We start from the raw sequence: 144,179 nt of genomic DNA, 5'->3' as shown, positions 1-144,179 counted from the left end.
TATCAAAAGCCAAAACTTTTAATAGTAGGTTTAATTGACCTGCAAAACAAAGTTGTTTAAACTTTATGCTGCATATTTATTACAGTGTAACAATAGTTCAATCAAAATGATAAATTATTATATTAAATGATTATTCTGCATTTATAAAAATAATTTTACACCTCCATGTCATCCAAGATGTTCATGTCTTTCTTTGTTGAGTCGAAAATAATACTTTTTTTTACATTCCAGGATTTTTCTCCATATAGACGTTTCATCGGACGCACATGCGGTGACATGATGCGTGTCTGGTCTATCGAACTTTACTTCTGGTTTCAGTTTTTTTAATGGTCTGACTAGTTGCTAAACTGATCTCTTGAACAAATACCTCGTCGAAAACAGCAAATGTTTTGGTTTCCTCTATGTGTTGTTTATATTACTTGTTATATAAATAAACCACATTTAAAGTACTTTGTTGTTATTTATTCTTAGCGGAGTTTACCGAAAGATACGTGTTTATGCACTGCAATAAATGATTTTCAAGAAAAAAATTCTTATTTTTTTGTCTTGTTTTCAGCAAAAACATCCAAAAACTCTCAAAATAAGATGCTTTTTCTTGATGAGCAAAACTACCCAAGAAAAATATATATTTTTTTTACAAATATTTAGTTATATAAACTGCAATGTAAGCTTTTATGAAAGTGATGGCCCTTATGCCGAGTTCAGACTGCACGATTTTAGCCCTGATTTTGACTCGCCGACAGGTTTTGCGAAATCGCCGACAAATGGCCGAAATCACAGGCAAATCGATGCTCGTGCACGCGAGTGACAATCACACAGTGTGAATTATAAAAGACGCGTTCTGAGAGGATCGCCGACGAGTCGCCAACACCCGTGAGATATTTGGCATGCTAAATATCTGGACTGGTCGGCGATTCAAAATCATTCTGTGTGAAATGTGTTTTGACTGACAATAACATCGGCGATGACCTACATCCAATGAGAGAGCAACATACAGGACAGCTGGAAGTTCGGGGAGCCTCTCCAAACATTTCCTCATTCATAATTTTTATTTCTTCTTCTTTCTGCTGCAAATGAGCGCACATGCAATTTGTATGGTAAACTTCTTGCGGGTGACTATTTTTAATAATAATCCCAGTCTCACGTGAGAACTCCGGTCTTGCACGCGTGACCTCGCACTGTTTCCTTCGCGTCACTTCTCGCGTGCGTTTGGTTGTGAGACGTGGTTCTTCTTACGGTAAAGTCATGCAGTATGAAGACCCCTGTCGCCAATCCATCATGCAGTGTGAAACAGCAGCGACTGAACGCTTCCTCTGATAATCACGCAGTGTGAAACCACAGGTGACCCGACTAATTTGAAAATCATACAGTCTGAACTCGGCATTAGTGGTGTCATGTGGGATAAGGTATAGCTAAGAGTGCTCGAGACCAACCTTCCAAAAGTATGACTTACAGAAGGGATACGTAACTAAGAACGTTTCGGGAAACACGTATTAACGATACGGTACAGCTTAAGGTACAACTTAAGAACGACGTAGAGCTAAGAAGGTTTCGGGGAACGCAGCCCTGGTGTTTACAAGTGTGGAGAAAGAGGAGGGTTCAGACGTTGTTGTATGTGACATGATATTAATTTATGTATTTGTTCATTGTCTATTGTTTAAAAGTGTGCGCTTCACATTTGTGACGTGACATTTTTACATGATAATGTAATATGTAAGGTCGTGCTGGCACGTCACACAGCTAGGGCCAGACGAGAAATTGTGGTTTAAAAGTGCTTATTTTAGTAAAAATGATGATCGTTGTATTAGATAAAATCCTTATGCCTTGCTTGGGATCATTTAGATCCCTTCGAAGTTGCATTGAAACTGTAAACTAAAGTCTGCTATATGGAGAAAAACCTGGAATGTTTTCCTTAAAAAACTTAATATTTCTTTTCGACTGAACAAAGAAAGACATAAACATCTTGGATGACATGGGATAAATTAAAGGATTTCTTTTAATGAAAGTGGAGTAATCATTTAATTGTCTAATGCAGGGGTCTTCAACGTTTTTTGGGTCGCGGACCCCTTAGATGAAAGAGGCATGGAGCAGGGACCCCTTAATAATAAATGTGTAAAACAGAGATATTTAAGTAAGCAGTAAGGTACGAGAGGCTGCCTTTTCGTATTAGGCACAACGCAAAGTGGAGTGAAGTACAACTGATGACCAATCAGAATCAAGGACTGGAACTGTTTTATATATAGAAACAAACCATATTGTCACACAGCCATGATACTTTATTAACATGCATCATTTTTTTGTTAAAGTAGAGTTTGTTTTTATATTAATATAATAATAAAAATAAAATAATATTATTTTAAGGTATTTGCAGTGTAATATATTTTCATTTTACTGTGAATTAGACAAGGGCTTTCAGTTTATAAAGATGACTGATCATGGTGAATGGCACAAAGACTCTATTCTGCTGGGGATAGACGTTGTGCTACTTTATAATTTTGAGGTCTGCTGCCTTGCTCGTGTATCGTCATTGTCACGAGTTTGAGTAACGCAGGTTTATTTTCTGCATAGCTTAATATCAGACTCAGGAGAACAACATGCAACGAGTCCGCGCGCATCTCTTTGGGGCAACTTTTTGAGAGGCGAATTTCAACCTGACTATAAATCTTGCACAAAGCACCATCACGGCGCGCGTTTCATAGTTAGTTTTGTCACAGTTTAAAATGCAGACGCGGTGTGGTGTAATTTGCCTGTTGAATTAGCGCTTTAAATCTGAACCGCGTGAAACAGCCGTCCAAGTTCAGAAATATAGATGAGACAACATGTCGCAATGATTCTAAAATGACATTCTGAAAGAAAGACACACATAAGATTTACCTGTTTTATGATGACATTTCTGTCGCTACTGCTGCTTCCTTAGTGGACATTTATAATCTTTAGATATTTTATTTTGGTCCGCTGGCTAAACTGAACGCGTGCCTTCAAACCTATGCGGCCACGCACGTGCACAACTTAAAGGGGACATGTAACGTTTTGTACATGTATTTAAAATTTTTAACCAAAAAATAGCTTGTAGTTAAACATCATTTGGCGGACCCCCTGCAGTTCCGTCACGGACCCCCTGGGGGCCGCGGACCCCCGGTTGAAGACCCATGGTCTAATGTAAATGAGATTGGATAAAGTATTTTCCTGTAAATTAACACAGGGCCTCACAGGACCAAAATTTGCACTTCACTGGAAATGTCCTTTGTGGGAATGGTCACCTCCGGTTGGATAGCACTCGAAATTTATCCTCCTGATCTTTCTGGGACCTCTACACATCTAAAGCGTGTCTTTAGGCAAGAGCAATCCCACTGGAGTCATTGATTTCTGGACAGTTTGATAGTGTCTGTTTACCTGCTGTATTTTAGGTAGGCGGGTGAAAATGCTGTAAAACTGTTGTTCAATTGCATCAGCTGACCGCCAGGCACTTTTCTTTTCATCTCATCCTTTTAGACCCCTTAAAAATCCCAACCCTCTGTTTTTTTTCTTTTCTACCTTGTCTCCTTCACTACCGTTAAAGTTCAGGTCTGTCTTGTCATCTCATTGTTTCTATGTCCACAACTTCTCTCATTATCTCAGAGCATTTCATCTTCGCTCTTCAAAATAAAGGGTTCATCGTAGCGATGTCATTTGGAGGAACCATTTTTTTTATTCTACAAAGAACCTTTTAAGTTTGTTCAAAGAACTATATATCGACATCGACCATAAGAATCTTACATAAACCTGAACAAAATATCTTTGAAAGTGATGTATTTTTTTTCCGCTTTAAATGTTCCTCTGTGCCATTTTAATGAGAAGTTTCATTAAAAAATATAATGGCATAGGCTGAGCAGGAACATTTATAATTTTGTATAAACAACAGCGGGAGTGTAATTTACTAACCTACGGTAAATGTTGTGCCAAATATTGTATTAGTATTAGTCATATTGCCAAGTGACATACTGTATTTGTGCCAAAATGATGTCAACAAATAAAGCTACAGTATAGGAGGCATTTGTCCTTTCTTACCTTCAATATATTCTTCTTCTGTCCACAAACCAAAAAATCTGCAATGTATTTCTAGGTTGAAATTTTGAGAACTGCTGTCATAGGGTATGTGAGGTGACTGACTCATATGTACCCGCCTGCACATCTTTGCAATACACATCCACGCTTTAACACACGTACACACCTCATAGTCAAAGTTCAAAACAGGACATCTTCACATGAAGAACAGTCATAGAGATCTCAGAGATGCCTGACAAAATATGACAAAAGCCAGCGAATAACTCAATCATTATCTCTGATCAGAGATCAGTTTGTGCTGCAGTGTCAAGGCGCTTGGGGACTAAAAGATTTCACAGTGTGCCACCTCCGGAAGAGTCTGTGCAACTTGTGTGTGCCAAAAAAAAAAGAAGTGAAAGGAAAACAATATTGTGGTTTTAAGATGTCCAAATGGCCTTATCAACATCATGATGCTCACTGTAGCATGCTGTCTAATACATAATGACCCATATATACTCACAAAGAAGATCGCTTTGTTATCTCAATTTCTTTTATCTAGAAAGCCGAGGGATCCTGTTTTCTGAAAAAAGACTTTCTCTGGAGTTTCAAAATAGATCTCAGTAGTGTCACGAACCGTGCTCAGATTTGACAAGCAGCCAAAGTCTGCAATAGAAAGTCATAATTGCAAATACAGACATTTTTTTATCAGTTCGCCTCAGCTATGCTATTGACATAAATATAAAGCTCTATATTATTACTGTGTCAACCGTTGACTTGATTGATTTGTGCATTTACTGGCAAAGAATAAAGAAATAAAGTTGATGGCTAAATTAAACATAAATGAAAATTGGGATCTGAAGTTTCTTCAGAGCAATAAAATAATCCTTTATTGTGGTTCGGTTTGGACAGGTATATGCCAATATAATACTAATATAAATGTTACAGTATTGATTGCTTGTTGATGGTGTATAATATATATCTATTTTTTATTTTTCTTTATTCCACAAGTGTTCATCAAATGGAACTGAAACGTAAATTTACTGCATTCATAAACCCACATGAAAACAAGCAGATGTCTTTAGACTTTATTAATAAGATTTTGTGTCTGTATGAAACTAATAAGTACTGATACTGAAATTAGAATTGGAGCTCAAAGTGGTCCAAAACTTTTAAATCTTTTTGTCCTCAGTCCTCAGGCCATTTTGTTTGGGTTATCATCCCTTCAGGTAGCATTCGCTTACAATAAGGTTGGAGATCTCGACTCTCTGAAGCTTGTGTTATATTAAACACAAGGTCCATCGATCTATGCACCATCTTTGGATTGTAAAGATTTTAAGACTGAGACACAGCTGTTGCATTTAAAAGTGCAAGTATAAAATATCAAGTTACGACCAACAGCAGAAATTTACAGTGTGTTTTACAAGCAGTGTAAAGTAAAATCCATCAGGTGTCCACTACTGACATGTCATTTTAGATGCTTTTTTAAAATATTTATACATGTTTGATTCATATTTGACAAATCTGTGAATGCACATCATAAAAAGCAAACTAACTGAATGCTTTTAGCCAAAGAGCTCTGGTGTCAATGCAAAAATAAACCTTGGAGACGTTTCAGTATCAGCATCTCTTTTAGTATATGAGCTATTTTAAGAGAAAGCAACATCCTAACACTAACACAAGGAACAGGTAACCAGCAGTCCTGAAACTAAGTGAGTATGAGAGCGTTAATAGAGAGAGATGATATGTGGTGGATTAATGCAGTGCATCTGTCATGAAGTGTTTGAGAAATGATGAGATTTGGTTGACTCTATTCACACGCAGTTAGAATGCTCAGCGATTTACGCGTGTGACAGATGAGGACTAACGGCAACATATGACGGGTTTACACCCACCCGAGAGTCACTGCTGGATCATTTCAAGTACTTAGACACATGACATATGACATGTCAAGAGCAATATATAACACACGTGCATGTGTGCGAGAAACACACTGATATTTTAAGGTAAAAACGCAACACAGTCTCGCGGCAAGTCGTGTAGTAACCAAAATTTTGATTAATTTATTTGTGTTTGAAGACACGAATTTCCGCAATTTTTCGTGTCTCTGAAGACGAATGTCTTTTTCGTCCTTCCCATCATGAATTTCTATCAATGGTTGTTCGTGTCTGTGGTGATTTCTTTATCGTGTCATTTTATTTTTTGTTTTCTCATCGTTCTTTCCTATTTTTAAATCATTGTTGCTTGGGGTTAGATTCAGGGTTTGCGTTAGAATATTATTTTATGCATTGGTTTCTACATGTTTTTCGTCCGCTTTTAAAACTATTCTCGCCTGGAGTTGGGGTTAGAGTTGGGGTTTGGGTTAGGAAGTCGCAGAAAGTGATTCTAACCGAAACCCTAAGCGACAATGGTCAAAAAATAGAAAACAACGATGAAAAAACAAAATATAAAATAACACAATAAAGAACAGCCATTGATAGAAATTCGTGCCGGGAAGGACGAAAAAGACATTTGTCTCCAGACACACGAAAAACAGCGGAAATTTGTTTCATCAAACACAAATAAATGAATCACATTTTTTGTTACTATAACACGATTTACCGTGAGACTGGGTTGAAAAATAATGATCAAACCAGCGCTGTGAAAGCTGTACAATGTTTCTGTATCATTATTTTCTGAGCAAATTTGCTGACAGCAAGCAATTTTGCGTTTAAAAGCCTAATTGCAGGCCCAGGCATTTAGGCAAAATCAAGCCAAAATTGGGGCAGTCAGTGAAAGTGTTATAGACATCTAACTATAACACACCAGCCCAGTCTCACAAAATTTAGTTATATAGTCACATATTTTTTTTATTCTTTTTTCGTGATATTATCACGGATTTCCGTGTTTTTTCGTTATCGTATAACGAATTCCTGTTTTCATGTGATTATCACGTATTGGTTACTCAACTGTTTTGTCCTATTTTCTTACCACTGTCGCTTCGGTTTAGGGTTAGATTTACATAAAATGACATCCCTAACCAAACCCAACTCTAACTCTAACGCCAGGCGACATATGAAATAAATCAGAAAAAAATGTATAAACCAATATATAAAGTGACATTCTAATGCAAGCACCAAATCTAACCCTAAACCGAAGTGACAATGGTTTAAAAATAGGAAAAAGCAGTTGATTAACCAATACGTGATAATCACAGAAAACAGGAATTCGTTATACGATCACAAAAAAACACATAAATTCGTGATAATATCACGAAGAAAAAATAAAAAAAATACATGACTATATCACGAAACTTTGTGAGACTGGGTAGAACACACCCTGTAATCACTGTTTTTGCATACATCTGTTCTTTTTATTTAACCAGGTTAAAAACTTATTGAGATTAAAATCTCTTTTACAAGAGTGACCTGGCCAAGAAAGGCAGCAACAAATAACTGGAGTATATAAATATACAACAAAACATAAAAACACACTCAAAAATCATTATTTACCAAAGAATAAAACATGTAGTTTGTTAGCTTAAACTCATTTAATGATGGAAATGTGATAATCTCTGTTCGAATGCTGGGAACTTTAAGATGCAACAAATCATTTGAACAAAGTTTTAGCGTTCGTTTGAATTTGAAAAGCCTGGCTTTCTAATATAAAATGCAATGATGCATGTAACCAAATTCAAGTTTATTTGATAACTCATAGCAGGACTACTGTATATCAGGTATGCGGTGAAATGACAGCTTTGCTTGCTTTGGACTGTCCATGCAAACATGGCTGTTTAAATAACGTGAGTTCCTTTTCTTTATGCAATTACGGTGGGAGTATTTTTTAGTATTTTTAGTATTTGTTAAAAAAATCCTGACATTTTCCATGTTGAAGTGCTATAATTGGGTCCCAAGTGCTTCTGTCAACCTAGAAAATGTAAAAAAAAAAAAAAAAAACAGTAACTTAGTTTTGGTAAACCATTCTCTGCAAACATGTGAAAAATAGGTTGTTAAAATTTGTCTATAATAAAAAATCCAACCATGGCACTGACATTTAGTGCAAAGACGAAGAGAGAGAGAAAGAGAGAGAGAAATGGAGAAATAATTGAGAGCACAATTGAGTTCAGGGCACTCACACCCAAAAACAACACATTTGTGCAAAGTTGCAATTTGAACATGCTATAATAATTTATCTGTGAAATGTCTCCTTTAAGGGTGTTTTCACATCTGTAGTTCGGTTCATTTGGTCCAGACCAAAAGCAAAAAATGAAATGTATTTTTTTTTTAGCAATTTTGGTTCCTTTTCACACCACACTGATGGCTCTGGTCCGCACCAGTTGAAACAAACCAAAATTCAGCCATATGATAAGATCCACATCACTCATAGGCCACATGTATTTGAACGCATTTCCTAAACTGCTTCTGATTGGTCAGAATCAACGCGCGTGAAATTTCAACGGAACCCTGGAAGTAAACAAAAAGGAGGAAAATACAGCACTCAGAAAACAATGTTTTAATGCAATACAGACGGCGAAGACACCAAATTTCTGAGGCTCTGCCCGCACCTCCTCGCAACTCCAGGTATGTCCGCGAGCTATCATTGTGGCAATATTGCTAATAGAAACTGTCAACAAACACTTCCTCATCCAATAATGCACTGCGCAGCTGACTACGGCAGCTGGTTTAGTCCAAAATGCGCAATACTTTTGCAGTTAGGTTGGTTCGATCTCGGATCGTGTTCCCACCACAAACAAACCGCTCTAGAGTTCGTTTGAAAGTGTACAGAGACCACCTCTTCAAGGAGGTCTTGGTCCACTTGTTTGGTCCGCTTTTGGTGCACAACCGCACTAAATAAGGCAGGTGAGAAAGCACCCTAAGGTACTGTTTGATCAAATTTTAATAAACGGATATTATAATGTACAGATCTGTGCACATGTGACCTTGCATCCATTGCATCAGATTGTGCTAAAACGTCCATGCAAGGTGCATGCATGTGAATAAACATGAAGAATTTTCTGTTCACTTCAAGTTTTTTTTTTTCACAATTTCTCGACTTAATTCTCATCTAAAGCCCGAAAAACTTGCCTTTTTATGTCGAACAAAAAGTAGCGGAGCATTGACAGGGCTAATGAGGTCTCGAGTGGATCTGTCCAGGATCAACCTTCAAATCGACACAAATGACACTTTAGTTAATCCAATTACTCTTAAATCAGGATGAAAAGCATAAGCCTGTGAAATGATCTCATCTCAGAAAAACTTTGATGGTGCCTTTATGGTCCACTTCATGTCGCTGAGAATTCAGCATATAAAAGTTTAAAGTCAAAAACTCATTTTATACCAACTTGATGCAATAAGATACTGTACGAGCACACAAGGGCCCTCATGTATTTATGAAATAGCACATATAATTCATGCTGTATTATAATATATACAGTATATTATATGTAGAACATACATTTTAGTAAACATTAAATGCATAAAGATATTGTCTATCATGTAGTCTGTAGAAGATTACTACAGTATGCAACATACAGTAAATAACCGTTAGTGTATTTAATCTGTAAATTTGTGACCCTGTCTGTGAAATCCAGGATGAAGTCTCAGAATTTAATTATAAGATTAGTCAAAGCCACGGCTTCTTAAACATTGATTTCAATCTTTGACGTGACCTTACTCAGTCAGCATTAAAGATAGCAAGGTTATGTTCTTTACATTATGTAATTATGTTTGCTCCATGAGAACTAAACCCATGGTGTTGCAAGCTTTACCACCTCGGCTACGGGTTCAAATTAAGTTTAATATAGTTTCTAAAACTCCTCAAATTATTTCTTTGAAGTGTCTTGAGTTAATCCAAGTTTGCTAAATATTTAACTTCAAGACACTGACACACTGAGATGGCAATTTTTTTGTAACAGTAAGCTCATTTAAATAAACCTAATTTCAATTTCAACTCACTGGTTGAGGCTTATTAATAATTTAAAACCATGGCCTGTGCTGTAGTGCCAATCATTGATGTGCTGCCAGTTTTCTGTCAAAACAAAGTTAGCTTAAATGTCACAATTGCAAGGTCATAACACAACTAACAACGTGCGTACAGTTAGTCAGTATTGAGGTCACATCACAATGCTCGCACACTAAACTATATAAACTCAGACTGGGTCTCCCAGACTTCTTTAAAAGAGTTTAAAACAATTCACAGAGCAATCCATCAGACTATAAGCAGAATGACAGCTAACTTCTGCTTTTACTCGGTGTGGCCTGAAGGGCTCGATGGGTCATATGTCATTTATTCAATATCACAGTCAAAATATATTTTTCACATATCAGATACGCATCTTTGATAAAACACTTTTGTATGGTTGCAGTTTTGCAAAACAAAATGTGAATCCGTTTTTCAATGTACAGTATTTTTTACAAATTGTTTTTACAGTTCATATCCTTAATACTATATATGTGCTATTTATGAGTTTAGATGCAAAATCTGAAAAAAGTGCAACTGACATGTTTTCTTGTAAATGAGCTTTTTTATCAGACTCTTAACTTTAGTTTCAGTAATTTCACTTTAATGGCAATGTAAAAGTTTTTAGTCAGTAATGTCACAAATGTCACGCTTGTCATTTCATTGTAATTGAACAAATTTGACTGTCTTTCACTGCAAAACCCTCTAAGTGCGCCGAGGTGTTTGTAAACCTCTACTTTGTAAAAATTTTGGACATATAAACACTTGCAAAATCACTAAAGATGTCAGTAGAAACATTGCAAATGATAAAAAGTCGAAGTGTAAAAAGGAAGAAGCTCAAACACACGTTTTTAGGGGTCGCTGTGATCCATGTGACTGCCCCATATGGATTCTGACAACAACACAGTATTTTGGAATGGTGCGAGGCAGAGACTAAGCCTTTTTTTAACTAAAGCAATAAGCCCAAAGAAGCAGTGGGTTACAGTGCATTTTATAACAACTAGGGACATTGTTAGACATGACACAAACCGGAGTGCCTAAAAGCCCCTTAGCTGTTATAAAATGCACTGTAATACCACTGCTTCGCGGGGCTTATTGCTTTTATAAAACGGTTACTTCATATGCATAGCAGGGTTTCATAGCAAATAAGATGTATAAAATAAAATAAAATAATTATTTTAGTACAAATATTACTCTTCCGTCTAACAAAGAAGTTCCAGAATCAAGTGTGTCTGCAACAGAGTGCAGTTCACAAGCAACACAGACGCAGCAAAAACACAATGAAAATATGATTAAAGACTGTGGTGTTAACATTTATCTAATTTATACATTAACATTTATATTGTGCAAATGTTGAAGTGTGGATCAAATAACTCATTCCCACCAGAGTTTTGAAAAAAATTTGCAGCATTTTTTATGAATTTTACAAAGTTTAACTCTTTCCCCACCAGCCATTTTTTGAAAAGTTGCCCGCCAGCAAGTTTTACAAAATGCCTTCCAGGAAAATTTTCTTCTAAAAATATATAAACATACAATATATCAAATGAAATAACCATTCAAACAAACAAACAAAATTGGAAAAATTGGAAAAAAGTTTCATCATATCTATATTTTTTCTTGCTTATAAACTCCTTAATATGGGTATTTTTCTTCAGAAAATACAAATTTTTAGCTAAAAGCTGAAATAATTGCATTTATGTGAAGAAAGTTTGTTAGAAATCAGATTCAAAACAAATATCAAAACATACACAAAGTTTAAAATTAGTAAATAACGTTTTGGCTTCAGTTTTTCTAGTGAATAATCACAGTATTGAGTTAACATAAAAATTAATCAGGAACACATTATTATGCAAATGTTTTCTCTTAACGAACGAGATATCTCGTCAATGGTTGGAAAAGAGTTAATGCTGTCTAGAAAATGTTATTTAAATATTTTAACATACAAAATATCAAATGAAAGAAAAGACCCTCATTCTAACTTCATTTGTTCTGTTTTTATCACCTCTTAAATATGGGTAGGTTTCTTCAAAAATACAAAATTTTGAGCAAAAAAACCAGAGATAAATGCGTTTTGTAAAGGACTTTTGATATAGATCAGATTCAGAGCGATGATCAAAACATACACAATGTTTTTACTGTTGATTGGATGCTTCAGTGTTTTATAAGTTGTGTAAAAGTGCCACCTGGTGGATAATAGCGGAAATATGGATTGCCCTAAAAACTTGTCATTGACTGGGAAGCGTTTTCTCTTAATTGGCGAGTTAACTCATCAATGGCGGGGAAAGAGTTAATAATCTGGATGTTTATTATCTGGATATCGCCATTAATTGCACGTATGATTAAAGACTGTGGTGTTTATTTTCATAAATCAGTACGTAGCTACTTAATATATACTTAGGCTATGTAATGCGTTCTGAAGTATGGGGTTACCGGGGTATTTTATCACAGCTTATTACACGGCTCTCTGGAATCCTTGATTTTTATTGGTCAGTTGAGACATTTGCAGGTTCGTTCTTTTCAAATAATAACCGCTCCAAAGTAATAACGCATAGCCGGTACTACTTGTACGATTAAAATCGCTCCGCGCCAATAAAGATTACTGATTGGCGCCATCTTGTGACAAACACTGGACAACCACAATTAAGAATGGAAAATTTTGACATTCATTTTCACATGTACGGAAAAAACAAAACATTTAAACAGTCGATAGAAGAACGAACAACGACAAGACACAGAGAGCTTACTGAGACTGAACTCGACAAAATAGAGCATGACAGCTACGAAACCAACACACAAAAAAAATACAGAATGGGCATTAAAACTTCTCAAAGACTGGCTAAAAGAGAAAAAATGGAGACAGACAAGTATGAAGCAGAGGATCTTAATAAGGTATTACGATCATTTTATGCATCTGTGCAAAGTTTCGCGGAAGGATAAAAATGTTAATTTAAAACAAATATGCCAATAAAATGTTTCAAATTCATATTCATGTCCAGTTTTTTTTCTTATGTGGCAAGTAGCCGTGTAATAAGCGGGATAATGTAGAGGCAGCCGGTAGTTATCGGGAAATAAGCCCCTTCAGTGTGATACAAGACCCTCCGCTTCGCGTTGGGTCCTGATCGCACTGTCGGGGCTTATTTCCCGATAACTACCGGCTGCCTCTACATTATCCCTTACTTAGAACGCGCTTTAACCAATCAGAATGAAGGACCAGAACTGCCCATTTTATAGACCCCTTCAATGTTTTAAACATTGAACGACTAGGATGGGTGCGCACTTTTCTGACCCCGACATGCACAGTGCGACCATGAATTCTCCTGTGATGTGAACCATGAAGGGGTCTATAGGAAGGTATTTAATTAAAATATAATACATGCTGAGAACATCCGATCAATATTGCTATCTCATTTACGACAGAGGTGGCTTTTAGCGGCTTTTGCATCCGAGTTATATATCTTATGCCAAATGGGGTGCATGGGGTGGGCATGGGCTTTGATAAAGCTATAAATATTATGATATTTTTGTGCAGTTGGTTAATTGCTGAATGGTATTGTATTTTGTAACAATACCTTATTTCCTACATTTGTTGGATGCAATTTAATTGTATTTAAACTGATATTTGACTACTCTGTATTTACTTTGTAAAGCTGAGTTGCTACGGTACAATGCCGAACTGTAGCAACTCAGCATGTGTTAATTATGTTTAACAAAATAAAACTACATTCAATGTAACTTACATAATAACTTAAAATATATACAAAACTATCAAATATATTTCTATCACTGACTTTAAATTAATTAAAACAATAAATCAATGATGTTACGTTACATGGTGAAAGCTTCACAAAAGGTCATGAGTTTAATCCCAGGGAACATAATGATAAAATCTGTACCTTATAAGTCACTTTGGATCAAAATGTCTTCCGAAAGCATACATTGTCATCCTTTCCATTCAACTAGAGCTGAAGTGCTTCTCAACGGTTGGAGGACACCAGAAGCAGATGATGTTCAGTTAGTCAGTCAGTACTGAGTGACTGAAAGACAGAAATGTGTTCATCAGCAGAGCGTGAGATCTCTGCTTCATGATGGAAATCTGATGTATAGATTCTGTGGAGGAGGACGGTACTGTGACAGAAACAAGATCTTCTACATACGGTCCTGCCAAACTGTCAGAGAGATGTCTACTCATCTACAGCTCTTCACAGCTGCATGTTACAAAAACACAAACCCACCAGTTAAACTTACAAAAGCTTGTAAGAGAGACTAAAACTGAGTAAATTATAATGTTTATGCGGTTTAACACCTGCGCTTTATCAGACCATCAAATCCTTTGTTACAGTCAGTACAGATATTTGGCTTTGCTACTGTGGTTTTAAAGGATACACAATGTTTTGAGGATTTTGATGACAACAATAACGTTTATAACAGTGCACCTGCTAGCAAATCCACTGGCAGCATCCAAATTCTGTTATTTTGCGAGTAAATCGGAATTTAGCCTAAGAGCCCAATTTTTTTTCCATTTACCAGCTGTATTATCAGTTTTTAAAGTATAAAAACCGAGAGATTAAAAGAAAACTTTGTTGCTATCTGTCTTTTACTGATAAGTGTGCAACATCATCTATCAAGGGTTACACACAACAACGACTTCTACACTTTATACATCTGTAATGTCTTCTTTTGTTATCTTAACTGCACCATCTTTACTTGTGATAACAGTTTCTGTAATCTTTTAGCTTAACCCAAATAAATAAATCTCTGCAGTTGCACCCAACCACACAAAAACTGCTACAGTACACCAGCTTGCATTTTCTCATGCATTCTTCCAGAACGGCGTCCCAGTTCTTCACATCAAAAGGAATCTGTAAGCAAGCATTCAGTCCACGTACTCGGTGGGATCGACCTCTTTAGCCTCCTACTTTGTGTTTGTGAGAAAGCTCTCACTGAACTATTGCATATCCCCGACTCGTGGTTTATAGAGTACACTGAGGGTACAAAGTGCCTCTTGGACAACATAGCACTCCAATAGGCTGGAATTGTCTACTCCAGAGAACTGATGGGAGTCATTCTGTACTTTACATCTTGTTCAAATAATTTTCGTTTTGGCCTTTTCTTGTAAATGGATCCGTGATGAAATTGCTCTCGAGGGAGCAAATGAAAGTAAAGTGAAATATTGAAACATCCTGTACTTTTATTGTGCTATTCATGCATCACATAAAGATTGAATACTGATGCTTACAGTCACATGAAACTGGTGAGCTTTTCTCAAATAAAATTACAGAACAGATGCACAAACTACAGATTTTAACACTTTCTGAAGGAAACCAGCATGATTTTCTGCTTACTTATATTTTTTTGTTTCCAAAAAGGCCAGCCTGATCTCACGAGGATTCATACATAGAGTATTTTACAAGATGGTTAATTTGTACACTGCAAAAATGACTTTCTTACTTAGTATTTTTATCTTGTATTTTTGTCTCGTACAAATATCTATATATTTTTAAATCAATATGCATTTTCTTGATGAGCAAAATGACCTAAAAAAGTCTAGCTTTTAGACCAAAAATATTAAATTTTATGCAGATTTGTGCATTAAAAAAATCTGCCAATGGGGGAAGCAAAATAATCATAATCATTTTCTTAAACACTTAATTCAAGAAAATTTAAGAAAAAAATGCTTACCCCAATGGCAGTTTTTTCACCTAAATTTGATATTTTGTGTCTAAACACTAGACTTTTCTAAGGTCAAAATGCATCTTGATTTAAGACTAAAAACAAGTACAAAGTTACACTGCAAAAAAAAATATTTTCAAGAAAAAAAATAGTATTTTTGTGTAAATATCTAAAAATATCTAAAAATTCTTAAATTAAGATGCTTTTTCTTGATGAGCAAAACGACCCAAGAAAAAAAGTCTAGTTATTAAACCAAATATAAGCAAAAATTATAGATTTTTTCTTGAATTTAGTGTTTAAGAAAAATGTTCAAGAGTTTTTTTGCTTGTTTTATGCACAAAATCACTTAAATTTGAAATTTTTGCTTTAAAAACTAGAATTATTTTCTTGGGTAGAATTTTTAGATATTTTTACAGAAAACAAGACAAAAATACTAAGAATTTTTTTTCTTGAACATTTTTTTTTGCAGTGTAATTAAAACAAATATTATTATTATTTTGCTTGTTTTAAACACTATTTTACTCAAAGTGTATATTTTTTGTCCAAATACTAGACTCATTTTCCTAGGTCATTTTGCTCATCAAGAATTTACCTTTCAAGAAAAAATCTTAATTAGATTTTTTATCTTTTTACTAAAAACAAGAAAAAAATACTAAGTAAGAAAGACTTTTCCTGACTGATCCTGCAGTGTAATTGTGCAAAAACATGATTATCATAGAAAAAAACAATGACAAAACCCTACCTCTAACCCCGCCCCATTCCCAACATCACCGGGGTCAAGGCAAATTGTACAAAAATGTATGAATATGAATTGCAATGAGATCAGGTCCTTATATAATGCAAGTCTATAGATGTTTTTGCCTTTTTAAAACTTGCAAATGGAAATCAAATGCATGAATATTTAGAAAAGTAACAACACATCTCTTCTCAACAAGCTACATACAGTAATCTGAGGTATAATAAGTCCACAGGATGATTTATTTAATGAAATTACTGAGGGTTAATGGTTTGTTCAAATCCCTAAATCTACATAAAGCATTGGCAATACTGATGACTGTCATTTATCTCATAAATGATACAAGAAAAGATAATCATTGCATATAAATTACATATAATAGAGTGCATAATATAACTGTCCCGAAACCACAAGAGTCACATATTCTCAGCCACCTGTTCTAGTGGATTTAATTGCTTTTCGTACGAAGTGGCCAATTCGCCGCATCATTTTTGCCTATTTGCATGCTGGTGACATAAAGCCTTTTATCCCGTGTGTTATCAATGCTATCTGTTATACGGATGCCAGGTTGGTCGCCAGTTTTGGAGTCAACGATTATCAAAGGCGAAGCAAATAATCAGACCCCCCTTTGCTGAAGTATTAGAGAGATCGTATCAGAGAGACTGACTGATTGTCCCCAGTTTATCTGATAATAGGGGAAATAGATTATTCTGACGCTTCTACAATTGTCTGTGGAAAAAAAGCCATTCGACTGATCCTGTAAGATACTGGCCCGATGTGGCCGGACAGCATGCTTTATAGATACAGATGGGAATTTAAAGAGGAAATCTCCTGCCTCCCGGGATGAAATAAATGCGTGGCAGATAGATTTGTTTTTTGCTCTACATTCAGTTTGTTTGTCAAGAGATGAAGAAAATGTAGACACGGTGTCCTTAGAGACAGAACGTGTTTGTAGTCTGTTTTCCATCAGCTGTTAGATTCATGTTTGCAGTTTGATGCACTTTCAACCAGTCTGACTCACTACAAAAAAACTTTCACCTTCTGAATGACCGCCAGCTAGATGTGACATTGGGTGATGTAAATGATGTGCCATAATGAAAAACAAAAGTGCAAAAGAAACAATAAGAATGTCCATATTTATACTGAGACCACAGACATGTCTTTAAAAATATCTCAAAAGACATCTTAACGTATAGGGAGAGTACAATTTTCAAAAAAAAAAAAAAAAAAAACGCAATTTTAAAAGATATTTAAAAGACAGAGATATATTTTTGCTGTGGTTAATAACTCACAAGTATTGTCTATCAATACCAGGTAAAATTTTGATCAAATGTAAAATGACTTCAGTATAATTTCACTTTAGTAGCGCATTGTTACTTTTGACCATGTCGGCTGGGATGAAAGTAACACACAGGTGGGTCAAAAGTAACACAACAGAACGAAGATAGATTTTTGTGTTACATTTGTTTTGTGTAAATATACATGACTATGACCCATATTTTGTTGTTAATCTGTACAAAAAATAATACAGGTATATTACATCAATGTTTCAAAAGCAACGCGACAGTACAAACTTGATAGCCTGACATTGTCATAGCCTACTCAAATCTAGTCAGAATTTGAGTCTCATACCGCTCCATTTGGCTGTAATTATGGGGTGTGTTTCAACCGAACCAGGACAAAAAATGCCCCTGCATTCAATTGGATAGACCTACAACCAATCAAAGCAACCGAGTGTGCGACGTCCTTCAGCCTGACCTGAACTGCTAAGTATTTCACTACAATGAGACTAACATTATGATTGCACTAAGTCTGAGTTAACGAGTGTACATAGACACCTACTATGTTTACAACATTTCATTATCACAACATTGAGTTATTTACTAAGTCATACAGTCAGATTATCTCTTACCATTTGTAAGTTAGATTAACTTTATCCACAGGAGCTGGCAACAACAGCTAGTTATATCCACATTGTCGGGCACGCCGAGTTGCACGTGCAATAAATTAAACTTTTGCCAAATCCCGTAGGAGGGACGGCAAAAACATCTTTCCGATCAACAAATGCCTTTATTGCGTTTCTCTGTTCCTCTTTTAAAATCAATGCGCTCTCGATATCTTCTAGAACAGACTCGATGGCAAAATCTACACATCTAAATTCTCCAGCGGCAGCCATCTTTGTTGTAAACGGATTCAACACAAGCGCCCTTTGGTGATGTGGTTGATTACATTACTGTCCATCATTGTATAAAGCCCTCCCTGACAATTTGATTGGTTTACCCAGCTTTGGGTCAAGCATAGTAGCGCCACAATGGAGCGACCCCAAACCAAATTTCCCGTTCTGAAATGTTGTGGGCGGGGCTAAGTTCAGCTGGCATCCAGGCGACAAACTTGGATTGTTGAGATTATATTTTTTTTTCAACAGTATGAACACTACTATTAAACAGAACAAAAAAATGAACAGAAAATTAAATACGATCAAATTAGCATAATATAAATTATCTCCCTCAAAAAAAAATGCAACTGTATTAGCAGCGGGAAAGTCCCGACAGAACTCCTGACATTTTACTTTTTTTTTTTTTTACTTTGAGAAGGTAAACTTCAGAATGTGTTACAGCACTAAATAACCTGTAGATTAATCAGTAACACATTAAAAAAATGTGTTATGCGAAAAAAATATGAATTTGGATTTTTTTATCATGGTCAAAAACAGCTTTCCGGACCTACACACGGGAAATGGTGACTAAATAACGCAATATTTTACAGCTCTGTCAAGGGTTAAATGCTAAAGATGCTGTCATAGTTTGGAATGCAAATGTAGTCGGGGCTTGGAGAAAATAGTTTTGTTACTTTCAATTCAATTCAATTCAATTCAATTTTATTTACATAGCGCTTTTCACAATTTGGTAATTGTATCAAAGCAGCTTTACATAATAGATGCAGTGAAAAGCACAGAAAATCAACAGATAGCACAACATAATACACGATAGCACAAGCAGCTAAATTTGCTGTGGCTTTAAATCAACATTATAAGCGAACGTATTACTAATGTGACGTATAGAAGTTAAGCCCAAGAAGGCTGCCTCCCCGGGTTGAAAACCCCCCTGAGAAAAAACCCCCGGATTTTTAGCTGGGAAGTAAAAAAAGTCCTAGGAGGAAAAAACCCTTGGGAGATATATATATATATATATATATATATCTTAACGTTTATATATATATACATTGAAACGGATAAGGAGATCAAGCGGATATTAAGCTTTCGTCTCGCTTTACTTTCACCCAGGTTCTCCTCATATCATAAAGGATCAAATTTACTTTTTGCTTGCTTTTTTAACAGATCTTCACAAGCTTAGACCTACAGCAAAACATTTTAGATAAACAAGATTTCACAAGACTTTAAAACATAAATGTCCCCCTTACTCTGAAAGACAAAAAAAGTAAAATAGCTTGATGTAAAATTAATTTTTGAAAACTTTAGCACAAAAGCTCTTACATTTACATACCAATCAAGCCTATTAAGAGTTCAGAAACTTGACAAACCAGCAGCCCGCCATTAAACTTTTACTTGCCTTCAGGTTCTCCTTGAAAGTTGTAATTATGTTATGCAGCAAAATAATCATTTTTATATATTTTATCATTTCCGTGCCGTCTCGTGTGTCACAGGATGTTGCTATTCTTTGCCAACAATACACAATGTATACAAAATTTACTAAATAATGCAAGTACTAAACTGAGATGAATGCAAATATCAACCAAAAGTTTTCTACAGGCTTTATAAACATTCTTAGTTCATTTCTAAGGGTCAAAGGGAAGGTAAAATTAAATTATGGTTTTGGCACAAAACAACTTTACTAAAATCATAATTGCACATCAGGAAAAAATAAATAATAAAACAATGTACCTTCAAGCGTAGAAATTTCCATTATTCCACAATTGTAAATCAAATTGAGCTCTTTCAAAAGGCCATTTCATCAAATAAAAATCGACCGATTAGCACACTTCAATCTCGGACAGAAATATTTCACATTTACATCCTACATGACATTCGTTCCTACAGAAATGTGCATATGATACAGAAAGAGAAAATCCACTGCTTCAACATAAAAAATGTCCCCTTCAACTTCATCTTGTTGCCTGTGTGCAGTTGTTTGTACAGACAAAGATTTGTGTATGAGTGTGTGTAACAGACGGGTGGGGTCAACCGCTGGCCCACCAGCCACTTTAATTAATAAAAGCATATCTCTGGAAGTCAGCCCAGAATCCAGCTATCATACAGTCACTCTCTGTCAATACACTTGGCCAAACTCTGGGGTCAGTCAGTGTGAGGTGAAATGCAGAAGGACGTCGAATTACGACGTAAGAGCTCAGAGGAGAAACTAGATGTAAAAGCATGAGTCATTTGTAGTGTAACATCTGTAAATCAATTCTCACATTTAAACTGTCTATCGACTCTGCAGCTTAAGCCAAGAAAACCGCAATGTGGACGCAACATTTTCTCAATGAAACCTTTGTGCCAGAATGCAGGGGTGTTGTAAATGGTTGCTATATGCACCAAACATGATTCAATCATGGACAGCGGTTCCACGTGATTGGCTCAACATGAAATTAGCAAATAAAGAGAAGTCTGGCAAATAAATACAACTGGCAAATAAATACAGTGAGTTTTATTGCAACGTTTTGATCATTCGATTTTCAGGATGCCTGAAGAAGCTTGAATGATCGAAACGTTGCCATAAATCTCATTGTATTTATTTTTCAAGTTGTTAGTGTGTGGGACTTCACTTTATTTGCACGTTATTGTGACTAGGGTGACCATACGTGCCATTCTTCCCGGACGTGTTGTGGCCAGGATTTTGGTGCGTCTTTGTTGACCGCATACGCCATTCAGTTAACTCATTCACCGCCATTGACGAGTTATCTCGTCATTTATGAGTTCATATTTAACTAATAAATATGCCTTTTTGGACGAATTTCAAAGTGAAAGTGTAATAACGCTTTTATCCACCAGATGGCGCCAAATCGAATTTATCAAAAACGGAAGTTAAAAAGAGTTAACGATTTTTTTTAACTGCCTTTATGTTTGATAGTCATTCTGAGTCTGATCTCTAACATAAATTCCTTTACAAAAACGCAATTTTTTTAACTTTTTGCTCAAAATGTTGTATTTTTGAAGAGAAATATCCATATTTCAGTGGTTAAATTAAGTAGAAAAAGTAAATATATAATGAAACGTTTTTTCTCCATTTTGTTTGTTTGTTTATTGTTTGTTTGAAAGCAGAGGGTGTGTTCTTTAATTTGATATAATTTGTATGTTTATATATTTATAGAAAATGATTTTTCCTGCAAGAAATTTTGTGAAAATTTTGTTAAAATCACAAAAATGCAGGTGGGCAACTTTTCTCAAAAAGGCTGGCGGTGAATGAGTTAAAAACTTAAGACATGCCATCATAGTTTCATTCTTACCTTAAAATGTAACGGTTGCTTTTCTGTAATAATAATAATAATACTCTATGATTGTATGCAGTCGACAAATACAACTTCCAGAAGACGAACCCGAAATCCTGGCCAGGACGCGTCCGGGAAGAATTGTGTCTCAACATGAAATTAACATTTAAGCTCTACTTAATTACTTCAAGTCGATAGAACATGATTGAACATCTCGGTTACGAATGTAACCTCGGTTCCCTGAGATAGGGAACGAGACGCTGTGTCATGAAATGTAATTCATGTAAAACACATCTGAATTATTTATAAATCTAGTATATGTCTTATAGGCGGCGAGTGATGATGTCACGGGTGTGACGGAACTGGAAGGTATAAAAGCGAGCGATACAGGCACAAGGAGTTATGGCAAGGAGACGTAGCGGCTCATTACCTAAATCAAGGAACCAAAGTTACCTAACCGAAACGTTCCCTTTCGAGGTAACGACACGCTGCGTCATGAAATGACACTTTAGGATTTGTGTCTGTCCTGTTGTGAAAAGTGTTATGCACAGATCAGGACATCATAATTTGATTAACAGGTAAAGATGAGAGGCCCCAACTAACATGTGGCATTCCTCCAAAGTGTTATTTCATGACTCAGCGTCGAGTTACCTTGAAAGGGAATCACGTTTACTTTACATGAAAACATGTTAACTTTCAAAATGAAAACATAAAGTTAAAATGAATTGTTTAAATAAAGTGAACAGCATAAAAAATATTTTTTGAGGGTAGTTCATTTTCCCTCGACTGCAAGCAGCAAACCTCGCCGATCAGTCTGCACAGCGCCGCATGAACTTAAACACACAAGATTTGTCTTTACTTTCAGGTATGGCAGGTGGTTGGGGTCTGGGAAAAGATTGCAGCGATTAGCAACTAGCAACAGGACCCAACTTCAAACGATCCAATAAATTCTCGATGGACAAATTCAAGTCCAGCCCTGCCTTTTTTCATTCCGTTTCGTTCGGATACACGTCATCACGGGAAGATAAGGCAAATGCTACTTCCATTTCAAGCAGGGCTCTGAAACGGTTCAAGGAACGAAAACGAAAACCGGAAACGAACGAAATTTTAACAGGAACAAAAACGAAAACGAAAACAAAATCAATTTTAATTGTTCTGAACAGAAACGTTTATTTAAAATTACCATTAACCGGTTAATAACGTTATTTTATCGTTTTCTTTAATATTGTACTTTATCAGTGACCAATCATGAATTGAACAGTACAACATGTGACTTTGACGCATCAAGCGTGAGTGACTTTGACACATAGCGTGAGTGAAATACCTGCGCCGCAGTCATCGACTCTCCGGCCTGATAGCATTTGTCTTAAATAACCACAAAGCTACCCATCAAATGTTCAGAGGTATGTTTAAGTTAAAACTGAAGTAATATGAAGATGCAAACTGTAACTCAAAAAAGCCAGGGGACTTATACCACTGTCAATTACGTTTTAGACCGCGGGTCGCCACTAGGAAATTCCTTGTCGTTATTATTTTTCTTATGACAAGCTGTCTTAACAAGTCTGTCTGCAATATTGAAGGATGGGGGGGAGAAGTACAGTAGCCGGGAATCACTGAGGTCCAGAGTATGCTGTGGTTTCAACCAGTAAAAGACCGGCATAAAACGGGTCGTTTTTTTCAGCAGTTTATACTTAAAATTAATGCCGGTATTTGTTTTGTGGTTTTAACAATTAATGAAATGTTGAAGTTTAGTTATATCATGTGTTATGTTATTATTTTTGTGTGAAAATTAGTCTGTATGCATGCATTTGTTAAAGTAGAGCTGAAGATCTTTGCCCGAACCGGACGGGACCCGACGGGCTCAGACGGGTTCGGGCTTCATTTCTAACATTTTACACGGGCTCGGGCTGGCGCTCCGGCTTTGTGAGGTAAATGAGCGGTCAAGTTCAATGCTGCTGGATGCAGTAGCGCAGGACCGCGCTGAATTCATTTACAGTGGATTTAATGATTTTCCTCATCAAAAACATGTAGCCTAATCTTGGTGAGTAGGTTTTTCAATGTATAACTAAATATGAATCGAGTCTTAAATACATAATTTAGACAGAGGATATAGACTAATGTTGGCAGTAATGGAGAGAAGTGCCGACCCAAATCCCGCGGAGCCTTTCTCTTAATTTCGTTATTGCCAAATACCCATCTTAATTTAGAATGTATTATCTTAATTTAATTTGTTAAGAAATAATAATTTTATTGGCATATTTATAGTGTATTGCATAAGCCTATTTAGAATGAGATGTTACAATGTTACAGATGACTTATTTTATTTCTTTGTTTCAACTTCCAAGTGGCGTGTAGATTATTAGTCATGAATAAATAATGTTAAAACCTGTGTAAATTTCTCATTCTTGACAAAAGCTGTGTGTGTGCGCACATTTAAATAATGTCGGGCTGTAAACGGGTTCGGGCTTTTAAAAAGCTGTCAATCTAAATGTACGTTCGGGTTCGGGCTGCATTCTGTCGGGCTCCGGACATTTCGGGCCTAACTTTTAAGGCCCGATTACAGCTTTAGCCTGAATTAAAATAACGTTATTAACCGGTATTTTTTCTAAGTAAACCGTTTTCGGAACGTAAATGTTCAATGAGGAACGCAAAAACGGAAACGTTAAAATATCGATTCTGCTCGGAGTGAAACGATTGATAATTTTTTTCGTTTTTAAGCCCTGGTTTCATGGCAACTTTAAGTTTTTTTGACATCATTTTTTCATCATCTCAGGGTCCTCTTGGGATTTGTTTACCTTTTTTGTCAGATTGCTTAGATTAACAGTAACACATCTGATCTTTTTTATTCATGTGCACATGCAACACAGTTTAGTAAAAAGTCCCAATAAGGGTGCACTTTTTAGGTGCAAAGATGTATAACACTATGCCATGCACTTAGACCTCAACACCGAACAGTCAAACTTCAATCATGGTGACAATGAACCAACATCAATCATTACTGTAAATACAATGGATAACAGAAACAACAGCATAAATAAAGCCAGCAAACACTTAAATGCAAGGCAATAATTTTTAATATTATAAACCACATATTGTTTTTAGCTGGTGATGCAATGCATTCAAACCCTTGCTTTATGTAAAAGTTACTTCATTACCTTTGTCTGGGGGACATTTTGAAGTTAGATTTTTAGATTTAAACAAGACTAACACCCAAATAATGCCAGGGATGCAATAGCAAGGATGATGCTGATCTTACGTCAGTATGAAACTGAGTTAATGCATTGGGTGTGAGAGAGAAATGACACAGTCACACCTGCTGATAGCATCCTGATAGAGTGTTTCCCTTGCGACCACACACACAGATTAATGAACGAAACCGGACCATCGCTCTGTGCCAAACAATCTCTACCATGTAGACAGATTAAACGCCGGCGTGTCTTGGCACCGTACAGACACGCATACCGGCTGCCTTCAGCACTGATTAAAGGAATAACCAATTTGAGTTAAATGAGCTCGGTCCTCTGATGCAGTAAAATGACTTGAGTCACAGGTCTTTACTAAAGCACCGTTTATTAGCCCTGCATGTCATTAGCATTCTCTGATAATCTCTTCTGATTATACTCATCTATCCAAAGCATCTCACTTATTTCATCGACAGAGTCAGATAACTGTATACACTACACACAAATGGCACCAATCTAAAAGTGAGATTAAATATCGGAGGGGTAAATTACACTGATTATATCAAAAAGGTGAAGACTGGAAGTTAGAGATAGCGCAGAGGTGGAGAGGAGAAATGTGAAGCTTTGAAAGTTGTTTAAGATCATTTACAGAAAATATCATCTTTTGCCTTTCAAAAATAAATCACCTTCACTTAAAGGATTACTCCACTTTCATAAAAAAATGATTTACCCCCCCAAGAGTTTTTTTGTCTTTCTTCAGTCGAAAAGAAATTATGTTTTTTTTTTTTTAGGATAACACTACAGGATTTTCTCCATACATTGGACTTTATTGGACCCTTAAACAGTTTACAATTTTAATGCAGCTTTAAAGGGCTCTAAACGATCCCAACCGAGACATAAGGGTCCTAACTAGCAAAACAATTGGCATTTTTTGGCAAAAAAGTATTATAAAACGGCCCGTTCTCGTTCTTCATTTTGATTGGTTGAAACACGTTCTAAGCTGTGATAAAATACCCCGGTAACCACACGGTTCAGAACGCATTACATAAGTATTACTGCGCCACTGTTGCTACATGGTGATTTATGAAAATAAACACCACAGTCTTTAATCATATTTTTCATTTTTCTACAATTCCACAATTAATGGTGATTTCAATCAAGAGAAAACGGTCCCTGAATAGTTTCTACCTCAAATCCATATTTCCACTATTATCCACTAGGTGGCGATCTTAACCAACTTAAACACTGACGCATTCAATCAACAGTAAAAACACAGTGTATAAGTTTAGATCATGGCTCTGAATCTGATCTCGTACAAAAGTTCTTCACAAAACTGGAATTATTTCTGCTTTTAGCTGAAATTTGAGAGGTGATAAGATAACAAATGAAGGTAGGATGAAACTTTTTTTTAAAGCGGAGGGTCTGTTCTTTCATTTGATATATGAACAGTTTCGTTGCAAAACGAGATAACCACCGTTTTTTTAATTGTTCAGAAATCTCGTTTTTTGGTTGTGCATTCCAATTAATTTCAATGCAACTGCAGTTGGTTTGTTTTGATTTAAACCTTCATAACTTAAAAAATACAGCTAAGTAGCACCATAAAACAAAATAATACCATGATAACATAATAATAAACATGTTTTGACAAAAATGTTAAAAAATTGATTTATCTCGTTTTGCAACGAAACTCTTCATATGTTATGTTCATTTAAAGAAGATCATTTTTCTGAAAGGCATTAAACTAAAACTGGGTGGCAACTTAAAAAAAAAAACGCTGAATGGGAATGAGTTAAGCATGCTTTCAAGCATATTTGATCATCACTTTAACAGTTGCACAATATAAATGTTAATGTATAAATTAGATGAATGTTGATTTATAAAATAAACAGCACAGTCTTTAATCATATTTTCATTGTGTCTTTGCTGCGTCTGTGTTGGTTGGGAACTGCGCTCTGTTGCAGACACACTTGATTCTGAGGAACTACTTTGTTTGGTGGAAGAGTAATATTTGTAATAATATAACTACAACTTATTTGTGTTTGATTTTATGAAACCCTGCAATGCATATGAAGTAATCGTTTTATAACAGCAATAAGCCCTGCGAAGCAGTGGGGTTACAGTGCATTTTATAACAGCTAAGGGGGTTTTAGGCACAACACCTCTTAGTTGTTAAGCACCGGTAACCCACTGCTTCGCGGAGCTTATTGCTTTAGTTAAAACCACAACTTCTCGTCTTGCACTACCCGTGTGACTTACCATACGTTATGTATGTGAAGAGCACACTTGTGGTCCTTTTAAACAATAAACTGACGCAAGCACATACAACAACATCTGCGATCCTCTTTCTCCAGACTTGTTAACACTGGAGCGGTAGTTTCGGATATGTCATGCATGACCTTTCAACGTGAATATGTAATATGTAAGGTCAAGCTGGCGCATCACACAGCTAGGGCAAGACGAGAAGTTGTGGTTAAAAAGTACTTTTTTTAAAAAATGACGATGTTTTTTTGCTAGATAAAACCCTTATGTCTTGGTTGGGATCATATAGACATCTTCGAAGCTGCATTAAAACTGTAAACGCTTGAGGTCCACTAAAGCCCACTATATGGATCTCAAAATACATAATTTCTTCATAATAGCCGCTTCCTCTAACTTTTGATTTAAATTTTTAAAATCTTCAATTCCTTATAAAACTTCAATCCCTTGGAAGTCGGCTGACATTGGATTAACTTATCTTTCTTCTATGCGTTACATTATTACACCCTCACTAGTACGGTTTAACCTTAGCCGATGTGCTTTGCTACTTTTTTGTCCTCTGTTTTTTTGTGTTTTTTCTTGTTTTTATTAATGTAAAGCTGCTTTGGAACAATTAAACAATTGTGAAAAGTGCTAAATAAACAAAATGGAATTGAATTGTAAGCATAGCTTTGTAGTAAACACTTATGGTTGGCTGTTTAGACAAAGTTCTCTCTCTCTCTCTCTCTCTCTCTCTCTGCATCTCCTAGATCAATAAATGTAATTGTAAATGTAATAACAGCGAAAAGAAGAAAATCTCATGACAATTTTAGCATAGGTATTTGGCTTTAAAAATGTAAGGAGCAAAGATAATTGTGTACTTACAGGGCCGTGTGAGCCAACACAGCAACTGCAATTGGAAAGAATAGGGACATAACAGATCTCTCTCTGTCTTTCTCCAGATAACACAGACTGCCTTGTAAGGAAAGTGTGATTCGCTGACAGATAATAATAGCGCTCTGTAAATGGAGAGGTCCGTGTGCAGAACATCTTCATTCGGAGGGAGAGGAACGGGCGTTCCAGCTGATGAGGCCTTCATTACATTTCCCGTCTCTACCTGAGAAGAGTCATTACTGTGCCGTGTCTCCTCGTCTGCAAGAAACAGATTGAAAGTGAACTGAGAGAAAGAGATTGAAATGCTGTGAGATTTATTGAGTATATTAGAAGAACAGTTCCCTGACAAAGGGGAAAAAAGAAGTTATTTACGCATGTCCTTCTCAGACCTGCATGATGTCATTTATAGTTTTTTAAAGAATGGTTATGCAACTCGTTCGGTAGTGACAGAATTTAAAAATGTGATGCAGAAACAGCATTTGCTTTCATATGTGGAGTAACCAAAAATGCAGTTTTTCAATGTTGAGTCATCACAGGACTTCAAAAGACTTGAAATATAAAGCACAGATTGCATTGACCTCGGTTATGCCGAGTTTTAATGCTGTTTTAGAGTTTGACAGGCATTGTTGTTGTATACAAAACTGCAAAAGATTCAAAAACACTTTACGATAAAAGATAAAATAACATTGCATTTGGAACGGCATGAGGATGAGAAAATAATAACAGTCGTTTTCAATAAAGCTCTTTTCTTACTAGTATGCGCTATTGCGTTACCTTGTATAAACCACGGACCATTATGACTAATAAGTATGTTTACAGATAATTGTTTTCCATTTCAGTCATATTGCATCATGTGGTCCTTTGTTTATGTGGTTTTATTCATAAACCAATATGCTCCGATTAATATTAGCGCTGAAAATTAATTTGCCTGATTTGACCCTGTTGATTTGAGCAGGATGAAAATCAGAAAACCGCTGGAGGAGATCCATTTTGGACGTTAAGGAGACCATCTGTTGGTACAGAGAGATAAATGCAGAGAACAGAAAGAGAGAGAGAGAGAGAGAGAGAAAGAGAGAGACAGTGGTTATAGTAGGGTTCTGATTAGAGGTCTTCACTAGTCCACTTAGATCCAAAAACCCGAGGTCCAACCCGCGCGGGTTTTAAAAGTTTCACATGTGCCTTGCAAACAGGTCGGGTATAATATTAGCGGCATCAGTTCTCGGGTAATTTGAAATGAATGCATGGGTAGAGTGGGACCAAAAAAATCTACCGGGAAATTTCGTAGACTACAAGCCCTCGGTGGTCAAAAAATAAATAAATAAATAGGGTCGGACGTGCTCATAAACAGGAAGTAATAAATGGAATAATGTGTGCATCTTTGAATAACTGAAAGAATAATTCCTTTAAATATATATTTTTTCATATAAAGTTTCGAGGGGTTAATTTTTTTTTCCACTGTTATTGCTTATTTAGACTTGTTAGTGTGGTTAAAAGCGTGTTTGGCGCATTTACCTCAGAGTTTTTTTCAGTAATATTGCTGTTTTTCCATTAATAATAATACAATTTACATGTCAGTCCTGCTTCCTTCTCCTGTTTATTCATTTTATTATGCTGTTATGTTAAGTTCAAGGGTTTTTTCCTCCTAGGACTTTTTTATTTCCCCAGCTAAAAAGCCCGGGGGGGGAGGGGTTCTCCTAGGGGGATTTTTAACCCGGGGAGGCAAATAATAATTTTTTGAGGATATTTATTGCCAAGTGAGACGTTTATTGCCGTTGAATACTTTTGTATATAATATGGAAAACATATACATAGTAGGAAATATTTAATGTGGTATACTGCAAAGTTACCATGCTAATTATTATTTATATGTGGAGATAAATAAAACTTTGCAAATCTGCTGATTTGATCCATTCATGTCCTGGCCACCAGGCTAGAGATCTTTAACATCCTTAATCCACACTTACTAGTCTATCAAATAATATCTAAAGTGTATTGTTTTGTGAAAAAAGGATGCTTTGTTATATTGTTTATGCGATCATAATGAATCACACGATCATTTTATACGCAGAAGCAGCGGTCAGCAGCGGTCAGCAGCTGCAGCACACTCGGATCCGACCGCATACATACTGCAATAAACAAGTGTTTAGCTGCTTTTTATATCAAAGGTCGACAAGCTGTGCCATTTGGGGAGGTGCCGCTCACTGATCCCCTTATTTTTGTAAATCCTGGACATGGTTGGACCTGCCGAACAGGTTGAGCACTTTTTTACTTTGTTGAGCAGAGAGGCTGCACAGTTTGACCAGCGGGAAGCGACCGCACATCAGGCCGCCAGACAGTGTTGCTAATATAACTCGCAATGTATAACCATTATCAGACCGGCCCACCGGGAAAGGCGTGACTCTCCCGATTGCCACTCCGCTACTGAATGAATGTGCTTTTGCCGAACGCAAGCGAGAAGACCCAAACTCTCACGTGTGTTGTGCATCGAGTCCTTTTCCAACTACTCCCCTGTTTGCCAAGAGTGCATCTTTAAATATCAGATAACAAAGGGAAAATAAATGGAGCAGCGGGCCAAATTTGTTGCCTGGCCACCAGGGTTTCTTTCTGTCTGACTGGTGCTTGTGGGGCTGCACACACATTGGTGCCATTTAGATTCTGGTCCAGTCGGGTTTAATAAAATTGGCACTGGGTCGGAATTTTCTCGGGTTTGTCTTGGCTCGGGTCCTTAAAAAAAAAAAATGATGCATGTTGGGTTCGGGTATAAAGCGATTTCTTTGGACCCGAGAAGTACATACTGCTTAATTTTGAATCTGTATCAACCTTTTAAAAAAGACCTACTTATAGTTTTGATGTTAAGATTTAGAAAATGCTTCAGTAGATTTGACTTTTAGCCAAATCCAGTTGAAGGACAACACTAAAGTGTAATTTATAGTCGTGCGTAGGTTCCAGCCCATAGCTATATAACATTTTATTGACAATTTTGTCAGTGACATCCATAAGAGTTCTGTGTTTCTCACATGAGACAGTTTGTGATTGTCTTCAATAAAATGACTGCAGTCTGATCTCACCTGAGCACGTCATTACCTGTAGTGACATGACCTCTAATGTAATGATTTCTCCTGTGGTTCTCATTCCTCTGAGAAAAGAGGAACACAATCTCATCCTGTGCTTCATTCCTGGAGGATGCTAGATTTGTTTCTTCATGACAAACCAGACATTTGGTGTGTGCGTCATTTGTCAGGTCCTGAATGTCCTCTTGTTCAAGAAATCATATTGCAGGCATGGGAATGCATTACTGAACAAGAGAATGGAGTAACTGATCAATAAATTCAATACAAAAATGACTTCTGAAGCGAGTGTTGCATTGTTGTAAAGCATCTTTACAGTAGATGCATGGCAATATAGACAGTAGAGAAATAAGAAAAAACATAAAATTATAAAATATAAAGAATACATGGTATGATTGCAAATCTTTTTATAAGATGCAGATTAGTGATAATGTGACAGATTTGTAATTAGACTGTTAGATTCATAGCTTTATGAAAGGACAATGTAACAAGTCTACTCAAACATTATACACTTTATTCAGACTATGATACATTTAGGGGCAGTTTCCCCGACAGGGCTTAATCTAGTCCCAGACTAAAATGCATGTTTCCGTGAGCTGCCTTAATTCAAAAACAACTTGCACTGATTTCTTTCAGTAATATACTGTATATATAAGTAACATTGTTTTCTCTCAAGAAGCACATCAGTACTGTTTTTTTTTTTTGTACGGTTTGTTTGTAAAAACTACTTTTAGTCCTAATAAAACTAAGGACTAGTCCTGGATTAACATTTGGAGAAACCAAACTCGATCGAAAGGACACATTTACATAACACTGCTCCAAACAGACATAGGATGAATACCAGAGCTGCAAGAAGGTAGACAACCTGACAGAAAAGGTAGGCAGATAAATCATGACAAGACATTAATAAATAATCAATAACATTAAAAAAGATGCAAAGTCACAATCATGCAAAACCGCACCAAGTTACATCTTTAGTGATGTCTATCTATGACCTCATCGCTATGCATTCTGGGATTGCTTTTTTGTGGACACAAGTGATGCAGACTTTTTATATAAAAGGTAATGCTAAAATAATACAGAGAACAGTAAAGCTAGCAGCCTTTTGAAACAGCTTTCACATTGAGAACATACAAAGCCTACAGTAATATACATGACAGTAAACAGTGCCTCATTGATATGCTCATCCCTTTGCATTCTGGGATTGCTTTTTTTGTGGAGAAGGACAAACGGATGCAAACTTATTTTATAAAAGGTAATGCTATAAGAGTACATAGGACAGTTAAGTAACCATGTGAAACATCTTTTACATTAAGAACATACGAAGCCTACAGTAATATACATGACAGTAAACATTGTTATGCTCATCGCTTTGCATTCTGGGATTGTTTTTTTTTTTTGTGGAGAAGGACACACAGATGCAAGCAGCCTTTTGAAACAGCTTTTACATTGAGAACATACGAAGCCTACAGTAATATACATGACAGTAAAAATGTGCCTCATTGCTATGAGCATCGCTTTGCATTCTGGGATTGCTTTTTTGTGGAGAAGGACACATGAATGCAAACTTATTATATAAAAGGTAATGTCATGGTTCTGCCATTTTGTCCTTTGTTTAATCTAGTCTTGTGGCAGAACCATGACAGACCCATGTTTTGTGTGAGAGCACTGGCTTTGTTTATTCCTAGCCATGTGCTCTCAGTCTCGTCTCTTGATCCCGCCCCCTTGTTTCCTCTTTAATCATCCCATTATTGTTTGATTTATATCACCTGTTCCCCTCTTGATTTGTTACCCTATTTAATCCTCTTGTATTCTTTGTCCTGTGCTTGTGCATTGTTCCTAATACCTGTGAGTACCCTGTCAAGAAGTCTAGTCTAGTCAAGTGTTTTGTTATATTTAGTGTTTTGTCAAGTTTAGTGTTTAGTGTTATCTTGTCTAGTGTTTTAGTGTAGTTTAAGTCTAGTCCTGTTAGTGTTCTCACCCTCTGTTTTTGGATCCTGTTTATATTGTTTGCCCCCTCGTGGGTTTTATTTTCCTGTTTTGTTTATTAATAAATATCCTGAGTTAACCCCTTGTTGTCTGCGTTTGGGCTTCTGTTATGGTTTGAAGGGATGAACCCAAACGCAGACAACAAGGGGTTAACTCAGGATATTTATTAATTAACAAAACAGGAAAATAAAACCCACGAGGGGGCAAACAATATAAACAGGATCCAAAAACAGAGGGTGAGAACACTAACAGGACTAGACTTAAACTACACTAAAACACTAGACAAGATAACACTAAACACTAAACTTGACAAAACACTAAATATAACAAAACACTTGACTAGACTAGACTTCTTGACAGGGTACTCACAGGTATTAGGAACAATGCACAAGCACAGGACAAAGAATACAAGAGGATTAAATAGGGTAACAAATCAAGAGGGGAACAGGTGATATAAATCAAACAATAATGGGATAATTAAAGAGGAAACAAGGGGGCGGGATCAAGAGACGAGACTGAGAGCACATGGCTAGGAATAAACAAAGCCAGTGCTCTCACACAAAACATGGGTCTGTCATGGTTCTGCCACAAGACTAGATTAAACAAAGGACAAAATGGCAGAACCATGACAGGTAAAGCTATAAGAGTACATAGGACAGTTAAAGGCGGAGTCCATGATGTTTGAAAGCAAATGTTGATATTTGAAATCACCTAAACAAACACGCCCCTACCCCAATAGAATCTGGACCTTCTGTTGATAGACCCGCCCCACACATACGCAACCCGGCATTTGATTTGATTTGATTGGCTATAAGTGTGTTTTGGTAGTCGGCCCGTCTTCTTTTCCAAAGCGTTTTTCAAACATCGTGGACTCCGCCTTTAAGCAACCATTTGAAACATCTTTTACATTAAGAACATACAAAGCCTACAGTAATATATATGACAGTAAAAATGTGCCTCATTGCTATACTCATCACTTTGCATTCTGGGATTACTTTTTTGTGGAGAAGGACACACAGATGCAAACTTGTTTTATAAAAGGTAATGCCATAAGAGTACATAGGACAGTTATACTAGCAACCATTTGAAACAGCTTTTACATTGAGAACATACGAAGCCTACAGTAATATACATGACAGTAAAAATGTGCCTCATTGCTGTGATCATCGCTTTGCATTCTGGGATTGCTTTTTTGTGGAGAAGGACACATGAATGCAAACTTATTATATAAAAGGTAATGCTATAAGAGTACATAGGACAAGCATTTGCTATCAACCATTTGAAACAGCTTTCACATTGAGAACATACAAAGCCTACAGTAATATACATGACAGTAAAAATGTGCCTCATTGCTATACTCATCACTTTGCATTCTGGGACACACAGATGCAAACTTGTTTTATAAAAGGTAATGCCATAAGAGTACATAGGACAGTTAAGCTAGCTTTTACATTAAGAACATACAAAGCCTACAGTAATATACATGACAGTAAAAATGTGCCTTATTTACCGTTTTTCCTCAGAGGAGTCTCACCAATATAGAAGATCAATATTTCCAGAATCAATAACACATATGAAATGCATACAGTATATGCCCCCGAGATTGTGTTTAAACAGAATTACAATTACAGTATTGCCAGAAACCTCAGGAGTCAGGTTATAATATGAAGCACAATATCCTCTCCTGCAGGCAGCTGACATCAGCGGCAGACGTTACACCTACTGGATCAAATCATAAAACCTAATCAAATATGAACCTGTAGGGCGACTCGCATTAGTGATGGAGTGTGCCACCGTGATTTAAGTTGGCACCGATCGCACGCATCTGACCCTGAAACGCATTTAAAATGATAGCGAGGGACATGCCAATAAGGTATGCCTGAGAGGGGATTACAGTTTTACACCTGATCTTCATCGTGCTCTTTTTTTGATTCGAGAAATCGTGTGGGCGTCTTGGCTGTGAACACATTTTTGGGTATCAGCCGAGCTGATGTCACGATGCGCAGCCAATTACTGTGCCATAACGGTTGGCCTACGCAGCGCAGAGGTGCCAACCTGCCAAAAACAAAACATGTGAGAAGCATGATTCTTTTCTAAGCATCCTGCATTATTAATATGCCTGCCGTTTTCAACACAGCGCTCGCTGAAGCACCACACATTGTAAATGACTGTGCAGATTTAGAAAGAAAACGGGTATCCTCCCCAGCAGGTTGCCTTGGCGTGATCAGTATTGCTTTAAAACAGAGCTCATGCATTGTGAGCATGAATTTTAGGACTGTACAAATGTGCCCAACTGTGCAGGGAGCGTCACCCTTCGGTCTGACATCATGCATGACCTTTTGACTCCACCCCACTTTTTCTCAGTGGTATCACTGTTTATTACTTGGGTTGGGTAAAAAATTGCTCTGTCATCTTATTTAAATCCCGTCCATCCAGCAGCCTGTGATCGTTTCACCTGCCGACATCCATCTCTGACAGACGAAACGCCTCCAGGAAAATGAACCCGAGGGAAGGAGCTCTTGATTGTTCTGGCAGGGGTGAACCGGATGGCAGCGTAACACTTGGTGAGTCTCAGAAATACACTTCTGATTTCCTCACCACATGTTGAACTTAGCAAGTCAATTGACAAATCAAGTCAAGGGCTGTTTGGAGCTTGTTGCCATGGTTTTGTTAAACGTTGGATTAATCGAACACCTCAGACATTAAAATACATCTTACAATCAAAGATACTGCAGTTCAATTTAGTCTAAGGTGTTTCTTCCTAAAACTGAAATACAAATAGAATCAAATGAGACATTTGGTAAAATACATAAAAAACAAGATGTAAAATTAATCTGAGAAATGTTTAAAATCAGTCTTATAAATAAAAGGTAAAGAAGGTACAAACGTTTTCACTTGGGCGATATCTTTTCAAAAAGTCCACTACTGTACCTAAAATACTAAACCTTGGAGGTACATATCCCAGCCCCTTTACTAATGCAGCTCTTTTTAATTTGAGGGGGGGGTGAAAAGATGATCTACAACTTCAAATTAATATAACTTTTATTCATGTTTTGGTCTAGAAGCCTAATCTTGGTCTTGTTTTAAAGAAGACATTTTAAAGTTTTTCACGGAAATAAAATAAAAAATTGTTATAGCGGTTTACATTTATTATCATAAATAAAAAAATAATGCAATAAAGTATATATGTTATACATAAAATTATCACAAAAAATAATCATAAAAAATAGGTTTGTATTACACTTTTAGTGGTTTTACCAACAATGGCCATTAGGTGTCAACGGTTTGCTGCATACTCTTGTCACAAATTAATAAATTACTGTCACTGCATTATTATTACTGCTTAAAGGTTTGAAATATGAAAACTACATTCTTTGACCTTTACAATGATATATAACTTTTTGTGATAGAATAAAATGTACATGCAAAATATTGACGTAAACTCAGGTGTCCTGTGCGGCAGTTAAAGTGTTTTTATAGGTACAGTCCCAGTGACAACTTTTGTAATCGGGACGTCTACTTTTACTCCAATATTTTGCATCCTATTATAAATCTTCAAAAATGTTGACAAACTATATATTGTTGAATGTAGAATGTAGTTTTTTATATTTCAAATCCATTTTGTATTAATAAAAATGTAGTAACAGTAATATATTAATTTGTGACAAAAGTAAGCAGCAAACCATTGACACCTAGTGGCCGTTGTTGGACAAATCACTAAAAGTGTGACACAATTTAATTTTATATGATTTTAACTTGAAATTTGGATTACAACTCCTTGAGACGTATGGCTTTGTGTTTACTTTATTAATTTTGTGAAAAATTAAATTTTTATAATTTATTTTATTTTATGCATTTATTTTACCAATCATTATCTCTGAGGTACTTATATGCACTTTTTAGGTATAAATGTGTATTTATTAAAAAAAAAGGTGCCGTCCAGTGACAGCTTTTGTACTTTTATTTTTTGAGAGTGTACTGCAAACTCACATTCAGCTCTAAAATGAAAAACACAAAGACTGCAATCGATCAATTCACAACTGTTAAAATCAAATCCCGCCCTACATGCTGGAACTATTTCACATTACAGTTTACAAGGCTGCCATTCATCCAATTTCACCCCTAATTCTCTATTGGTGAGTAAAGTAAGGCCATGCATCCTGCTGGCAATGAAAGACAGAAAGGTCTAAAATAACATCTGTGATTGTACAGAAAGTAATCGTCATAAGCGAAACGGTGAAAGGTCGGCGAGTGCTATAGGAAATGGTTTGTGAAATTTAACTCGGTTGGTGCACGGACTGTTGTCCTGAACATCAAGGTTCAATGACCAAAACAGCGAGGAACTAAAAGTCAGCAGGTGTATGTGTAAATATATTAATGGACCTTTTTCTGGTGGATGAAAAGGTAATAGTCAACATGTTACACTTCAATGGCTAACGGTATAAAAACATATTACAGTTTGACTCTATTTGCCCAGACGTTACGTCGTCATCCTCCCGCATCCTCCCATCATCATCGGCTCATCTTGACTCATCTGTTCTTCTCTCCCATCACTCCAGTGACATTATTCCCGCTTTCACGCTGTCAGTCAAATCCACGAGCCCAATACATAATAGAGACTGCAGCGGATCGTGGTTAATTGTTTCTGTGCACATCAGAGCATTGCTATCACACGTTAAAGAGACTGCGGCTCTGTACTGAAAACAATGCAAGGATCTGCAGCTCACTTTGTGTAATAGGAATTATGCTAATTGCCAAAATGATGAGTTACAGGGAAAGAGGGAGACACAAAAGTACAAATCACGAGAAGAAGGCCTGTTTGACAAGTTAATTACTTATTAATCTAAAACTGCTTAAAGTCAGTTAGATGTAGGACAATAAGAAAAGAAACTCAGCGGAGATTGAGCTAATGTTGTCTACACATAGGCTACAGGGAAAAGCATTTTATTTTTAAATGAAATGCTGTCAAGGGTTTTAACATTGTTTTTTGTCCTTGTTGAACCCAAATGCATAAAAAGGATTAGTATACATGATGTTATATATCCCCTAGCTAAATTTTGGTCATCAATATTTGGAGATTTAAATTGGTGCAAGGCTTGGAGAATAGTTGATCATTTTTTGACAAAGTAAAGGAAGTTTCATTTAAAATAATGCATAGAATTTATCCAGTAAAACATAAATTTTGACTATTCATGTGAAATCTGTAGTAACAAGAAAACACATATTTTTATTGCATATATACACAGATATTTTGGGATGATGTCACACTTTTTATTATGAGAAAATGTAGTTGTTAAACTGGATTGGTTGGATATGATGATATATGTAAATGATTGTAGCGTAGAAAAAAATATTTAATCACTGGTTTTAATGGGGTAAAAAGTTTCATATACATAAAACAAAAGTGGTCTAGTGGTAAGCCTTTTTTTCTTCATTTTATTAGCAATACTGTAATGTGTTGTATAAATGTGAAAATAAAAAAAATTCTCTATTTTTGTTATACTGTTTATGTTCATATGCAATAAAAAAGTGTTTATGGACACAATTGGTCTATTTCAGAGTTTAATACAGCATTTATGTCATGTTTGCGCATCTGTGTTTTGACAACGTTGTCGTGTAGATGCATATTTTTAAAAACCGCAAAGTTTTTCTCATCAAAGCAGAATCAACTCAAATTACTCTGCTAATTTTGGACATTCAGATTTGATTTGTACATTATATTGTTTCCACTCCCAATAAAAGCAAAATGTGGTGCTTTTCGCAGGAAAATAAACATGATGTGTGTCATCAAACTTTAAAAAAAATCAAATAAAGCATAGTCCTAAATACAAAAGTAAAAAGTGTAAAAAAGTGAAAAATTGGATCTCAACTTAAACAATTAATTAGTAACACCTCAAAAAAGTAATTTTTTTCAACTTAAAAATTTGTGAAACTAGAGCGAAACGAAATTGTAATTTTTTTAATTTTGGTTTTGGTGTTACCCATTGAAGTATTTTTTTTAAGTTGATCCAACTTTTTACAGTGTATTAGTTGATAAAAAAAGTTTATGAAAATTAAAAAAGTTGCCTTAGCAATAAACCGAAATTTAATAAAGTAGTTATATTTATTAAAAAATTATAAATAAAATTATTAAGTTGAAATAAATAGATATTTAAACCAAAAGTGAAATAAAAGCATGTCGGTGTAAACAGTTATGTGATAATGGGTTTATCTAAGTGACACAAAATTGCAAAATCCAGGAAATTGTAGCACTTAAAGAAAGTTTCTTCCAGGAAAGAAAAACCTTTTTTTTAAGTATTTTGTATTCACAGGACATCCTTCTTTCATCTCAGAAGATCAAGGTAAACGTGATTCCTTCTGTTTGACCCCGTTAATAATGCACGCAAGATCTGGGTATTATTTACTTTTAATTTCTCATTTTCTGCTGCCCTTATTGTTTTTACTGATCATGTGTAAAGTCAGAGCTGATTTGTCAAAACCAAACTTGTGTGTTCAGGGTTGGGCATGATGATGGAGATCCTGAGGGATTTCTCAAGGCCGTGTGGGAAGGTGCCGATCGGTTCCACCACACTGCAACCCACAGCTACTGACTGTGCCTCCTCTATCACAGTTTGTCACCAGTCGTGCGCCAAAACAGATGGAGCTCACACAGCGGCACGCCGTGCCATGAGTTACCTGGCAGAAGATGAGCGAGAAGAGAGCGAGGGTGAGAGAGAGAGCTGGCGAGGGCTCCATAACAGCTTGCTGAAGCCAGTCTAACTCTATTAGTTTCTCAAGTCAAATGTCTTCGAATCTGTTGTTGTTCTTTCCCCACGAAATAATGTCTACAAAAGTAACCTGCAAAACCTAAACTAAAAGGGTTCAAAAGGTAGTTTTAAATCGCACAACTGGAACAAACAGTACACTGTAAAGGTAAAAGTTGGGTCATGTTACATCCATTTTTAATACCTAACAAAATGTAATAATAAAACCTGAGCATTTCATTTGCACGCCATAAGTATATTACAATAATTATGATTAACTAAGAATAACAATCAACTTTATAATTGTTAATATTCTGAAATGAGACTTTTTAATACATGCAGCCTACAAATAAGGCCTCAGGTGGATGCACTATTTAGTTTGAGAAACGGCCAACATTTCCTAGACTGGTTCATCACTTTTTGCAACCCCCTGAAATACTTCAGTTGCAGTTTGTTTTGCTTGCACTGTGTTTCTGTATTTGTATGTGTTGTGAGGATTTGGAGCGTGTTTCTGTATTTATGTGTGTTGTGAGGATTTGCAGCGCGTTTCTGTATTTGTTCGTGTTTTGAGTATTTATATATGTATTTGTATGTGCTGTGAGGATTTGCAACACGTTTCTGTATTTGTTTGTGTTGTGAGGATTTGCAACGTGTTTCTGTATTTGTATGTGTTGTGAGGATTTGCAACGTGTTTCTTTATTTGTTCGTGTTGTGAGGATTTGCAAGCGTTTCTGTATTTGTTTGTATTGTGAGGATTTGCAATGTGTTTCTCTATTTGTATGTGTTGTGAGGATTTGCAACGTGTTTCTGTATTTGTATTTGTTGTGATGATTTGCAAGCATTTGTGTATTTGTTCGTGTTGTGAGAATTTGCAACGTGTTTCTGAATTTGTATATGTTGTGAGTATTTGCAACATATTAATGTATTTGTATGTGTTGTGAGTATTTGCAATGCGTTTCTGTATTTGTAGGTGTTGTAAGGATTTGCAGCGCATTTCTGTATTTGTATGTGTTGTAAGGATTTGCAACGTGTTTCTGTATTTGTAGGTGTTGTGAGTATTTGCGACACGTTCCTGTATTTGTTTGTGTTGTGAGGATTTGCAACATGTTTCTGTATTTGTATGTGCTGTGAGAATTTGCAACACGTTTCTGTATTTGTATTTGTTGTAAGGATTTGCAATGCGTTTCTGTATTTGAATGTGTTGTGAGGATTTGCAACGTGTTTCTCTATTTGTATGTGTTGTGAGGATTTGCAACGTGTTTCTGTATTTGTATGTGTTGTGAGTATTTGCAAGCATTTCTGTATTTGTTCGCGTTGTAATGATTTGCAACGTGTTTCTGTATTTGTATTTGTTGTGATGATTTGCAAGCGTTTCTGTATTTGCTTGTGTCGTGAAGATTTGCGACACTTTGGTATATTTGTATGTGTTGTGAGGATTTGCAATGCGTTTCTGTATTTGTAGGTGTTGTGAGTATTTGCAACATGTTTCTGTATTTGTATGTGTTGTGAGGATTTGCAAGAGTTTCTGTATTTGTATGTGTTGTGAGGATTTGCAAGCGTTCCTGTATTTGTAGGAGTTGTGAATATTTGCAACACGTTTATTTATTTGTGTTGTGAGTATCTGCAGCACATCAAACTGATGAAGATGTTTTCTTAAATTGCTGGTGTTTTTTCTATTTGCATGTGTTGCAGTGCAGTGACCCATGTCAGCCACCATAGTTTCAACTTATATGTTTAAGTGAAAACACTTTAAGTAAAATTTTTAAGTTGAAAATAGTAAATTTTTAAGGTGTTCAAACTTTTCACTTTTGTAAACTTGCTATTTTACTTTTAGTATAAACCAGCGCAGGTGGACACCTCAAAAAAAATGCATTAACTTAAGAGCACCGTCTACACCATTATAAAGAGAATGAAACACATGAGACATCAACAACCTGCCTTAAAAACACTGAATTTCTTACATAGCCTGGATTTGAAGTCTTGGGTCCATATATGCAACCGAAAATTCACAAAATGAGACCCGGTGAGACTCTGTATGCAAAATTCTGTTAGAAACTTCCACAACTATGTAACTTTATAAACATCAGAACTGAAATAGGACTCACCTGAATTAGGAATTCAGCCACAGTGTGCCAAGCCTTATGAAATTAACCATACATTACCAAAGTAAAAGTGTAATAGCCATGCATTTCAATGCATTAATTATCCTTGGTTGCAGTAACTACTATGGTTATTGTAGCAAAGCCATGGTTAATTTGTGGTAAAGTAATTATGGTTTAACTATCGGTTTATTCATACGCACGTGTGTTGCCGCGGTTACGCATCTAGCTCGAAGTTAACTTCCCGTCTGTGCTTGTTTATTGGTCTGACTAGTGACTATACTGACCTCTGGAACAAATAGCTTGTGGAAAATAAAAATATTTCGCTTTCCAAAAGATGCGTGGAGATGGTTTTGGCAGACAGGAAAGAATTTAAGGATCTAAAGTTAACATTGTATACACTAATTTTACACATTAGCTCAGGGGTTGATAAGCTGAGAAGCTATGATTTTGAACTATTAATTTTGTTATTAAAAATAATCTACTCTGAAAGGACTATGTTGTTATTTATTCTTTGGGGAAGTTAGATTCGAGCTACAAAAGCTGCTTGTTTATGCTGTTGTTGCTGAAACCGGCTATTAGTCACCATGTTTTTTATGTTTTTTTTTTTCATAACTTGTAGTAAACCAATGTTTTTTTTTTAAGGGCAGCATGCATGCACAGCATGGTCGCAATTGTAAAATTACTTGTATAGAAGAGTATAAACAAAAGTATGTTTGCAGAAACCAAAATGTCCAAAATCTCTTGTGTGTGGACCTGCTGATGCTGGGTTTAAAAATACATTAAATGACATATTGGGCTGTTACTGGAGTACAAAAGAGTCAGGATGTTTGTGACAGTGGGAAAGAGAGGAGGAGAAAATGTGTTTGCCATGACAGATCTGCTGAGGAAATTGATGACTTGTTATAGGATTGTTTCAAAGGTTACAGTGTCTCAATGTTCTCCTGGTCATGAACACCTCTTGGAAAGCATCTTGTTTTTTAAGTTATATTTTTAAAGCCTTTTATGCCTTTATTTGGATAGTGTTGTAGTAGAGAGTTGACAGGAAAGTGTTGGGTGGAGATAAGGGGAGCTGGATCGGCAAAGAGTCACAGAGACGGGAATTGAACCCGGGTCGCTGTGAACGCACTACCGCTATATGACGGAAAGCATCTTAACCTAATGATTAAACATTAACACTGGAAAAATTGCAATAACACAGAACAAACAATAACAAGAAATGGTTCTTCCAAAATTAAAAATTTTCTTCATCCCATGGACCACAAAAAAAAAAACATCTTTAGATTTTGTGGATGGTAATTTATGAAGTCATACATGACTAAAAAGCACAGGCTGTGTTATTTAAACCTGGCTATTCTGACAAAACATGGCAAGAAAATGATGACAGAGTTTTTATATTTGGATGAACTATTCCTTCAAACTGGAAAATACGCTACAGTAACCGTATGGCTGACATTACGACAACCCTAAAGAAATAAGTCCTGACAACGTAAAGACTCAGCAAGCCTGTCATATAGGCAAGCTTTTTACAGACAAAACCTGCGACCATAAGAACATACTGTTCTCAAACAATAAAGATACAGAACTACTGTAACACTTTCTGACCCCAAAACCCAACTCTTCACAAAAGATAAAGGCGTTGTTCAGATTGGACTTTCAGTGTTTGTGTAAATCCAAATGCACAAGAGGAATTTGCTATTAACAGAGTAAATTCTGCTCGTCTGTTCATTTTAAAGTAAACAATAATCATGAATGCATCCTAATCCCCATCTGTGAATAATAATAAAGCACAACACGTCTGTTTTTTCATCAAAATGAGAACTTTACATAACTCTGCAGTTACCTCGTGCCTCGAATCAAAATGTCCCATTGTGGTCTAGAGACAACAACGTTTGTAGATTAATAGAAAAAAAACGCCTTTCAGTCAAAGAAAGGAGCTGGTTGATGTGTTTTCAATATTTGAATGCTCTGGGATGCAAATGAACTTTCAAAATAAATTCAAATACCACATGGGGCAGAGACAGGAGAGATGAAATTATAATCAGTAATGCCGAACGATACCCTCACACCAAACCAATGAGTCAACATTCATTTATTTCAGGATTTTGTTCTTCTGTTGTCACACACACACACACACACACACACACACACACACACACACACACACACACGCGCGCGCACACACACACACACAATATTATGATGGAAATTAACTCTCTGCTTACAGAAGAGATACAAATAGGGCCCCATCATTCACCCAAAACACACAAATTACTCATTACGGGAATAGGAACAACCCTTTTAGACTGTGCACTAGATGCACAAACCATTTTTCACGTCGTTAAATTAGTAAAAGTGGATTTGGACACACCCTTTTAGACTAGGTGCCATGCGCTTTAGACCATGCACTTAGATCGTTAACTCTTTCCCCACCATTTAAAGGCGCTCTAAGCGAATCTGTGTGACGTCACTTTTTGTTGACATTTGAACTGTTTTCAAACAAACAGAGCATAGCTAACTCCTCCCGCTTCCCCTCCCTTCCGTGCTTTCATGAACGCGCCCAACCCCCACCCTCAAATCCTTCTTGTTGTTTATTGGCTGGAACACTTTGTTATGGTTTCTGTTTTGTAGGTTTGGCCACTTTGTTTGTATTGCAGTTTGTGGAGCCTGGGCTGTCTACAGAGATCGCTTTTTTTACAGTTTGATCAGCGGACAGGCAGCAGGCAGATAGTGAGGAGATTTTTGCTGTATGTAACAAAAAATGTTTTATGGTCTAAAGCACGTGAATTCGCTTAGAGCGCCTTTAACACTTTTTTCCGGCAATCCATATTTCTGCTGTTATCCAACAGGTGGCGCTCTTACCCAACTTATAAAACCCGGAAGTATTCCCTTAGAGCAAACAGTTCAAACTGTGTGAATGTTTTAAGGATTGCTCTGAATCTGATCTCTTTCAAAAGTCCTTCACAAAAAAAGCAATTATCTCAATTTGGTATTTTTGAAGAAACCTACCCATATTTGAGAGGTGATAAAATTTAGTTTGAAAGCAGAGGGTCTGTTTTTTTTCATTTGATGTATTGAATGTTTATATATTTAAAGAAGAACATTTTCTGGAAGGCATTAAACTTTTGCAAAAATCATAAAAAATGCTGGCGCTGGCTGGCAACTTAAAAACAAAAAAAAAAAAACGCTGACGGATGGACCGTCAACATATATCAGTGTTATTGTTTTGTCTAAACCAGTATTGTTTTTGTAAGGTTTGTTTGTAAACACTACTTAAATATCCTGGAATAATCTAAACCCTGTTCTGGAAACCGCCCATTACAGTAGAGATGCACCGATATATCGGCAAATCGGCACACTGTAAAAAAAAAACTGCAGCATGAAGTGAAAACAACTTGGTTTTGCAAGTCAATTCAACCTACTATTTAAAGTTTTGGTTTGTTAAAAGTTGACATAACTTAAAAAAAAAACAAGCTTAAATTGTTTAACTTCATTATTTTAAGTTAAAGTGACCTAAAAATATATACTGTATGTTGATTTGACAAAAAAATGCTACGTATTTTTTTACAGTGTATCAGCTGATAAAAGGAATTGTAAATTCCTGGCAGCCTAATATATTTGAAATAGCATAATTTTCAACCTTAAACAACGTGTTGTTAATATACTTTAATATTAGAGATGCACTGATAATACATTTTTAACCAATATTTAAAGACAACCAATATTCATGGCCGATATATCATGTCAATCAAAAGAGAACAGGAAAATACAATGAATTTAACCTCTGTGAAAACGTAAAGAAACATCACTATTTTAATGTTTAATAGTAACGGTCATTATATGAATGAATAACATTCAGAAAATCCACCAAAATATTGCTAGCAGCATTGGCCGATGTCAGTGTGAATAATCGGCTATCGGTATCGGTGGAAAAATGTATTATCGGTGCATCTCTAGTATTACAGTATACTAAAAATACTTGCTATTATGCTAATGAATCCTTTCAATGACTTGTTTAAGGTTGAAGATCTTGCTTTATTAACAACATGATCTCATGGAAATTTGTGTTATAGTCACAAAAAATGTGATTAATTTATTCAGTTTTTAGTGTCTGTGGCCCGGCTTTCTTTTTTGTGTCATTTTATGTATTGTCTTTTCCTCGTTTTTAAATTATTGTCGCTTGGGGTTGCGGTTAGATTTAGGGTTTGGGTTAGGATGTACTTTTATGTATTGGTTTCTACATGTTTTTCTTTCACTTTTAAAACTATTCTCGCCTGGAGTTGGTGGTGATTCTATTGGAAGTGATTCTAATCCCAAACCCAAGCGACAAAGGTAAGAAAATAGAAAAAACAATGAAAACAATACATAAAATGACACGAAAAAGAAGGTCGTGCCACAGCCAGGTAAAATTATTTATAGAAATGTGTGCAAGAGACACAAAAAAGACATTCGCGCTCAAGGAACAAAAAGCTGAATTTTGTGCCATGAACACAAACAAATTAATAATTTTTTTCGTGACTACAACAGGACTTTCCGTGAGATCAGTCTGTATTTAAAATATATCGGGCTGCCAGAATTTGTGCTGTCTCATCTAATGGATACCACCTGAAGTAAACAACTGTTTCTATTTTTGGGCATCCCGAATCCTTTAAGATTAACACAGCAGTCTGCATGACAAGAAAAATGTACACTGGTATAGAGTTTGTGTGTGTATGCAAATGTGACGGAGATAAAAAAAATGCAACAATCTGTTAGCATATCCAACGCATGCACCAAACTGTCAATTAAACAATGATGGCCAGATGTTCGGCTCTCTTCATTAAGTTTAATTGATATCTCCGTATCATTCTCCCACGGTCCATTTGAAGCGTGCGCCATCAACAACGCTTCTAGATGGCACTGTGCACTTATCAACAACACTTTTCCAAAGATGTCAGTGATCTGGAAAGCTGTCTTTACAGTGACATACGCAGTTGGGTTCCATGCTATGTTGCTTTACAATGACATTTCCTTAATTTACTCATCCGTAGCCGATAGGAACCCCGCTGCTGAAGTCTCATTTTTCCTTTTTACCTGAGGGCAGGCATTTGAAAGATTTGGTTGTCGTGCAATAACAAACTCTAACCTTGTATCTCACCTTGGAAAAGAAAACAAATAGGCCTAAGTCTGGATTAAATGCTTTCCTGTATAACTTTACTCAGGATGATACTGGTGATGTTTTTTTTGCTTGTTTAGATCTCGGATGACACGCCCATAGACCGCCCCCATTCGGTTTAATTGACAGCTTGATGGATATCGAGCGTTGGCTGATATCATCAATTTTAATCAGATGCACCTGGATTGTTTTATAATCTATTTCAGATAAACGAAAAGAACATAAAAACAAAATGCTGTTGGTTGCTTTACATATCAATCAGACAGTTTTGGCAACAAGATGCAATGAAGATGAGACTTTACGGCACAACTCAAACGTGTTGCTAGATGACCATCTTAGGAATTCACGTGTATAGGAAATATCATATTTATTCCCACTGTTTTGCTGGAAATGATAAAAGGCGGTTCAAGACCTCTTCCCGACAAACACAAACACATTTATAGCTCACAAAGATTAGTAACAGAACCCCGGGGAGGTAACACTCATCTGTGAGTGCCACTGTGCACGCTGACATTGAACAAGGGCTTTATCAAACCCAGGGGCATTCGGGGACACAAAAGGACCATACAGATCATCGCACAGGGGACCACGGCTCTAGGTCTGCCTTTAATACCTGACTGCAGTGAACAAACCCATACGGCATTTCGCTTTTCCCTGCGGATGGATGAATGATTGCTCTCTTCTTAAACCACACATAGTGGTTTATGCACAGAAAGAGACGCTCAACCCTCGTGGGTTTGGCAAAAGCACGGAGCCGGCGTCTGAGAACATGCGGACTCATGGGAGGCAGAGATTTTTTAAATATCTGAACGAGAAATAAATGTCTGAAATTGACCTCTGATTCTACCCCAAGATGGTGCTGTGCCATTAGCAATCTTGCAGTTTCGTATTTTTCCGTCTTTTGTCATTTTGTGCACGTTTGGTGTTAGGCTGAATCTGTGAAGGAAATAAACGGCGAGATCGGTTTTGTGTATCTCGACTGCGGATGTTCTGCATGTCCCAATACACAAGCGCATACACGACTGCAAGCGCGTGGACGTGCACCCAATAAAAATGAATGTCAAATGACTGCAACAGATAATTATGAAAGTGTAATTTGCTGAAACAATGATGACTCGAGTGAAATTTACATATGAAAAACAGAGTTCAGTCTGGGGTCCTTTTCATTCATTAGAATATTTTCTATTAGATTGACTGCGTGATTTGATATCTGGTTAGTTGTGTAAGTCAGGCTGACAGGGTTTAGTTGGTTAGTCCCTGCTGGTAGATACTGTAACATAGCATTATGTCAGAAAAGGATCTTTATGCAGTAAAGGTCATTTAAAAGTTGTTCAAAAGCAGACTGATCTCACAGAAATGTGATTAATTTATTTGTGTCCATGGCACGAAATTCAGCTTCTTTGTGCCTTGAGCGAGAATGTCTTTTTCATGTCACTTGCATGAATTTCTTAGTTTTTTTTTGTGTCCGTTACACAACCTTGGTTTCATTTTATGTATTGTTTTCATTGTTTTTTCCAACTTGGAGTTGGGGTTAGATTCACATTCTGTTATATTTTTAGACATCGTAACCCAAACCCCAACTCTAACCCCAACTTCATGCGAGAATAGTTTTAAAAGCGGAAAAAAAACATGTAGAAACCAATACATAAAAGTACATCCTTACCGAAACCCAATATCCAACCCCAAGCGACAATGATTTAAAAATAGGAATAAAAAATGAGCAAACAATACATAAAAAGAAATGAAAAAGAAAGTTGTGCCACGGACACGAAAAACTATTTATAAAAATTTGTGCAAGTGACATGAAAAAGACATTTGTGCTCAAGGCACAAAAAAAAAATGAATTTCGTGCCATGGACACGAATAAATGAATCTTTTGTGACTATAACACGATTTGCCGTGAGATCATGGTGTTCAAAAGTATACTATGATGTAATAACATTGTTTGCAACATTTAAAGCTGCAATCTGTAACTTTTTCTGATTAAAAGGGCAATAACATAAACAGTATGGAGCAGTTTCCTGGACAGGGCTTAAGTTTAGTCCCCGACTAAAATGCATGTTTGAGCTGTTTTAGCTGAAAACAGCTTGCACTAACATATCTTAAAATATGTCATTGTTTTGTGTCAGTATGGACATTAGTTATGCTTTTGTAAGTGTTACTAACGTCCTGTATTAATCTAAATCCTTTCTTGAAAACTACCCCTCAGTATCCAAAACTGCCTCCTTACTGTACCAAAATTCACAACTGGTGTTAAGTTTTCAGGTTTGGGTTTTGCAGGAAATGTCAGTTGTTTTTCAATGCATGAAAATATATAAGTTCATACAGTAATCTGCAATTTCATGTTTCAAACACATATGGCGATAGAGAGGCAAACTTACAGATTGCAACTTTACACCAAACGTTATGCAGTAATGCAAAATTTAATGCAAGAAGTTAATAATGAATAAAGGCTGAGTTGTCAAGTTTAGATTTCGCAGATGATGTCAGTTGTTTTTCAATGCATGTAAATAGAAGTACATAAAGTAATCTGCAATTTCATGTTTCAAACACAGATGGCGATAAAGAGGCAAACTTACCGTATGTATTGCAACTTTACATCAAAAATTATGCAATAATGCAAAATCTAATGCAAAGACCCCAGATGAAACCTGCCGACATTATGGAATAAAAAGCTATGAATGACGAATCAGTCAAAAACAATCTTTAAATATTTTTATATGTAAACTTTAAATTTCACTGAATTGTTTATAAAACACAGTATACTTAAAGATACACATGCATCATCTTAATAAATTGTAATATAATTCGTATAGTATGTAACCTTACACTTTTTTCAACTCTAGGTCCACTGGATTATACATTATGGATTAAAGGTGGGAAATAAACCGATAGGGATTTTTTACTTTAGTCTTTATCGAGGTTAAACGCCCCCGGCACATGTATTCATGCACCGCAGTTTTAAAACAAGTGATTGTAAGCTATTGAAACACAAACAACAGAGCTAAATGCGCATGCTGTTTCTGTGTGAGAGGAGCGTGCACATCCGCTGCTCATTGAGCTCTTGAGCATTTTTGCCGCTTTATTGGCCTTTAATACACACATGTGTCAAAATTCCCATCTTTCCCATCCTCATAAACACAAGCATTTAGGTTTTAAGAGAAACTAAACAGCTGTAAAAGAAAACGCTGTATATTCCATCCGGACTTTGGTCTTAAAGGGGAAGTTACCTAATGTTGCTCCTGTCTGTCACTCATGTTAATCAAACAGCATTGAGTAAAAATCTCTCACTGCTCTTCACTAAATTTTCTACCTTAAGTAAGATGGATGACTTGGATGAGTTAAAAAACAACTAGGTAAAACGAGTAAAAAGAAGAATTTCTGTTGGAAGAGTTGCGTCATGTGGACGTGGCATGTGTCACTGTAAAGATATCACCGCATGACATTTGTAAATGCCATCAACACTTTTGCACTCTTCATCAAATACAAGCGCTACAGTATGGAAACGTGTGTGTTTGTGAATGTGAGGGGAACTGCAGGCAGTAAGTTAGAGACTTAGAAATGTCATGACGGGTTGATAGTGGCCGCGCACAGCATAAAGGGGCTCTGAAGCGAAAAGACACATTACCGTGACATTAAAGAGGTCTGGGATGTGCTCATAAATCAGCGTAAGGCGCACCGAGTCACCAACGGATGTGAGTGCTTTGTGTGAGGGGGCTGAAAGTGTTTATCACACGAAAACTCAAAGCTTTTGTGCTTTTGGGTCAAGGTCAATGTCTCAGACCCGAGACCTGAGACGATCTTGAATGATAAAACTCACGAGTAACATATGTTCAGACACTACACAACTGCAGTCCACGTGCACCCTGTCTAACATGTTAACATGACAGGCCGTGCATGAGAGATTCAGTCATTTGAACATGAAAATGGTCAATTGCCCCTCTGTGATGGGATCATCTTATGTTCAGTGACATTAAACGAACTCTCCCATTAAACTGAATTAAAATGAGCCATCACGTGGACTGAGGAAGTGACCACAGCACATAAAATACATGTAATATATGCATGCCATTGTCCAGAGGCAATAAATAGTTAGTCCATCTCACTTTTTTTCAGAAAAAAATCATTATGTAATATCTTTGTTCTGATGATCCCGAAGGAAGATATTTTGAGGAATGTTTGTACCAAACCGTCCGTGAGCCCCATTCACTTCCATGCAACATGATCTCACAAAGTTCCATGGTATAGTCACGAAATATTTTGCTTGTCTATTTGTATCATTGTCACGGATCTCCGCATTTTTCTGTGTCCGTACCACATACTTTCTTTTCCGTGTCAGTTTCACGTATTGATTACTCAATTGTTTTTCCTAGTTTTAAACCATTTTCGTGTGGGTTTGGGGTTAGATTTGGGGTTTGGGTTAGGATGTCACTTCAACTATTGGTTTATACTATTCTTTTCCAGATTTTTAAACAATTGTCGCCTGATGTTAGGGTTAGAGTTGCGTTAGGGTTAGAGTTGGGTTTGGGTTAGGATGTCATTATATGTTACAGAAAGTCGTTTTAACCCATGTGAAAACTATTGAGTAACCAATACTTGAGAAAGTCCGTGGTACGGAAAAATGTGGAGATCCTGACAATGAAAAGGATAAATTAGCAAAATATTCCATGACTATAACACGGAAATTTGTGAGATCAGGTTGCTCCATAGTAGGAAAAAAGGGTACTATGGAAGTCAATGGGGCTCACGAACGATTTGTGAAACCAGAGGTGTACCTTGCAAAATTTTATGAATTTCAGCTGGTGTAGATATTTCTGCCACAACGCTCTGTAAAATATTTTAGTTTAATAGCATACTGTGAAGATGAGACTTGTAAATAACAATAGATGTTAAAGTTAGTATGCAAGGATAAGCTAAAGCTGGCTTAATGACACTTAAGTGAAGTGTTGTGGAGATATGCAGACATTGTACAAAATATAGCAGCAGACTGAAAATGCCAGAAGAATCACAATGTGTGAAAATGTGAATAATGTTCTCGAGTTATGGCAAGATACGGTGACAATTTCTTGTTTATTTTTTGGATGGAACTGCACATGAATGCATTAGCTGTTGTTCCTGTGTACGGAAACATTGTTTATTGTTAAAGGGCTCATTAAGGAAATCGTTTGGTCTGCCTTACAGACTAATTGGGGAATTTGCAGTTTGAGTATACATTTCCAGGCTGATTAGAATAAGCAAAGAGACGTGTTAGTAATTTCCGGAGATCAGAGATGTTTTTAGTCAAGACGCTGGTCTTGAAAATCATGAAATTTGAACGTTATTATTTACATAAAAAGTTTCAGAAAATATTGTCATGCTTCATTTGAAGAGCAGAAATCTGTTTGCAGGAATCTTTTGAAATCTTTAAAGGATTGCTTCACTTTCTTAAAAAAATCCTGATAATTTACTCACCCCCATGCCTTTCAAAATCTTGATTTCTTTCTTTGTTCAGTTGGAAAGAATTTTTTTTGAGGGAAAACATTGGACAAGTCTAATATTATGAAGGCTATCTCATTCAAAGTCTGTCATAGTTAATGTTTTGGCATTTTTTACAAAATACAGTATGGGACAGTAGTTTAAAGGAAACAAACTACTGTTTCGATGACAGACTCAATGTCAAGCTCTGTTTGACAGAAAATGGTCCACTTCGGGACCAGAAATAAGACGTAAAAAAACAACTCTATTGTAGAGATCAGTAAGTTAACTTTAATCCATGTTCTGAAAGGACACCAGATTTCATTAAAGGCATCTTTTAAAGGTAGTGTGCAAGATTTTCACAAAAATGCTAACTTTAGTCAACTAGCACTGAAATCACGATCCCACCCTCCATTCAAAGCGCTATCCAAAGTCACGCCTCCTCCAAAACACATGAACATGTACAGAGCAGAAGCCCATTCATGTCTCATTCACCAGTAAGAAAACTTTGCATACAAAATGAATAACATTACTAAAATAACCAACATAAACAACTGGTTTTAAATCGGAATTATAGCACGTTTTTGGTTGTGTAGACGTAGTAGTTTGCTTATAATTCTGAAAACAATAAATATTGTTACGCTAATTTGTAAGGTTACACAAACTACATAAGCAACACAATGTTTAAATATAGCTGCAAGCAGCGATACCGGGGTCAAGCCAAACATGGCAAAAAATGATTCATACGTGATGACTGTCATAATTTAAGATCTAAGTTTGCATTAGTTTTATGAAAAAATAGCAATTTTTTGTATCTTGAGACCACTAGGTGGCGCTTTGCCGAAACAATAGATGGTGCCTCAGGTCATGACTGTGATGACACATACCAAATTTGGTGTAAATACAATAAAGCGATACGGAGATATAGCCTTAAATGACTTGACCACTAGGGGGCACTGACCAAACAATAAATTGTGACTCAGGTCTTGATTGTGATGACACATACCAAATTTAGTGTAACTACAATAAAGCGATACGGAGATATAGCCTTAAATGACTTGACCACTAGGGGGCACTGACCAAATAATAAATTATGACTCAGGTCTTGATTGTGATGACACCCACCAAATTTGGTGTAAATACAATAAAGAGATGCAGAGATATAGCCTTAAATGACTTGACCACTAGGGGGCACTGACCAAAAAATAAATTGTGACTCAGGTCTTGATTGTGATGACACCCACCAAATTTGGTGTAAATACAATAAAGAGATGCAGAGATATAGCCTTAAATAACTTGACCACTAGGGGGCACTGACCAAAAAATAAATTGTGACTCAGGTCTTGATTGTGATGACACCCACCAAATTTGGTGTAAATACGATAAAGAGATGCAGAGATATAGCTTCAAATCTCTTGACCACTAGGGGGCACCGGAAAGTTTACAAGTCCTCCCAGAACATGTTGCTGATGAACCATACCAAGTTTCATAACAATACGTAATTGCGTTTCTGAAATACTTGAACTTAAAGAAAAATTCTAAATGGCCGACACACAAAATGGCCGACCAAAAACCATTTGGTATCGTTTGACTCGGCATGCCTCAAGAAATCTAACAAGACCACTCTCATAATTTTACATTCAAGTTTGCAGTAGTTATAAGCAAAAATAGACATTTTTTATATCTCGTGACCAGTAGGGGGCAGTGTGACGAAATGGTGCATGCACCCTCAGGTCATCACTGTTATGACATATACCAAGTCTCATATTAATACACAAAAGTTTTGCGAAGATACAGGCTCAAACACATTTTGGCGTGCTCGCCCTCGCATTCTTTGATGCGTTATACGACAACGGATAGGTCTACCGAAAAGCTTTTGATAACTTTTTGTCTAGAGTGTCTCTAGATGATGCATACCAAAAATCTAGCCAATCACACGAGCGCTCTAGGAGGAGTTCGAAAAAGTAGGTGTTCAATATAATTCAAAATGGCCGACAGGAAGTAGGTTTGACTCAGACATATTTGGTACAGTCGGACTCAGCATGAGCCAAGGAATCAATAGAGTGAAGTCTTATGTCATAGTGGCAATTTAATCAAATGATATAAAGATTTTAAACAATTTATTTACATATCCTGACCACTAGGTGGCGCCGTCCTAAAGATTTATAGGTGCGCTCAGAACATGTCACTGATGAACCATGCCAAATTTCGTAGCGATACGCCATTCTGTTTGTGAAATACTGAACTTAATGAGAAAATTCAAAATGGCCGACACTCAAAATGGCCGACCGAAAACCGTTTGGTATCGTTTGACTCGGCATGCCTCAAGGAATCTAACAAGACCAACTTCATGATTTTAGACTCAACTTTGAAGTAGTTATCAGCGAAAATAGGCATTTTTCGAATCTCGTGACCACTAGGTGGCGCTGTGACGAAACGTTGCAGGCACCCTCAGGTCATGACTATAATGACATATACCAAGTTTCGTGTCGATACAATAAAGTTTTGCGAAGATACGGCCTCACGTCCGTTTTGGCGTGCTCGCCGCCATATATGTTGGCAATTTGTACGAGAACACATTGGTCTATCAAAAAGCTTTTAATAACTTTTTGTCTGGGGTGCCTCTAGATGCTACATACCAAAGGACATGAAAATCGGACAAACGGTCTAGGAGGAGTTCGAAAAAGTAGGTTTTACGGAAAATTCAAAATGGCGGAAAGATGTGCATGACACAAATGACATCAATGTGTGCAATTGAATCATCATGAGCAAAGGATTCAGAGGAAACAAGAATTTAGTTTCTAGGACTCACGGGTCAGAAGTTATGAGCATGAACATAAGTGGATTTTTGGACTGTTGGTGGCGCTAGAGGGTTTGAGTCAGACACACCAATGTTGCTATAGTAACTTCTGAGACTGTCCTTTACATGTGTGCCAAATTTCATAACTTTCCTATGTACGGTTCTATGGGCTGCCATTGACTTTTGGGTGGAAGAACGAGGAATAATAATAATAATAATAATAAATATAGCTGCAAGCAGCGATACCGGGGTCAAGCCAAACATGGCAAAAAATGATTCATACGTGATGACTGTCATGATTTAAGATCTAAGTTTGCATTAGTTTTATGAAAAAATAACAATTTTTGTGTATCTTGAGACCACTAGGTGGTGCTGTGCCGAAACAATAGATGGTGCCTCAGGTCATGACTGTGATGACACATACCAAATTTAGTGTAAATACGATAAAGCGATACGGAGATATAGCCTTAAATGACTTGACCACTAGGGGGCACTGACCAAACAATAAATTGTGACTCAGGTCTTGATTGTGATGACACCCACCAAATTTGGTGTAAATACGATAAAGAGATGCAGAGATATAGCTTCAAATCTCTTGACCACTAGGGGGCGCCGAAAAGTTTACAAGTCCTCTCAGAACATGTTGCTGATGAACCATACCAAGTTTCATAACAATATGCAATTGCGTTTCTGAAATACTTGAACTTAAAAAAAAATTCAAAATGGCCGACACACAAAATGGCCGACCAAAAACCATTTGGTATCGTTTGACTCGGCATGCCTCACGAAATCTAAAAAAGACCAGTCTCATAATTTTACATTCAAGTTTGCAGTAGTTATAAGCAAAAATAGACATTTTTTATATTCCATGACCAGTAGGGGGCAGTGTGACGAAACGGTGCATGCACCCTCAGGACATCACTGTTATGACATATACCAAGTCTCATATTAAAACGCAAAAGTTTTGCGAAGGTACAGGCTCAAACACATTTTGGCCGGCTCGCCCTCGCATTCTTTGATGCGTTATACGACAACGGATAGGTCTACCGAAAAGCTTTTGATAACTTTTTGTCTGGAGTGTCTCTAGATGATGCCTACCAAAAATCAAGCCAATCAAACGAGCGCTCTAGGAGGAGTTCGAAAAAGTAGGTGTTCAATATAATTCAAAATGGCCGACAGGAAGTAGGTTTGACTCAGACATATTTGGTACAGTCGGACTCAGCACGAGCCAAGGAATCAATAGAGTGAAGTCTCATGTCAGTGTGGCAATTTAATCAAATGAAATAAAGATTTTAAACAATTTATTTACATATCCTGACCACTAGGTGGCGCTGTCCTAAAGATTTATAGGTGCGCTCAGAACATGTCACTGATGAACCATGCCAAATTTCGTAGCGATACGCCATTCTGTTTGTGAAATACTGAACTTAATGAGAAAATTCAAAATGGCCGACACCCAAAATGGCCGACCGAAAACGGTTTGGTATCGTTTGACTCGGCATGCCTCAAGGAACCTAACAAGACCTCCTTCATGATTTTAGACTCAAGTTTGAAGTAGTTATAAGCGAAAATAGGCATTTTTCGAATCTCGTGACCACTAGGTGGCGCTGTGACGAAACGTTGCAGGCACCCTCAGGTCATGACTGTTATGACATATACCAAGTTTCGTGTCGATACACAAAAGTTTTGCGAAGATACGGCCTCACGTCCGTTTTGGCGTGCTCGCCGCCATATATGTTGTCAATTTATATGAGAACGCATTGGTCTATCAAAAAGCTTTTGATAACTTTTTGTCTGTGGTGTCTCTAGATGCTACATACCAAAGGACATGCAAATCGGACGAACGCTCTAGGAGGAGTTCGAAAAAGTAGGTTTTACGGAAAATTCAAAATGGCGGAAAGATTTGCATGACACAAATGACATCAATGTGTGCAATTGAATCATCATGAGCCAAAGATTCAGTGGAAACAAGAATTTAGTTTCTAGGACTCACGGGTCAGAAGTTATGAGCATGAACATTAGTGGATTTTTGGACTGTTGGTGGCGCTAGAGGGTTTGAGTCAGACACACCTTTGTTGCTATAGTAACTTCTGAGACTGTCCTCTACATGTGTGCCAAATTTCATAACTTTCCTACGTACGGTTCTATGGGCTGCCATTGACTTTTGGGTGGAAGAACGAGGAAGATAAATAATAATAAGAAAACTAACAGAAACAATAGGTGTCTACGCCACTTCGTGGCTTGACCCCTAAATATAGCTGCAAGCAGCGATACCGGGGTCAAGCCAAACATGGCAAAAAATGAATCATACGTGATGACTGTCATGATCTAAGATCTAAGTTTGCATTAGTTTTATGAAAAAAATAGTAATTTTCTTGTATCTTGAGACCACTAGGTGGCGCTTTGCCGAAACAATAGATGGTGCCTCAGGTCATGACTGTGATGACACATACCAAATTTAGTGTAAATACAATAAAGCAATACGGAGATATAGCCTTAAATGACTTGACCACTAGGGGGCACTGACCAAACAATAAATTGTGACTCAGGTTTTGATTGTGATGACACCCACCAAATTTGGTGTAAATACGATGAAGAGATGCAGAGATATAGCCTCAAATCTTTTTGACCACTAGGGGGCACCAAAAAGTTTACAAGCCCTCTCAGAACATGTTGTTGATGAACCATACCAAGTTTCATAACAATACGCAATTGCGTTTCTGAAATACTTGAACTTAAAGAAAAAATTCAAAATGGCCGACACACAAAATGGCCGACCAAAAATTATTTGGTATCGTTTGACTCGGCATGCCTCAAGAAATCTAACAAGACCAGTCTCATAATTTTACATTCAAGTTTGCAGTAGTTATAAGCAAAAATAGACATTTTTTATATCTCCTGACCAGTAGGGGGCAGTGTGACGAAATGTTGCATGCACCCTCAGGTCATCACTGTTATGACATATACCAAGTCTCATATTAATACGCAAAAGTTTTGCGAAGATACAGGCTCAAACACATTTTGGTGTGCTCGCCCTCGCATTCTTTGATGCGTTATACGACAACGGATAGGTCTACCGAAAAGCTTTTGATAACTTTTTGTCTGGAGTGTCTCTAGATGATGCATACCAAAAATCAAGCCAATCACACGAGCGCTCTAGGAGGAGTTCGAAAAAGTAGGTGTTCAATATAATTCAAAATGGCCGACAGGAAGTAGGTTTGACTCAGACATATTTGGTACAGTCGGACTCAGCATGAGCCAAGGAATCAATAGAGTGAAGTCTTATGTCATAGTGGCAAATTAATCAAATGATATAAAGATTTTAAACAATTTATTTACATATCCTGACCACTAGGTGGCGCTGTCCTAAAGATTTATAGGTGCGCTCAGAACATGTCACTGATGAACCATGCCAAATTTCGTAGCGATACGCCATTCTGTTTGTGAAATACTGAACTTAATGAGAAAATTCAAAATGGCCGACACCCAAAATGGCCGACCGAAAACCGTTTGGTATTGTTTGACTCGGCATGCCTCAAGGAATCTAACAAGACCAACTTCATGATTTTAGACTCAAGTTTAAAGTAGTTATAAGCGAAAATAAGCATTTTTCGAATCTCGTGACCACTAGGTGGCGCTGTGACAAAACGTTGCAGGCACCCTCAGGTCATGACTGTTATGACATATACCAAGTTTTGTGTCGATACACCAAAGTGTTGCGAAGATACAGCCACACGTCCGTTTTGGCGTGCTCGCCGCCATATATGTTGTCAATTTATATGAGAATGCATTGGTCTATCAAAAAGCTTTTGATAACTTTTTGTCTGGGGTGTCTCTAGATGCTACATACCAAAGGACATGCAAATCAGACAAACGCTCTAGGAGGAGTTCGAAAAAGTAGGTTTTACGGAAAATTCAAAATGGCGGAAAGATGTGCATGACACACATGACATCAATGTGTGCAATTGAATCAACATGAGCAAAGGATTCAGAGGAAACAAGAATTTAGTTTCTAGGACTCACGGGTCAGAAGTTATGAGCATGAACATAAGTGGATTTTTGGACTGTTGGTGGCGCTAGAGGGTTTGAGTCAGACACACCAATGTTGCTATAGTAACTTCTAAGACCGTCCTCTACATGTGTGCCAAATTTCGTAACTTTCCTATGTACGGTTCTATGGGCTGCCATTGACTTCAATGGCGGAAGAACAAGAAGAAGAATAATATATAATAATAATAATAAATATAGCTGCAAGCAGCGATACCGGGGTCAAGCCAAACATGGCATAAAATGATTCATACGTGATGACTGTCATGATTTAACATCTAAGTTTGCATTAGTTTTATGAAAAAAAGAGCAATTTTTTGTATCTTGAGACCACTAGGTGGCGCGGTGCAGAAACAATAGATGGTGCCTCAGGTCATGACTGTGATGACACATACCAAATTTAGTGTAAATACGATAAAGCAATACAGAGATATAGCCTTAAATGACTTGATCACTAGGGGGCACTAACCAAACAATAAATTGTGACTCAGGTCTTGATTGTGATGACACCCACCAAATTTGGTGTAAATACAATAAAGAGATGCAGAGATATAGCCTTAAATGACTTGACCACTAGGGGGCACTAACCAAACAATAAATTATGACTCAGGTCTTGATTGTGATGACACCCACCAAATTTGGTGTAAATACAATAAAGAGATGCAGAGATATAGCCTTAAATGACTTGACCACTAGGGGGCACTAACCAAACAATAAATTGTGACTCAGGTCTTGATTGTGATGACACCCACCAAATTTGGTGTAAATACGATAAAGAGATGCAGAGATATAGCTTCAAATCTCTTGACCACTAGGGGGCACCGAAAAGTTTACAAGTCCTCCCAGAACATGTAGGTAATGAACCATACCAAGTTTCATAACAATACACAGTTGCGTTTCTGAAATACTTGAACTTAAAGAAAAATTCAAAATGGCCGACACACAAAATGGCCGACCAAAAACCATTTGGTATCGTTTGACTCGCCATGCCTCACGAAATCTAACAAGACCAGTCTCATAATTTTACATTCAAATTTGCAGTAGTTATAAGCAAAAATAGACATTTTTTATATCTCGTGACCAGTAGGGGGCAGTGTGACGAAATGGTGCATGCACCCTCAGGTCATCACTGTTATGACATATACCAAGTCTCATAATAATACGCAAAAGTTTTGCGAAGATACAGGCTCAAACACATTTTGGCGTGCTCGCCCTCGCATTCTTTGATGCGTTATACGACAACGGATAGGTCTACCGAAAATCTTTTGATAACTTTTTGTCTAGAGTGTCTCTAGATGATGCATACCAAAAATCAAGCCAATCACACGAGCGCTCTAGGAGGAGTTCGAAAAAGTAGGTGTTCAATATAATTCAAAATGGCCGACAGGAAGTAGGTTTGACTCAGACATATTTGATACCGTCGGACTCAGCATGAGCCAAGGAATCAATAGAGTGAAGTCTTATGTCATAGTGGCAATTTAATCAAATGATATAAAGATTTTAAACAATTTATTTACATATCCTGACCACTAGGTGGCGCCGTCCTAAAGATTTATAGGTGCGCTCAGAACATGTCAGCGATGAACCATGCCAAATTTCGTAGCGATACGCCATTTGGTTTGTGAAATACTGAACTTAATGAGAAAATTCAAAATGGCCGACACCCAAAATGGCCGACCGAAAACGGTTTGGTAACGTTTGACTCGGCATGCCTCAAGGAATCTAACAAGACCTCCTTCATGATTTTAGACTCAAGTTTGAAGTAGTTATAAGCGAAAATAGGCATTTTTCGAATCTCGTGACCACTAGGTGGCGCTGTGACGAAACGTTGCAGGCACCCTCAGGTCATGACTGTTATGACATATACCAAGTTTCGTGTCGATACACAAATGTTTTGCGAAAATACGGCCTCACGTCCGTTTTGGCGTGCTCGCCGCCATATATGTTGTCAATTTATATGAGAACGCAATGGTCTATCAAAAAGCTTTTGATAACTTTTTGTCATGGGTGTCTCTAGATGCTACATACCAAAGGACATGCAAATCGGACAAACGGTCTAGGAGGAGTTCGAAAAAGTAGGTTTTATGGAAAATTCAAAATGGCGGAAAGATGTGCATGACACAAATGACAACAATGTGTGCAATTGAATCATCATGAGCCAAGGATTCAGAGGAAACAAGAATTTATTTTCTAGGACTCACGGGTCAGAAGTTGTGAGCATGAACATAAGTGGATATTTGGACTGTTGGTGGCGCTAGAGGGTTTGAGTCAGACACACCAATGTTGCTATAGTAACTTCTGAGACTGTCCTCTACATGTGTGCCAAATTTCATAACTTTCCTATGTACGGTTCTATGGGCTGCCATTGACTTTTGGGTGGAAGAACGAGGAAGATAAATAATAATTAAAGCTGCAAGCAGCATTTACCGGGTTTCGAGCATTAAAGCACGTCAAAGACGTCAGACATCGTCGACCAGGCTGATCCAGCATCCACAAAAACAAAAGAGGTGGTCAGAAACGGTTCATACAGACTATGTATGCTTAAGTTCATTCAGTGAAATGTCTCCCTCTCTTCTCACGGAACATTGACACACAGAACACTGAAGGAAATGTTTGTGATGCTTGCAGTGGCAAAACTTGGGTCACAAAATGTTAAAATAGTGTTAATGAGTCAAAAGAGCCGAACCCCATGTCTCTACGATGTTCTGATACAGAGATACAGCTCTTGTTAAATGGTTGCTAGGGTATTCTCATTGGTTGCTAGTGACTGAATTGCAATCCACCAATGATTATACTCAAAGCCATGAAAGACATTATCCATGATGACTCATGATTTTAGATGTAAGGTTGCAGTATTTTTAAGTGAAAAAAACAAATAACCACTAGGTGGCGCTAAGACAGACTCGTGCATGCAACCTCAGGTCATGACTGTGTTACTTGTAGCTAGAATCACGGCTATTCACTTTAGTTTAGTAAAGAAACAGTTGTATGACCATTGGGCTTACTCAATGTCAAAGGTTTTGTTCAATTATGAGGCCAACTAGTGGTGCAGGCATACCATTTTTTTTGTATTGCCTCAGACTCTGCTCAGACATCAGCGTATCAAATTTGGTGAAAAAAATGTCATTTCGTTGCAGAGTTATCTAAAAAACACAAAAAATGAATGTAATTTTTCAGTTTTTTGCAATTTTCGGCCATTTCTGATGGAAATTTTAACATAACACCAATAGAACTTTTTGTTCAGAAGTTCAAGTTAATTTCTTCCTATGGTTATTTCGAGTCGATCGGAATAACCCTCGCGGAGTTATTCACGCATGTTTTTTAAGCGCTATTTTGCTGTGCAGGGCTAACCGTAAGGCGAAACCTGGCATGTTTGGTATCGTTGGACTTGGCAACAATTCAAAACTCTTAGTAAAAAAGTCCCATGAAAATACATCAAACTCAGCCTAAGTTATAAGCATTTACATGATTTGTCTGGCCACTAGGTGGCGCTGTGACGAAACGAGGCACGCAACCTCAAGCCATGACTGTCATCACAAATACCAAGTGTCGTGTTGATACTTAATTTCTGTCCCCAGTAATAGCCAAAAAAGTCCAATTGGCTGCGCACACTTCAGACGTTTGGGCTTGGCATATCGACCGTGAGTCGAAAGTTCAACTTTTTTTTAATAATTATTGATATTCGAACTCCAAGGAACATTTTAGCACTGGAACGATTCTGATCGAGCGAAAAACCTAGGACTAGTTCGTTTTTATTTTTTTCGACAAAATCGAAAATACAGAAAATTTTTTATGACGGAAATAAAATCGGAGATATACATTTTTTAAGTTTGGAACCAGGGATTACAATGATACCAAACACTTGACTGTCTGATGTCCGGTTTAGGAGTTATGAGCACCAACGCGTCGGGCATTGCTATAGCGCCACCTATGGGCCCATTTGGCTGATTCACTGTATCTGAGTAGCCTGCTAATATACAACCAGTTGACCAAGTGGCAAGTTTCTACGACTTACGGTTTGGGCTGGGCAACGCGTTTTACCGTGGAAAAATAATAATAATAAAACAGACAAATACAATAGGTTTTCAGCACTTCGTGCTCGAAACCCTAATAAGAAAACTAACAGAAACAATAGGTGTCTACGCCACTTCGTGGCTTGACCCCTAAATATAGCTGCAAGCAGCGATACCGGGGTCAAGCCAAACATGGCAAAAAATGATTCATACGTGATGACTGTCATGATTTAAGATCTAAGTTTGCATTAGTTTTATGAAAAAATATAATTTTTTATCTTGAGATCACTAGGTGGCGCTGTGCCGAAACAATGGATGGTGCCTCAGGTCATGACTGTGATGTCACATACCAAATTTAGTGTAAATACGATAAAGCGATACGGAGATATAGCCTTAAATGATTTGACCACTAGGAGGCACTGACCAAAACAATAGATTGTGACTCAGGTCTTGATTGTGATGACACCCACCAAATTTGGTGTAAATACGATAAAGAGATTCAGAGATATAGCTTCAATTCTCTTGACCACTAGGGGGCACCGAAAAGTTTACAAGTCCTTTCAGAACATGTTGCTGATGAACCATACCAAGTTTCATAACAATACGCAATTGCGTTTCTGAAATACTTGAACTTAAAGAAAAAATTCAAAATGGCCGACACACTAAATGGCTGACCAAAAACCATTTGGTATCGTTTGACTCGGCATGCCTCACGAAATCTAACAAGACCACTCTCATAATTTTACATTCAAGTTTGCAGTAGTTATAAGCAAAAATAGACATTTTTTATATCTCGTGACCAGTAGGGGGCAGTTTGACGAAATGGTGCATGCACCCTCAGGTCATCACTGTTATGACATATACCAAGTCTCATATTAATACGCAAAAGTTTTGCGAAGATACAGGCTCAAACACATTTTGGCGTGCTCGCCCTTGCATTCTTTGATGCGTTATAGGACAACGGTTAGGTCTACCAAAAAGCTTTTGATAACTTTTTGTCTAGAGTGTCTCTAGATGATGCGTACCAAAAATCAAGCCAATCAAACAAGCGCTCTAGGAGGAGTTCGAAAAAGTAGGTGTTCAATATAATTCAAAATGGCCGACAGGAAGTAGGTTTGACTTTGACATATTTGGTACAGTCGGACTCAGCACGAGCCAAGGAATCAATAGAGTGAAGTCTCATTTCAGTGTGGCAAATGAATCAAAGGCTATAAAGATTTTAAACAATGTCTTTACATATCCTGACCACTAGGTGGTGCTGTCCTAAAGATTTATAGGTGTGCTCAGAACATGTCACTGATGAACCATGACAAATTTCGTAGCGATACGTCATTCTGTTTGTGAAATACTGAACTTAATGAGAAAATTCAAAATGGCCGACACCCAAAATGGCCGACCGAAAACGGTTTGTTATCGTTTGACTCGGCATGCCTCAAGGAATCTAACAAGACCACCTTCATGATTTTAGACTCAAGTTTGAAGTAGTTATAAGCAAAAAGAAGCATTTTTCGAATCTCGTGACCACTAGGTGGCGCTGTGACGAAATGTTGCAGGCACCCTCAGGTCATGACTGTAATGACATATACCAAGTTTTGTGTCGATACACAAAAGTTTAGCGAAGATACGGCCTCACGTCCGTTTTGGCGTGCTCGCCGCCTTATATGGTGTCACTGTATACGAGAACGCATTGGTCTATCAAAAAGCTTTTGATAACTTTTTGTCTGGGGTGTCTCTAGATGCTCCATACCAAGGGACATGCAAATCGGACAAACGCTCTAGGAGGAGTTCGAAAAAGTAGGTTTTACGGAAAATTCAAAATGGCGGAAAGATGTGCATGACACAAATGACATCAATGTGTGCCATTGAATCATCATGAGCCAAGGATTCAGAGGAAACAAGAATTTAGTGTCTAGGACTCACGGGTCAGAAGTTATGAGCATGAACATAAGTGGATTTTTGGACTGTTGGTGGCGCTAGAGGGTTTGAGTTAGACACACCAATGTTGCTATAGTAATTTCTTAGACCGTCCTCTACATGTGTGCCAAATTACATAACTTTCCTACGTACGGTTCTATGGGCTGCCATTGACTTCAATGGCGGAAGAACTAGGATGAATAATAATAAGAAAACTAACAGATACAATAGGTGTCTACGCCACTTCGTGGCTTGACCCCTAAATATAGCTGCAAGCAGCGATACCGGGGTCAAGCCAAACATGGCAAAAATTATTCATACGTGATGACTGTCATGATTTAAGATCTAAGTTTGCATTAGTTTTATGAAAAAATAGCATTTTTTGTATCTTGAGACCACTAGGTGGCGCTTTGCCGAAACAATAGATGGTGCCTCAGGTCATGACTGTGATGACACATACCAAATTTAGTGTAAATACAATAAAGCGATACGGAGATATAGCCTTGAATGACTTGACCACTAGGGGGCACTGACCAAATAATAAATTGTGACTCAGGTCTTGATTGTGATGACACCCACCAAATTTGGTGTAAATACGATAAAGAGATGCAGAGATATAGCTTCAAATCTCTTGACCACTAGGGGGCGCCAAAAGGTTTACAAGTCCTCGCAGAACATGTTGCTGATGAACCATACCAAGTTTCATAACAATACACAGTTGCGTTTATGAAATACTTGAACTTAAAGAAAAAATTCAAAATGGCAGACACACAAAATGGCCGACCAAAAACCATTTGGTATCGTTTGACTCGGCATGCCTTACGAAATCTAACAAGACCAGTCTCATAATTTTACATTCAAGTTTGCAGTAGTTATAAGCAAAAATAGACATTTTTTATATCTCGTGACCAGTAGGGGGCAGTGTGACGAAATGGTGCATGCACCCTCAGGTCATCACTGTTATGACATATTCCAAGTTTCATATTAATACACAAAAGTTTTGCGAAGATACAGGCTCAAACACATTTTGCCGTGCTCGCCCTCGCATTCTTTGATGCGTTATACGACAAGGGATAGGTCTACCGAAAAGCTTTTGATAACTTTTTGTCTAGAGTGTCTCTAGATGATGCATACCAAAAATCAAGCCAATCACACGAGCGCTCTAGGAGGAGTTCGAAAAAGTAGGTGTTCAATATAATTCAAAATGGCCGACAGGAAGTAGGTTTGACTCAGACATATTTGATACCGTCGGACTCAGCATGAGCCAAGGAATCAATAGAGTGAAGTCTTATGTCATAGTGGCAATTTAATCAAATGATATAAAGATTTTAAACAATTTATTTACATATCCTGACCACTAGGTGGCGCCGTCCTAAAGATTTATAGGTGCGCTCAGAACATGTCACTGATGAACCATGCCAAATTTCGTAGCGATACGCCATTCTGTTTGTGAAATACTGAACTTAATGAGAAAATTCAAAATGGCCGACACCCAAAATGGCCGACCGAAAACCGTTTGGTATCGTTTGACTCGGCATGCCTCAAGGAATCTAACAAGACCACCTTCATGATTTTAGACTCAAGTTTGAAGTAGTTATAAGCGAAAATAGGCATTTTTCGAATCTCGTGACCACTAGGTGGCGCTGTGACGAAACGTTGCAGGCACCCTTAGGTCATGCCTGTTATGACATATACCAAGTTTCGTGTCGATACAATAAAGTTTTGCGAAGATATGGCATCACGTCCGTTTTGGCGTGCTCGCCGCCATATATGTTATCAATTTATACAAGAACGCATTGGTCTATCAAAAAGCTTTTGATAACTTTTTGTCTGTGGTGTCTCTAGATGCTAAATACCAAAGGACATGCAAATCGGACGGACGCTCTAGGAGGAGTTCGAAAAAGTAGGTTTTACGGAAAATTCAAAATGGCGGAAAGATTTGCTTGACACAAATGACATCAAAGTGTGCAATTGAATCATCATGAGCAAAGGATTCAGAGGAAACAATAATTTGATTTCTAGGACTCACGGGTCAGAAGTTATGAGCATGAACATAAGTGGATTTTTGGACTGTTGGTGGCGCTAGAGGGTTTGAGTCAGACACACCAATGTTGCTATAGTAACTTCTGAGACTGTCCTCTACATGTGTGCCAAATTTCATAACTTTCCTACATACGGTTCTATGGGCTGCCATTGACTTCAATGGCGGAAGAACAAGAAACTGAAATATAGCTGCAAGCAGCAATGCCGGGGTCAAGCCGAAAAGGGCAGAAAAGGATGTAAAATTGAGATCGGATAAGCAGATTGAAGACCCTAGGTAAACCTAATAATTTTAGATGAAAAAACAAAAAAGTTACCAACAAAAATAATCTATGTTCTTGTCTATTGCAATTGTCCTTCTGTTATTGACAATTATGAAACATTAGGGCACTGAAGGACATGTGAGTGGTGTTTGCAGTGGCAAAACATGGGTCACATCATGTTACAACAAGTTTAGTCAAAAGAGAAAATCCCCGTGTCTCAACGATTTTCTGATGCAGAGATATAGCTTTTGCAAAAACGGTTAATAAGGTATTCTCAATGGTTGCTAGGGAGTGAATTGGCAACCACCAGTGATCATAGTCAAAGCCATGAAAGGAATAATCCATGATGACTCATGGTTTTAGATGTGTTGTTGCAGTAGTTTTAGGCAAAAATACCATATTCTATCTCAGAACCAGTAGGTGGCGCAAAGACAAAATTGTGCATGCAACATCAGGTCATGATTGTGTTACATCTAGCTAGTTTTATGACTATACACTTTAGTTTAGTGAAGAAACAGTTGTATGACCATAAGGCTGGCTTGATATCAAAGGTTTTGTTCAATTATAGGGCCACCTAGTGGTGCAGGCATACCATTTTTTTTGTGTAGGCTCAGAATGTGCTCATACATCAGCGTATCAAATCTGGTGAAAAAAAATATTTTCGTTACAAAGTTACAACCATTTATGTGTAAAAAACACAGAATTTGAAGGTAATTTTTCGTTTTTTGCAATTTTCGGCCATTTCTGATGAAAATTTTAATATAACGCCAATAGAACTTTTTGTTAAGAAGGTAAGGTTAGTTTCTTCCTATGGTGTTTTCGAGTCGATCGGAAAAACGTTCGCAGAGATATTCACGCGTGTTTTTTAAGCGCTATTTTGCTGCGCAGGGTTAATCGTAAGGCGAATTCTGGCATGTTTGGTATCGTTGGACTCGGCAACTATTCAGAACTCCAAAGAAGCAAGTCCCATGAAAATACGTCAATCGGAGCCAAAGTTATAGGTGTATAAATCATTTTTCTGGCCACTAGGTGGCGCTGCAACGAAACTATGCATGCACCCTCGGTTCCTGACTGGCATCTCAAGTACCAAGTGTCGTGTCAATAGGCCTAAGTTTGACGAAGATACAGCCTAAAATCTGTTTTTTTGCGCTCTACGTAAAATTCGTTAAGGCGGTATACGACAACGGATTGGTGTATCGAAATTCTTTTGATAACTTTTTGCCTTAAGTGTCTCAAGATGATACATACCAAATTTCGTGGCAATTGGACAAAAGCTCTAGGACGAGTTCAAAAAAGTAGGTTTTACAAATAATTCAAAATGGCGGAAAATTTTCATGTCGAAAAAAGACGCCATAGGGTCCAATCGAATCGTCTTGAGCCAATGAATAAGATAAAGCAATAATTTTGTTTCTAGGGCTTACGGATCAGAAGTTATAAGCAAAAACATAAGTGCAACTTTGGACTGTTGGTGGCGCTAGCGGGTTAGAGATAGAGACTCCAAAATTGCTGTGGGGACACATTGGACTGTCCTCTATCAGTGTGCCAAATTTCATAACTTTCCTACGTACGGTTCTATGGGCTGCCATAGACCGCAATGGCGGAAGAAGAATAACTAATAATAAATATAGCTGCAAGCAGCAATGCCGGGGTCAAGCCGAAAAGGGCAAAAAAGGATGTAAAATTGAGATTGGATAAGCAGATTGAAGATTCTAGGTAAACCTAATAATTTTAGATGAAAAAACAAAAAAGTTATCAACAAAAATAATCTAAGTTCTTGTCTACTGCAATCGTCCTTCTGTTATTGACAATCATGGAACATTAGAGCACTGAAAGACATGTGAGTGGTGTTTGCAGTGGCAAAACATGGGTCACATCATGTTACAACAAGTTTAACTAGTCAAAAGAGACTATCCCCGTGTCTCTACGATGTTCTGATGCAGAGATATAGTTTTTGCAAAAACGGTTGATAAGGTATTCTCAATGGTTGAAGGGGAGTGAATTGGCAACCACCAGTGATTATAGTCAAAGCTATGAAAGGAATAATCCATGATGACTCATGGTTTTAGATGTGTTGTTGCAGTAGTTTTAGGCAAAAATAGCCATTTTCTATCTAAAAACCAGTAGGTGGCGCAATGACAAAATTGTGCATGCAACATTAGGTCATGATTGTGTTACATCTAGCTAGTTTAATGACTATACACTTTAGTTTAGTTAAGAAACAGTTGTATGACCATAAGGCTGGCTTGTTATCAAAGGTTTTGTTCAATTATAAGGCCATCTAGTGGTGCAAGCACACAATTTTTTTTTGTGTAGCCTCAGAATGTGCTCATGCATCAGCGTATCAAATCTGGTGAAGAAATATATTTTCGTTACGAAGTTACAACCATTTATGTGTAAAAAAACACAAAATTTGAATGTAATTTTTCGTTTTATGCAATTTTCGGCCATTTCTGATGAAAATTTTAATATAACGCCAATAGAACTTTTTGTTCAGAAGGTAAGGTTAGTTTCTTCCTATGGTGTTTTCGAGTCGATCGGAAAAACGCTCGCGGAGATATTCACGCGTGTTTTTTAAGCGCTATTTTACTGCGCAGGGTTAACCGTAAGGCGAATTCTGGCATGTTTGGTATCGTTGGACTCGGCATCTATTCAGAACTCCAAAGAAACAAGTCCCATGAAAATACGTCAATCACAGCCAAAGTTATAGGCGTGTAAAGCATAAGTCTGGCCACTAGGTGGCGCTGCGACGAAACTGTGCATACACCCTCAGTTCCTGACTGGCATCTCACGTACCAAGTGTCGTGTCAATAGGCTTAAGTTTGGCGAAGATACAGCCTAAAATGTGTTTTTTTGCACTCTACGTAAAATTCGTTGACGTGCTATACGACAACGGATTGGTTTATCGAAATTCTTTTAATAACTTTTTGCCTTGTGTATCTCTAGATGCTGCATACCATTTTTGGGGGCAATCGGACAAAAGCTCTAGGACGAGTTCGCAAAAGTAGGTTTTACGAATAATTCAAAATGGCGGAAAAATTTTCATGACGGAAAATGACGTCATAGGGTCCAATCGAATCGCCTCGAGCCAAGGAATCAGAGGAAACAAGAATTTTGTTTCTTGGCCTTACGGATCAGAAGTTATAAGCAAAAACATAAGTGCAACTTTGGACTGTTGGTGGCGCTAGCGGGTTAGACATAGAGACTCCAAATTTGCTGTGGGGACACATTGGACTGTCCTCTATCAGTGTGCCAAATTTCATAACTTTCCTACGTACGGTTCTATGGGCTGCCATAGACCGCAATGGCGGAAGAAGAATAACTAATAATAAATATAGCTGCAAGCAGCAATGCCGGGGTCAAGCCGAAAAGGGCACAAAAGGATGCAAAATTGAGATTGGATAAGCAGATTGAAGAACCTAGGTAAACCTAATAATTTTAGATGAAAAAACAAAAAGTTATCAACAAAAACAATCTAAGTTCTTGTCTACTGCAATCGTCTTTCTATTATTGACAAGCATGGAACATTAGAGCACTGAAGGACATGTGAGTGGTGTTTGCAGTGGCAAATTATGGGTCACATCATGTCACAACAAGTTTAATTAGTCAAAAGAGACCATCCCTGTGTCTCTACGATGTTCTGATGCAGAGATATAGCTTTTGCAAAAACGGTTGATAAGGTATTCTCAATGGTTGCTAGGGAGTGAATTGGCAACCACCAGTGATTATAGTCAAAGCCATGAAAGGAATAATCCATAATGACTCATGGTTTTAGATGTGTTGTTGCAGTAGTTTTAGGTAAAAATACCATATTCTATCTCAAAACCAGTAGGTGGCGCAATGACAAAATTGTGCATGCAACAACAGGTCATGATTGTGTTATATCTAGCTAGTTTTATGTCTATACACTTTAGTTTAGTGAAGAAACAGTTGTATGACCATAGGGCTGGCTTGTTATCAAAGGTTTTGTTCAATTATAAGGCCATCTAGTGGTGCAAGCATACAATTTTTTTTGTGTAGGCTCAGAATGTGCTCATGCATCAGCGTATCAAATCTGGTGGAAAAATATATTTTCGTTACAAAGTTACAACCATTTATGTGTAAAAAACACAGAATTTGAAGGTATTTTTTCGTTTTTTGCAATTTTCGGCCATTTCTGATAAAAATTTTAATATAACGTCAATAGAACTTTTTGTTCAGAAGGTAAGGTTAGTTTCTTCCTATGGTGTTTTCGAGTCAATCGGAAAAACGCTCGTGGAGATATTCACGCGTGTTTTTTAAGCGCTATTTTGCTGCACAGGGTTAACCGTAAGGCGAATTCTGGCATGTTTGGTATCGTTGGACTCGGCAACTATTCAGAACTCCAAACAAACAAGTCCTGTGAAAATACATCAATTGGAGCCAAAGTTATAGGTGTATAAATCATTTTTCTGGCCACTAGGTGGCGCTGCGACGAAACTGTGCATGCACCCTCAGTTCCTGACTGGCATCACAAGTACCAAGTGTCGTGTCAATAGGCCTAAGTTTGACGAAGATACAGCCTAAAATCTGTTTTTTTGCGCTCTACGTAAAATTTGTTAAGGCGGTATTCAACAACGGATTGCTGTATCAAAATTCTTTTGATAACTTTTTGCCATGAGTGTCTCAAGATGATACATACCAATTTTGGTGGCAATCGGACAAAAGCTCTAGGACGAGTTCGAAAAAGTAGGTTTTACGAATAATTCAAAATGGCGGACACATTTTCATGACGGAAAATAACGACATAGGGTCCAATGGAATCGTCTTGAGCCAAGGAATCAGAGGAACCAAGAATTTTGTTTCTAGGGCTTACGGATAAGAAGTTATAGGCAAAAACATAAGTGCAACTTTGGACTGTTGGTGGCGCTAGTGGGTTAGACATAGAGACTCCAAATTTGCTGTGGGGACACATTGGACTGTCCTTTATCAGTGTGCCAAATTTCATAACTTTCCTACGTACGGTTCTATGGGCTGCCATAGACCGCAATGGCGGAAGAAGAATAACTAATAATAAATATAGCTGCAAGCAGCGATACCGGGGTCAAGCCGAACATGGCAAAAAATGATTCATACGTGATGACTGCCATGATTTAACATCTAAGTTTGCATTAGTTTTATGAAAAAAAAGCATTTTCTTCCTATCTTGAGACCACTAGGTGGCACTGTGCCAAAAGAACAGATGGTGCCTCAGGTCATAACTGTGATGACACATACCAAATTTAGTGTAAATACAATAAGGCGATACGGAGATATAGCCTTAAATGACTTGACCACTAGGGGGCACTGACCAAAAAATAAATTGTGACTCAGGTCTTGATTGTGATGACACCCACCAAATTTGGTGTAAATACAATAAAGAGATGCAGAGATATAGCCTTAAATGACTTAACCACTAGGGGGCACTGACCAAACAATAAATTGTGACTCAGGTCTTGATTGTGATGACACCCACCAAATTTGGTGTAAATACGATAAAGAGATGAAGAGATATAGCTTCAAATCTCTTGACCACTAGGGGGCGCCGAAAAGTTTACAAGTCCTCCCAGAACATGTTGCTGATGAACCATACCAAGTTTCATAACAATACGCAATTGCGTTTCTGAAATACTTGAATTTAAAGAAAAAATTCAAAATGTCCGACACACAAAATGGCCGACCAAAAACCATTTGGTATCGTTTGACTCGGCATGCCTCACGAAATCTAACAAAACTAGTCTCATAATTTTACATTCAGGTTTGCAGTAGTTATAAGCAAAAAGAGACATTTTTTATATCTCGTGACCAGTAGGGGGCAGTGTGACGAAATGGTGCATGCACCCTCAGGTCATCACTGTTATGACATATACCAAGTCTCATATTAATACGCAAAAGTTTTGCGAAGATACAGGCTCAAACACATTTTGGCGTGCTCGCCCTCACATTCTTTGATGCGTTATACGACAACGGATAGGTCTACCGAAAAGCTTTTGATAACTTTTTGTCTAGAGTGTCTCTAGATGATGCATACCAAAAATCAAGCCAATCACACAAGCGCTCTAGGAGGAGTTCGAAAAAGTAGGTGTTCAATATAATTCAAAATGGCCGACAGGAAGTAGGTTTGACTCAGACATATTTGATACAGTCGGACTCAGCATGAGCCAAGGAATCAATAGAGTGAAGTCTTATGTCATAGTGGCAATTTAATCAAATGATATAAAGATTTTAAACAATTTATTTACATATCCTGACCACTAGGTGGCGCCGTCCTAAAGATTTATAGGTGCGCTCAGAACATGTCACTGATGAACCATGCCAAATTTCGTAGCGATACGCCATTCTGTTTGTGAAATACTGAACTTAATGAGAAAATTCAAAATGGCCGACACCCAAAATGGCCGACCGAAAACCGTTTGGTATCGTTTGACTCGGCATGCCTCAAGGAATCTAACAAGACCACCTTCATGATTTTAGACTCAAGTTTGAAGTAGTTATAAGCGAAAATAGGCATTTTTCGAATCTCGTGACCACTAGGTGGCGCTGTGACGAAACGTTGCAGGCACCCTCAGGTCATGACTGTAATGACATATACCAAGTTTCGTGTCGATACAATAAAGTTTTGCGAAGATAAGGCCTCACGTCCGTTTTGGCGTGCTCGCCGCCATATATGTTGTCAATTTATACGAGAACGCATTGGTCTATCAAAAAGCTTTTGATAACTTTTTGTCTGGGGTGTCTCTAGATGCTACATACCAAAGGACATGCAAATCGGACGGACGGTCTAGGAGGAGTTCGAAAAAGTAGGTTTTACGGAAAATTCAAAATGGCGGAAAGATGTGCATGACACAAATGACATCAATGTGTGCATTTGAATCATCATGAGCCAAGGATTCAGAGGAAACAAGAATTTAGTTTCTAGGACTCACGGGTCAGAAGTTATGAGCATGAACATAAGTGGATTTTTGGACTGTTGGTGGCGCTAGAGGGTTTGAGTCAGACACACCAATGTTGCTATAGTAACTTCTGAGACTGTCCTCTACATGTGTGCCAAATTTCATAACTTTCCTATGTACGGTTCTATGGGCTGCCATTGACTTTTGGGTGGAAGAACGAGGAAGATAAATAATAATAATAATAATAAGAAAACTAACAATAACAATAGGGTTCTACGCCACTTCGTGGCTTGACCCCTAAATATAGCTGCAAGCAGCAATGCCGGGGTCAAGCCGAAAAGGGCACAAAAGGATGTAAAATTGAGATTGGATAAGCAGATTGAAGAACCTAAGTAAACCTAATAATTTTAGATGAAAAAACAAAAAAGTTATCCACAAAAATAATCTAAGTTCATGTCTACTGCAATCGTCCTTCTGTTATTGACAATCAGGGAACATTAGAGCACTGAAGGACATGTGAGTGGTGTTTGCAGTGGCAAAACATGGGTCACATCATGTTATAACAAGTTTAATTAGTCAAAAGAGACCATCCCCGTGTCTCTACGATGTTCTGATGCAGAGATATAGCTTTTGCAAAAACGGTTGATAAGGTATTCTCAATGGTTGCTAGGGAGTGAATTGGCAAACACCAGTGATTATAGTCAAAGCCATGAAAGGAATAATCCATGATGACTCATGGTTTTAGATGTGTTATTGCAGTAGTTTTAGGCAAAAATACCATATTCTATCTCAAAACCAGTAGGTGGCGCAATGACAAAATTGTGCATGCAACATCAGGTCATGATTGTGTTACATCTAGCTAGTTTTATGACTATACACTTTAGTTTAGTTAAGAAACAGTTGTATGACCATAGGGCTGGCTTGTTATCAAAGGTTTTGTTCAATTATAAGGCCATCTAGTGGTGCAAGCATACAATTTTTTTTGTGTAGCCTCAGAATGTGCTCATGCATGAGCGTATCAAATCTGGTGAAAAAATCTCTTTTCGTTACGAAGTTACAACCATTTATGTGTAAAAAACACAAAATTTGAAGGTAATTTTTCGTTTTTTGCAATTTTCGGCCATTTCTGATGAAAATTTTAATATAACGCCAATAGAACTTTTTATTCAGAAGGTAAGGTTAGTTTCTTCCTATGGTGTTTTCGAGTCGATCGGAAAAACGTTCGCGGAGATATTCACGCGTGTTTTTTAAGCGCTATTTTGCTGCGCAGGGTTAACCGTAAGGCGAATTCTGGCATGTTTGGTACCGTTGGACTCGGCAACTATTCAGAACTCCAAGGAAACAAGTCCCATGAAAATACGTCAATCGGAGCCAAAGTTATAGGCGTGTAAAACATATGTCTGACCACTAGGTGGCGCTGTGACGAAACTCTGCATGCACCCTTAGTTCCTGACTGGCATCACAAATACAAAGTATCGTGTCAATAGGCGTAAGTTTGGCAAAGATACAGCCTAAAATCCGTTTTTTTGCGCTCTACGTAAAATTCGTTGATGCGCTATATGACAACGGATTGGTTTATCCAAATTCTTTTAATAACTTTTTGCCTTGAGTGTCTCTAGATGGTGCATACCGATTTTCAAGGCAATCCGGCAAAAGCTCTAGGACGAGTTCGCAAAAGTAGGTTTTATGAATATTTAAAAATGGCGGGAAAATTTTCATGACGGAAAATGACGTCATAGGGTCCATTCAAATCGTCTTGAGCCAAGGAATCAGAGGAAACAAGAATTTAATTTCTAGGACTTCCGGGTCAGAAGTTATAAGCAAAAATGTAAGTGCAACTTTGGACTGTTGGTGGCGCTAGCGGGTTTGAGATAGAGACTCCAAATTTGCTGTGGATATTATTTGGACTGTCCTCTATCAGTGTGCCAAATTTCATAACTTTCCTACGTACGGTTCTATGGGCTGCCATAGACCGCAAGGTGACAGGAAGAATAATAAATAAGAATAAATAATAATAAGAAAACTAACAGATACAATAGGGGTCTTCGCCCATTCTGGGCTTGACCCCTAAATATAGCTGCAAGCAGCGATACCGGGGTCAAGCCAAACATGGCCAAAATCGATTCATACTTGATGACTGTCATAATTTAAGATCTAAGTTTGCATTAGTTTTATGAAAAAATAGCAATTTTTTGTATCTTGAGACCACTAGGTGGCGCTTTGCCGAAACAATAGATGGTGCCTCAGGTCATGACTGTGATGACACATACCAAATTTAGTGTAAATACAATAAAGCGATACGGAGATATAGCCTTAAATGACTTGACCACTAGGGGGCACTGACCAAACAATAAATTGTGACTCGGGTCTTGATTGTGATGACACCCACCAAATATGGTGTAAATACAATAAAGCGATACGGAGATATAGCCTTAAATGACTTGACCACTAGGGGGCACTGACCAAATAATAAATTGTGACTCAGGTCTTGATTGTGATGACACCCACCAAATTTGGTGTAAATACAATAAAGAGATACAGAGATATAGCCTTAAATGACTTGACCACTAGGGGGCACTAACCAAACAATAAATTGTGACTCAGGTCTTGATTGTGATGACACCCACCAAATTTGGTGTAAATACAATAAAGAGATGCAGAGATATAGCCTTAAATAACTTGACCACTAGGGGGCACTGACCAAAAAATAAATTGTGACTCAGGTCTTGATTGTGATGACACCCACCAAATTTGGTGTAAATATGATAAAGAGATGCAGAGATATAGCTTCAAATCTCTTGACCACTAGGGGGCACCGAAAAGTTTACAAGTCCTCCCAGAACATGTTGCTGATGAACCATACCAAGTTTCATAACAATACGCAATTGCGTTTCTGAAATACTTGAACTTAAAGAAAAAATTCAAAATGGCCGACACACAAAATGGCCGACCAAAAACCATTTGGTATCGTTTGACTCGGCATGCCTCAAGAAATCTAACAAGACCAGTCTCATAATTTTACATTCAAGTTTGCAATAGTTATAAGCAAAAGTAGACATTTTTTATATCTCGTGACCAGTAGGGGGCAGTGTGACGAAATGGTGCATGCACCCTCAGGTCATCACTGGTATGACATATACCAAGTCTCATATTAATACGCAAAAGTTTTGCGAAGATACAGGCTCAAACACATTTTGGCGTGCTCGCCCTTGCATTCTTTGATGCGTTATACGACAACGGATAGGTCTACTGAAAAGCTTTTGATAACTTTTTGTCTAGAGTGTCTCTAGACGATGCATACCAAAAATCAAGCCAATCACACGAGCGCTCTAGGAGGAGTTCGAAAAAGTAGGTGTTCAATATAATTCAAAATGGCCGACAGGAAGTAGGTTTGACTCAGACATATTTTATACCGTCGGACTCAGCATGAGCCAAGGAATCAATTGAGTGAAGTCTTATGTCAGTGTGGCAATTTAATCAAATGATATAAAGATTTTAAACAATTTATTTACATATCCTGACCACTAGGTGGCGCTGTCTTAAAGATTTATAGGTGCGCTCAGAACATGTCACTGATGAACCATGCCAAATTTCGTAGCGATACGCCATTCTGTTTGTGAAATACTGAACTTAATGAGAAAATTCAAAATGGCCGACACCCAAAATGGCCGACCGAAAACCGTTTGGTATCGTTTGACTCGGCATGCCTCAAGGAATCTAACAAGACCTCCTTCATGATTTTAGACTCAAGTTTGAAGTAGTTATAAGCGAAAATAGGCATTTTTCGAATCTCGTGACCACTAGGTGGCGCTGTGACGAAACATTGCAGGCACCCTCAGGTCATGACTGTTATGACATATACCAAGTTTCGTGTCGATACAATAAAGTTTTGCGAAGATACGGCCTCACGTCCGTTTTGGCGTGCTCGCCGCCATATATGTTGTCAATTTATATGAGAACGCATTGGTCTATCAAAAAGCTTTTGATAACTTTTTGTCTTGGGTGTCTCTAGATGCTACATACCAAAGGACATGCAAATCGGACAAACGGTCTAGGAGGAGTTCGAAAAAGTAGGTTTTACGAAAAATTCAAAATGGCGGAAAGATGTGCATGACACAAATGACATCAATGTGTGCAATTGAATCATCATGAGCCAAGGATTCAGAGGAAACAAGAATTTAGTTTCTAGGACTCACGGGTCAGAAGTTATGAGCATGAACATAAGTGGATTTTTGGACTGTTGGTGGCGCTAGAGGGTTTGAGTCAGACACACCAATGTTGCTATAGTAACTTCTTAGACTGTCCTCTACATGTGTGCCAAATTTCATAACTTTCCTATGTACGGTTCTATGGGCTGCCATTGACTTCAATGGAGGAAGAAGGAAGAAGAATAATAATAAGAAAACTAACAGATACAATAGGTGTCTACGCCACTTCGTGGCTTGACCCCTAATAATAAAATTAAGAAAACTAACGGATACAATAGGGGTCTTCGCCCCTTCGGGGCTTGACCCCTAATTAGGGGTCAAGCCCCGAAGGGGCGTAGAACCCTATTGTTATTGTTAGTTTTCTTATTATTATTATTATTATATATTATTCTTCTTCTTGTTCTTCCGCCATTAAAGTCAATGGCAGCCCATAGAACCGTACATAGGAAAGTTATGAAATTTGGCACACATGTAGAGGACGGTCTTAGAAGTTACTTTAGCAACATTGGTGTGTCTGACTCAAACCCTCTAGCGCCACCAACAGTCCAAAAATCCACTTATGTTCATGCTCATAACTTCTGACCCGTGAGTCCTAGAAACTAAATTCCTGTTTCTTCTGAATCCTTGGCTCATGCTGATTCAATTGCATACGTTGATGTCATTTGTGTCATGCAAATCTTTCCGCCATTTTGATTTTTCCGTAAAACCTACTTTTTCGAACTCCTCCTAGAGCGTCCGTCCGATTTGCATGTCCTTTGGTATATAGCATCTAGAGACACCCCAGACAAAAAGTTATCAAAAGCTTTTTGATAGACCAATGCGTTCTCGTATAAATTGACAACATATATGGCGGCGAGCACGCCAAAACGGACGTGAGGCCATATCTTCGCAAAACTTTATTGTATCGACACGAAACTTGGTATATGTCATTATAGTCATGACCTGAGGGTGCCTGCAACGTTTTGTCACAGCGCCACCTAGTGGTCACGAGATTCGAAAAATGCATATTTTCGCTTATAACTACTTCAAACTTGAGTCTAAAATCATGAAGGTGGTCTTGTTAGATTCCTTGAGGCATGCCGAGTCAAACGATACCAAACGGTTTTCGGTCGGCCATTTTGGGTGTCGGCCATTTTGAATTTTCTCATTAAGTTCAGTATTTTACAAACAGAATGGCGTATCGCTACGAAATTTGGCATGGTTAATCAGTGACATGCTCTGAGCGCACCTATAAATCTTTAGGACGGCGCCACCTAGTGGTAAGGATATGTAAATAAATTGTTTAAAATCTTTATAGCATTTGATTCAATTGCCAGTATAACAATAGACTTCACTCTATTGATTCCTTGGCTCATGCTGAGTCCGACTGTACAAAATATGTCTGAGTCAAACCTACTTCCTGTCGGCCATTTTGAATTATATTGAACACCTACTTTTTCGAACTCCTCCTAGAGCGCTCGTGTAATTGGCTTGATTTTTGGTATGCATCATCTAGAGACACTCTAGACAAAAAGTTATCAAAAGCTTTTCGGTAGACCTATCGGTTGTCGTATAACGCATCAAAGAATGCGAGGGCGAGCACGCCAAAATGTGTTTGAGCCTGTATCTTCACAAAACTTTTGTGTATTAATATGAGACTTGGTATATGTCATAACAGTGATGACCTGAGGGTGCATGCACAATTTCGTCACACTGCCCCCTACTGGTCACGAGATATAAAAAATGTCTATTTTTGCTTATAACTACTGCAAACTTGAATGTAAAATTATGAGACCGGTCTTGTTAGATTTCGTTAGGCATGCCGAGTCAAACGATACCAAAAGGTTTTTGGTCGGCCATTTTGTGTGTCGACCATTTTGAATTTTTTCTTTAAGTTCAAGTATTTGAGAAACGCAATTGCGTATTGTTATGAAACTTGGTATGGTTCATCACCAACATGTTCTGGGAGGACTTGTAAACTTTTCGGCGCCCCCTAGTGGTCAAGAGATTTGAAGCTATATCTCTGCATCTCTTTATCGTATTTACACCAAATTTGGTGGGTGTCATCACAATCAAGACCTGAGTCACAATTTATTGTTTGGTCAGTGCCCCCTAGTGGTCAAGTCATTTAAGGCTATATCTCCGTATCGCTTTATTGTATTTACACTAAATTTGGTATGTGTCATCACAGTCATAACCTGAGGCACCATCTATTGTTTCGGCAAAGCGCCACCTAGTGGTCTCAAGATACAAGAAAATTACTATTTTTTTATAAAACAAATGCAAACTTAGATCTTAAATCATGACAGTCATCACGTATGAATCATTTTTTGCCATGTTTGGCTTGACCCCGGTATCGCTGCTTGCAGCTATATTTAGGGGTCAAGCCCCGAAGGGGCGTAGAACCCTATTGTTATTGTTAGTTTTCTTATTATTATTATTATTTATCTTCCTCGTTCTTCCGCCGAAAGTCAATGGCAGCCCATAGAACCGTACATAGGAAAGTTATGAAATTTGGCACACATGTAGAGGACAGTCTCAGAAGTTACTATAGCAACATTGGTGTGTCTGACTCAAACCCTCTAGCGCCACCAACAGTCCAAAAATCCACTTATGTTCATGCTCATAACTTCTGACCCATGAGTCCTAGAAACTAAATTCTTGTTTCCTCTGAATCCTTTGCTCATGATGATTCAATTGCACACTTTGATGTCATTTGTGTCATGCACATCTTTCCGCCATTTTGAATTTTCCGTAAAACCTACTTTTTCGAACTCCTCCTAGACCGTCCGTCCGATTTGCATGTCCTTTGGTATGTAGCATCTAGAGACACCCCAGACAAAAAGTTATCAAAAGCTTTTTGATAGACCAATGCGTTCTCGTATAAATTGACAACATATATGGCGGCGAGCACGCCAAAACGGACGTGAGGCCGTATCTTCGCAAAACTTTATTGTATCGACACGAAACTTGGTATATGTCATTACAGTCATGACCTGAGGGTGCCTGCAACGTTTCGTCACAGCGCCACCTAGTGGTCACGAGATTCGAAAAATGCATATTCTCGCTTATAACTACTTCAAACTTGAGCCTAAAATCACGAAGGTGGTCTTGTTAGATTCCTTGAGGCATGCCGAGTCAAACGATACCAAACAGTTTTCGGTCGGCCATTTTGGGTGTCGGCCATTTTGAATTTTCTCATTAAGTTCAGTATTTCACAAACAGAATGGCGTATCGCTACGAAATTTGGCATGGTTCATCAGTGACATGTTCTGAGCGCACTTATAAATCTTTAGGACAGCGCCACCTAGTGGTCAGGATATGTAAATAAATTGTTTAAAATGTTTATATCATTTGATTAAATTGCCACTATGACATAAGACTTCACTCTATTGATTCCTTGGCTCATGCTGAGTCCGACTGTACCAAATATGTCTGAGTCAAACCTACTTCCTGTCGGCCATTTTGAATTATATTGAACACCTACTTTTTCGAACTCCTCCTAGAGCGCTCGTGTGATTGGCTTGATTTTTGGTATGCATCATCTAGAGACACTCTAGACAAAAAGTTATCAAAAGCTTTTCGGTAGACCTATTTGTTGTCGTATAACGCATCAAAGAATGCGAGGGCGAGCACGCCAAAATGTGTTTGAGCCTGAATCTTCGCAAAACTTTTGTGTATTAATATGAGACTTGCTATATGTCATAACAGTGATGACCTGAGGGTGCATGCACCATTTCGTCACACTGCCCCCTACTGGTCACGAGATATAAAAAATGTCTATTTTTGCTTATAACTACTGCAAACTTGAATGTAAAATTATGAGAGTGGTCTTGTTAGATTTCGTGAGGCATGCCGAGTCAAACGATACCAAATGGTTTTTGGTCGGCCATTTTGTGTGTCGGCCATTTTGAATTTTTCTTTAAGTTCAAGTATTTCAGAAACGCAATTGCGTATTGTTATGAAACTTGGTATGGTTCATCAGCAACATGTTCTGGGAGGACTTGTAAACTTTCCGGTGCCCCCTAGTGGTCAAGAGATTTGAAGCTATATCTCTGCATCTCTTTATCGTATTTACACCAAATTTGGTGGGTGTCATCACAATCAAGACCTGAGTCACAATTTATTTTTTGGTCAGTGCCCCCTAGTGGTCAAGTTATTTAAGGCTATATCTCTGCATCTCTTTATTGTATTTACACCAAATTTGGTGGGTGTCATCACAATCAAGACCTGAGTCACAATTTATTTTTTTGGTCAGTGCCCCCTAGTGGTCAAGTCATTTAAGGCTATATCTCTGCATCTCTTTATTGTATTTACACCAAATTTGGTGGGTGTCATCACAATCAAGACCTGAGTCACAATTAATTTTTTGGTCAGTGCCCCCTAGTGGTCAAGTTATTTAAGGCTATATCTCTGCATCTCTTTATTGTATTTACACCAAATTTGGTATGTGTCATCACAGTCATGACCTGAGGTACCATCTATTCTTTCGGCACAGTGCCACCTAGTGGTCTCAAGATAGGAAAAAAATGCTTTTTTTTCATAAAACTAATGCAAACTTAGATGTTAAATCATGGCAGTCATCACGTATGAATCATTTTTTGCCATGTTCGGCTTGACCCCGGTATCGCTGCTTGCAGCTATATTTATTATTATTCTTGTTCCGCGTTCTTCCACCCAAAAGTCAATGGCAGCCCATAGAACCGTACGTAGGAAAGTTATGAAATTTGGCACACATGTAGAGGACAGTCTCAGAAGTTACTATAGCAACATTGGTGTGTCTGACTCAAACCCTCTAGCGCCACCAACAGTCCAAAAATCCACTTATGTTCATGCTCATAACTTCTGACCCGTGAGACCTAGAAACTAAATTCTTCTTTCCTCTGAATCCTTTGCTCATGATGATTCAATTGCACACATTGATGTCATTTGTGTCATGCACATCTTTCCGCCATTTTGAATTTTCCGTAAAACCTACTTTTTCGAACTCCTCCTAGACCGTTCGTCCGATTTGCATGTCCTTTGGTATGTAGCATCTAGAGACACCCCAGACAAAAAGTTATCAAAAGCTTTTTGATAGACCAATGCGTTCTCGTATACAGTGACAACATATATGGCGGCGAGCACGCCAAAACGGACGTGAGGCCGTATCTTCGCAAAACTTTATTGTATCGACACGAAACTTGGTATATGTCATTACAGTCATGACCTGAGGGTGCCTGCAACGTTTCGTCACAGCGCCACCTAGTGGTCACGAGATTCGAAAAATGCCTATTTTCGCTTATAACTACTTCAAACTTGAGTCTAAAATCATGAAGGTGGTCTTGTAAGATTCCTTGAGGCATGCCGAGTCAAACGATAACAAACGGTTTTCGGTCGGCCATTTTGGGTGTCGGCCATTTTGAATTTTCTCATTAAGTTCAATATTTCACAAACAGAATGACGTATCGCTACGAAATTTGGCATGGTTCATCAGTGACATGTTCTGAGCGCACCTATAAATCTTTAGGACAGCGCCACCTAGTGGTCAGGATATATAAATAAATTGTTTAAAATCTTTATAGCATTTGATTCATTTGCCACACTGAAATGAGACTTCACTCTATTGATTCCTTGGCTCGTGCTGAGTCCGACTGTACCAAATATGATAGAGTCAAACCTACTTCCTGTCGGCCATTTTGAATTATATTGAACACCTACTTTTTCGAACTCCTCCTAGAGCGCTCGTGTGATTGGCTTGATTTTTGGTATGCATCATCTAGAGACACTCTAGACAAAAAGTTATCAAAAGATTTTCGGTAGACCTATCCGTTGTCGTATAACGCATCAAAGAATGCGAGGGCGAGCACGCCAAAATGTGTTTGAGCCTGTATCTTCGCAAAACTTTTGCGTATTAATATGAGACTTGGTAAATGTCATAACAGTGATGACCTGAGGGTGCATGCACCATTTTGTCACACTGCCCCCTACTGGTCACGAGATATAAAAAATGTCTATTTTTGCTTATAACTACTGCAAATTTGAATGTAAAATTATGAGACTGGTCTTGTTAGATTTCGTGAGGCATGCCGAGTCAAACGATAACAAATGGTTTTTGGTCGGCCATTTTGTGTGTCGGCCATTTTGAATTTTTTCTTTAAATTCAAGTATTTCAGAAACGCAATTGCGTATAGTTATGAAACTTGGTACGGTTCATCAGCAACATGTTCTGGCAGAACTTGTAAACCTTTTGGCACCCCCTAGTGGTCAAGAGATTTGAAGCTATATCTCTGCATGTCTTTATCGTATTTACACCAAATTTGGTGGGTGTCATCACAATCAAGACCTGAGTCATAATTTATGGTTTGGTCAGTGTCCCCTAGTGGTCAAGTCATTTAAGGCTATATCTCCATATCGCTTTATCGTATTTACACTAAATTTGGTATGTGTCATCACAGTCATGACCTGAGGCACCATCTATTCTTTCGGCACAGTGCCACCTAGTGGTCTCAAGATACAAAAAATTGCTTTTTTTTTACATAAAACTAATGCAAACTTAGATCTTAAATCATGACAGTCCTCACGTATGAATCATTATTTGCCATGTTTGGCTTGACCCCGGTATCGCTGCTTGCAGCTATATTTATTTATCTTCCTCGTTCTTCCGCCGAAAGTCAATGGCAGCCCATAGAACCGTACGTAGGAAAGTTATGAAATTTGGCACACATGTAGAGGACAGTCTCAGAAGTTACTATAGCAACATTGGTGTGTCTGACTCAAACCCTCTAGCGCCACCAACAGTCCAAAAGTCCACTTATGTTCATGCTCATAACTTCTGACCCATGAGTCCTAGAAACTAAATTCTTGTTTCCTCTGAATCCTTGGCTCATGATGATTCAAATGCACACATTGATGTCATTTGTGTCATGCACATCTTTCCGCCATTTTGAATTTTCCGTAAAACCTACTTTTTCGAACTCCTCCTAGAGCGTTTGTCCGATTTGCATGTCCTTTGGTATCTAGCATCTAGAGACACCCCTGACAAAAAGTTATCAAAAGCTTTTTGATAGACCAATGTGTTCTCGTATACCGTGACAACATATACGACGGCGAGCACGCCAAAACGGACGTGAGGCTGTATCTTCGCAACACTTTGGTGTATCGACACAAAACTTGGTATATGTCATTACAGTCATGACCTGAGGGTGCCTGCAACATTTCGTCACAGCGCCACCTAGTGGTCACGAGATTCAAAAAATGCCTATTTTTGCTTATAACTACTTCAAACTTGAGTCTAAAATCATGAAGGTGGTCTTGTTAGATTCCTTGAGGCATGCCGAGTCAAACGTTATCAAACGGTTTTCGGTCGGCCATTTTGGGTGTCGGCCATTTTGAATTTTCTCATTAAGTTCAGTATTTCACAAACAGAATGGCGTATCGCTAAGAAATTTGGCATGGTTCATCAGAGACATGTTCTGAGCGCACATATAAATCTTTAGGACTGCGCCACCTAGTGGTCAGGATATGTAAAGAAATTGTTTAAAATCTTTATTTTATTCGATTAAATTGCCACACTGACATGAGACTTCACTCCTTTGATTCCTTGGCTCGTGCTGAGTCCGACTGTACCAAATATGTCTGAGTCAAACCTACTTCCTGTCGGCCATTTTGAATTATATTGAACACCTATTTTTTCGAACTCCTCCTAGAGCGCTCGTGTGATTGGCTTGATTTTTGGTATGCATCATCTAGAGACACTCCAGACAAAAAGTTATCAAAAGCTTTTCAGTAGACCTATCCGTTGTCGTATAACGCATCAAAGAATGCGAGGGCGAGCACGCCAAAATGTGTTTGAGCCTGTATCTTCGCAAAACTTTTGCGTATTAATATGAGACTTGGTATATGTCATAACAGTGATGACCTGAGGGTTCATGCAACATTTCATCACACTGCCCCCTACTGGTCACGAGATATAAAAAATGTCTATTTTTGCTTATAACTACTGCAAACTTGAATGTAAAATTATGAGAGTGGTCTTGTTAGATTTCTTGAGGCATACCGAGTCAAACGATACCAAATGGTTTTTGGTCGGCCATTTTGTGTGTCGGCCATTTTGAATTTTTTCTTTAAGTTCAAGTATTTCAGAAACGCAATTGCGTATTGTTATGAAACTTGGTATGGTTCATCAGCAACATGTTCTGGGAGATTTGAAGGTATATCTCTGCATCTCTTTATCGTATTTACACCAAATTTGGTGGGTGTCATCACAATCAAGGCCTGAGTTACAATTTATTGTTTGGTCAGTGCCCCCTAGTGGTCAAGTCATTTAAGGCTATATCTCCGTATCGGTTTATTGTATTTACACTAAATTTGGTATGTGTCATCACAGTCATGACCTGAGGCACCATCTATTCTTTCGGCACAGCGCCACCTAGTGGTCTCAAGATACGAAAAAATTGCTATTTTTTTATAAAACTAATGCAAACTTAGATCTTAAATCATGACAGTCATCATGTATGAATCATTTTTTGCCATGTTTGGCTTGACCCCGGTATCGCTGCTTGCAGCTATATTTATTATTATTATTATAAAAAGAAAACTAACAAATACAATAGGGGTCTTCGCCCCTTCGGGGCTTGACCCCTAATAATAAGAAAACTAACAAATATAGCTGCAAGCAGCGATACCGGGGTCAAGCCAAACATGGCAAAAAATGATTCATACGTGATGACTGTCATGATTTAAGATCTAAGTTTGCATTAGTTTTATGAAAAAATAGCAATTTTTTTGTATCTTGAGACCACTAGGTGGCGCTGTGCCGAAACAATAGATGATGCCTCAGGTCATGACTGTGATGACACATACCAAATTTAGTGTAAATACGACAAACCGATACAGAGATATAGCCTTAAATGACTTGACCACTAGGGGGCACTGACCAAACAATAAATTGTAACTCAGGCCTTGATTGTGATGACACCCACCAAATTTGGTGTGAATACGATAAAGAGATGCAGAGATATAGCTTCAAATCTCTTGACCACTAGGGGGCGCCAAAAAGTTTACAAGTCCTCCCAGAACATGTTGCTGATGAACCATACCAAGTTTCATAACAATACGCAATTGCGTTTCTGAAATACTTGAACTTAAAGAAAAATTCAAAATGGCCGACACACAAAATGGCCGACCAAAAACCATTTGGTATCGTTTGACACACGAAATCTAACAAGACCAGTCTCATAATTTTACAGTCAAGTTTGCAGTAGTTATAAGCAAAAATAGACATTTTTTATATCTCGTGACCAGTAGGGGGCAGTGTGACGAAATGGTGCATGCACCCTCAGGTCATCACTGTTATGACATATACCAAGTCTCATATTAATAAGCAAAAGTTTTGCGAAGATACAGGCTCAAACACATTTTGGCGTGCTCGCCCTCGCATTCTTTGATGCGTTATACGACAACGGATAGGTCTACCGAAAAGCTTTTGATAACTTTTTGTCTAGAGGGTCTCTAGATGATGCCTGCCAAAAATTAAGCCAATCACACAAGCGCTCTAGGAGGAGTTCGAAAAAGTAGGTGTTCAATATATTTCAAAATGGCCGACAGGAAGTATGTTTGACTCAGACATATTTGGTACAGTCGGACTCAACATGAGCCAAGGAATCAATAGAGTGAAGTCTTATGTCATAGTGGCAATTTAATCAAATGATATAAAGATGTTAAACAATTTCTTTACATATCCTGACCACTAGGTGGCGCTGTCCTAAAGATTTATACGTGCGCTCAGAACATGTCACTGATGAACCATGCCAAATTTCGTAGCGATACACCATTCTGTTTGTGAAATACTGAACTTAATGAGAAAATTCAAAATGGCCGACACCCAAAATGGCCGACCGAAAACCGTTTGGTATCGTTTGACTCGGCATGCCTCAAGGAATCTAACAAGACCACCTTCATGATTTTAGACTCAAGTTTGAAGTAGTTATAAGCGAAAATAGGCATTTTTCGAATCTCGTGACCACTAGGTGGCGCTGTGACGAAACGTTGCAGGCACCCTCAGGTCATGACTGTAATGACATATGCCAAGTTTCGTGTCGATACAATAAAGTTTTGCGAAGATACGGCCTCATGTCCGTTTTGGCGTGCTCGCCGCCATTTATGTTGTCCATTTATACGAGAACGCATTGGTCTATCAAAAAGCTTTTGATAACTTTTTGTCTGGGGTGTCTTTAGATGCTACATACCAAAGGACATGCAAATCGGACGAACGCTCTAGGAGGAGTTCGAAAAAGTAGGTTTTACGGAAAATTCAAAATGGCGGAAAGATGTGCATGACAAAAATGACATCAATGTGTGCCATTGAATCATCATGAGCAAAGGATTCAGAGAAAACAAGAATTTAGTTGCTAGGACTCACAAGTCAGAAGTTATGAGCATGAACATAAGTGGATTTTTGGACTGTTGGTGGCGCTAGAGGGTTTGAGTCAGACACACCAATGTTGCTATAGTAACTTCTGAGACTGTCCTCTACATGTGTGCCAAATTTCATAACTTTCCTACGTACGGTTCTATGGGCTGCCATTGACTTTTGGGTGGAAGAACGAGGAAGATGAATAATAATAATAATAAATATAGCTGCAAGCAGCGATACCGGGGTCAAGCCAAACATGGCAAAAAATGATTCATACGTGATGACTGTCATGATTTAAGATCTAAGTTTGCATTAGTTTTATGAAAAAATAGCATTTTTTTGTATCTTGAGACCACTAGGTGGCGCCGTGCCGAAACAATAGATGGTGCCTCAGGTCTTGATTGTGATGACACCCACCAAATTTGGTGTAAATACAATAAAGAGATGCAGAGATATAGCCTTAAATGTCTTGACCACTAGGGGGCACTGACCAAAAAATAAATTGTGACTCAGGTCTTGATTGTGATGACACCCACCAAATTTGGTGTAAATACGATAAAGAGATACAGAGATATAGCTTCAAATCTCTTGACCACTAGGGGGCACCGAAAAGTTTACAAGTCCTCCCAGAACATGTTGCTGATGAACCATACCAAGTTTCATAACAATACGCAATTGCGTTTCTGAAATACTTGAACTTAAAGAAAAATTCAAAATGGCCGACACACAAAATGGCCGACCAAAAACCATTTGGTATTGTTTGACTCGGCATGCCTCACGAAATCTAAAAAAGACCAGTCTCATAATTTTACATTCAAGTTTGCAGTAGTTATAAGCCAAAATAGATATATTTTATATCTCGTGACCAGTAGGGGGCAGTGTGACGAAATGGTGCATGCACCCTCAGGTCATCACTGTTATGACATATACCAAGTCTCATATTAATACGCAAAAGTTTTGCGAAGATACAGGCTCAAACACATTTTGGCGTGCTCGCCCTCGCATTCTTTGATGCGTTATACGACAACGGATAGGTCTAACGAAAATCTTTTGATAACTTTTTGTCTAGAGTGTCTCTAGATGATGCCTACCAAAATTCAAGCCAATCAAACAAGCGCTCTAGGAGGAGTTCGAAAAAGTAGGTCTTCAATATAATTCAAAATGGCCGACAGGAAGTAGGTTTGACTCAGACATACTTGGTACAGTCGGACTCAGCATGAGCCAAGGAATCAATAGAGTGAAGTCTTATGTCATAGTGGCAATTTAATCAAATGAAATAAAGATTTTAAACAATTTATTTACATATCCTGACCACTAGGTGGCGCCGTCCTAAAGATTTATACGTGCGCTCAGAACATGTCACTGATGAACCATGCCAAATTTCGTAGCGATACGCCATTCTGTTTGTGAAATACTGAACTTAATGAGAAAATTCAAAATGGCCGACACCCAAAATGGCCGACCGAAAACCGTTTGGTATCGTTTGACTCGGCATGCCTCAAGGAATCTAACAAGACCACCTTCATGATTTTAGACTCAAGTTTGAAGTAGTTATAAGCGAAAATAGGCATTTTTCGAATCTCGTGACCACTAGGTGGCGCTGTGACGAAACGTTGCAGGCACCCTCAGGTCATGACTGTAATGACATATACCAAGTTTCGTGTCAATACACCAAAGTGTTGCGAAGATACGGCCTCACGTCCGTTTTGGCGTGCTCGCCGCCGTATATGTTGTCACGGTATACGAGAACGCATTGGTCTATCAAAAAGCTTTTGATAACTTTTTGTCAGGGGTGTCTATAGATGCTAGATACCAAAGGACATGCAAATCGGACAAACGCTCTAGGAGGAGTTCGAAAAAGTAGGTTTTACGGAAAATTCAAAATGGCGGAAAGATGTGCATGACACAAATGACATCAATGTGTGCATTTGAATCATCATGAGCAAAGGATTCAGAGGGAACAAGAATTTAGTTTCTAGGACTCACGGGTCAGAAGTTATGAGCATGAACATAAGTGGATTTTTGGACTGTTGGTGGCGCTAGAGGGTTTGAGTCAGACACACCAAAGTTGCTATAGTAACTTCTGAGACTGTCCTCTACATGTGTGCCAAATTTCATAACTTTCCTACGTACGGTTCTATGGGCTGCCATTGACTTTTGGGTGGAAGAACGAGGAACAAGAATAACAATAAATATAGCTGCAAGCAGCGATACCGGGGTCAAGCCAAACATGGCAAAAAATGATTCATACGTGATGACTGTCATGATTTAAGATCTAAGTTTGCATTAGTTTTATGAAAAAAATAGCAATTTTTTCGTATCTTGAGACCACTAGGTGGCGTTGTGCCGAAACAATAGATGGTGCCTCAGGTCATGACTGTGATGACACATACCAAATTTAGTGTAAATACGATAAAGCGATACGAAGATATAGCCTTAAATGACTGGACCACTAGGGGGCACTGACCAAAGAATAAATTGTGACTCAGGCCTTGATTGTGATGACACCCACCAAATTTGGTGTAAATACGACAAAGAGATGCAGAGATATAGCTTCAAATTTCTTGACCACTAGGGGGCGCCGAAAAGTTTACAAGTCCTCTCAGAACATGTTGCTGATGAACCATACCAAGTTTCATAACAATACGCAATTGCGTTTCTGAAATACTTGAACTTAAAAAAAAAATTCAAAATGGCCGACACACAAAATGGCCGACCAAAAACCATTTGGTATCGTTTGACTCGGCATGCCTCACGAAAACTAACAAGACCAGTTTCATAATTTTACATTCAAATTTGCAGTAGTTATTAGCAAAAATAAAAAAAAATTATATCTCGTGACCAGTAGGGGGCAGTGTGACGAAATGGTGCATGCACTCTCAGGTCATCACCGTTATGACATATCCCAAGTCTCATATTAATACGCAAAAGTTTTGCGAAGATACAGGCTCAAACACATTTTGGCGTGCTCGCCCTCGCACTCTTTGATACGTTATACGACAACGGATAGGTCTACCGAAAATCTTTTGATAACTTTTTGTCTAGAGTGTCTCTAGATGGTGCATACCAAAAATCAAGCCAATCACACAAGCACTCTAGGAGGAGTTCGAAAAAGTAGGTGTTCAATATAATTCAAAATGGCCGACAGGAAGTAGGTTTGACTCAGACATATTTGGTACAGTCGGACTCAGCATGAGCCAAGGAATCAATAGAGTGAAGTCTTATGTCATAGTGGCAATTTAATCAAATGATATAAAGATTTAAAAAATTGTTTCTACATATCCTAACCACTAGGTGGCGCCGTCCTAAAGATTTATAAGTGTGCTCAGAACATGTCACTGATGAACCATGCCAAATTTCGTAGCGATACGCCATTCTGTTTTTGAAATATTGAACTTAATGAGAAAAGTCAAAATGGCCGACACCCAAAATGGCCGACCGAAAACCGTTTGGTATCGTTTGACTCGGCATGCCTCAAGGAATCTAACAAGACCACCTTCATGATTTTAGACTCAAGTTTGAAGTAGTTATAAGCGAAAATAAGCATTTTTCGAATCTCGTGACCACTAGGTGGCGCTGTGACGAAACGTTGCAGGCACCCTCAGGTCATGACTGTTATGACATATACCAAGTTTCGTGTCGATACAATAAAGTTTTGCGAAGATAAGGCCTCACGTCCGTTTTGGCGTGCTCGCCGCCATATATGTTGTCAATTTATATGAGAACGCATTGGTCTATCAAAAAGCTTTTGATAACTTTTTGTCATGGGTGTCTCTAGATGCTACATACCAAAGGACATGCAAATCAGACAAACGGTCTAGGAGGAGTTAGAAAAAGTAGGTTTTACGAAAAATTCAAAATGGCGGAAAGATGTGCATGACACAAATGACATCAATGTGTGCATTTGAATCATCATGAGCCAAGGATTCAGGGGAAACAAGAATTTAGTTTCTAGGACTCACGGGTCAGAAGTTGTGAGCATGAACATAAGTGGATTTTTGGACTGTTGGTGGCGCTAGAGGGTTTGAGTCAGACACACCAATGTTGCTATAGTAACTTCTGAGACTGTCCTCTACATGTGTACCAAATTTCATAACTTTCCTATGTACGGTTCTATGGGCTGCCATTGACTTCAATGGCGGAAGAACAAGAAGAAGAATAATATATAAATATAGCTGCAAGCAGCGATACCGGGGTCAAGCCAAACATGGCAAAAAATGATTCATACGTGATGACTGTCATGATTTAAGATCTAAGTTTGCATTAGTTTTATGAAAAAATAGCAATTTTTTCATATCTTGAGACCACTAGGTGGCGCGGTGCAGAAACAACAGATGGTGCCTCAGGTCATGACTGTGATGACACATACCAAATTTAGTGTAAATACGATAAAGCAATACAGAGATATAGCCTTAAATGACTTGACCACTAGGGGGCACTAACCAAACAATAAATTGTGACTCAGGTCATGACTGTGATGACACATACCAAATTTAGTGTAAATATGATAAAGCAATACAGAGATATAGCCTTAAATGACTTGACCACTAGGGGGCACTAACCAAACAATAAATTGTGACTCAGGTCTTGATTGTGATGACACCCACCAAATTTGGTGTAAATACAATAAAGAGATGCAGAGATATAGCCTTGAATGACTTGACCACTAGGGGGCACTAACCAAACAATAAATTGTGACTCAGGTCTTGACTGTGATGACACCCACCAAATTTGGTGTAAATACGATAAAGAGATGCAGAGATATAGCTTCAAATCTCTTAACCACTAGGGGGCACCGAAAAGTTTACAAGTCCTCTCAGAACATGTAGGTAATGAACCATACCAAGTTTCATAACAATACACAGTTGCGTTTCTGAAATACTTGAACTTAAAGAAAAATTCAAAATGGCCGACACACAAAATGGCCGACCAAAACCCATTTGGTATCGTTTGACTCGCCATGCCTCACGAAATCTAACAAGACCAGTCTCATAATTTTACATTCAAATTTGCAGGAGTTATAAGCAAAAATAGACATTTTTTATATCTCGTGACCAGTAGGGGGCAGTGTGACGAAATGGTGCATGCACCCTCAGGTCATCACTGTTATGACATATACCAAGTCTCATATTAATACGCAAAAGTTTTGCGAAGATACAGGCTCAAACACATTTTGGCGTGCTCGCCCTCGCATTCTTTGATGCGTTATACGACAACGGATAGGTCTACCGAAAATCTTTTGATAACTTTTTGTCTAGAGTGTCTCTAGATGATGCATACCAAAAATCAAGCCAATCACACGAGCGCTCTAGGAGGAGTTCGAAAAAGTAGGTGTTCAATATAATTCAAAATGGCCGACAGGAAGTAGGTTTGACTCAGACATATTTGATACCGTCGGACTCAGCATGAGCCAAGGAATCAATAGAGTGAAGTCTTATGTCATAGTGGCAATTTAATCAAATGATATAAAGATTTTAAACAATTTATTTACATATCCTGACCACTAGGTGGCGCCGTCCTAAAGATTTATAGGTGCGCTCAGAACATGTCACCGATGAACCATGTCAAATTTCGTAGCGATACGCCATTCGGTTTGTGAAATACTGAACTTAATGAGAAAATTCAAAATGGCCGACAACCAAAATGGCCGACCAAAAACTGTTTGGTATCGTTTGACTCGGCATGCCTCAAGGAATCTAACAAGACCTCCTTCTTGATTTTAGACTCAAGTTTGAAGTAGTTATAAGCGAAAATAGGCATTTTTCGAATCTCGTGACCACTAGGTGGCGCTGTGACAAAACGTTGCAGGCACCCTCAGGTCATGACTGTTATGACATATACCAAGTTTCGTGTCGATACACAAAAGTTTTGCGAAGATACGGCCTCACGTCCGTTTTGGCGTGCTCGCCGCCATATATGTTGTCAATTTATATGAGAACGCAATGGTCTATCAAAAAGCTTTTGATAACTTTTTGTCTTGGGTGTCTCTAGATGCTACATACCAAAGGACATGCAAATCGGACAAACGGTCTAGGAGGAGTTCGAAAAAGTAGGTTTTATGAAAAATTCAAAATGGCGGAAAGATGTGCATGACCCAAATGACATCAATGTGTGCAATTGAATCATCATGAGCCAAGGATTCAGAGGAAACAAGAATTTAGTTTCTAGGTCTCACGGGTCAGAAGTTGTGAGCATGAACATTAGTGGATTTTTGGACTGTTGGTGGCGCTAGAGGGTTTGAGTCAGACACACAAATGTTGCTATAGTAACTTCTGAGACTGTCCTCTACATGTGTGCCAAATTTCATAACTTTCCTATGTACGGTTCTATGGGCTGTCATTGACTTCAATGGCGGAAGAGGAAGAATAATAATAATAATAATAATAATAAGAAAACTAACAATAACAATAGGGTTCTACGCCCCTTCGGGGCTTGACCCCTAATAATAATAATAAATATAGCTGCAAGCAGCGATACCGGGGTCAAGCCAAACATGGCATAAAATGATTCATACGTGATGACTGTCATGATTTAAGATCTAAGTTTGCATTAGTTTTATGAAAAAAAGAGCAATTTTTTGTATCTTGAGACCACTAGGTGGCGCGGTGCAGAAACAATAGATGGTGCCTCAGGTCATGACTGTGATGACACATACCAAATTTAGTGTAAATACGATAAAGCAATACAGAGATATAGCCTTAAATGACTTGACCACTAGGGGGCACTAACCAAACAATAAATTGTGACTCAGGTCTTGATTGTGATGACACCCACCAAATTTGGTGTAAATACAATAAAGAGATGCAGAGATATAGCCTTAAATGACTTGACCACTAGGGGGCACTAACCAAACAATAAATTATGACTCAGGTCTTGATTGTGATGACACCCACCAAATTTGGTGTAAATACAATAAAGAGATGCAGAGATATAGCCTTAAATGACTTGACCACTAGGGGGCACTAACCAAACAATAAATTGTGACTCAGGTCTTGATTGTGATGACACCCACCAAATTTGGTGTAAATACGATAAAGAGATGCAGAGATATAGCTTCAAATCTCTTGACCACTAGGGGGCACCGAAAAGTTTACAAGTCCTCCCAGAACATGTAGGTAATGAACCATACCAAGTTTCATAACAATACACAGTTGCGTTTCTGAAATACTTGAACTTAAAGAAAAATTCAAAATGGCCGACACACAAAATGGCCGACCAAAAACCATTTGGTATCGTTTGACTCGCCATGCCTCACGAAATCTAACAAGACCAGTCTCATAATTTTACATTCAAATTTGCAGTAGTTATAAGCAAAAATAGACATTTTTTATATCTCGTGACCAGTAGGGGGCAGTGTGACGAAATGGTGCATGCACCCTCAGGTCATCACTGTTATGACATATACCAAGTCTCATATTAATACGCAAAAGTTTTGCGAAGATACAGGCTCAAACACATTTTGGCGTGCTCGCCCTCGCATTCTTTGATGCGTTATACGACAACGGATAGGTCTACCGAAAATCTTTTGATAACTTTTTGTCTAGAGTGTCTCTAGATGATGCATACCAAATATCAAGCCAATCACACGAGCGCTCTAGGAGGAGTTCGAAAAAGTAGGTGTTCAATATAATTCAAAATGGCCGACAGGAAGTAGGTTTGACTCAGACATTTTTGATACCGTCGGACTCAGCATGAGCCAAGGAATCAATAGAGTGAAGTCTTATGTCATAGTGGCAATTTAATCAAATGATATAAAGATTTTAAACAATTTATTTACATATCCTGACCACTAGGTGGCGCCGTCCTAAAGATTTATAGGTGCGCTCAGAACATGTCAGCGATGAACCATGCCAAATTTCGTAGCGATACGCCATTCGGTTTGTGAAATACTGAACTTAATGAGAAAATTCAAAATGGCCGACACCCAAAATGGCCGACCAAAAACGGTTTGGTAACGTTTGACTCGGCATGCCTCAAGGAATCTAACAAGACCTCCTTCATGATTTTAGACTCAAGTTTGAAGTAGTTATAAGAGAAAATAGGCATTTTTCGAATCTCTTGACCACGAGGTGGCGCTGTGACGAAACGTTGCAGGCACCCTCAGGTCATGACTGTTATGACATATACCAAGTTTCGTGTCGATACACAAAAGTTTTGCGAAAATACGGCCTCACGTCCATTTTGGCGTGCTCGCCGCCAAATATGTTGTCAATTTATATGAGAACGCATTGGTCTATCAAAAAGCTTTTGATAACTTTTTGTCATGGGTGTCTCTAGATGCTACATACCAAAGGACATGCAAATCGGACAAACGGTCTAGGAGGAGTTCGAAAAAGTAGGTTTTATGGAAAATTCAAAATGGCGGAAAGATGTGCATGACACAAATGACAACAATGTGTGCAATTGAATCATCATGAGCCAAGGATTCAGATGAAACAAGAATTTAGTTGCTAGGACTCACATGTCAGAAGTTATGAGCATGAACATAAGTGGATATTTGGACTGTTGGTGGCGCTAGAGGGTTTGAGTCAGACACACCAATGTTGCTATAGTAACTTCTGAGACTGTCCTCTACATGTGTGCCAAATTTCATAACTTTCCTACGTACGGTTCTATGGGCTGCCATTGACTTCAATGGCGGAAGAACAAGAAACTGAATAATAATAATAAGAAAACTAACAGAAACAATAGGTGTCTACGCCACTTCGTGGCTTGACCCCTAATAATAAGAAAACTAACAATAACAATAGGGTTCTACGCCCCTTCGGGGCTTGACCCCTAATAATAAGAAAACTAACAATAACAATAGGGTTCTACGCCCCTTCGGGGCTTGACCCCTAAATATAGCTGCAAGCAGCAATGCCGGGGTCAAGCCAAACATGGCAAAAAATGATTCATACGTGATGACTGTCATGATTTAAGATCATGCAATTAAGTTTGCATTAGTTTTATGAAAAAATAGCAATTTTTTCGTATCTTGAGACCACTAGGTGGCGCTGTGCCGAAACAATAGATGGTACCTCAGGTCATGACTGTGATGACGCATACCAAATTTAGTGTAAATACAATAAAGCGATATGGAGATATAGCCTTAAATGACTTGACCACTAGGGGGCACTGACCAAACAATAAATTGTGACTCAGGTCTTGATTGTGATGACACCCACCAAATTTGGTGTTAATACGATAAAGAGATGAAGAGATATAGCTTCAAATCTTTTGACCACTAGGGGGCGCCGAAAAGTTAACAAGTCCTCCCAGAACATGTTGCTGATGAACCATACCAAGTTTCATAACAATACGCAATTGTGTTTCTGAAATACTTCAATTTAAAGAAAAAATTCAAAATGGCCGACAGAAAAAATGGCCGACTAAAAACCATTTGGTATCGTTTGACTCGGCATGCCTCACGAAATCTAAAAAGACTAGTCTCATAATTTTACATTCAAGTTTGCAGTAGTTATAAGCAAAAATAGACATATTTTATATCTCATGACCAGTAGGGGGCAGTGTGACGAAATGGTGCATGCACCCTCAGGTCATCACTGTTATGACATATACCAAGTCTCATATTAATACACAAAAGTTTTGCGAAGATACAGGCTCAAACACATTTTGGCGTGCTCGCACTCACATTCTTTGATGCGTTATACGACAACGGATAGGTCTACAGAAAATCTTTTGATAACTTTTTGTCTAGAGTGTCTCTAGATGATGCATACCAAAAATCAAGCCAATCACACAAGCGCTCTAGGAGGAGTTCGAAAAAGTAGGTGTTCAATATAATTCAAAATGGCCGACAGGAAGTAGGTTTGACTCAGACATATTTGGTACAGTCGGACTCAGCATGAGCCAAGGAATCAATAGAGTGAAGTCTTTTGTCATAGTGGCAATTTAATCAAATGATATAAAGATTTAAAAAATTTTTTTTACATATCCTGACCACTAGGTGGCGCCGTCCTAAAGATTTATAGGTGCGCTCAGAACATGTCACTGATGAACCATGCCAAATTTCGTAGCGATACGCCATTCTGTTTGTGAAATACTGAACTTAATGAGAAAATTCAAAATGGCCGACACACAAAATGGCCGACCGAAAACCGTTTGGTATCGTTTGACTCGACATGCCTCAAGGAATCAAACAAGACCACCTTCATGATTTTAGACTCAAGTTTGAAGTAGTTATAAGCGAAAATAAGCATTTTTTGAATCTCGTGACCACTAGGTGGCGCTGTGACGAAACGTTGCAGGCACCCTCAGGTCAAGACTGTAATGACATATACCAAGTTTCGTGTCGATACACCAAAGTGTTGCGAAGATACGGCCTCACGTCCGTTTTGGCGTGCTCGCCGCCGTATATGTTGTCACGGTATACGAGAACGCATTGGTCTATCAAAAAGCTTTTGATAACTTTTTGTCAGGGGTGTCTCTAGATGCTAGATACCAAAGGACATGCAAATCGGACAAACGCTCTAAGAGGAGTTCGAAAAAGTAGGTTTTACGGAAAATTCAAAATGGCGGAAAGATGTGCATGACACAAATGACATCAATGTGTGCAATTGAATCATCATGAGCAAAGGATTCAGAGGAAACAAGAATTTAGTTTCTAGAACTCACGGGTCAGAAGTAATGAGCATGAACATAAGTGGATTTTTGGACTGTTGGTGGCGCTAGAGGGTTTGAGTCAGACACACCAAAGTTGCTATAGTAACTTCTGAGACTGTCCTCTACATGTGTGCCAAATTTCATAACTTTCCTACGTACGGTTCTATGGGCTGCCATTGACTTTCAGCGGAAGAACGAGGAAGAAAAATAATAATAATAATAAATATAGCTGCAAGCAGCGATACCGGGGTCAAGCCAAACATGGCAAAAAATTATTCATACGTGATGACTGTCATGATTTCAGATCTAAGTTTGCATTAGTTTAATGAAAAATTGCAATTTTTTCATATCTTGAGACCACTAGGTGGTGCTTTGCCGAAACAATAGATGGTGCCTCAGGTCATGACTGTGATGACACACACCAAATTTAGTGTAAATACGATAAAGCGATACGAAGATATAGCCTTAAATGACTTGACCACTAGGGGGCACTGACCAAACAATAAATGGTGACTCAGGTCTTGATTGTGATGACACCCACCAAATTTGGTGTAAATACGATAAAGAGATGCAGAGATACAGCTTCAAATCTCTTGACCACTAGGGGGCGCCGAAAAGTTTACAAGTCCTCCCAGAACATGTTGCTGATGAACCATACCAAGTTTCATAACAATACGCAATTGCGTTTCTGAAATACTTGAACTTAAAGAAAAAATTAAAAATGGCCGACACACAAAATGGCCGACCAAAAACCATTTGGTATTGTTTGACTCGGCATGCCTCACGAAATCTAACAAGACCGGTCTCATAATTTTACATTCAAGTTTGCAGTAGTTATAAGCAAAAATAGACATTTTTTATATCTCGTGACCAGTAGGGGGCAGTGTGACAAAATGGTGCATGCACCCTCAGGTCATCACTGTTTTGACATATACCAAGTCTCATATTAATACACAAAAGTTTTGCGAAGATACAGGCTCAAACACATTTTGGCGTGCTCGCCCTCGCATTCTTTGATGCGTTATACGACAACGGATAGGTCTACCGAAAAGCTTTTGATAACTTTTTGTCTAGAGTGTCTCTAGATGATGCATATTAAAAATCAAGCCAATCACACGAGCGCTCTAGGAGGAGTTCGAAAAAGTAGGTGTTCAATATAATTCAAAATGGCCGACAGGAAGTAGGTTTGACTCAGACATATTTGGTACAGTCGGACTCAGCATGAGCCAAGGAATCAATGGAGTGAAGTCTTATGTCAGTGTGTCAATTTAATCAAGCAATATAAAGATTTTAAACAATTTATTTACATATCCTGACCACTAGGTGGCGCTGTCCTAAAGATTTATAGGTGCGCTCAGAACATGTCACTGATGAACCATGCCAAATTTCGTAGCGATACGCCATTCTGTTTGTGAAATACTGAACTTAATGAGAAAATCCAAAATGGCCGACACCCAAAATGGCCGACCGAAAACCGTTTGGTATCGTTTGACTCGGCATGCCTCAAGGAATCTAACAAGACCACCTTCATGATTTTAGACTCAAGTTTGAAGTAGTTAAAAGCGAAAATAGGCATTTTTCGAATCTCGTGACCACTAGGTGGCGCTGTGACAAAACGTTGCAGGCACCCTCAGGTCATGACTGTAATGACATATACAAAGTTTCGTGTCGATACACCAAAGTGTTGCGAAGATACGGCCTCACGTCCGTTTTGTCGTGCTCGCCGCCGTATATGTTGTCACGGTATACGAGAACGCATTGGTCTATCAAAAAGCTTTTGATAACTTTTTGTCAGGGGTGTCTCTAGATGCTAGATACCAAAGGACATGCAAATCGGACAAACGCTCCAGGAGGAGTTCGAAAAAGTAGGTTTTATGGAAAATTCAAAATGGCGGAAAGATGTGCATGACAGAAATGAAATCAATGTGTGCAATTGAATCATCACGAGCCAAGGATTCAGAGGAAACAAGAATTTAGTTTCTAGGACTCATGGGTCAGAAGTTATGAGCATGAACATAAGTGGATTTTTGGACTGTTGGTGGCGCTAGAGGGTTTGAGTCAGACACACCAAAGTTGCTATAGTAACTTCTGAGACTGTCCTCTACATGTGTGCCAAATTTCATAACTTTCCTATGTACGGTTCTATGGGCTGCCATTGACTTTCGGCGGAAGAACGAGGAAGAAAAATAATAATAATAATAATAAATATAGCTGCAAGCAGCGATACCGGGGTCAAGCCAAACATGGCAAAAAATGATTCATACGTGATGACTGTCATGATTTAAGATCTAAGTTTGCATTAGTTTTATGAAAAAATAGCAATTTTTTCGTATCTTGAGACCACTAGGTGGCGCTGTGCCGAAACAATAGATGGTACCTCAGGTCATGACTGTGATGACACATACCAAATTTAATGTAAATACAATAAAGCGATATGGAGATATAGCCTTAAATGACTTGACCACTAGGGGGCACTGACCAAACAATAAATTGTGACTCAGGTCTTGATTGTGATGACACCCACCAAATTTGGTGTTAATACGATAAAGAGATGAAGAGATATAGCTTCAAATCTTTTGACCACTAGGGGGCGCCGAAAAGTTTACAAGTCCTCCCAGAACATGTTGCTGACGAACCATACCAAGTTTCATAACAATACGCAATTGCGTTTCTGAAATACTTCAATTTAAAGAAAAAATTCAAAATGGCCGACACACAAAATGGCCGACCAAAAACCATTTGGTATCGTTTGACTTGGCATGCCTCACGAAATCTAAAAAGACTAGTCTCATAATTTTACATTCAAGTTTGCAGTAGTTATAAGCAAAAATAGACATATTTTATATCTCATGACCAGTAGGGGGCAGTGTGACGAAATGGTGCATGCACCCTCAGGTCATCACTGTTATGACATATACCAAGTCTCATATTAATACGCAAAAGTTTTGCGAAGATACAGGCTCAAACACATTTTGGCGTGCTCGCCCTCGCATTCTTTGATGCGTTATACGACAACGGATAGGTCTACCGAAAAGCTTTTGATAACTTTTTGTCTAGAGTGTCTCTAGATGATGCATACCAAAAATCAAGCCAATCACACGAGCGCTCTAGGAGGAGTTCGAAAAAGTAGGTGTTCAATATAATTCAAAATGGCCGACAGGAAGTAGGTTTGACTCAGACATATTTGGTACAGTCGGACTCAGCATGAGCCAAGGAATCAATAGAGTGAAGTCTTATGTCATAGTGGCAATTTAATCAAATGATACAAAGATTTTAAACAATTTATTTACATATCCTGACCACTAGGTGGCGCCGTCCTAAAGATTTATAGGTGCGCTCAGAACATGTCACTGATGAACCATGCCAAATTTCGTAGCGATACGCCATTCTGTTTGTGAAATACTGAACTTAATGAGAAAATTCAAAATGGCCGACACCCAAAATGGCCGACCGAAAACCGTTTGATATCGTTTGACTCGGCATGCCTCAAGGAATCTAACAAGACCACCTTCATGATTTTAGACTCAAGTTTGAAGTAGTTATAAGCGAAAATAGGCATTTTTCGAATCTCGTGACCACTAGGTGGCGCTGTGACGAAACGTTGCAGGCACCCTCAGGTCATGACTGTAATGACATATACCAAGTTTCGTGTCGATACACCAAAGTGCTGCGAAGATACGGCCTCACGTCCGTTTTGGCGTGCTCGCCGCCGTATATGTTGTCACGGTATACAAGAACGCATTGGTCTATCAAAAAGCTTTTGATAACTTTTTGTCAGGGGTGTCTATAGGTGCTAGATACCAAAGGACATGCAAATCGGACAAACGGTCTAGGAGGAGTTCGAAAAAGTAGGTTTTACGAAAAATTCAAAATGGCGGACAGATGTGCATGACACAAATGACATCAATGTGTGCAATTGAATCATCATGAGCCAAGGATTCAGAGGAAACAAGAATTTAGTTTCTAGGACTCATGGGTCAGAAGTTATGAGCATGAACATAAGTGGATTTTTGGACTGTTGGTGGCGCTAGAGGGTTTGAGTCAGACACACCAAAGTTGCTATAGTAACTTCTGAGACTGTCCTCTACATGTGTGCCAAATTTCATAACTTTCCTATGTACGGTTCTATGGGCTGCCATTGAATTTCGGTGGAAGAACGAGGAAGAAAAATAATAATAAGAAAACTAACAATAACAATAGGTGTCTACGCCACTTCGTGGCTTGACCCCTAAATATAGCTGCAAGCAGCGATACCGGGGTCAAGCCAAACATGGCAAAAAATGATTCATACGTGATGACTGTCATGATTTAAGATCTAAGTTTGCATTAGTTTTATGAAAAAATAGCAATTTTTTCATATCTTGAGACCACTAGGGGGCGCTGTGCCAAAACAATAGATGGTGCCTCAGGGAATGACTGTGATGACACATACCAAATTTAGTGTAAATACAATAAAGCGATACAGAGATATAGCCTTAGATGGCTTGACCACTAGGGGGCACTGACCAAACAATAAATTGTGACTCAGGTCTTGATTGTGATGACACCCACCAAATTTGGTGTAAATACGATAAAGAGATGCAGAGATATAGCTTCAAATCTCTTGACCACTAGGGGGCGCCGAAAAGTTTACAAGTCCTCCCGGAACATGTTGCTGATGAACCATACCAACTTTCATAACAATACGCAATTGCGTTTCTGAAATACTTGAACTTAAAGAAAAAATTCAAAATGGCCGACACACAAAATGGCCGACCAAAAACCATTTGGTATCGTTTGACTCGGCATGCCTCACGAAATCTAACAAGACCAGTCTCATAATTTTACATTCAAGTTTGCAGTAGTTATAAGCAAAATTAGAAATGTTTAATATCTCATGACCAGTAGGGGGCAGTGTGACGAAATGGTGCATGCACCCTCAGGTCATCACTGTTATGACATATACCAAGTCTCATATTAATACACAAAAGTTTTGCGAAGATACAGGCTCAAACACATTTTGGCGTGCTCGCCCTCGCATTCTTTGATGCGTTATACGACAACAAATAGGTCTACCGAAAAGCTTTTGATAACTTTTTGTCTAGAGTGTCTCTAGATGATGCATACCAAAAATCAAGCCAATCACACGAGCGCTCTAGGAGGAGTTCGAAAAAGTAGGTGTTCAATATAATTCAAAATGGCCGACAGGAAGTAGGTTTGACTCAGACATATTTGGTACAGTCGGACTCAGCATGAGCCAAGGAATCAATAGAGTGAAGTCTCATGTCATAGTGGCAATTTAATCAAATGATATAAACATTTTAAACAATTTATTTACATATCCTGACCACTAGGTGGCGCTGTCCTAAAGATTTATAAGTGCGCTCAGAACATGTCACTGATGAACCATGCCAAATTTCGTAGCGATACGCCATTCTGTTTGTGAAATACTGAACTTAATGAGAAAATTCAAAATGGCCGACACCCAAAATGGCCGACCGAAAACCGTTTGGTATCGTTTGACTCGGCATGCCTCAAGGAATCTAACAAGACCACCTTCGTGATTTTAGGCTCAAGTTTGAAGTAGTTATAAGCGAGAATAGGCATTTTTCGAATCTCGTGACCACTAGGTGGCGCTGTGACGAAACGTTGCAGGCACCCTCAGGTCATGACTGTAATGACATATACCAAGTTTCGTGTCGATACAATAAAGTTTTGCGAAGATACGGCCTCACGTCCATTTTGGCGTGCTCGCCGCCATATATGTTGTCAATTTATACGAGAACGCATTGGTCTATCAAAAAGCTTTTGATAACTTTTTGTCTGGGGTGTCTCTAGATGCTACATACCAAAGGACATGCAAATCGGACGGACGGTCTAGGAGGAGTTCGAAAAAGTAGGTTTTACGGAAAATTCAAAATGGCGGAAAGATGTGCATGACACAAATGACATCAACATGTGCAATTGAATCATCATGAGCCAAGGATTCAGAGGAAACAAGAATTTATTTTCTAGGACTCACGGGTCAGAAGTTGTGAGCATGAACATAAGTGGATTTTTGGACTGTTGGTGGCGCTAGAGGGTTTGAGTCAGACACACCAAATTTGCTATAGTAACTTCTGAGACTGTCCTCTACATGTGTGCCAAATTTCATAACTTTCCTACGTACGGTTCTATGGGCTGCCATTGACTTCAATGGCGGAAGAGGAAACATAATAATAATAATAAATATAGCTGCAAGCAGCAATGCCGGGGTCAAGCCGAAAAGGGCACAAAAGGATGTAAAATTGAGATTGGATAAGCAGATTGAAGAACCTAGGTAAATCTAATAATTTTAGATGAAAAAACAAAAAAGTTATCAACAAAATTAATCTAAGTTCTTGTCTACTGCAATCGTCCTTCTGTTATTGACAATCATGGAACATTAGAACACTGAAGGACATGTGAGTGGTGTTTGCAGTGGTCACATCATGTTACAACAAGTTTAATTAGTCAAAAGAGACCATCCCCATGTCTCTACGATGTTCTGATGCAGAGATATAGCTTTTGCAAAAACGGTTGATAAGGTATTCTCAATGGTTGCTAGGGAGTAAATTGGCAACCACCAGTGATTATAGTCAAAGCCATGAAAGGAATAATCCATGATGACTCATGGTTTTAGATGTGTTGTTGCAGTAGTTTTAGGCAAAAATACCATATTCCATCTCAAAACCAGTAGGTGGCGCAATGAAAAAATTGTGCATGCAACATCAGGTCATGATTGTGTTACATCTAGCTAGTTTTATGACTATACACTTTAGTTTAGTTAAGAAACAGTTGTATGACCATAGGGCTGGCTTGTTATCAAAGGTTTTGTTCAATTATAAGGCCATCTAGTGGTGCAAGCATACAATTTTTTTTGTGTGGCCTCAGAATGTGCTCATGCATCATCGTATCAAATCTGGTGAAAAAATCTCTTTTCGTTACAAAGTTACAACCATTTATGTGTAAAAAACACAAAATTTGAAGGTAATTTTTCGTTTTTTGCAATTTTCGGCCATTTCTGATGAAAATTTTAATATAACGCCAATAGAACTTTTTGTTCAGAAGGTAAGGTTAGTTTCTTCCTATGGTGTTTTCGAGTCGATCGGAAAAACGTTCGCGGAGATATTTACGCGTGTTTCTTAAGTGCTATTTTGCTGCGCAGGGTTAACCGTAAGGCGAATTCGGGTATGTTTGGTATCGTTGGACTCGGCAACTATTTAGAACTCAAAGGAAACAAGTCCTGTGAAAATATGTCAATCGGAGCCAAAGTTATAGGCATGTAAAACATAAGTCTGACCACTAGGTGGCGCTGTGACGAAACTCTGCATGCACCCTTAGTTCCTGACTGGCATCACAAATACAAAGTATCGTGTCAATAGGCTTAAGTTTGGCGAAGATACAGCCTCAAATCCGTTTTTTTGAGCTCTACGTAAAATTTGTTGACGCGCTATACGACAACGGATTGGTTTATCAAAATTCTTTTAATAACTTTTTGCCTTGAGTGTCTCTAGATGGTGCATACCGATTTTCAAGGCAATCCGGCAAAAGCTCTAGGACGAGTTCGCAAAAGTAGGTTTTATGAATATTTAAAAATGGCGGGAAAATTTTCATGACGGAAAATGACGTCATAGGGTCCAATCGAATCGTCTTGAGCCAAGGAATCAGAGGAAACAAGAATTTAATTTCTAGGACGTACGGGTCAGAAGTTATAGGCAAAAACATAAGTGCAACTTTGGACTGTTGGTGGCGCTAGTGGGTTAGATATAGAGACTCCAAATTTGCTGTGGGGACACATTGGACTGTCGTTTATCAGTGTGCCAAATTTCATAACTTTCCTACGTACGGTTCTATGGGCTGCCATAGACCGCAATGGCGGAAGAATAATAAATAAGAATAAATAATAATAAGAAAACTAACAGATACAATAGGGGTCTTCGCCCATTCTGGGCTTGACCCCTAAATATAGCTGCAAGCAGCGATACCGGGGTCAAGCCAAACATGGCAAAAAATGATTCATACGTGATGACTGTCATGATTTAAGATCTAAGTTTGCATTAGTTTTATGAAAAAAAATAGCAATTTTTTCGTATCTTGAGACCACTAGGTGGCGCTGTGCCGAAACAATAGATGGTGCCTCAGGTCATGACTGTGATGACACATACCAAATTTAGTGTAAATACGATAAACCGATACGGAGATATAGCCTTAAATGACTTGACCACTAGGGGGCACTGACCAAACAATAAATTGTGACTCAGGTCTTGATTGTGATGACACCCACCAAATTTGGTGTAAATACGATAAAGAGATGCAGAGATATAGCTTCAAATCTCTTGACCACTAGGGGGCACCGAAAAGTTTACAAGTCCTCCCAGAACATGTTGCTGATGAACCATACCAAGTTTCATAACAATACGCAATTGCGTTTCTGAAATACTTGAACTTAAAGAAAAAATTCAAAATGGCCGACACACAAAATGGCCGACCAAAAACCATTTGGTATCGTTTGACTCGGCATGCCTCAAGAAATCTAACAAGACCAGTCTCATAATTTTACATTCAAGTTTGCAGTAGTTATAAGCAAAAATAGACATTTTTTATATCTCGTGACCAGTAGGGGGCAGTGTGACGAAATGGTGCATGCACCCTCAGGTCATCACTGTTATGACATATACCAAGTCTCATATTAATACGCAAAAGTTTTGCGAAGATACAGGCTCAAACACATTTTGGCGTGCTCGCCCTCGCATTCTTTGATGCGTTATACGACAACGGATAGGTCTACCGAAAAGCTTTTGATAACTTTTTGTCTAGAGTGTCTCTAGATGATGCATACCAAAAATCAAGCCAATCACACGAGCGCTCTAGGAGGAGTTCGAAAAAGTAGGTGTTCAATATAATTCAAAATGGCCGACAGGAAGTAGGTTTGACTCAGACATATTTGGTACAGTCAGACTCAGCATGAGCCAAGGAATCAATAGAGTGAAGTCTTATGTCAGTGTGGCAATTTAATCAAATGATATAAAGATTTTAAACAATTTATTTACATATCCTGACCACTAGGTGGCGCTGTCCTAAAGATTTATAGGTGCGCTCAGAACATGTCACTGATGAACCATGCCAAATTTCGTAGCGATACGCCATTCTGTTTGTGAAATACTGAACTTAATGAGAAAATTCAAAATGTCCGACACCCAAAATGGCCGACCGAAAACCGTTTGGTATCGTTTGACTCGGCATGCCTCAAGGAATCTAACAAGACCACCTTCATGATTTTAAACTCAAGTTTGAAGTAGTTATAAGCAAAAATAGGCATTTTTTGAATCTCGTGACCACTAGGTGGCGCTGTGACGAAACGTTGCAGGCACCCTCAGGTCATGACTGTAATGACATATACCAAGTTTCGTGTCGATACACCAAAGTGTTGCGAAGATACGGCCTCACGTCTGTTTTGGCGTGCTCGCCGCCATATATTTTGTCAATTTATACGAGAACGCATTGGTCTATCAAAAAGCTTTTGATAACTTTTTGTCTTGGGTGTCTCTAGATGCTACATACCAAAGGACATGCAAATCGGACAAACGGTCTAGGAGGAGTTCGAAAAAGTAGGTTTTACGAAAAATTCAAAATGGCGGAAAGATGTGCATGACACAAATGACATCAATGTGTGCATTTGAATCATCATGAGCCAATGATGCAGAGGAAACAAGAATTTAGTTTCTAGGACTCACGGGTCAGAAGTTATGAGCATGAACATAAGTGGATTTTTGGACTGTTGGTGGCGCTAGAGGGTTTGAGTCAGACACACCAATGTTGCTATAGTAACTTCTGAGACTGTCCTCTACATGTGTGCCAAATTTCATAACTTTCCTATGTACGGTTCTATGGGCTGCCATTGACTTTTGGGTGGAAGAACGAGGAAGATAAATAATAATAAGAAAACTAACAGAAACAATAGGTGTCTACGCCACTTCGTGGCTTGACCCCTAATAATAATAAGAAAACTAACAATAACAATAGGGTTCTACGCCCCTTCGGGGCTTGACCCCTAAATATAGCTGCAAGCAGCGATACCGGGGTCAAGCCAAACATGGCAAAAAATGATTCATACGTGATGACTGTCATGATTTAAGATCCAACTCTGCATTAGTTTTAGGGAAAAAATAGCAATTTTTTGTATCTTGAGACCACTAGGTGGCGCTTTGCCGAAACAATAGATGGTGCCTCAGGTCATGACAGTGATGACACATACCAAATTTAGTGTAAATACGATAAAGCGATACGAAGATATAGCCTTAAATGACTTGACCACTAGGGGGCACTGACCAAAAAAGAAATTGTGACTCAGGTCTTGATTGTGATGACACCCACCAAATTTGGTGTTAATATGATAAAGAGATGAAGAGATATAGCTTCAAATCTCTTGACCACTAGGGGGCACCGAAAAGTTTACAAGTCCTCCTAGAACATGTTGCTGATGAACCATACCAAGTTTCATAACAATACGCAATTGTGTTTCTGAAATACTTCAATTTAAAGAAAAAATTCAAAATGGCCAACACACAAAATGGCCGACCAAAAACCATTTGGTATCGTTTGACTCGGCATGCCTCACGAAATCTAAAAAGACTAGTCTCATAATTTTACATTCAAGTTTGCAGTAGTTATAAGCAAAAATAGACATATTTTATATATCGTGACCAGTAGGGGGCAGTGTGACGAAATGGTGCATGCACCCTCAGGTCATCACTGTTATGACATATACCAAGTCTCATATTAATACACAAAAGTTTTGCGAAGATACAGGCTCAAACACATTTTGGCGTGCTCGCCCTCGCATTCTTTGATGCGTTATACGACAACGGATAGGTCTACCGAAAAGCTTTTGATAACTTTTTGTCTAGAGTGTCTCTAGATGATGCCTACCAAAATTCAAGCCAATCAAACAATCGCTCTAGGAGGAGTTCGAAGAAGTAGGACTTCAATATAATTCAAAATGGCCGACAGGAAGTAGGTTTGACTCAGACATATTTGGTACAGTCAGACTCAGCATGAGCCAAGGAATCAATAGAGTGAAGTCTTATGTCATAGTGGCAATTTAATCAAATGAAATAAAGATTTTAAATAATTTATTTACATATCCTGACCACTAGGTGGCGCCGTCCTAAAGATTTATAGGTGGGCTCAGAACATGTCACTGATGAACCATGCCAAATTTCGTAGCGATACGCCATTCTGTTTGTGAAATACTGAACTTAATGAGAAAATTCAAAATGGCCGACACCCAAAATGGCCGACCGAAAACCGTTTGGTATCGTTTGACTCGGCATGCCTCAAGGAATCTAACAAGACCACCTTCATGATTTTAGACTCAAGTTTGAAGTAGTTATAAGCGAAAATAGGCATTTTTCGAATCTCGTTACCACTAGGAGGCGCTGTGACGAAACGTTGCAGGCACCCTCAGGTCATGACTGTAATGACATATACCAAGTTTCATGTTGATAGACCAAAGTGTTGCGAAGATACAGCCTCACGTCCATTTTGGCGTGCTCGCCGCCATATATGTTGTCAATTTATATGAGAACGCATTGGTCTATCAAAAAGCTTTTGATAACTTTTTGTCTGGGGTGTCTCTAGATGCTACATACCAAAGGACATGCAAATTGGACAAACAGTCTAGGAGGAGTTCAAAAAAGTAGGTTTTACGGAAAATTCAAAATGGCGGAAAGATGTGCATGACACAAATGACATCAATGTGTGCAATTGAATCATCATGAGCCAAGGATTCAGAGGAAACAAGAATTTAGTTTCTAGGACTCACGGGTCAGAAGTTGTGAGCATGAACATAAGTGGATTTTTGGACTGTTGGTGGCGCTAGAGGGTTTGAGTCAGACACACCAATGTTGCTATAGTAACTTCTGAGACTGTCCTCTACATGTGTGCCAAATTTCATAACTTTCCTATGTACGGTTCTAGGGGCTGCCATTGACTTCAATGGCGGAAGAGGAAACATAATAATAAATATAGCTGCAAGCAGCGATACCGGGGTCAAGCCAAACATGGCAAAAAATGATTCATACGTGATGACTGTCATGATTTAAGATCTAAGTTTGCATTAGTTTTATGAAAAAATAGCAATTTTTTGTATCTTGAGACCACTAGGTGGCGCGGTGCAGAAACAATAGATGGTGCCTCAGGTCATGACTGTGATGACACATACCAAATTTAGTGTAAATACGATAAAGCAATACAGAGATATAGCCTTAAATGACTTGACCACTAGGGGGCACTAACCAAACAATAAATTGTGACTCAGGTCTTGATTGTGATGACACCCACCAAATTTGGTGAAAATACAATAGAGAGAACCAGATATAAAGACTAAAATGACTTGACCACTAGGGGACACTAACCAAACAATAAATTGTGACTCAGGTCTTGATTGTGATGACACCCACCAAATTTGGTGTAAATACAATAAAGAGATGCAGAAATATTGCCTTAAATGACTTGACCACTAGGGGGCACTGACCAAAAAATAAATTGTGACTCAGGTCTTGATTGTGATGACACCCACCAAATTTGGTGTAAATACGATAAAGAGATGCAGAGATATAGCTTCAAATCTCTTGACCACTAGGGGGCACCGAAAAGTTTACAAGTCCTCCCAGAACATGTAGGTAATGAACCATACCAAGTTTCATAACAATACACAGTTGCGTTTCTGAAATACTTGAACTTAAAGAAAAATTCAAAATGGCCGACACACAAAATGGCCGACCAAAAACCATGTGGTATCGTTTGACTCTGCATGCCTCACGAAATCTAACAAGACCAGTCTCATAATTTTACATTCAAATTTGCAGTAGTTATAAGCAAAAATAGACATTTTTTATATCTCGTGACCAGTAGGGGGCAGTGTGACGAAATGGTGCATGCACCCTCAGGTCATCACTGTTATGACATATACCAAGTCTCATATTAATACGCAAAAGTTTTGCGAAGATACAGGCTCAAACACATTTTGGCGTGCTCGCCCTCGCATTCTTTGATGCGTTATACGACAACGGATAGGTCTACCGAAAATCTTTTGATAACTTTTTGTCTAGAGTGTCTCTAGATGATGCATACCAAAAATCAAGCCAATCACACGAGCGCTCTAGGAGGAGTTCGAAAAAGTAGGTGTTCAATATAATTCAAAATGGCCGACAGGAAGTAGGTTTGACTCAGACATATTTGGTACAGTCGGACTCAGCATGAGCCAAGGAATCAATTGAGTGAAGTCTTATGTCATAGTGGCAATTTAATCAAATGATATAAAGATTTTAAACAATTTATTTACATATCCTGACCACTAGGTGGCGCCGTCCTAAAGATTTATAGGTGCGCTCAGAACATGTCACCGATGAACCATGCCAAATTTCGTAGCGATACGCCATTCGGTTTGTGAAATACTGAACTTAATGAGAAAATTCAAAATGGCCGACACCCAAAATGGCCGACCGAAAACGGTTTGGTATCGTTTGACTCGGCATGCCTCAAGGAATCTAACAAGACCTCCTTCATGATTTTAGACTCAAGTTTGAAGTAGTTATAAGCGAAAATAGGCATTTTTCGAATCTCGTGACCACTAGGTGGCGCTGTGACGAAACGTTGCAGGCACCCTCAGGTCATGACTGTTATGACATATACCAAGTTTCGTGTCGATACACAAAAGTTTTGCGAAGATACGGCCTCACGTCCATTTTGGCGTACTCGCCGCCATATATGTTGTCAATTTATATGAGAACGCATTGGTCTATCAAAAAGCTTTTGATAACTTTTTGTCTGGGGTGTCTCTAGATGCTACATACCAAAGGACATGCAAATCGGACAAACGGTCTAGGAGGAGTTCGAAAAAGTAGGTTTTACGGAAAATTCAAAATGGCGGAAAGATGTGCATGACACAAATGACATCAATGTGTGCAATTGAATCATCATGAGCCAAGGATTCAGAGGAAACAAGAATTTAGTTTCTAGGACTCACGGGTCAGAAGTTATGAGCATGAACATAAGTGGATTTTTGGACTGTTGGTGGCGCTAGAGGGTTTGAGTCAGACACACCAATGTTGCTATAGTAACTTCTGAGACTGTCCTCTACATGTGTGCCAAATTTCATAACTTTCCTACGTACGGTTCTATGGGCTGCCATTGACTTCAATGGCGGAAGAACAAGAAACAGAATAATAATAAGAAAACTAACAATAACAATAGGGTTCTACGCCCCTTCGGGGCTTGACCCCTAAATATAGCTGCAAGCAGCAATGCCGGGGTCAAGCCAAAAAGGGCACAGAAGAAAGTAAAGTTGAATTGGATAAGCAGATTGAAGAACCTAGATAAACCTAATAATTTTAGATAAAAAAAACAAAAAAGTTATAAACAAAAATAATTTAAGTTCTTCTCTACTGCAATCGTCCTTCTGTTATTGACAATCATGGAACATTAGAGCACTGAAGGACATGTGAGTGGTGTTTGCAGTGGCAAAACATGGGTCACATCATGTTACAACAAGTTTAATAACTCAAAAGAGACCATCCCCGTGTCTCTACGATGTTTTGATGCTGAGATATAGCTTTTGCAAAAACGGTCGATAAGGTATTCTCAATGGTTGCTAGGGAGTAACTTGGCAACCACCAGTGATTATAGTCAAAGCCATGAAAGGAATAATCCATGATGACTCATGGTTTTAGATGTGTTGTTGCAGTAGTTTTAGGCAAAAATACTATATTCTATCTCAAAACCAGTAGGTGGCGCAATGAAAAAATTGTGCATGCAACATCAGGTCATGATTGTGTTACATCTAGCTAGTTTTATGACAATACACTTTAGTTTAGTTAAGAAACAGTTGTATGACCATAAGGCTGGCTTGTTATCAAAGGTTTTGTTCAATTATAAGGCCATCTAGTGGTGCAAGCACACAATTTTTTTTGTGTTGCCTCAGAATGTGCTCATGCATCAGCGTAGCAAATCTGGTGAAAAAATATATTTTCGTTACGAAGTTACAACCATTTATGTGTAAAAAACACAAAATTTGAATGTAATTTTTCGTTTTTTGCAATTTTCGGCAATTTCTGATGAAAATTTTAATATAACGCCAATAGAACTTTTTGTTCAGAAGGTAAGGTTAGTTTCTTCCTATGGTGTTTTCGAGACGATCGGAATAACGCTCGCGGAGATATTCACGCGTGTTTTTTAAGCGCTATTTTGCTGCCCAGGGTTAACCGTAAGGCGAAATCTGGCATGTTTGGTATCGTTGGACTCGGCAACTATTCAGAACTCCAAAGAAACAAGTCCTGTGAAAATACGTCAATCGGAGCCAAAGTTATAGGTGTATAAAACATTTCTCTGGCCACTAGGTGGCGCTGCAACGAAACTGTGCATGCACCCTCGGTTCCTGACTGGCATCAGAAGTACCAAGTGTCGTGTCAATAGGCCTAAGTTTGACGAAGATACAGCCTAAAATCAGTTTTTTTGCGCTCTACGTAAAATTTGTTAAGGCGGTATACGACAACGGATTGCTGTATCGAAATTCTTTTGATAACTTTTTGCCATGAGTGTCTCAAGATGATACATACCAATTTTCGTGGCAATCGGAGAAAAGCCCTAGGACGAGTTCGAAAAAGTAGGTTTTACGAATAATTCAAAATGGCGGAACAATTTTTATGACGGAAAATAACGACATAGGGTCCAATCGAATCGTCTTGAGCCAAGGAATCAGAGGAAGTAAGAATTTTGTTTCTAGGGCTTACGGATCAGAAGTTATAAGCAAAAACATAAGTGCAACTTTGGACTGTTGGTGGCGCTAGTGGGTTAGACATAGAGACTCCAAATTTGCTGTGGGGACACATTGGACTGTCCTTTATCAGTGTGCCAAATTTCATAACTTTCCTACGTACGGTTCTATGGGCTGCCATAGACCGCAATGGCGGAAGAAGAATAACTAATAATAAATATAGCTGCAAGCAGCAATTACCGGGGTCAAGCCAAAAAGGGCACAGAAGAAAGTAAAGTTGAGTTCGGATGAGCAGTTTAAAGAACCTAGGAACATCTTTTGATTTCAGACAAAACAATATAACAGTTATCAGCAAAAGAGCTGTGTTCTCATTTAGTGAAATCTCCCCCTCTCTTCTCAACTAGCATTGATAACTAGAACACTGAAGGAAATGTGAGTGGTGCTTGCAGTGGTAATACTCAACTTACAAAATGTTACAGTGGTGTTAATGAGTCAAAAGAGCCCATCCCCATGTCTCTACGATAATCTGATGCAGAGATATAGCTCTTGCAAAAACGGTTGATAAGGTATTCTCATTGGTTGCTAGAGAGTAAATTGACATCCACCAGTGATTATAATCCAAGCCATGAAATGAATAATTCATGATGACTTATGGTTTTAGATGTGTTGTTGCAGTAGTTTTAGGCAAAAATACCATATTCTATCTCAAAACCACTAGGTGGCACACTGACAAAATTATGCATGCAACCTCAAATCATAACTGTGTTGTATCTAGCTAGTTTAATGACTATACACTTTAGTTTAGTGAAGAAACAGTTGTATGACCATAGGATTGGCTTGATATCACAGGTTTTGTTCAATTATAACGCCATCTAGTGGTGGAAGCATACAATTTTTTTTGTGTAGCCTCAGACTGTGGTCGTACATCAGCGTATCAAATATGGTGAAAAAATCTCTTTTCGTTGCGAAGTTATAAACATTTATGTGTAAAAAATACAAAATGTAAAGATAATTTTTCGTTTTTTGCATTTTTCGGCAATTTCTGATGAAAATTTTAATATAACCCCAATAGAACTTTTTGTTCAGAAGGTAAGGTTAGTTTCTTCCTATGGTGTTTTCGAGTCGATCGGAATTACGCTCGCGGAGATATTCGCATGTGTTTTTTAAGTGCTGTTTTGCTGCGCAGGGTTAACCGTAAGGCGAAATCTGGCATGTTTGGTATCGTTGGACTCGGCAACTATTCAGGACTTCAATGAAACAAGTCCCGTGAAAAAACGTCGATCATGTCCAAAGTTATAGGCATGTAAAGCATAAAACTGACCACTAGGTGGCGCTGCGACGAAACGGTGCATGCACACTCAGTTCCTGACTGGCATCTCAATTACCAAGTTTCGTGTCAATAGGCCTAAGTTTGGCGAAGATACAGCCTAAAATCTGTTTTTTTGCGCTCTACCTAAAATTTGTTGAGGCGCTATACGACAACGGATTGGTTTATCAAAATTCTTTTGATAACTTTTTGCCGTGAGTGTCTGTAGATGCTACATACCGATTTTCTTGGCAATCGGGCAAAAGCTCTAGGACGAGTTCGCAAAAGTAGGTTTTACGAATAATTCAAAATGGCGGAAAAATTTTCATGACGGAAAATGATGTCATAGGGTCCAGTCGAATCGTCTTGAGCCAAGGAATCAGAGGAATCACGAATTTCGTTTCTAGGACTTACGGGTCAGAAGTTATAATTGAAAACGTAAGTGCAACTTTGGACTGTTGGTGGCGCTAGAGGGTTGGAGATAGAGACTCCAAATTTGCTGTGGAGACACATTGGACTGTCCTTTATCAGTGTGCCAAATTTCATAACTTTCCTACGTACGGTTCTATGGGCTGCCATAGACCGCAATGGCGGAAGAAGAAACGGAAGAAGAATAACTAATAATTATAATAAGAAAACTAACAAATACAATAGGGTTCTACGCCCCTTCGGGGCTTGACCCCTAATAATAAATATAGCTGCAAGCAGCGATACCGGGGTCAAGCCAAACATGGCAAAAAATGATTCATACGTGATGACTGCCATGATTTAACATCTAAGTTTGCATTAGTTTTATGAAATAAAGCAATTTTTTGTATCTTGAGACCACTAGGTGGCACTGTGCCGAAAGAATAGATGGTGCCTCAGGTCATGACTGTGATGACACATACCAAATTTAGTGTAAATACAATAAAGCGATACGGAGATATAGCCTTAAATGACTTGACCACTAGGGGGCACTGACCAAAAAATAAATTGTGACTCGGGTCTTGATTGTGATGACACCCACCAAATTTGGTGTAAATACGATAAAGAGATGCAGAGATATAGCTTCAAATCTCTTGACCACTAGGGGGCACCGAAAAGTTTACAAGTCCTCACAGAACATGTGGCTGATGAACGATGCCAAGTTTCATAACAATACGCTATTGCGTTTCTGAAATACTTGAACTTAAAGAAAAATTCAAAATGGCCGACACACAAAATGGCCGACCAAAAACCATTTGGTATCGTTTGACTCAGCATGCTTCACGAAATCTCACAAGACTAGTCTCATAATTTTACATTCAAGTTTGCAGTAGTTATAAGCAAAAATAGACATATTTTATATCTCGTGACCAGTAGGGGGCAGTGTGACGAAATGGTGCATGCACCCTCAGGTCATCACTATTATGACATATACCAAGTCTCATATTAATACGCAAAAGTATTGCGAAGATACAGGCTCAAACACATTTTGGCGTGCTCGCCCTCGCATTCTTTGATGCGTTATACGACAACTGATAGGTCTACCGAAAAGCTTTTGATAACTTTTTGTCTAGAGTGTCTCTAGATGATGCATACCAAAAATCAAGCCAATCACACGAGCACTCTAGGAGGAGTTCGAAAAAGTAGGTGTTCAATATAATTCAAAATGGCCGACAGGAAGTAGGTTTGAGTCAGACATATTTGGTACAGTCTGACTCAGCATGAGCCAAGGAATCAATAGAGTGAAGTCTCATGTCATAGTGGCAATTTAATCAAATGATATAAAGATTTGAAACAATTTCTTTACATATCCTGACCACTAGGTGGCGCCGTTCTAAAGATTTATAGGTGCGCTCAGAACATGTCACTGATGAACCATGCCAAATTTCGTAGCGATACGCCATTCTGTTTGTGAAATACTGAACTTAATGAGAAAATTCAAAATGGCCGACACCCAAAATGGCCGACCGAAAACCGTTTGGCATCGTTTGACTCGGCATGCCTCAAGGAATCCAACATGACCACCTTCATGATTTTAGACTCAAGTTTGAAGTAGTTATAAGCGAAAATAGGCATTTTTTGAATTTCGTGACCACTAGGTGGCGCTGTGACGAAACGTTGCAGGCACCCTCAGGTCATGACTGTTATGACATATACCAAGTTTCGTGTCGATACAATAAAGTTTTGCGAAGATACGGCCTCACGTCCGTTTTGGCGTGCTCGCCGCCATATATGTTGTCAATTTATACGAGAACGCATTGGTCTATCAAAAAGCTTTTGATAACTTTTTGTCTGGGGTGTCTCTAGATGCTATATACCAAAGGACATGCAAATCGGACGAACGCTCTAGGAGGAGTTCGAAAAAGTAGGTTTTACGGAAAATTCAAAATGGCGGAAAGATTTGCATGACACAAATGACATCAATGTGTGCATTTGAATCATCATGAGCCAAGGATTCAGAGGAAACAAGAATTTAGTTTCTAGGACTCACGGGTCAGAAGTTGTGAGCATGAACATAAGTGCATATTTGGACTGTTGGTGGCGCTAGAGGGTTTGAGTCAGACACCCCAATGTTGCTATAGTAACTTCTGAGACTGTCCTCTACATGTGTGCCAAATTTCATAACTTTCCTACGTACGGTTCTATGGGCTGCCATTGACTTCAATGGAGGAAGAAGGAAGAAGAATAATAATAAGAAAACTAACAATAACAATAGGGTTCTACGCCCCTTCGGGGCTTGACCCCTAAATATAGCTGCAAGCAGCAATGCCGGGGTCAAGCCGAAAAGGGTACGAAAGGATGTAAAATTGAGATTGGATAAGCAGATTGAAGAACCTAAGTAAACCTAATAATTTTAGATGAAAACACAAAAAAGTTATCAACAAAAATAATCTAAGTTCTTGTCTACTACAATCGTCCTTCTGTTATTGACAGTCATGAAACATTAGAGCACTGAAGGACATGTGAGTGGTGTTTGCAGTGGCAAAACATGGGTCACATCATGTTACAACAAGTTTAATAACTCAAAAGAGACCATCCCCGTGTCTCTACGATGTTTTGATGCTGAGATATAGCTTTTGCAAAAACGGTCGATAAGGTATTCTCAATGGTTGCTAGGGAGTAAATTGGCAACCACCAGTGATTATAGTCAAAGCCATGAAAGGAATAATCCATGATGACTCATGGTTTTAGATGTGTTGTTGCAGTAGTTTTAGGCAAAAATACTATATTCTATCTCAAAACCAGTAGGTGGCGCAATGAAAAAATTGTGCATGCAACATCAGGTCATGATTGTGTTACATCTAGCTAGTTTTATGACAATACACTTTAGTTTAGTTAAGAAACAGTTGTATGACCATAAGGCTGGCTTGTTATCAAAGGTTTTGTTCAATTATAAGGCCATCTAGTGGTGCAAGCACACAATTTTTTGTGTGTTGCCTCAGAATGTGCTCATGCATCAGCGTAGCAAATTTGGTGAAAAAATATATTTTCGTTACGAAGTTACAACCATTTATGTGTAAAAAACACAAAATTTGAATGTAATTTTTCGTTTTTTGCAATTTTCGGCAATTTCTGATGAAAATTTTAATATAACGCCAATAGAACTTTTTGTTCAGAAGGTAAGGTTAGTTTCTTCCTATGGTGTTTTCGAGTCGATCGGAATAACGCTCGCGGAGATATTCACGCGTGTTTTTTAAGCGCTATTTTGCTGCCCAGGGTTAACCGTAAGGCGAAATCTGGCATGTTTGGTATCGTTGGACTCGGCAACTATTCAGAACTCCAAAGAAACAAGTCCTGTGAAAATACGTCAATCGGAGCCAAAGTTATAGGTGTATAAAACATTTCTCTGGCCACTAGGTGGCGCTGCAACGAAACTGTGCATGCACCCTCGGTTCCTGACTGGCATCAGAAGTACCAAGTGTCGTGTCAATAGGCCTAAGTTTGACGAAGATACAGCCTAAAATCTGTTTTTTTGCGCTCTACGTAAAATTTGTTAAGGCGGTATACGACAACGGATTGCTGTATCGAAATTCTTTTAATAACTTTTTGCCATGAGTGTCTCAAGATGATACATACCAATTTTCGTGGCAATCGGAGAAAAGCCCTAGGACGAGTTCGAAAAAGTAGGTTTTACGAATAATTCAAAATGGCGGAACAATTTTTATGACGGAAAATAACGACATAGGGTCCAATCGAATCGTCTTGAGCCAAGGAATCAAAGGAAGTAAGAATTTTGTTTCTAGGGCTTACGGATCAGAAGTTATAAGCAAAAACATAAGTGCAACTTTGGACTGTTGGTGGCGCTAGTGGGTTAGACATAGAGACTCCAAATTTGCTGTGGGGACACATTGGACTGTCCTTTATCAGTGTGCCAAATTTCATAACTTTCCTACGTACGGTTCTATGGGCTGCCATAGACCGCAATGGCGGAAGAAGAATAACTAATAATAATAATTATTATAAAAAGAAAACTAACAAATACAATAGGGTTCTACGCCCCTTCGGGGCTTGACCCCTAATTATTATAAAAAGAAAACTAACAAATACAATAGGGTTCTACGCCCCTTCGGGGCTTGACCCCTAATAATAATAATAATAATAATAAGAAAACTAACAATAACAATAGGGTTCTACGCCCCTTCGGGGCTTGACCCCTAATAATAATAATAAGAAAACTAACAATAACAATAGGGTTCTACGCCCCTTCGGGGCTTGACCCCTAATAAGAAAACTAACAATAACAATAGGGTTCTACGCCCCTTCGGGGCTTGACCCCTAATAATAAGAAAACTAACAATAACAATAGGGTTCTACGCCCCTTCGGGGCTTGACCCCTAATAACAATAGGGTTCTACGCCCCTTCGGGGCTTGACCCCTAAATATAATATCTGAATCTATCTAAATAAAATCATACCTACTTTTCCAAAAGAAACACTGCAACGACCCTCAGCTGTTTCCATCTCGTGAAAAAGCAGTAAAGTTACCGATGTTAAAGGGATAGTTCGGCCAAAAACGATATTAAACCCATGATTGACTCACCCCCAAGCTGTCCGAGTTACATATGTCCATCGTTTTTCAGACAAACACATTTTCGGATATTTTAGAAAATATTTTAGATATTTCTGTTCATTAAATGTAATGTTGCGGGGTCCAGGAATAGTCCACGACCTTCAAGTCCAAAAAAGTGCGTCCATCCTTCACAAATTAACTCCAAACGGCTCCAGGATGATAAACAAAGGTCTTCTGTGGGTAATCCGTGAGGTGTTGTTGTAGAAATATCCATATTTAAAATGTTATTAACTTTATAAACTAGCTTCCGGTAGCGCCGCCATTTTGGAGTGATGCGCATTCAGGATGAGAGTTTCTCTGCTGCTGCTCGGTGCCCCCGCCCTCCGAATTTGTCATACGTCACTAAGAAAAGTGCGTACACTACGCTAATCCTCTCTTCTGAGTCTAAGATGGCGGCGCTACCGGAAGCTAGTTTATAAAGTTAATAACATTTTAAATATGGATATTTCTACAACAACACCACACGGATTACCCACAGAAGACCTTTGTTTATCATCCTGGAGCCGTTTGGATTTAATTTTTGAAGGATGGACGTAATTTTTTTGACTTTAATGTAGTGGACTATTCCTGGACCCCCCAACAATACAATTAATGAAAAGAAAAATCTAAAATATTTTCTAAAATATCCGAAAATGTGTTTGTCTGAAAAACGATGGACATATGCAACTCGGACAGCTTGGGGGTGAGTAAATCATGGGTTTAATATCGTTTTTGGCCGAACTATCCCTTTAATTAGGGTTTTTGCTCTTTACTGATCCAAACAGTTTTTGTCATTTTTGTTTCAAAAAATATATTTCGTTTTGTGGCTCCTGTGCAGGTTACCATTCTTCCTCTGTTTACAGAGCAGACGTGATCGCGCTGATGACGTATGATGTCTGCGTGAACAGGGTGTGCAGTGGCATGCAAAACACGTTCACAGAAGAGGAGCAAAAATTGCATCCATTAATTGCATTCGGTCCGAGTTTAATAATTTGTTGAAAAAAAATTTAGTCCTACCCCTTTCACAAATGACATATGTTTATATAAATACATTTAGACACTTTAACAGTGATTGCAACCAGCATAATAAATTTTTTTTGGGATCAAATCAGATAATCTGCATGACTTGGCAATAATTTAATTTAACACCAAACGTTCTTTGCTCACCATCTATTAGCTTTTGTTTCTAGTTGCAAAGTCTTGGATTTTATCCTGTTAAAAAATCCTACTCATAATTTCCATGGAGAAACAACAGTAGGGGAGAGAGGGGGAACACTTTTGTCTTTAGCTCTATCATTCAAAACATATTTAAGTTAGATTAATCCTTTTTTACACAATCAACTAAATCTGCTACAAATGAACACTTAAAGTTTGTTTGTGGGACCCACTGTTATTGGTATTATGTATCTGCCTATAATAGATAGATATCCACACATTCATCCATACATGATCCTTCGTCTAACCATCCTTGTATTATGCAGCATAGAAATAGATTTTTTTTAAATAATAATAAGTATCAGTTATTTCCTCTGAATTTGTAACAACATTTTGTTATCATTTTGATGAGTACTATTTACATTGTTTATATTTTATTATCATTGTATACCTGAGGCTTCATTATAACACTGTGTGACAACTAACTCCGCTGTGTAAAATGTTTTCAGTCTCATCTATCAGTTACTAGGAGTTGCTGACATGTTTCAAAATAGTGTTATGTTTTAGTATATAAACTTTTTAAGACAGACCTACACTGTGCTATGAGCTCAGAGGTTGCAAAGTGGATCGGGTGATTCTCACGAAAACTTGGTTTTAAAAATGTCAAGCGTGAAAATGTAAAAATTGCTTAAATTTACTTTTTTTCCCACCAGACATTGAAAAACAAAGTCTGGAGTAAATGGGAACATTAATTTAAAAACTTTTACTTATCATTTAACACTTTTTGTAACATAATTTAAAAAATTTGTCCTAAAAAATCTCATTACCGCAACAGTCAGAAAACATCAACACTGACATATTTTCAAAATGACATGACAAACCTGAAAGAACATAATTTGGAGATTCTGCACATGCATTTAAAATCGAAGTATTATGCTTCTATTAATTAAGTTAACATTTAATAAGCATCTGTTGCGGTAATGATAATCAAAATGTCGTGTAAGCATTCTGACAAGACAATTAACTGTAAAAAATGATCTTACCTGGTAGCCATCTTGAAGTAACTGGTCCATGTGCTTGCTCACTCAAAATCAAACTTTATTAAAATTCTGTATGTGTGCTTAAACTGTTCTCAAAAAGTGTTGCGGTGGATGAGAACATCAGGCATGGACACATCATTTTCCTAATTTTTCTTCATTATTATTATTATTCATGAATATTCCGTAAATATTTTTTCTGTCATCTAAAGTAGTCTAGCAAAACATCCATTTATTTTTTTTCTTAATATTTTTGTGTTAATTTGATTAAATTACAACATAACGCATGTTCAAACACAGCCGGACACATTGCGGTAATGAGAATTTCAGCAGAAAATGAGATAAAATTTCCAATTATAAATTCTTATGTTGAAATCACACATTGTGCAAGGTAGAACACAGTATTGTGTTAATTCTGATGCTTTTTAATGTTACTATATTACACATTTTAAAGCTAAAATCATTAGTGCTGTGGTGTTTCAATGGTTTCCTGAGAATCAACCGGATGGTATTGTGCATGCTTATTTAAAAGACACACATCCACATAATTGTAACTAATTTCCTAGAGAAAATTCCCAGTGAAGCACAACAACTTAAGCCTGAGGAGAGATCCACCAATCAGATAAGACACTGTTACCATGGGAACCGGATTTACAGATCTAAAGCATTGTGAATGATTCGTAATTGAGTCTGCAGAAACCATCAAACTACAGTACTTTTATATTAAGTTATGGATATTTAGCAATAAATGTGATATGATAATACTGCTTATATGTTATTAGAATTAAAATCAATAATTATAAGGTCAATATTTTCATATTGTATAGTCACTTTAAAACAATAACACCATTCATAATGATTCAAGGATTGAGCAGTTCAAAAACAGATTAAATCAAATCAGTGCTGTTAAAGCAGTGGCTCATTTTTGTTTTTAAATAAGCTTTGGAAACGGAGAGTTAAGATTTGAAGCTGGAGTTGTAATATACAGTAATGGCCAAAAGTATCGGTGGGCATATTTGCACAATATTTGCTTTTATTGCACCATCAGGTTTGAAACCATCAAAATATTAAATGAGGTGTATGGTACAGTACACAAAGGAGAAAACATAGCACATCAGGGAATATGCTGTAGGTTTTAATCTAATATACAGTACCAAAAAGTGTGCAGAAAAACAAAATGCTCACAGAAATAAAGCATAGACTGACTACACTGACTGTTTTATCAGTTATTAATATTTTTGTTGATCCTAACTTGTTTTGGATTTAAAAAAAAACATTCTCATGGGTCTTGACTCAATACGTTTGCACATATGTTGTGTGTAATCTTCACAAAGCATTGCTTCAGTATGCAGTCCAAGTAACAACTATGCAACATGCATAATTTTTTTATACATTATAAATAATGTATTTAAATAAAGGGTGAAGATGTTTTCCAAAGTAGGGCATTACTTTTGGCCTCTACTGTACATTTTTGTGCCTTGAAGTGCACAAGTTTTAATCACGTTTTCTGAATACACACTGCTACATAAATATGTGCGCCATAGGGAACACATGTAATTATGCAGAACTTCCTCTGTTATGCCGAAACACATATTCACATCTCAAATGAGATTAGCATGGCAACGACTCGTAACGCACGTCACATACATTGAATTCGCTGAAGACCCATTACCTCCTTCTAACGTGGAAGACAATGGAGGGGATATTGCTACGTGATGGAGTTGAACGTATTATAAGCAATCAACACTGTAAACCAAGAAAGGTTCCCAGAAAAAGCAAGCAATTTACTCAGAAAAATGGGATTTGCTTTGGTTAAACGCTTGGCTGAAATTACTATTGTACATGAAATGCATTTTATGAATGTAAAGCGTGCACATGCTATTAAAGATTAGAGCTGCTGTGGGTTTAAAAAAAAAGGGGGAATGGTAAAGAAACTGGCGGGTAGAGCAAAAAAGTTTTAGGCCCTTTCACAAGCCAGATTCAGTGATATCTTTAATTCCAGTCTGGGAAACATGGATTTTCCAAAACTTGCTTTGAATAAGAAGCAACTATTTCAAGCCTTTACAATCTACTATAGTCCCAAAGCAGAAAACACAGTAAACTCGCTTTCTGAAAATCTGTTTGAATACAACTTCACTTTGTTATGTCATTGTTAATGTAATACATTAAGTGTCTCTGTGGAGTGTGACCTCAGCTTTTATCTCCAAACAGACGAGGGTTGTGGACTCGCTTCAGATCCCCTATTAGTGATTCCCTCGTGTGGTAAAGAACGGCGGAGCATTCATATTTAATCACTACATATCAATTTTTAAACTCTGGAATCGTATCCCCTTTTCTGGTGTGAAACATACAATCGGATGGGACATATCCCCCGACACCCTGACGGAAATATAGGGGAGCTCTGTTGAATTCCTACCTAATGGTTTCAACCCCTGCAGAAAGAAACCTGACCCATGATGCTAAACAAGCACATTTACTCTAAATGAAGTCTGGACATTGTGCAATGAAATCTTGTCTTGTTTTAGTGATGTTAAGGTAATGTCATAATGATTGAGATGTCCTTGAACCACATGATGGGTTCACAGCCACAGCCTCCAAATGCAAATGCTACTCTTAAAATCAACTCCAGACCTTTAACATCCTTCTTTCATGAGTAATTTATTTAACAACTAGAAAATATGTGTCCATAAAACAGCTTTTATGTTAACTGTCCCATTACTTTTGGCCTCTTTAAAAAGGGGGAGCTACATATTAAACAGCTGTAATTCCTAAACGCTTCAGACAATTTGGATGTGAATGTGGATATCCCAGTGTTTAAGTTTAAGATTATGGGGGTCCCTAGCTATGCTCCCCAGTCATTATAGGGTCACCGTAAGATGTGGTCCTGGACCAATGTTTTAATCAAAGAAACCCCAAATTACCCTTAAGTTTGAGAAGTTTTAAAAAAAAACTCTTACCCTAAAGATTACGAAGATAATAACTAAAGATAATAACTCAAAATACAACTAACCATTTAGTTAAAATATGAGCAATTTAAATCATGAACAAAAATAAAGCAGTATTTTTTTATGTGTTGCGGTGAAGGTGCGATGACTTCAAGCCTGCTTGACTGTGAGATGCAAACCACGTTTGCTCTTCATGGGAATGCTTTGAGTTGCCAGGCGACAGTGGCAATGAATCTGTGTAGCACAATGGGGGCAAGAAGATACGACAGGAATAAGAACCACGAGAAGTCATGCCGAAATCAAATTAGGATTACATTTCAATCTCACATAACCGGTGTGATGCATCAGGAAGGTTTACATTCACAAATCTAAATAAATAAATAAATTACAACCCCAAATTGTCATTAGGCAAATGCGGACATCTGCAAAGGTGGTTCCCATTAGAGACAAACACGAGGTGCTGGCTTCACATACAGACTCTTGGCTTGTTTATTGTAGCAGATGCTTTTTATTACATCTCTAATAAAAATAAATCTAAGAAAGCCTTTTCACGTAGATTTGCAGATTTAATAAAGCAATAAATCCAAATTAGTGCAATAACCTGCTTCAAGTGTTGATTGCTTCAATAACAATGTCAACAGTAGTATGTTAAGACACTAAATTGTTACATTTATTAAGAGTAATGATCCTAGATAAAGTTTTAATCCACCATGTAGAATTGTCCATGGGCAGTGTATGGTTGCCAAGCAACATGTCTCATTAATGAAGTATAAATTTGGCACGACCTTGCTCATTTTGTCCTGTCAATCATCACACAAGCACTCCATCCAAAACTTATCTTCTATTCTAACTTAACCCAATTCATCCAATCACATGGTATGGAGGAGGAGTTTGTTTCAGTATCAAGATCGTCCACCAAAACTTATTGGCTATTATTTTTATTAAGAGATGGACAGACAAACTCCCCAAATGTTTATCTGCATTTTACAATCTGAATCAAGGGTCTAAGCAATAAGTTTTATGCATGAATATTACAAAAGTGTTTCCTTTACAAAAAAACAATTTCTGGTTTCTGTGCTACACACACTCGTGAAACAACTAAAGCCTAATACGAAGCATGATACGCATTAAAGTAACTATAACTTTCCAGAATAAGTAAAAAGTTGACAAGACGAAAATGTTCAGCAGGCCTGGTGCTGTTCGAAAAGAAGGAGGGGGGAGTAAATCTTGTCACCCCTTTAAATATTTTATCGTGAAAATCAGAAACAATTTCTTCAGTAAGGAGGAGGAGAAGGCATTCCCAAAACTAGAAACAACTGAGCGCTGTACTCTTTGACATACAAATGAGAAACTTCAAAGGCGTCCTTCGAGAAACTGTCAACTAGAGAAGCCATCTACTATTCCCTAATGTGCATGCCACTCGCACTCCACACTGCATTTATCAGCTCAGCAAAAATCTGCACTTTGGTGAAGAGCAGGGGCGGATCTAGAAAATTATTTATGGGGTGGCAAGGGGGTGGCATGAGAACTACGAGGGGTGGCAATGAAGTAAGCATCCTTGCATGGTTGTCGTGGATACAAAAAATTATATACTGTATATACTGTATATACTATATGCGGTGTATACACTGGACCTCAAATTTTTATAACATAAAAACAGGCAACAACAAATGTTCCTATAAGTACCCAAGCAGCTACCTTTAGCATCTCTACCGTAGCACCCTTTGTCTTAATACACACATCTTACCAATATCTAAAAACACTGACTGTAACCATGATGAGCAAGGTTGAACATAATGGTATAAAGACTGTTATATAAATAAAATAGGTTTGCCTAGTTTATATTAATGTAAAACATATTTAAAAGGCACACATCTCATAACCCTCTTCTTTAATCCTTTCACTCACTTCATGATGGATTTCTGTCTTTTCACTTCTTTTAGCTATTTGCCATCCATATGTTTCATTCTTTCATGGCTTCATCTACTCCTTTCCCCACAACATATTTTTCTGTTTTATTTGTACCTTCCACTCCCATAGTATTTGATTTTAGTAATGGATATCAGCCTTCTTTTCATAGTATCATTAAGTTTTGTCTTTCAAGCTTTCTAAACATACACAACACTGAATAGTTTTGTTTCCTTAATGAAGACTATATCATAACGAGTGATTTCATATATGCACGTATGGAATATTTTGATTGCTGCACTAGCTAACAAGACATGACGGGCTAACTCTAAAAAGAACTGCTTAAAAGATATTTACTGCTTACACAAACGTGCAGTTCAGTTGTTTTTATATATTAATATTAAACAATCAACAGTTTAACTTTTGTATTTTTATCCTGATGCAACATTTATCTGTAAAATATGACCGTATTCAGTACTCCGATTTGCTGATGTGATGCTCAACTTAATCACTTAAAGACACTAAAGAGAAACCACTAATGTTTTGCCAGCATGTGATAATGTGAGGTGCTTTATTAGATCAGAATTACTTGCTACAGACGTGAAGAGACTCTCTCTTCATGGGCATAAGTTGCACATTCATAAACATTCTTGCCTTTCACTTCAACGATGGAAAAGTAACGTTTGTGCTTTGTATACTTTGTGCTTGCGTCCGCTACCTTTGTTTTGAGCTCGTAGTACTTTCCATCGCTCTGTTGTCGCGGGTTTGTGCGACTCGGATCACGGATGGACTGCAGCGCGAGAACCGGGCTGCATGTGAGTGCCTTGGATGGGGTGATGCATGCTTTCACGGCAGTTCCAAAAGTTTCCAACCACGCCAGGAAAGATCGCTAGATTTGTCCTAGTCGTTTTAAATAAAGTCGCTAAAGGGGTCTAAAAAGTTTCTTAATATAGCGACCAAGTTGACAAGACTGCACGGACTTTTTTTACACTGTAAAAGACTTTTTGCTCTGACTGACTGTTCGTGCTTGTATATGAACTCTGCTGCCTCTGGTTGGCTAACGATGGAAATTAAGCCAATCACAATCAGCTATGTGGTTGTCCCACACCCTCTAAGACACACACACCAATCATCGTCAGATATGTGTCTCCCACCCCTAAACACACGCAGAGAAAAACTACATTGCCTTTCTGGTTAAAAGAGCCTACTCGGATATATATTATATATATTAGGATACCAGCGCTGGGGTGGCATATGGGGTGGCAATGCTTTTATTTAGGGTGGCAACTGCCACCCCGTGCCACCCCGGTAGATCCGCCCCTGGTGAAGAGAGATACAGAGAGTCCACGCGTAACGTCGTCTCTCTTGCTCTCTCGCACAATGATTTTAACCTTCAATTACCATAAAATGTTTAAGAAGGAAGATTAGGGAAGTAGCTAGAAATATAACATGGTATATGTTGATATCAGTCACACGCTACACTAATATGCTAACATGCAGTAATACTAGCTTGATCTCACGAGAATTCGTAAGTATTTTACGAGTTGGCTTATTCGTATAAATTCGTATTAAGTAATTCGTACAAATAAAAAACAATAATGACACCCCACCCCTAACCCCTTACGAGAACTCATACGTATTTTACGAGTTGGCTAATTCGTATACATTTTTTAGTAAGTAAATCGTACAAAAAACAATAATGACAGCCCACCCCTAACTCCTTACGAGAACTTGTATGTATTTTACGAGTTGGCTAATTCGTATAAATTTGTATTAAGTAAATCATACAAAAAAAGAAAGCCCACCCCTAACCCCTCACGAGAGCTCGTATGTATTTTACGAGTTGGCTAATTCGTATAAATTTGTATTAAGTAAATCGTACAAAAAAAGAAAGCCCACCCCTAACCCCTCACGAGAGCTCGTATGTATTTTACGAGTTGGCTAATTCGTATAAATTTGTATTAAGTAAATCATACAAAAAAAGAAAGCCCACCCCTAACCCCTCACGAGAGCTCGTATGTATTTTACGAGTTGGCTAATTCGTATAAATTTGTATTAAGTAAATCATACAAAAAAAGAAAGCCCACCCCTAACCCCTCACGAGAACTTGTATGTATTTTACGAGTTGGCTAATTCGTATAAATTTGTATTAAGTAAATCATACAAAAAAAGAAAGCCCACCCCTAACCCCTCACGAGAGCTCGTATGTATTTTACGAGTTGGCTAATTCGTATAAATTTGTATTAAGTAAATCGTACAAATAAAAAACAATATAGACACCCCACCCCTAACCCCTTATGAGAACTCGTACGTATTTTACGAGTTGGCTAATTCGTATAAATTTGCATTAAATAAATTGTACAAAAAACAATAATGAAACCCCACCCCTAACCCCTCACGAGAACTCGTACATATTTTACAAGTTGGCTAATTCATATAAGTTCGTATTAAGTAAATCGTACAAATAAAAAACAATATAGACACCCCACCCCTAACCCCTTACAAGAACTTGTACATATTTCACGAGTTGGCTAATTCATATAAATTATTATTAAGTAAATGATACAAAAAAAAAGAAAGCCCACCCCTAACCCCTCACGAGAACTCGTACGTATTTTACGAGTTGACTAATTCGTATAAATTATTATTAAGTAAACTGAACAAACAACAATAATGAAACCCCACCCCTAACCCCTCACGAGAACTTGTATGTATTTTACGAGTTGACAAATTCGTATAAATTTGCATTAAGTAAATTGTACAAAAAAACAATAATGAAACCCCACCCGTAACCCCTCACAAGAACTCGTACATATTTTACAAGTTGGCTAATTTATATAAATTCGTATTAAGTAAATCATACAAAAAAAGAAAGCCCACCCCTAACCCCTCACGAGAACTCGTACGTATTTTACGAGTTGGCTAATTCGTATAAATTATTATTAAGTAAATTGAACAAAAAACAATAATGAAACCCCACCCCTAACCCCTCACAAGAACTCATACATATTTTACAAGTTGGCTAATTCGTATAAGTTCTTATTAAGTAAATCGTACAAAAACAATAATGAAACCCCACCCATAACCCCTCACAAGAACTTGTACATATTTTACAAGTTGGCTTATTCGTATGCATTTGTATTAAGTAAATTGTTCCAAAAAAAAATAAAAAAACAATAATGAAACCCCACCCCTAACCCCTCACGAGAACTCGTACATATTTTACAAGTTGGCTAATTCGTATAAGCTCGTATAAGTAATACGTATACATTTGTATTAAGTAAATTGTTCCAAAAAAAAAAAAAAAAACAATAATGAAACCCCACCCCTAACCCCAAGGTCACATTGGCAAAAGCAAAGTGTACAAAAATGTATGAATGTTGTTGAACGAATTAATACGAATTAGCCACCTCGTAAAATATGTACAAATTGCCATGAGATAGTGTTTGCAATACAAATGTACATTAGCAGAAATCAAGTTAGCATGTGACATTTCAGAGCAAATATCAGGGCAACTAACACATTCAGACCAAATACAATAATTGTACAAACACTTTTTACAATCAAAAAAGTGAATCTTTTCACATCCTGATAGCAATCACTGATCATAACAAAAACAAATCTGCAATCACCTGCCATGCCTTTAAATGAAAAAAGTGGTATTTGGTTATTGGTTAATATTGACCAATAGCACATGTAACTTGCATCAGAAAGGAAGTTGTTTTAGATGCAGAGCAAGTTATTATTCTGATGAAAGATTAAAGTCAGACTATGTTTTTTTCTTTAAATAAAATGCACTTATGAATTATGCAAAATAAGGTGACAAAGTAAATTGGGTTAACACTTTCATGTTGACTTTAAAAGCAGGGGGGGGGGGGGGTGCATTAAAAATACAAACAAATCACGTACAAGGCCAAAGCCTGCTGTACAGAACCCTCTGAAATGAGGTTTAAGAGCCACTGAGAGATGTTTGGTGATCACAGAGGAGCAGGAGTTACTGTAAAACACAAAGTTACTGTTATACTTGTTCACCTACAGTATCTCATAATGTTCTTGTTCTTGAAGTTAACCAGTACAAACCCCATCTGGCATCCGGTGCCGTCATCGGACACATGCTGTGTTCTGACATTCTACCTCCATGATACCAAATATACAGCAATACAGAGAGAAGTGCAACACAATGATGCGTCACTGATGTGAAGCTAAAAAAAAACATTTGGTTGTTTCCTTGTTCCCAAGAAAACAGGAAAATGGTGCTGAAGTCTTAGGCCACCAATAGCTTTGTTAATTTGACAAAGTTTTAATAGTTTTCGCTCTCTACATCAAGATACAAACAGAACATATACGGAAATATAAAAAAAATTCAGGGTAAAAGTTTGATCTCTTTTTACGCTCAAAGATCACGTTCTTTCTGATCCCATTTTTTAAACCCTAGTTAGTGTGTGATGTTGCTGTTAGAACATAAATAATACCTGTAAAATGTTAAAGCTCAAAGTTCACTGCCAGGCGATATATTTTCTTTAACATAATGCGCCTTTCAAAGCCTACAGCAAACGTCCGTTTTGGACTACAGCCCTCTACTTCCTGCTTTAATGACATCACTAGAACAGTTTTTTGACTAAACTCCGCCCACAGGAATACGTCAGTCGGCAGCTAAGCTAACGGCAAGCTAAGCTGCTGTCGAATCACAACACACTAAAAAAGCTACACAATCAGAACTCTTTACCTATTTCTGAAGGAGGGACTTCATAGAAAAAGGAAGACATCAGCTCATTTTGAGGACAGTGAAAAAAGCGCTATACAGATAAGTAGATATTGTAAATATACTGCTTTTTTACACGTGAAACATGAATACATGTTATATTGCACACTGTAAACAGAAGTAAAGCTTCAAAAACACAGAAAGAACGTGACTTTTAACACATCCTGAACTCTTTGCGGAGACTGAAGTCATGAAGTCATTAGATTAGAAATAAACATCACAATATTATTTCAGGTTTAAGAGAGCCTGTAGGTTCCTGCTATTGCTCCAATGTAAGTAGATAAATATAAAAATAAAAAAGCAGATTTTAAGGATTATACTCCATACAAATTGTCTGTATTTTCTGGTTGTACTCCAGCCTGATCTCACGAGAATTCTTACAAAGTTAATTGTGCAAAAACGTATGATTATCATAAAGAAACAATAATGAAACCTGAACCCCACGCCTAACCTAATGTCACATGGGTCACGGCAAATCATTCAAAAATGTATGGATGTGGTCGTACAAGTTAATACAAATTAGCCACCTAGCAAAATACGTACGAATTGTCATGCGATAGCGTTGTGTATTCTAATAAAGATAAATAATGATATAGTCATTATAGCATTGCTAAATCAACAAATATAATGGTGGTACGATGGCCTTATGCTCCGTACTAGGTGCACTAGGCATAGCGTTTCTTACTCTAGATTACTTGTGGGATTTAACTTAAAGTCATGTGAATTTTTGAGTTGAATATTTTCAATTTGTGCAACAACACGTTTGAGGCAAATATCGCGTGTTTTCACGCAATCGCGCCACCTAATTCGTGTCACTCGCATCACCCCGCAAGCATTCGCGTATAATCGAGTCTTTGCATTGACTTTGTAATCTTCTCGCACAAATTGTTGAATTCGCGTTTGGTGTGTACACCCCATAAGACTTTTGCATAGTACTGTTTCTGAAAATTCATCTTAATTTGCACAAAAACATGTTTAAGGCAAATAGCGCATGCTTTCACGCAATCGCGCCACCCAATTCAAGTCACTCGCATTGACTGATGCGCATTCACGTATATTCGCATCTTTGCATTGACTTTGTAATCTACTTGCACAAATCGTTGAATTCGTGTTTGGTGTGTACGCCACATAAGACTTTTGCATAGTACTGTTTCTGGAAATTCATCTCAATTTGCGCAAAAACACGTTTGAGACAAATAGCGCATGTTTTTATGCAATTGCGCCACCCAATGTGCGTCACTCGCAACGCCCAACACGCATTCGCATATATTCGCGTCTTTGCATTGACTTTGTAATCTTCTTGCACAAATCGTTAAATTCGCGTTTGGTGTGTACGCCACATAAGACTTTTGCATAGTACTGTTTCTGAAAATTCATCTCAATTTGCGCAAAAACATGTTTGGGACAAATAGCGCATGTTTTTGCGCAATTGCGCCACCCAATTTGCGTCACTCGCATTGCCTCAAGCGCATTCACATATATTCGCATCTTTGCATTAACTTTGCAATCTACTTGCACAAATGGTTAAATTCGCGTTTGGTGTTTACGCCCCATAAGACTTTTGCATAGAACTGTTTTTGTCCCCATACATACTCATTAACATAACATGTTACATTCTCATGTTTTACCTTTTCTTTCCATTTCTGTTATTCTCAATATTAGACTCTTGTTAGTGCCACAACACAAACCAGATTTAGTTTTTTATGTTTCTTTTTGTTTTTTAGATCTATCCACACCACATACTCACACAAGATAACTGTTGTTTTGGGAATTGGCTCGGCACTACGAAGAGTCTCGGCGGTCTCACAAACAAGTGCCATTTTTCACCCTGGTTTGAACCCAACAAAATCCTCCTTCACAATCCACCTTCATTAGCGCGGCACTTCACACAGCTCCAAGCTTCTGCTTTAAATAGAGAATTAGCTGCTGTATCTCTCTCTCTTTCTCACTCATGGCTCAGGACTCATTACCCACAGTCTCTGGCAGTGGGTGGCCTAAGTGTTAAAATGATTTATTTTTGTAATAAATACTCTCTCACACACAAACTCTTTCTCTCTTTCTCTCTCTCTCTCTCTCTCTCTACATGTTTATGCATTCCCCTGATGTAGCCGACCAAGACGAGAACACTTTTATAAGGTGACTTTGATACCAGGGGGTTGTTAATGTTTTAACAGTCCTATGTGGCCGTACTTACTTTCTATTTCTATTACTGGTCTTTATATAGCGGTTAATGTGCTTTATCTGCGTGGCTGTTTTCTGCAATGCAGATGAGACGAGGTGCCCGGGTCATGGCACCATTTTTAAATAGGTAATGGTTAATTCTTTTTCTTAAGAAGTCAAACTGATGTGTCAAATCAGCTAAGCAGATGATGAATGTTCACAGTGCATGGAGCAGTTCAAAAGCCGAGCTCTACGTCTTACAGTAGGTAAAAAACGACGATGCTGTGGTTTAACTTTTTTTTACTTCCTCCTCTAGTGTTTTTCCTCGACAGGGTTTCTGCTTTGAAGATGTAAATTAGAGGTCTTACCAAAAGCTATTTAACACCTAAGTGACTTAACTCCCTGCAAAGCTAGATGTGATATTTCTGTAGCATGTTAAGAACTATACAGCATTCATGGTATATTAGTTAATTAAAATGAGCAAGGCTTGTTCTACTTATAGACATTATTTAACATAATTTCATTATTTAATGATTACGGTTAACTTAACTGTAATTGCTATTTAATTCCTCAATACGCATTTCTGGTCTTGTACAGAATCCATCAGTGCGTGTTATTAAAAAAAAAAAAAGTTTGTCTCATATTTAATCAAAATTAAATTGTCTACAGCATAGTTGATGTTATATGTCTATTTCTAGATGTATTTATGTATTGTTTCAAGGTACTGTGCTCTTGTTTCAGCAGTAACAACATAAACAAGCGGCTTTAGTGGAAAACACGTAACTTCCGGTAAACTCCGCTAAGAATAAATAACAACAAAGTTCTTTAAACATAGTTTATTTATATAAAAAGCAAAATAAACAACACATAGATTACCTAGGAAACCAAAACATTTGTTATTTCCGACAAGGTATTTGTTTAAGAGTTCAGTTTTAGCAACTAGTCAGACCAATTAACAAACAGAAACCGGAAGTAAAGTTCCGACAGGACACGTAATCGCGCAGCCGCACGTGCGTCCGATGAAACCATCTATAGGTCGGTTATAGAACATTGCGTTATCAGCGCAAAAGGTCATAGTTTTGTACCACACATACTTAAAAAAACATGTATACCTGCACTGTTAAGTCACGTTGGATAAAAGTGTCTGCCAAATGCATAATTGTAAACATATCGTTCCATGCAATACTGTTAGTAATTAAAGGCTCTCTAAGCGAATCTGCGAGACGTTAGTTATTGTTGACCTTTGAAACTGTTTTCAAACAGACGGAGCGTAGCTAACTCCTCCCCTCCCCCTCCCTTCCGTGCTTTCATGAACGCGCCCAACCCCCACCCCCAAATCCTTTTTGTCGTTTATTGGCTGGAATACTTTGTTTTGTGATGCTAGGTTTGGCCACTTGTTGATATTGCCGTTTGTGAAGCCTGGGCTGTCTACAGAGATCGCGTTTTTTTACAGTTTGATCAGCGGTATGTAACAAAAAATGTTGTATGGTCTCAAACGCTTCAATTCGCTTAGAGCGCCTTTAACAAAGTAATTTAAATACAGCTAGTGTTAATTTAATAAAGGTTATAATTCGAATAACAAATAAGCAGATAGGAAACATTAACATTGGGATTTATTGAGATGTTTGAGAGTAAACTTGACCTTCAGCCTCAGCTTCATGGTCCAAAAGTCTTCTCAGAAGTGTGTGGTCGTGTTTTGAGAGCAGATCTCCAACAATCCTCTGCAAAATGACAGATCTGACTTTTCTGATTCAGAATGACCACTTTTTATCACAATAACTTTGTGATTGATAAAATAACGGCATGTTTTTATTTGCTTTTTGAAATCATGTTTTAACTGGAAGTGCATGCATAAAAAAATTCTCACATTTTAAGCAAACTCATTTGTTGGCAGATAAAATTTCGGACTAAACCTCTTGTCTTACAGATACATTGTAAAGACCATCTGCATTTATTTGAACAAAACCTGAAGTCAGTGTAATATTTCTCAGACCCTTCCTAACTAATCGCTTCTCTAGCTGCCATCCTGCAACATGTCTTTGGGCTCTATCTTACACCCGGCGCAATGCAGCGCAATGCGCGACGCAAGTGTCTTTTGCTAGTTTCCACCCTTCCCAATTATAATTTTCACGTTTAGCGCCACGTTGTTTAAATAGCAAATGCATTTTTTAAATGCTACCTCACGGATTTATTGTATATGATGACTCTGTAGCTGTGGATATAGTGAGATGAGAAAATTTTTTTTTAAGTAATGCTTAAAAAAACTGATGCTGTCCAAGTGCTGAACCTTGCGGAGAGCCGTTTGTAAATTCTTTATCTCCTGTTTGTTACAAATAAAGTATTTTTACAGTACAAACCTTTTCTTACATACTTGTAAATTATTTTTTGATGATATTGGATAGCCATACATTTAAAGCAATTAAAAGTCTGCTTTTTTACTTCCATGACTAAAAGAAAACGGGTTTTAAAGGTTTTAATGAAAGAATAACGATTTCAATACAAGTGAAAAACAACAGAATTATTAAAAATTAATCTTAAACTGCTTAAACTGGGGATCTTCTTCCTCCGCTTAGTTTTTCAGTTTACAAAGTCCGTCATCTAAATAGGGATTAGACATGGCGCCAGCGCAACTGGCTTTTAAAGGGGATGAAAGGGGAAGCTGAGACTCACATTGGTTTATTGCACGTTACGCCCAAAATACTCCCATTAATCATTAAAAAAATTGGACCAACCCTTTTCGACCATGCGCTCGCCGCACAAACAATTTTTCCCATCGTTAAATTAGCAAAAGTGGATTCGGACACGCCCATTTAGACGTTGCGCTGTGAGCTTTAGACAATGCGCTTAGATCGTTAAAATAGGGCCCCATAAGTCTAACATTGCAGTGTTCAGTGTGTCAGCCTTAAAGGAAAACACTCCATATCTTGACTTCTCTACCTTTGCCCATGCCATAGTCTCAGCCTCAGACGTCACGCCCACAATCTGTTGGCTGCACGTCTGATGTTTTTCGTACACTTTTCTGGAAACCCTGTGAGAATGTTAAAGTCGTCTTTGATTGGTTGAAATAAACCGGATTTCCACGAGACGCGAGTGTCGCGATTAGTTTCGGTCCCTGGAAAACAAAGCTATGACGTTCCATTGAGGAAGAGAATCAGTCGTGTTCACGTGGATAATAATGAGCAGTTATCATGATCAGCTAAACATTGGATTCTCAAAAATATGCAAATTTCGCAGCATCGACTCTCTAAAAGATGTCCAAGAGTTTTGCTTGAGGCAGTTAGTGGAGTCAAAAAGTTTGGTTCTCCTGAATTGCTTGTATGTGTTAAAAAGTGAAGAGATATGCTTCAAACAGACGTTTAACGGGAACGTCTCATTGGTGTGGCTGTTGATGAAGTGCACAACGTTGTCCTATGGTGAGTAATGTTGTTTATTTAGATACTATTCGGTTGGGGCTGGTTATTTCAATAACTGACTTGTTGCCAGCCGGCTCGTTATTGTGGGGAGTCCGAAACGTGACGCTAGATGAAACAAACTGTGATTGGTTGTTTGACATGTCGGTCAAACAGCTCGTGGGCGGGCTTTGTCCAGAAAAAGCAGCGAAAAACACCAGACCTTCAGTATTGAAGGTCTGGCTACGCGAGACTACCCATGCCATTACAACATCATCTCTCTTTCTCTCTCTCTCTCTCTCTCTCTCTCTCTCTCACACACACACACACACACACACACCATCAACAAGAGATGAACAGTCTTGCTTGCTCAACGTATTGGCCCCAAAGTCGAATGAATTATAAATTCAGGTTATCCCTCAGAATTAAGTAGATAAGGGTCTGTGCCCTGAGCTTATCCTTAATTTATGCAGATACACTTGGTATCTCATGTTAAGAGTTGGATTTGGCTGTAAAGTAGTCCAATTAGATGCTCTATCCAGCCTCATCACGCTTATAATTCAAATTGTTTGGCTGAGTGGGGTTTATGCAACGCAGGTAATGATGAGCGGGAGAATCTATCAGCATTTGCCAATTGAGAGCGTTTAATATTTATGACGAGTCAAGATGTATTTTCCAGACGAATACAAATGCTTTTCCGAATGTGTGCAAATCAGCTGAAAATTCTCAATTTCTACCCCTAAAGTGTTTTTGTCATTCGTGTCTTCATACTTTTAGCAAGACCATTATGTAAAGTAGATCGGAAAACAACGTCAACAAAAACAAACCAGATTACGTATGCGCACTTCACTGGGCCAAATCTATTATTTTCAGATAATATTTCACAAGTTTTGTCTGAAATAACTGATTGACATGCTTAGCCTCTGCTTTCAGAGACCCTTGTGCGCGACTCGAATGGTTTGCGGTTCGTATTTGGTTCGACCCTTTCAAAAGCAACTTCTCACCTTTCCTTGCAAAAATCTAAGTGTGTTTGTTTGTCGGTCTGTCTGTCCTTCTGCCGGTCTCTGTTCGGGCTTGTAAAAATAGGGCAATTGGTCAGGGAGGGTGATTTGATTGTCTGTCTGTTTGAGGTAAAAATATGCATTGAGAGGCATGAAGAAAACAACCAATCAGACTGTTGTGAATAGTTCCTCATATAAAACAGAAAAGCTACATGCACTGCATTGACAACAAACAAAACAACCCCTGCTGTAAAAATATAAAAGGCAATAATCAGTGCCCCGAAAGAGGAGAAAATGGCTAGAATGTCCAAATATTTACAGAACACAATACAGTTGCCAAATGTTTTGAGGATATTGTATATAAAGTGGAATTCTGGCTTCAACATCTTTAAGGATTCATTCAGAAAAGATAACACAAGGTGAATTTTCATGTGAACCAGAATAAAAGTTGAGGATGAGTTTGATAAAGTATAAAACAAAAGCATATATTTAAGCATACAGTATACAAAAAAATAATAATAGTTTTAATGGATATTTGTGACCCTAGACAACAAAACCAGTCTTAAGGCTCATTTTTTAAATTGCTTTTGAACTGCTCAATGCACTGTGAATATTCGTCATCTGCTTAGGTGATTTGACATATCAGTTTTACTTCTTAAAAAAGAGAATTAACTGTTACCCGTTTAAAAATGGTGCCATGACCCGTGCACCTCATCTCATCTGCATTGCAGAAAACCCAGATAAAGTACATTGAGTGCAATATAAAGTATAGTAATAGAAATGGAAAGTTATTACGGCCACATAGGACTGTTAAAACATTAACAACCCTCTGGCCGAAATACAACAATTTCAAAATCTAAAATCTTAGGGCGTAAAAAGTATAAATATTGACAAAATCGACCAAAAAATAAAGTTAAAGCTGTCCAAATAAAGTCCTTATCGCATCCACTCACAAAAAAAAACTAGGGATGTGCAGATAAATTATCCGATGATGCTTGCTATGCTTCTCAATGAATTACGGTAAAATGCTGCTACTTCCAAAAGCCAGAGGATGCTCTCGTACAGAAACTCTATACGGGCAATATTAGTTTATATCGGCATTTATCGTCCCATCCCTAAAAAAAACTTTTGATATATTTACAGTAGACATTTACAAAATATTTTAATAAAACACATCTTTACATAATATCTGGATGATTTTTGGCATAAAATAAAAATGTATAATTTTGACCCATACAATGCATTGTTGGCTATTACTATAAATGTACCCAGTTTTGTGCGACTGGTTTTGTGGTCCAGGATTGCATTTTTATTGTCTAATAGCGAATTTGGTGTCTATACATTTTAATGGAAGATACATAACACCTTCTCTAGAAACTTTACAAACAATGACATAGTGAATGTGATCAATACAGCGCGTCGACCTGTGCTTCTCATCTGCAGAGACTTAAATTTTTCGGTATGAGATGTGGAAAGAAGGCTGAGACTATTGTTTGTGTTAAAAGTTCAGAGCACAACATGCAGTAAAAGAGATTTATGCTTTACTTATTGTATTTAACTAACGACAGGAGCTTCTGCAACCTCGTTCTCTCAACTGTGAAATTAGAGCTTTGCTTTGCCAAAACCCAAATAATGAACAGAATAATAGTGAAGGTGAGTCTGCAGAGAAAACAGACAGATGTGTAATCTAACACAGGTCTAGTTTGGCATTATGAATTAACTTTACATTACCTTGCAAAAATCTATGTGCATGTGTTTCTCTTCATATTTTGTTAATATGAGGGCACATTAAAACTGACTTGGAAACCTTTTACCATGCAGTCACCATTTAGTTTATTTTACTGTCTCATATGTGCTGTTTTTGTTCCCTTAAGGGAACTCGCGCTGCGTCGTCATAGTGCTGCTTTGGGAATGCCTCCAGGCATGAGTGCGTCTGAATCATAGACTGTAAAAAAAGATGGACGACGCCTGTTCGCTCTCTTCCATTGGTGAAAAATGAAGCCGTCAGTGTCCCGATATGGCGCTGACATCTTGGGTCTTGAGTCTGCGTAGTAGCGATTTCGGGACCAGTCATGCGCTGTAGTGAGCAGGAAGTGAAGCCGCGAAATCAAAACCCCGCCCTCGCTCTCAATGACGTGACACCACCGTTTTTACATCATTAAATAACTAACTAAACACAAACCTATTTTAAAAACAAACATTTTAATGTACATCAGCGTGATAAAAGCTACAATAAATGACAGAAACCAGCTTCGGAAAAAAGATAATTGAAGTGCAATTAAAATTTTTAGTTGGTCTCAAGTCCCATTGAATAACATGGGGATGCGGGCTTTATGACCTATACTGGGACCAGTCACTGGGGGGCGATCGCAATGTTTTGGCTTCACTTTTCAGGGCTTGTGCGGCACGTTTGGTCTGAATGTGTATTTCAAATTCAACCAATGGTGGGGCTTAACGTCACTGGCAATAACGGGGAGCCAGGCAGTATAAAAGGCAAATATTTAACCGAAGACAGTGTAACAGGGATGCAGGACGTATGGCAGGGGAGACGCAGCGTCTCGTTCCCTTATCAGGAAACAAGGGTATATACGGGTGATTCTCACGAAACCATTGAAACACCACGGCACTAATGATTTTAGCTTTAAAATGTGTAATATAGTAACATTAAAAAGCATCAGAATTAACACAATACTGTGTTCTACCTTGCACAATGTGTGATTTCAACATAAGAATTTATAATTGTAAATTTTATCTCATTTTCTGCTGAAATTCTCATTACCGCAATGTGTCCGGCTGTGTTTAAACATGCATTATGTTGTAATTTAATTAAATTAACACAAAAATATTAAGAAAAAAAATAAATGGATGTTTTGCTAGACTACTTTAGATGACAGAAAAAATATTTACTGAATATTCATGTATAATAATAATGAAGAAAAATTAGGAAAATGATGTGTCCATGCCTGATGTTCTCATCCTCCGCAACACTTTTTGAGAACAGTTTAAGCACACATACAGAATTTTAATAAAGTTTGATTTTGAGTGACCAAGCACATGGACCAGTTACTTCAAGATGGCTATCAGGTAACATCATTTTTTTACAGCTAATTTGAAATATTGTCTTGTCAGAATGCTTACACGACATTTTGATTATCATTACCGCAACAGATGCTTATTAAATGTTAATTTAATTAATAGAAGCATAATACTTTGATTTTAAATGCATGTGCAGAATCTCCAAATTATGTTCTTTCAGGTTTGTCATGTCATTTTGAAAATATGTCAGTGTTGATGTTTTCTGACTGTTGCGGTAATGAGATTTTTTAGGACAATTTTTTTTTAATTATGTTAAAAAAAGTGTTAAATGATAGGTAAAGGTTTTTAAATTAATGTTCCCATTTACTCCAGACTTTGTTTTTTAATGTATGGTGGGGAAAAAAAGTAAATTTAAGCAATTTTTAAATTTTCATGCTTGACATTTTTAAAACCAAGTTTTCGTGAGAATCACCAATACACTGTAAAAAATTTGCTGTAATTATGCAACTGGCTGCCAGTAACTTACTGTAGAAGATGTTCATTTAACTTTGAACAAACTGTTGTCAGTTAATAACATAAATGTAAAATCTACAGTAAGTTACTGGCAGCTAGTTGCCAGTAATACCCAGTAATACTGTAATTTCTACAGATTTTTTTACAGTGTACATAACCTGAGACATTTTTCCATTGTCTCAGACTATTTAATCTTAAAATATGAAAATACATCATAAAAATATTGACACTATAAAACTATGATAATCTAACTCAAGAAGGAAATAATCAATTTTAATGCTAATTGTTAAATGTTGATTTTTACTCAAATAACAGCACTACCCTCAATTTTGTTTCGGCACGTGTTTACCAATAAGAGCACCAGTGAAGAGCATTTCATACCAAACATGTTTAAAAT

The 144,179-nt window shown here is 38.0% G+C and overlaps 1 long non-coding RNA gene across 1 annotated transcript; it reads right to left on the bottom strand.

The window, feature by feature from the left end:
- Positions 1 to 39,566: 39,566 nt before the first annotated feature.
- On the bottom strand, positions 39,567 to 135,659 carry LOC141349795 (uncharacterized). Its single transcript, XR_012357828.1, has 2 exons — positions 135,431 to 135,659; positions 39,567 to 39,851 (listed from the first exon to the last, which is right to left on the bottom strand). It is a non-coding gene; the product is annotated as an uncharacterized lncRNA (long non-coding RNA).
- Between the last annotated feature and the right edge of the window lie 8,520 nt (positions 135,660 to 144,179).

The sequence above is a fragment of the Misgurnus anguillicaudatus genome, chromosome 15, assembly GCF_027580225.2.
Source record: "Misgurnus anguillicaudatus chromosome 15, ASM2758022v2, whole genome shotgun sequence".
NCBI lineage: Eukaryota > Metazoa > Chordata > Actinopteri > Cypriniformes > Cobitidae > Misgurnus > Misgurnus anguillicaudatus.
The sequence above is the reverse complement of the archived record's forward strand: the minus strand, read 5'-3'. Positions and strand labels throughout refer to the sequence as shown.